Below are 144,179 nucleotides of genomic sequence, written 5' to 3'. Positions count from 1 at the left end.
TTCATCTGCTCTTGATGGTCCATCAAACCTCTGGAGTAGATTTCAAAGACTGGAAAATACCACTCTATTAATGTAAATGCTACTGCATTAGTTTAGTGTAAGAGGTGAAGAAGATTCTTGGATGAGAAGCGAAACGTGTTCAAGGAAAAACAAAAGTCTAGTTGCCTTTTGAAAAAGCCCTTTTGGGACAGCTATGACTTAGATGACTGAGAATCCCCATAGAAATTAGTATAACTTCTTGAAGAAATCTAAGAATTTATAATTGGGTGAAGGAACAGAGGATTTTTAATATGTAGAGAACTTTAGGTACAGAACTTTTGAAATACTAACATTCTTTAGTCTTTGTAATAAAGCCACAACAGGTTGATATTAGTACTGTATGGTAGAAGTCTGATCACTCCTTTTTAGGCTAATAAATTTTAGTGTCTTCAGATACAACTGTCAAATATGATGAAATAAGCTGCAGGTCATGAAAGCAGATGTCTTTTAATTAAATTTATTGGTCTGAAAAGGTGTCATCAGATTCCAATTTTTTGGATACTGTAGAGTAACATTTTTTTCTTACAGTGTTTAATATTAAATATTTAGCTATAATATAACAGCCACTTGTTGCAACTAATTATTCTCACTTTGGTCAGATACAGTGGAAAACCACTGCTGCTCACGTCTATATAAAATCCATAGATTCGTGTCTAGTTTTCTCTTACCCACATACCAAACTTGAAGTTTCTTTATAAATGGCAGTCCACTCATGTTACTTTGAATTTTTTTTCTTAATGTCCCTTCTCTTCTTTCCTAGCACAAGTAATAGATTCAGCTTAAAATTACAAAACATGATTATAATGCTGATTGTATTAGGTGTATGCTTAGGTCTAAAACATAGCAAAAGAAAAATAACACAATTAGACAATATGTGCATACACACACACACACAAATAGTATTCTGAATTACATAAAGGTTTTCTGATTTTTTTCATTATTTCTGCTTTCAAGACATAAAATTCAGCACCATAGCCTTCCGTTCTGTTATAATAAATGTATTATGGTATTTTGCAAGACAGAACTGATTTTTTTAGTAAGAAAATGGCTGTATGAAAGAGTGTATAGCTGTATGACAAAGCTGTATGACAGAATTGAAACAGGAAAATATATGTGTTCTAATATAAGGAAACTTGTTAAGCAAGTTAAAACTATTTACAAATAACTTAAAAATGCTTTAGGCTGTTATCACAAACCTGGAAATGCTTTTATGCTGAACTGGAATAGTCTTAAAAGTTTCTTTTTATTACCAATAATGTTGTGTAAGTTAAAATAACATTTATAATACAAATACAATAGCAGAGTTGGAAGGGACCTTGGAGGTCTTCTAGTCCCACCCCCTGCCTAGGCAGGAAACCCTATACAATTCCAGACAAATGGCTATCCAACATCTTCTTAAAGACTTGCAGTGTTGGGGCATTCACAACTTCTGGAGGCAAGCTGTTCCACTGATTAATTTTTCTAACTGTCAGGAAATTTCTCCTCAGTTCTAAGTTGCTTCTCTCCTTGATTAGTTTCCACCCATTGCTTCTTGTTTTACCATCAGGTGCCCTGGAGAACAGTTTGACTCCCTCTTCTTTGTGGCAACCCCTGAGATATTGGAACACGGCTATCATGTCTCCCCTAGTCCTTTTTTTCATTAAACTAGACATACCCAGTTCCTGCAACCGTTCTTCATATGTTTTAGTCTCTAGTACCCTAATCATCTTTGTTGCTCTTCTCTGCACTCTTTCTAGAGTCTCCACATCTTTTCTACATTGTGGCGACAAAAACTGAATGGAGTATTCCAAGTGGGGCCATACCAAGGCATTATAAAGTGGTATTTATATCCAACACTCTAGGTTTTATAGTTTAATGCAAAAATAACCATGTTTTTTTCTAATGCTGTCAATTATTTTAAAGTAATCTGCTGATTCAGTCTGACTCAGTCAGTTGTAAAAAAAACTAGAAAAGCAAAATATAGTGCTTCATTAAAAGAAATAAGTGTAGGAAGAAAGAAAACGTAATGTGTACATTGAGAACTTCCAGATTTGGAAAACATAAGTATGTTATTCAGTCCTGAAAAATTTATATTCTTGAACCAAGAGCAACAGTATGGACCCTGACAAATATAATCAGTTAATTTAATATTGTATTGTGTTCTAAGCAGTTTTGTAAATTTTGAATTATATGATGTGCATTTTTCAACAGTCTGACTTGAATAGGTACAATAATAACCCAAGATACATAAAGCTACTGTGATTTTATATAGTTGCTTTAGGGTTGACACCTGGTTGTTGTCCTGTTAGCTATGAGACCCACCATTTCTTAATTCCAACAGTAACTGGCAATGTTTTTAGAGTCATCTTAGAATTTGATTGGGATATTCATTGTGGATTGTACAGTTCCTTTTATAAACCATTTATCCAGACAGAGCCAACTGTATTTCAAAATCATTTTTCCATGTAGATTGGATGGAGATAAACAGGGAGACAGATAACTTCAACTGAATAGTTCTGGAAGGTTTATTTATTTATTTATTTTCACAATGAAGAGTTAGTTACCTAAACGTTTGTAGTATAGTTTTGATATGTTATAGTACATTAGGGAAAAGCAAATCACTATGTTTTGTTTTTTTAACATACAAATTTTAAAAAATTAAAGAAAATGCGACTGCTGATTTATGATGGTTGCTATTTTGGATTGTTTTTGTACTGTATGATACCTGGTTTTGACTAATTTTCTGTTTAATGGTGAAGGATTATAAGATTCTCTCCCCCCCCCCTTATCTAGAATCTTCTACTTAAAAGTATAACCTCCTAATAACAGATACTTCCTCTGTTATTTTTGCATGTGTAAAATAAGTGCCTTAAAACTAAAGTTCTGTAAATGCAGGTAAGAAATATGCAGCAATTCATGTTGTTTTGTAGTAACTGAACCCCTGAACGAGAAAACACTAAGGGAGAGAGAGCTGAGGAATACAGAAAAATTGCTAGAGTTTATCAGCAAGTTTCTTTATTTTTTTGTATGCCATAATTTTGTGAAAGGAAGATTGTATTGCTTGGTAATCAGTAATGCTCAGCTGTTCAACTACATAATAGACTGACAATTTAGAAAAAGAATAGCTATTATTTCGGGATTTTTTTCCATCATTAGTTAGCTAATAACAAGCACAAAAGTGGAATGTATGCTCATTTGGCCAATTGGTTGACTAGCAAAATGCAAGAATATGTTACATTTGTTAAAATATTGTACAAAATATTTTTTATAATACATGCTGCTTTTAAGTACAGTACTATTTTACATGTTTCATTGTTAAGGATTTTGCTCTCTCTGTGATGCCTATGAAAATGGTTTCTTATTTGTTTCTTTAAGATTTTAGCAAAGCGATGTCTCAGGCTGGTACTTCCCCATTCCAGGAAGCTATTAGGCAAGAACTGGAATATTCTATGAAAATGGAATTGGATAAAATACTTGGAACTGCACCACAGAATGAAGTACAGGTTAGGACTAAAACAAAATTATCGTATGTTCTTGAGTAGATCCTGTTTTTGTAATGTTCAGAATTTTGGGATATATATATGTGGCAGCTGTAAAAGAGCTTTGTTGTTCTTAAACATAATGTCCCCTTTAGGACTACATGTAATAATATTAAACAATGTAAGTTAGAAGTTTTCTATGCATTCTTTCCATTTTGGGATAGATTAACTGATTCATAATAAAATACAATTTTTATATCCTTTTTGTGTTTATCTGTTTTGCCTTCTGTACCTTTGTTATCTTTTGTTGACACTTCTTGTTACACAGTGATAGCAGTTGGCAAGCATGACAACTCTAACAATAGGGAAGAGGGGCAAGAATTAATAGATACATAAAAACTTTTTATAAATAAAGGTATACCAAGTGAATTTTAAGGAGTGTGTATGTGTATACGTGCATATCATAAGCGTTTAGCATGTGTATGTGAAATGCTAAAAAATTATGATGGTTAGTGCAATAACTCTTGGTAAGAAAATTCTTGTGCATTCGCTTTGTCTTTCATAGCAATGGGAGGGAGAAATAGAAAAAAGAGGAAACAATGCTTTTCTTTTTTTTAAATGGTATACAAATTGTTTAGGTATGCAAGTAATTGTTACATATTTGAAAATATTCATATCTAACCCAGAAATAAACTAGCATAAGAAAGGATAGTTTTCCTCATTACAGTGATATCTTCAGTTTCCAACAATACTTGCAAATGATGAAAACAAAGACATAGAAATAGAAACTGCTGATGATATTGTATTCCAGTTCAGAAAAATAAGCTGATTACATATATGCAGGCATACATATGGAAAAGTATATTTTGAGACTTGGATGCCTTCCTTTTTTTAGCTTTTTTAAAATTACTGCCTTCTACATTGTTGCAATGAAGCATAGAATCTAATACATTGATTTCTTTGCATTAATATATCTTTGATAATTCCTTTTCTGTGTTTTGTTTGCTTGCTTCTTCTAAGCATATAAAAAGATGGCTACATTTTTAATAATCTAGTAACATATAGCCTTTCTCCATTTGAAATAAAAAAATTAAAAATACTTTAAAATAATTCTATAACTACAGGTAGTCCTTGTTTAGAGGCCATTTGCAGTTAGTAACCTTATGAGTGCATTTTACAACTTTCACAGATTTGTAAAGCAAAACTAGAGTAAGATAACTAGAGTCATCGTTTCACTAAGTGATTGGTTCGCTTAATGATCAAGTTGACAGATCCACTTGTGGTTGCTAAACAAGAAATTTATAATTATTGCCTAAATGAACAATATTTTTCAGCTTTATTCACACTAGATAGTGAGATAGGCAGCATATAAATTTAATAAGCAAAAAATATATTTCCCTGACCAAATCAAGTGAGCTATGGTATATATTACACTGTTTAACATATACAACAGTATGCTAAAATAAGTATTGATTTATTTTAATTTTATACAACATTTCCAATTTTTCTTCTCAAAAATGAAAGAGAAATGGCTCTATTTCCTCACATTTTACAATAATTTTATATCTCTGTTTTGCATACGGTTTAGCAGAAGTTAAAACCTGCTTCAATTGCCTTTTTCAGCACACTAAGAAAGACCTGGAAGGATTTCAAAAGCTCTTTCACAGATTCTTACAAGAAAAAGGACCATCAGTAGACTGGGAAAAGATTCAAAGACCTCCAGAAGATTCTGTAAGTTGCAGCATGATGTGAATTACCAATTTCTTGTGGAGCTCATTGTTTTTAAGTATCATATTCTGACTTATCCAGGGATTTTGAAGAAGTTCACCCCAAGCAATACAAAGGAACTGGGTTTTGATTTGAAGGAATAAAAGCCAACAAGGATATCAGTTTGCCTAAAGATGAATATCACTATCATCGACAATGTCTCACTTATCTTTGAGTCATTAAAGGGGGCTTCTAAAAAAATCAGTCCAGGAATTAGAGTAAGGTTCCTAAAACATCAATGTATGTTTGTATGTTCAATGTACTGGCATTCAGTGTATGTTTGTAATAAGATTTATTGAATCAGTTTTGGCTACCAAGTTTTACTTCTGCAGCCACTCAGTACTTAATCTAAAAACTTGCTTGCAAATGGGGAGAGAGTATTTCAAGATTCCAAACACAGTGGTTGGGAAGAACAGCAATCAGTCTTTGTATTGCTTTCACCAATATAGACAATTCTGCAATGCTGCCTGGATGAAAATTTTGTCTTGTGTAGCCAAAACCAAAATGTAAACTTTTACTGCATGTTTTATTTTGCAATTCTACTTTAAAATAAAATACTGTAAACTGTATAGAGTTATTCTAACATGCTTATCATGTTTCTTTCCTTTCAGATACAGCCATATGAGAAGATAAAAGCAAGAGGAATACCTGATAGCATTGCTTCAGCTTTGAACAAGTTAGTTGTGGTGAAACTTAATGGTGGCTTGGGCACCAGTATGGGATGTAAAGGCCCCAAAAGTCTCATTGGTGTTCGGAATGAAAATACATTCCTGGATTTAACAGTTCAACAGATTGAGGTGGGTAGCATATCTGTGGGTTCTCCTTGTTAAACAATTGTCATAAAATCTGTGGTTATCATTCACAGAGAGCCCATGCGAAACACTAAAACTTCAGTGGGAAAGGTGATTTGCATTATGCTGAAATCTATTTTTTTTGTCTATTTCAAGAATCTTACAATCACTCCAGCTATCTCATATAGATGCATCATTACTTTTTAGCATATAATTACTTGTAAAAGAGCACCTGTGAGCAAATTGGAATAAAACATTAAGAGTATTGAAAATGTTTCTTTTCTGCCACTACCATTTCAAAAGCTATGTGAACATAACATAAGCATAAGTGTTCTGCTGAATTGGATCCCTGATCCAATTGGCTCATCTGATGCAGCAGTGTGTTCTTACAATGGCCAACCAACTGCACAAGAAAGCCCACTAATCTCCCAGCAGATGGCTTTCAGAGGCAGTCACTCGGCTATCAATGCCAATAGCCCTTGATCCCCACATGTCGCCATGAAACATTAATTGATGTTAGAGGCAAGTAGTAATGTTTTCCACTAGGGCTTATTAACCCATTTAGTCATTAAAGCAGCAATACCATAAGCTTCCTTCAAGAAATTTATGGTAGACACTAGATGACTTTTCATGCCATAATGAACTTGAGGTGATATTGCTTATGTTAAGGATAGCATTGGTCCAAGAAGTTTTTGGAAAAGATTTACTGTATTTTTCGGAGTTTAAGACACACTCCCCTCCCCCTAAGAGAGGGTGAAAATTTGGGTGTGTTTTATATACCGAATGTAGCCCCACCCATCCACCGACCCTCACCCTTTGCCTCTGCCTCCCAGCAATTTGCCTCCTTACAGCAAACAGCCTGGTTCAGGTTCAGCACAGCCTGATTAGCACAAGCAGCTGATTGTCGGTTGGATCGGCTTCTCGATGATCAGCTGTTTCAGGCTGCAGGAATTGCCTATTGTCACCCAGCCTGGAACGGGCGGAAAATGGGGTGCGCGGAGGCCAAAAACGGGGCATGCGGAAACTGAAAACGGGATGCAGATGCCAAAAACGTGGCATAGAGGTGGCAATAAGCTATGGCAATCCCTGAAACCTGAAACAGCTGATAGTCGGGAGGCCAAGGGACAATGATCTGCTTTTGCTAATCAGGCTGTGCTGAAACTGAAACTGTCTGTTTGCTGCAAGGAGGCAAATTGCTGGGAGGCAGAGGCAGATTTTTTTTCTTCTGCTAATCAAGCTGAGCTAAAACTGAAACTATCTGTTTGCTGCAAGGAGGCTAATTGCTTGGAGGCAGAAGCAAAGGCAGATTTTTTTCTTGTTTTCCTCCCAAAAGCTAGGTGCGTCTTATACTTCAGAGTGTATTATACTCTGAAAAATACAGCATGTTTTGGCTGCTGTGTCTCAGATTGTGTAAAAATTTTTTAGAAATTGAAAATATTGTTGATCCTACATTCCATGCTGTGTCCAATTTGATTGTATGAAATTTTCTGTTTTGTTGCCTACAATCAGCAATTGGAATTTGACAGATTGGATCTTCAAAGCACAAACAAACTTGCAGAACCACATTCCAATGATTGCATTTTAAAGTGGATTTTGTGGTGATTCGAGTACTCTGTGTAGACAAGGACCAATGAGAAGTTTGAAAATGGAATAGATTGACGGTAGATTGTATTTGTGGGTATTCTTTCACTCAAACAGAGTGGTCACATTGAGCAAATAGCTTTGAGGATTACCTGTCTGAACTCCATTCATTGTATGGAGTTGGGTGGAGCAAGGAGGGGGAAGTATCAGTGAAAGACTTTGCAGTCACATGGAGCACGCCCTTTTTTTTAGGAACATGTAAAACGTGCTGGGGTTCAATTCATATATTAGTTTCACTTGTTCCAATTGTAATTATTATTTGAAAGGCAGTGATTGCTGACTGCATTGTTTCAAATACAGTGTAAGCTTTTCAAGAATGTAGTGTTCCAAATGGCAGGAAAAAAAAAGAGAAAAAAAGAGTGGCTTATGAGGAAAGTATGCTGTCCAGGCTTGATTGTTACGAGGCTGCGATAATAAAGCTGAATTAGTTCAAAGAACCAAAGCATGACAGTTACTGGCACCAATACTAGTAGGTGAGCCATCTTGTTAGTTTTCAATTAACTTCAATGTGTTGACCTAAAAAGATCTTGTTTGTGATGGGGAGGGGTAAATGATGATTTGCACTTTTGCAGCACAATGTACCTCTTTCGTATATACATCATAACATTGCATACATATTAGAAAGTGGTGCTGCTTGCATTGTGACAGCATCTGACAGCATCTTTGGCATTTTTATGAAAGCTTTCAATCCTCCTGGCCCCTTTAGAATTGGTAAATACAGTTTTTTGAAAAAATATATTAAAAAGCCCTCCCTTTGAAGTAAGGTTGATGGCAAAGTCTTAGTAAAGGCTTCAATCGCTGTTTATTTTCCATTTCCTATGCTTGCTTGGTATCTTTTTTGATAGTTTTTAAATGCCAAGTAAATTGAACTTGCTGTTTAAACCTTTCATGCATAAATGTTGCTTTTGCATATAGTGCCTTCGTGTCAGTCTCTGCTGTTTTCTTGGCAAGTTTCAGAAGTGGCTGGCCCTTGCCTTCTTCCTTGGCTGAGTCAGAGTGACTGCCCAAGGTCATCCGATTGCCTTCATATCTAATGTTGGACTAAAACTCACAGTCTTTCTATTTCTAGCCTTAACCACCACATCAAACTGCACTTATGTCCTGCCCTCTGTACTGAAGAATATTTGAGCCAGCTTACAAATTAATAGAGGAATAGACAACAACTATGTTGCTGCAACTATGTTGAAAAACATTTGTAGGTTGGAGATATTTCAGTTTTCATACAGATAAAAGTATTTTCAAAACAGGAAACATAACTTTAGATAATGTACATATATTGTTGTATGCATCAAGTTAGGAAAGACATTCTTTACAAGGAAGAAAGGAACTTCCTCTTCAGATACAGTAGTTGCTCTCTGCAGTTTCCATAAACACTTGGCCTATATTTGCCATTCTTCCTAATTAGGAATAGCTATTTATGCATTGAAAGGTTCTACTCAGTAAACAATTCTAATTTTATAATTAAGAACGTGAACTTGATTTTTCATTCTACTACTCCCCATCCCCAGTTCCTTTGGTTTTTTTTTTTACATTATTATTAGTTTAAAAATAATTTATAAGCTGTGGGTTGAAGAGTGGGGTGAAATACTTCTGGTATGTGTTCCTCTATTTTCTGAGGGAAAGTGTCTTGAGCGGAAACACAAGAAGTAATAGGAGATGGTGCTTATAAGTGGTAGATGATTGAGAACATTTCTGAATCAGAAAGCTACCATAGAAAAAGCCATATCTCCCAGCCTGATAGATATATTCTGGACCAATTAATTTTTGTATGTTTAATAGCAGGTCCCGATGAATACATTTTTGCGGTACTGTAGTGGAATTTGGATATGACTAAAATATGAATGAAACCAGGCAGTTTAACGTTTATTATGAACATTGAAGACAGAATTGGTAAAGATAAATTGGTGAAGACAAACTTGGTAAAAGGCTATTCTAGACAATGCCACTAATTAACTGTCTAGGAGAAAGTAGATCTAATGAACAGCAGGGTTTTATTCTCTCGGTTGACAAATATAGATGAGGCGGTATTATAGATATACAACTTATTAATTTTTATTTGTTAAATTTATATGCCGCCCATCTCACAATTGAGCGACTCTTAGCAGTTTTGTTGTACAACATGTTCTTCCTTTCCATTTTCAAAACTATATTCCAATACTACCAGCTTGTACCACCTCACTAGGAGAACTGTTCCCCATATGGTATTCTAATATTATATCTTTGCATGACCAAACCCAACAATTATTGGCAGCTGATGAAAATGATGGAGTACATCACTTTCCTTGTAAACAGCTAATGCTAATTAAGCAGCATTTATTTATTTATTTATTTATTTATTTATTTATTTATTTATTTATTTATTTAACAAATTTACATAGCCACCTGATTGATATATAGTGACTTTGGGTGGCTTACAAAATTTTAAAATTCCATTATAAATAAAAAAAACCACTTCAACCCCCCCTCCCTCCCCAAGATAACAACAGTACAATTAAATCAGCCACTTGATCCATTTGTGGTTACCATGCCCATTGATCAGGCCCATGAAAAGCAAGTATGTGTGTGGGGGTCAACCATGCCTCAGTGGGAAAGAAGTTCTGTAAAGAAGGGGCCATCACCAAGGCCCTTTTTTGTGGTCCCACCAGATGAGAATCTAATCAATGGAATCTGTATACATACCCTGTCTTCTCTTCCTAGTGGGCCAGATAAATGTAATATTTTCCATCATTACTACCTGATGCAGTCTTTAGAAACGAGTAATGCTCTCCACACCAATCAATTCCAGTTAAACCGGTGTGTGTGCATATATGTCTGTGAATATGAATCTGTAGCTAATCATCCATCTTCCCATATCACAAATATGTTTAAATGGTTGCAGATCTTCAAAAGAAAAATTGCTATTGAATAAAGACTTCTAGCTTGTTTACTACATAACAATCGAACTGCATCACAAAATAACGCCATCTCTGATTTATGTGGTGATGAAGTTGTATATTCCGTATTGGTAATGTGAAAAGCACTTAGCATATAAAAATGGTAACACACGAAGTGTTAATTTAAGTCATTTGTCTTTTGGAAGATCTTCATTTTCATTTTCATGAGACAGATTTTTCAAAGAATCTTGCAGTTAGTATATTTAGTAAGAAATATATTTAATGATGATTCAAATTGAATTTTTGGCATAAGGGATTCATTTATTTTTACAGGGTTAAGCATCACCATTAGTATTCAAAGCCCTTGATTGATTGAATTAGATGATTAAATTTTGTGACTATTTTAACTGTATCTAATTGCTTTGTTGGAATATGGGAGTTATATAGGAATTGTTTTAGCATCTTAGCTGTTATTTAAATTAGAAGCCTGTGTTTGTTTTTCCAGTTGATTAACAGTTGTCTTGAAAATACGCATGTTTAATAGTTCTTGAACATTAGATATCTTTCATGTTAGCGAACTGTTTAAAATAATATTTTCTTTTTGTAGCATCTAAATAAGACTTACAATACAGATGTTCCTCTAGTTCTGATGAATTCATTCAACACTGATGAAGATACAAAAAAAATCTTGCAGAAATACAGCCACAGTGGTGTGAAAATCCACACTTTTAATCAAAGCAGGTATTTATAGTTCAATTTTAATAATAGCAATAGCCTTTAGACTTGTATAACACTTCACAGTGCTTTATAGCCCTCTCTTAAGTTGTTTACAGAATCAGCATATTGCCCCCAAACATCCAGATCCTCATTTTACCCACCTCAGAAGGGTGGAAGGCTGAGTCAACCTTGAGCCTGTTGAGATTCAAACTGCTAAATTGCAGGCAGTCAGCAGAAATAGCCTGCAGTACTGCATTCTAACTACTGACCATGGCAGCTCTTGCAATAAAAGTTATGTAGTTGTAGAAGAAACAGCATTTAAGGAGCCAATTGTTATGTAAATAGTAGCAATAAAAATCTTCAATCTGTTACATAGGCTTTAAGCATTAATTTTTAAATTACAAAGAAGACTGTTACATAACTACAATGAATAGAATTGTAAATAATATGTAGGTGAGAGAATGAGTGTTTTGAGACAATTCTTCTCTTTATGTTTATGGATTCCGTTTTCTAATACACTGTCCCCTCATGTGAAAAGCTGCATTTGGTCAGAGAAGAATAATGCTGTGTATTCATTATATTTTGCTGTTACAGTTTTCTGGTTTCAGCTAAAGTGAATAGCTGAAATCCTTTTTTTCTCACATATTTTCCCTTAGCTTTCTGTGATATTTGAAGAGCTTGGTTCTCCCATGGAAAACCAGCTTTTCCCAGATACTTTTTTTTGGTAACTAGAGCTGTATGTATTTTATCTTTTTTTAATTACAGTTTTCAATTATAAGCTACATAAGAGCTGTTGGTTTCATAAATATGCTATAATAAGTAATTAATGATTGATGTTCCCTCCAGACATTGAATTGATTTAGCAGTGCCTCTCCTAATGTTTCAGCTGCTACCCTGAGGGCTTAATTTTTTCCCCCCAGGTATCCTCGAATTAATAAGGAGTCTTTACTTCCAGTAGCAAAAGATGTATCTTACTCAGGAGAGAACACAGAGGCTTGGTATCCCCCTGGCCATGGAGACATCTATGCAAGTTTCTATAATTCTGGATTGCTAGATATTTTTATTGAAGATGGGAAGGAATATATTTTTGTGTCCAACATAGATAATCTTGGGGCTACTGTTGATCTCTATATTCTAAATCATCTCATGAATTCGCCAAATGGAAAAAGATGTGAATTTGTTATGGAGGTCACCAATAAGACAAGGGCAGATGTGAAGGTAAAAATATTTAATTCAGTTGATTTCATTGTACATAAAATCTGTATACCTCAGTTTAATGACATTGCTAAATCTATTATATTCTCCATTTGCAACACATTGGTCCTCTACAAACGTATTTCTCCCACCCCATTCTTGGTCTGTGAACCAGATCTGCAGACCACATCCTATGGCAGGAAGCAAGACACGTCCTTATTGACAGAGATTCATTAGTTACACATTCCCACTCTGGAAATGCTAATTCCTTTTCTACCTTCCTCCACTGCTGACAGTGTTTCTGTACATTATGCATTTAGAGTTTTATATTGCATGTTCCATAGCTATGAAATTGATTATTTTTGCCTATTTATTTTGCACTCCATTGAGGTTCTCCTAAGTATTTATCACAAAAGACATAATTTGAGAGGATGCTAACTGTGAAGATACCTAATAAAAAAGTTTATTTTTTATCGTTTTTCAGACCACTTCCAAAATAAATATGGTTTTTAAAAAGTGTTATTTTTAAAAAACAAAAGTATGTATGCACACAGTTAGATTGCCTCTTAAGATGTTGTATCCTGCATAATACAGTGCATAAAGGAAAACAGTGTGGGAAATGAATCCCATTGGACTTAATATAGTTCCAAAAAGATATATAAAAAATTACATTACATTGCTGCGTGAAAAATAAAATAAAAACAACGTTTAGTCCAGTATTAAATCTATTACAACAGTGGACTAAATTATGCCATGGCAAAATATATGTGGGTTTCTAAAGCTAAAGTAATTGCAACTAGATCTCACTGAAACCAGTGGTACCAAATAATTGTTGTGACCAAAGCCATACATTTCTCTAGACATTTGTTTAGGCACTGTGATAGATTTCTATTTAATAAAGGCCGCCTTTACTTTTGCAGGGTGGTACGCTTACACAGTATGAAAACAAACTGAGGCTAGTTGAAATAGCTCAGGTGCCAAAAGCACATGTTGATGAATTCAAGTCTGTTTCAAAATTCAAAATATTCAACACAAACAACCTGTGGATTTCACTATCTGCAATTAAAAGGCTGCAGGAACAAAATGCTATTGATATGGAAATTATTGTAAATCCAAAGGTAAGCCTGTAAATAATTGAAGTCTGGAATTGCATTGGTGAGAATAACATTATGAATCCTCTTGAACTGATCAACTAGAGAGGTATTTCAAATTCTGTTTACATGTATGGATCTCCTGTCTTCAAAATAGTATTTGTAGGAATTTATAAGTATATCAGATCAATCTGGAAAAGTATTTCAAGAGCATATTAATAATGTTTAATGTTTCTGTAATTTTAGTCTATATTATTCTTGGAGGAATTCTTATTATCTTTTATTTAAAATTCACCTTTAACATTTTTCAGATAAACCTAGCTTTAAAATATACCATTTTCATTTTATAGATCACAAAATGATTCTTAGAGAGGGAATATTTTCATCTCTTAAGGATAACATAGTGGGAAATTATGCTCATTTTCATGTTCTTGTCAACACTTATTCATGAAACAATAACGTCTAATGTACGTTTCTTGCTTGTTTGGAGAAGTGTGGCAGGCAGGGAGATGTAAGATAAAACTTGGCTTCCTGTTTCCCAAATACATGGTGGCTGAAGAAAATTCCTTGTATATGCACTGATTAAATCCTCAGTGACTAGAATGTTTTTTGGGAGACATTTTGCTTTCAGGCAGCAATCTAAAGTTTCTAAGCTCACTTGAATTGAATTGAATCTGTAAAACTCAGCTAGCTATCATATCCCATGATCTTGAACACTTTCTCTTCCAGACTTTAGATGGTGGTCTAAATGTTATTCAACTGGAGACTGCGGTTGGTGCTGCTATTAAAAGTTTTGAGAACTCTTTGGGAATAAATGTTCCCCGTAGCCGTTTCTTGCCGGTCAAGACCACGTCTGATCTTCTACTTGTGATGTCTAACCTATACAGCCTTAACGCTGGGTCTCTAACAATGAGTGAGAAACGGGAATTTCCTTCTGTGCCACTGGTCAAGCTGGGGAGCTCGTTCACCAAGGTACACATAATTACTGAATTAAAAAAGATTATGTGTGGGAACAGACATTCAATCTATGAGCTAATAAAAACAGCTCTTGCTAATCACTCTTAAGAGAGTAGGAGTAAGACTGATCGTATCCTAAAATGTTCCCTACATGTGATCATCCAGCAGTTGCTACCTATTTTTATCAAGTCATTCTGGTTCTAGCAGTACAAAACTAGTGTTCGAGGTCAGTTACTGAAGCATCATATAAGTTATTGCATGTAAGGTGTTTAATTCTTGATTTAGATATATCCTGAGACTTGAGTGGCTAATTGAGTAGATTAAAATACAATAGTAAGATTAAAGATTGTGATTAATCTGATTGGAAAAGTTTTGTGGCAATGTAATTCTCATAAAGAACTAATTCTGCAATCTACAGATATTAATTAGTGCAATAGGCCAGTTTGCATCTATATAATGTAATACATTACTGTTCATAACAATTTTGTTGCTGCTTTGTTGTTTTTATGTGTGAATTGTTATTTAATTGGTTAATTTCTAGACTACTCAGATGACTCTGGTGGCTTCACAAAATTTAGTTAACCTAGACCTGGGCATTTTACAGCCTTCGGGCCACATCTGGCCTTTTGATTGTCTCTGTCTGGCCTTTGGTAACAGTGGGGAGGCGACAGCAACGGCCTTCTCCAACTGTCTGAGTTTCTCATGGTATGAAAATGATTTGCCTACATATGAGTTAACTGTTAACTGTTCTGTGACCAGTATATTGCAGTCAATTTTATAGACCAATTTTAAGTACTTTAAGCACAAGTAAGCCACTTTAAAAATTGATGGGCAACACATGCCCATCCCCAGTAACCCCAGAATATATTAGATTTGGGCCTGATTTAGAAAATATTAAGAATGTAGTAGCTGTTTCCTCTCAGAAGCTTCTGCTTCCCATGCCACTTCATTGTTTCTCCCCCAAAACCAAAACAAGCATCCCTGGTCCTTCTACTGAGTAGCATCTTGCAAGCTTCCAGGAGATTGTAAGGCCAAGTTGAGGCCACTGATCTTCCACAGTTATCCTAGCATTCTAAAGCTTTTAAAAGTTTGCTTTTAGGGGCTGACGTGTAACATTTGTGCCTTCCCACACTCATTCTAATAGGTTTTTTTTTCTGAAGTTTTAGTAGGATTATCATTCTACTAAATTCTTAAAGATTATAAAGATAGTATTCCCTTCCCTCTTTACCTGTTCATTATAGTTTTGCCTTCCTTAAATCAGTCAACTTTCTTATTCAGACAAAAGCCAATTTGGTCTAGTGATTAAGGCACCAGACTTCCAACTAGGAGACGTGAGTTCCAGTCCTGCTATAGCCATGAAAACCAGGTGGATGACTTTGGGCCAATCTCTCTCAGCCCAAGCCACATCAGCTAAGGTGAATAAAATATAACCATTATATAATCAGATGTAGATCAGAACAAGGACAATTAAAGAGAGCTATATGAAATACTAAAAAATTAACTCAAAGGTATAGTAGTGGACACTATATGGCCTTCAATGAACTGCAGATCAAGCTGTGTTCCAGATTCAAAAGTTATGACACCTCCTTAGGGCTTGTGTTTTCCAAATTAAGAATTAGCAGTACAATTCTTTGACTACATTTTGTGAGTTTCATAAAAATTGAACCCGAGGAATTGCATTCTCTTTTTTTTTAAGGTTCAAGATTATCTGACGAGATTTGAAAGTATCCCAGATATGCTCGAACTTGATCATCTAACTGTTTCAGGCGATGTCACTTTTGGGAAACATGTTGCATTAAAGGTTGGTCAATATGATTAAGTTTAGAACAATTCCAAACATTTATATACTTGAAATACTACATTCTCAAGCAACACTATTTGACAAAATCTGCCAATAACTTTAGAAGTCATCAATGCATTCTTGCAATATCCATTTGATATTGGGGATCTGGTAGATTACTTAAAATTAGTTAATCGTATATTTTCAATGACTTAAATAGAGTTGCACAAAACAGTCAGAAACACTCTTGTGTAGAATGGCAAGTGCAGATGAAGCACCTCACTTTAAGTTGTTAGTCACATGTTTTGCGAGTTTGCACAGCTGGTTCAAAAGCTTGTTTTGTGCTGTATCTGCATATGTATCCGAGCAAAGAAAGAGTTTCATTTATGAGCTGGATGAAATAAGATTTAAGTAGGTTTTCCATTTCTAGATCTCATCATATTACCTCTGAAATTTTAAGCTGTTTTATTTCTGCTTGTTCCCATTTAGCATCCAATTTGTTTAGGTGCCAGAAGACTTCTAAACTCAGTTGCAGATGGCTTACTTAATTTCTTTATCCTGATTATCTACTTGGGCTGTTAAGTTATTGTATCTGCCATTAATGTCAGACTTGACAGAATAAACTTGTTTCCAAATCTTATTGAATTAATTTAAAAACAATTATCTTCCATTGTATGCAGCAGAGGAATGAGGCTGGGCTTCTCCCAGTTTGGATTGTTCTCTATTATTATGTTCTGAAAAATGTAAAATATCTTATGCTAGAATTTTTCTTCATTAAAATCAATAAGTGCTAATTAAAACATTAAAAATAATAAAAAAGAAAATTCAATATACTTAACTGATATATAAACAGATAACATAGTATGAAGGAAATGAACATAAACAAAGCTTTTAAACATACCAAACTATACAGATACTAAACGGTAGATTCACAAATTAAGAACTGAATTTCATTCATTACGTTCATACCATTTCAACTAAACATTTCCTTAAACATTCCTTATTCTTGTAGTTAAAAGAAAAAATGTAAAGGAGTTGAAGAATGTAAAAATGGAATCAGATCAAATTAGTTCCGTCAAGTTGAGTAGCATGTATCTGGTTGAAGCAAACAAAATAATAATCTGAAAACAGGTATCTCCAAATTAATAACATAATTAACTCTATAATTGCACAAGAATAGTTTTAAAACTTTCTTGTAAATTTTATTATGGGTCAGACGTGATTAAAAAATACAACATATAATACAAATTACAGAGTTGCTCATACATTATATTGCCAAAAGTATTCGCTCACCCATCCAAATAATCAGAATCAGGTGTTCCAATCACTTCCATGGCCACAGGTGTAGAAAATCAAGTACCTAGGCATGCAGACTGTTTTTACAAACATTTGTGAAAGAATGGGTTGCTCTCAGGAGCTCAGTGAATTCCAGTGTGGAACTCTGATGTGCAACAAATCCAGTCGTGAAATTTCCTCGCTCCTAAATATTCCACAGTCAACTGTCAGCTGTATTATAAGAATGTGGAAGTGTTTGGGAACGACAGCAACTCAGCCACTAGTTGGTAGGCCACGTAAACTCGTCCAACATTGTGTGACCTCACAAATGCGCTTCTGGAAGAATGGTCAAAAATTCCCATAAACGCACTCCTAAACCTTGTGGACAGCCTTCCCAGAAGAGTTGAAGCTGTTATAGCTGCAAAGGGTAGATCAACGTCATAATGAACCCTATGGATTAAGAATGGGATGTCACAGTAAGTTCATATGCGAGTAAAGGTAGGTGAGCGAATACTTTTGGCAATATTAGTGTATGCTAAAATGGCTTGTAGCCTTCTGTACCTTGCTGTCAACAATGCAGATTCTACAGGCTAAATAAAACTCTTCCAACAGCAAACGGCCAAAAGAAGCTGCACATAGAATTCTTCTGTATGAAATGGACTAAGAAGGGGTGTTAATAACTTATTGTGTGCATCTAGGTAACAATGGCAACATAGCAGCTTATGATCCTGTGATTCAGTGTTCCCATCTTTTCGGGGACAGAGCTTCTCCACATAGGGAATTTTGGAATTCTTACCCTCCATTATTGCTGATGGTAAGACCTTAAATGAAATAGTGTATAGGGCTTCCAAAGATTTATCATTTGTAAATAGGGCCAAGTACAATGGTGACTTAAAATAGCATTAGCTCTTCCCCAATTTAGCTCTAAAGACATCTTGGTATAATCCTTTTTAAAATTCTATAGTATGAACTGTGTATCGGCATCTCATTCGATTGAGTGGGATTTATGTAATATTCCAAGAATAATAATTATGTGATTGGATATTTATTGGGGGTCTAAATGCAAGCTTTTAGCCACAATTTGAGAGCACACAGCTAAATCTCTATTTTCATTTTTGTAAATTCTGCATCTAAAGAGAGCAGCATTAGGAACATATTTTGGTACCTGAAGTAGCTTTCTTAGGAAGCTAGTTTCTACTCTCTCCTGTTGCTTGTAATTGGCACCTACAGTAGTTTTAACTGTTTCATAGAGGAATTGCGCTGTGTCTTGGCTTCAGAAAGTTTCGAAGTAACTGGTACATACTGGTTCCCTCTAGAGAAAAGGAGAGGCTTGTTTATTTATTCAATTTATATAGCAGCTCCCTTCATGTAGGTGAGTCTGGGCAGCTCACATACTTAAAAACAGAAAACAAAGAAAAAGTTAAAACTTAATTTGTGGGACAGTGCAATCCTTACAATGATTAACAATACAATTGGATCTCCAATTATCTGATACCAATACTGGATCCCCAGGCACGATGACAAAGCCATATCTTGACAGCCTCCTGAAAGGCCAGCAACGTCAGGACCATTCTAACCCCAGATGACATTCCTTTGTAAATGGATTCATAACATGCCTCTCCTGCCAGTTGTGATAGGACAAGTAGATATAGCTGGGGAGAGGGGCTGTCTCGAATAATGTGGGCCCATGCCATGTAGAACTTGTTGCTGAACTCTTCTGAGCATTCAGAACAGCCTGAGAAATAGGAGCATGTCGCCTCCTTGAATAACGTAGCATAACATCCCAAGTACTTTTCAAGTATGTGCTTTTTAGGGTTCAATGGAACTTTTTACATGGAATGGGACAACTTGCCACAGCCAATGCGCTGCGGCCAACTCACTACAGGACAATTCACCACAATCAACTGGCTGTGGGACAATTTGCTGCAGGAAAATTTAACAATTCTATTTAATTATTTAAAATAATTTTTATTTTTTGCAATTCACATTTCATTCTAAGCCTCCCTTTCCATGCTTTTTAAAATGATTGTATTTGACTATTTCTTTCATATTAGTTTAAATTGTGTCCTGCAAGCAAGTTGTCCTGCAGCAAGTTGGCTGTGGAAAATTGTTGTAGACCTTTTTATAGCCTGTTACAAAACATATGACCTTTGTTTCTTAGTTAAAAGGTAATGCAGCAGTGTTAAGACTTGCCAGTGTCTGTGATGGTATAATGGCATTGTTTATAGTTTTAAATTAAAGCAGTTGTTCTCTTTGCCTTTTGAAGAAAAGATAAAAAAGGCACTTTTTGTATGGAATGTCCTTTTTCAAATTAGCCGTTATAAATACATTTTGCAGTTTCGAATTTTTGAATTTTTCTGGAACAAAAAGTAAAACATTGAGCAATTAAGAGAGGAACACAAAAAGCAGTGTACAGAAGTAATTAATTATGTAAACAGTCTTAGTTGTAGACAAAAGTAATAAATCCCGGTCAGAGATATTTCAGTGGGGGTTCAGAAACAGTTCAGAAATTCAGAAAATGTGAGGAAGATGTAATAAAAAAACCTGTAAGTTCTGCATTGGTGGTTCTCATCAGATATGCCTGCTGTAAGTTGCTTCAGAGCAGGCGGTTGAAAACTTGAAGATGTATAAATCCATCCCTCAGGAACAGAGCCCCAAGGGAAAACTGGCTGGCAATTAACAGCCAAGAATATTTCCTTGTGCGGTTTGGTTGGAGGACATAAAATCTTTCCTGCTATAATAATGATTGTCTCTTTAGTGAATCTCAATCTTGGATTCAGATATATGCGTTCAAAGCTATTCTGATCTAATTCTGCTAATTTTAGAAAACATCTTGTGACTGCAATTAAATATACATTTCTCAAATATAACTGACAGTTCTGTGAAAGAGGACATTAATGCATATGGTTGGAATTTCTGTAATGAAACAGCATATGTTTTTGTTAGATGTTATAGGATAAATGTAAGGAGTTCAATATCAGTATTTTATGAAATGTGATCCCTTCAGAATTAATGAAATGTAAACTTAAATTTAGAATTTTATCTTTAGGAAGCTCACTGGAACTTTATTTTTTATTTCCATAGGGAACTGTCATAATTATTGCAAACCATGGTGACAGGATTGACATCCCCCCTGGAGCGGTTCTGGAGAACAAAATAGTCTCGGGCAATCTTCGTATCCTAGACCACTGAGCTGCTATGAACATCATATAATATAGTTTCACAAGTGGAAGAATATATAGGCATTAAGATTTGTATACAATCACTCTTCTGTTCTTACAGTATTATTTCTGTAATCCCTTTTAATTGAGAAAACTAAGAAAGACAAATATTTAAATAACATAGTAATTCAATTAATATAACCTAAAGTGCAATATTGCTGATACTCAATGACTTTTGAACTGCTTGTAACAGAAAAAGCTGCGAAACAATATGCTATTAACTATCAAATACACCTACATTATGAAGTACTTTTTGCTACTATATAGCAGGTATGTCTAGAATATTATTTGCCTTTCTGTAATTCAAACTGCTATTCACAGCAACCTCACCCCCTTCACAGGATGGTTCAGTACCTCACTTGGACTGTTTTATCCTGTTTACCCAAAGAAAAGGTACCTGAAACATTTGAATAATCGTTTCTCATCCCTCATCTGTACTGTTACTACTTAAAAACATTAGTTTACTTTTAAGTATAGAACAGATTACCTTCTTCATTATACTCATATTAATCGAATAAAATGTGTTGAGACAAAAGAGGAAATGAATTCTACATCTGTACAGGTACTGAAATAAAGAATATCAAGTCCTTGGTCTGAATATTGGTTTTTGTTGGTAATAATATTAGGAAATAAGTTAAATAATTCATTTTAACAGTTTTATTTCGATTGACAGTGATTTCTGCTAATGTTAACAGATAGGCATGCCTGTTTGAAAAAAGCCATAGACACACAAAACATGGTAGACTATTGTTGTACATAATCATCACAAGAGTAGGCACTCACTGGATTTAGATAAAAATGCTGTGAGGTGAAATACACAGGCACTTTATTACTTTATAACAGGCAGGTACCAGCCTGAAAGCATTAAAAATGTTATAAATTAATACCCCTTATACCGTTGTTTATAGGTATATTTATTTCTATGCACCCTTGAAATATTTTAATTGGAGTGTGGGTGGGAGAGACTTGGAGGTAAGTGTTACATGGAAACTGACCAATTTACACTCTTGTAATCACCCTCCTTAAATAAACAACAAATATGCTTGAACTGCCTTTTCCGTTTGCCCATATAAGAACTGGGCAAGCTTTACAACTTCATTTTAAGATACAGGAAATATTTCAAATATTGTTTCCTGATGAGAGTACATCTTCAATTGAAAAAAAAAATACTTTGGAACATGACTGCACCTTAACAAATCCAAAGTTATGTAAGTAATCAAGAATTTATAGAAACATCTGTAAAAAAATAATTTTAACAGTATACTTTTATAGTGAAAACATTTTCAAGATTTCAACAGCAAGAATTTTCAAACTGTACCATCATTAAATAAGGTGAGACACCACATGAATTTCATTGCACTAGAGGAAATGCAAAGCATCTTTTTAATATAAAGACTTACAAAGCACTCTCTAGACACCAGCTGTGTTACAGCTATGAATTCTTTTGGATTTGGTCCAAAGAAACCTGAGTCTGGTTCCAGATAGAATGAAGAAACTGCACAAAGAACTGCTGTTGCTTTTGTTGCAAAAAGAGTTCTCCCCAAATCATTCCTACAGCTACGTTCTAACACATTTCGAGAGTTTCTTCTTCAGTTTGCAATAATCCATCTTCTGCAAAGAAGAAATCATTCCAATGTGGAGTGGCAAGTTGTTAGTCACCTCTTCTGTTCCCAGATTTCAGCCATGTTTAAATCTAGAATCTGAAGCCCTTTCAGTGATTGGAGGTTTCCAGTGTAAAAAGCTACATCAGCTGTAACCAATCTATGCAGAACAGAAATAAACATTCAGGAAATACATTTTCAAACCATGTAGACACTGATGCCATTTAAAATATATGTTGAGACCTAAACCATTTGTTCTAATATCTTTATGTTTTATGCTGGTAACAGAATATAAAGCACTTAGTAAACAGATAGTATCACCTTCTGTTGGACATGTTCTTACCAGAAAGTTTTTAAGGAAAATAGTTGTGAGTTCATACTATTACTTGGCTAATTTTTCTACCCAAATCCAGTTTTTATCAACTGCAAAATGATCCCAACCTCAGCTTATTCATGTGGTTTCAAGATGGGGGAACGCTCCAGAAAAAACAACAGAATAATGAGTTTTAGCATTTTTTGAAAGTATACATTTGTGCATTTAAATGTATAATTTGTTTGAAAATATTTAACTACAAAATTATAACACTATGGAAATGAGGAAATCTCCCTAAACCCATGTTTTATTAATTGCAACTATGGAAGAAATAATATCAGTAAAATATAAATAGCAATATATAATCAATGTTGAAAATGAACATAGATGTGAGACCTGTTACTTAATTTTTTTTTTATCTTGGAATCCTTAAGAAGCAAATCTCTATTGATAGAAAATTAGGTTTGTATGAGTGAACTCCCAACCACACCAGTCTCACAAAACCCCATCAAGCAGAGCATAAAACGCCCGCTGTAGATGATGGATGTTTCCAATCTCCAGCATCTTCAGACTGCATAACAGAATATGGGAGATATAGCTGAAAGTATCAGTAAGGCCCCAAATTCTAGTCCAAAGAATACAGACTTTTATTTACTACAAAGAATAGATAGATTACTCCAGACAACATAGCTTAAAACTCTGGCAGGTTGCAATAGACTGAGAAATGGCACATAGACTTACACCATCAGCAGAGCTGATGACAGCTGAGCTGATGACCTACTTTGATTTCTCCCTCTCCCTATACTGTATTCCAATTAATAAAGAATTTTATTTGTAATTTTAAGAAGTGATATCCAAATTTATTTTCAGCTTCCTTCCCGTCACTAGGGAGGGGAGAAGGGAGAGAGCAATAAAATCAGGGTTGTAATTCAATCAGTGGTGCAATCCTAAATTTATTAGTTCTCACATAGACTAATACAGATTACGCATTGCAACCCAACAACATAGGAGCTCTGTTTTTGTACCGACATGATATGAATGGTAGCAAGGGAAAGTGAGGCATTTGCCTCTTTTACCAGAGCGCTTGGAAATATTTGTTTCATGGCATGTGAGGGAGAAGAGCCACTTTAATGTGGGAGCAAATATTTGAGTGTATCTCAGTCCGTCCTCCCTCTTTATTCCCTTAAAATGAAGTGTTGGTGAAATCCTTTTGCATAACGGACGTAGTCCTTTGTAGATAATTTTTTTCCCTTTACTCCTGGAGAAAGCATTCAGATCCTCCCAGAACTCTGCACATATGCACATCCTCTTAAAAGGTCTTACACTTGGAGATGGACAGTCATGGGTTGAAGATCTCTAGCAAGGGATAATTCACTAGATCATGTGGCAACTTATTCTCTGGCTGACAATCAGGAAGTTCCTCCTGATTCAATAACCTCCTTAAAGTTTAACCACAGGTTGACAATGGAGAATAAGTCTACCTGCTCTTGTGCGACAACATTTTAGCTATTTCAAGGTTGACATAATATATTTTCTTTAAGATTAAAACATAGCTAGATGCTTTAACCTTTCCTCATAGGTGTTTAGTTCATTGTCTCAGCAACTCTGAACTTGCTCCCATTTGTCACTGTTCTTCTTGAACTATGAACTTCTTGAACACTGAATTTCTTGAACTATTGAACCTGGGAAGATGGGTCTGTGGTTAAGTAAATTAAATCTAGTGCAAAAATTGAAGGGGGGAGAAATACAATTAAGATACTAACTTTTTATGCTGTAACAAAATACCTACCCCCAAACTAAGAAATAATTTTATTGTAACATACCCATTTTGAGGTCCTCCATCATTGACTACATTTAAGTGGGCCAACTGTCTCTTTAAGTGAAATTTGTAACTTGCATTAATTCTTAAAAATAACATCTAAAAGATAATACAAAAGTTAAGAGTAAGAAATTATTCTTCTGAAGAATCCATAACTAGCACAAAAACTAAGTCACTATATCAATTTGTAGTTTCAGCAGCAAACATTCTTGTTTCTAGAGAAAAGTCTACTGCAATGGAAACTGAGAAAGATGATGATTCATGTTCTTAGGAAAGGGAAAGGAAATAATTAGGAAATCACAGAGCAATAATCAGTTGTGCAAATAGCCTGACACTGAACAAGTGATTAAAACATGTAATTTGATAAAAATCTGTTTTGGGTTTATATTATTTGTATTTAATAGAGAAAAAATGTGAACCTTTTACCGAATTTCAGCTTGCCTGTCAGGGTTACTTTTGAGGTGAAATAATGTTCTCAGGAGGTAAGTTTTTGTGGTTACTATCTAAATACATCCATCTCTTATCTCTACAGTAATTTTATAATTCTGACTTTCTGCTCACCGGCTTTTTCTCCCTTTTCCCCCCTTTTTCTTGTTCTCTCAACAATTGTGTATCTTCACTGTTCCTCACTCAACCTAAGACCAGACACACCTGATGAAGTGAACAGTGATCCAGAAAGGTTTAAAATTAATAGTAGCACAAGATGCTTATTTTTTGTTCTTACAAAGAGATTAATGGAACTGCATTATAATTGTGCAGTGTATCTGCAGTCTATGAATCTAGGAATGTGATTGCTTTAAAGAACTGCAGTCCTATATTCATGTTTCTGCTTGCTCAAATCTGATCTTTTTGGAATCAAATCTGAAACATTGCATCTACTCAATTTCTAGTAATCTACTCTTTCTATTTAGACAAACAAGTTTGCCAAAGATCAGATATAGCAGCATGAGAATAGGTTTAAATACTTTATGTGCTACCAGAAGAAATGTTTTGTCACTATTCACACACACACATGAGCTATAGCAATAGCACTAGCACTTAGACTTATATACTGCTTCACAGTGCTTTACAGCCCTCTCTAAACGGTTTACAGAGTCAGCATGTTGTCCCCAACAATCTGTGTCCTCATTTTACTGACTTTGGATGGATGCAAGGCTAAGTCAACCTCAAGCCTGATGAGATTCAAACTGCCAAATTGTAGGCAGGAGGCGGTCAGCAGAAGTAGCCTTCAGTACTGCATTCTAACCACTGCGCCACACAGCTATAATATATCAACTTAATTAAAATTAATAATTAATTTACTTCTTTCATGGTATGAATGAATCATCTACCAGCATGCAGAGAGTAATAAAATAGATGTTTTAAAGTAAGATATTAAGCTTAGATAAGGGAACCCCAAAAGACTATATTTGGAAAAAGCAGAAAAAAAAGATCAACCCCTTTTTTCTTCCCATCATATAGTTTCATAACTGAAGGTTTTCTTGGTTTGTTCAGATTAGACAAAGCACTTCCCATTTTGATTTCCTCTTTTACTGTTACATGAATTATGTATCATCCAACAGTCAAATACAGTATTTAAAATGTCATTAATATTGTGTACTATGACCCTATTTTACATCTCTTAAACATTTGGGAGAACATTTATGACAGTTCCTCAGCAGCAAAGGGCTCACCTGTGTTTGCTCCTCAGGAAGCAGGTCATATATTGCTTCATGCATCTTTGCCATCTGCTTACAAATATTCCTGAAGCACATAGAAGGTACCGGAGCTTTCACTTCATACTGAAAATACAAACGGGGGGGGGGGGGGAGGTGTGTGTGTGTCAGTCACTGAACTTCTCTTCTGGATTTTGACTAGCAACTTATTTGTGAGAGGAAAAGATTGGAATAGAATCATTATAGTAATTTCTCCATTCACCTCACTCTGTGAATCTGTTTTCCTTTGTGCAGGCTCCTATGCAAAAACAGTGCTACATTGCTGAGGTTTGGGCCACTTGAACTCTTACTATGAGTTAGAGTTGCTGTGCCATTACTCTATGAGGGATAAAAGCAGAGATTATAATTCTAAGGGATGGCATCAGTGCACTACATCCTACACATGTCTTTTACATGAGAACAGTGTAATCAGAATAGCCTGTAAATTGTAGGCATGAGTGATGCTCCAAGGAAGCTGGTATTGTGGCTGCCATTATTCCACAAATATTGAAAGAACTGGTTTATCTTTTCTGTTTTAGGTGGGAAATATATAGGTTATGTCTATCATAGAATAACTATCTTATTGGCATGAAGTAATATTACAAGGATAATTAATTTTTAATATAGTATTAAAATAATTTTTAAAATAGTATCTCCTGGCACATGTCATTGAGAATGCCAAAAGAAAAGAGAAGGAAAAATACAACTCAAGTATCAGTTTAAGTTCTAAGCAAAATGAGAAACTTAATACAAATTAAGCAATATCATCCCACCCTCAGATTATTTACCTTGGAAAGCAATTTGTCAAACAAGGTATCCATTATGGCTACAAGTTTAGTGGAAATTTCTGCTATGTGGTCATGGTAATCCTGGAATAAAAACATGATCATTATTCATATTATCTAAGACTTTGTCCTTGTGATAAATATCTATAAAACACAAAATAAAACTAAAGATGATTTCTTTGTGCCCCCACTGGTTTTTTATTCACTTTAACTGCAGTTTGGAAAAAGCAAAAAACAATTCTTAAGCTATTATAGAAGGTATATGAAACTGCCTTTTCCTCAAATGCTTAGCTGTTTTTTTTCACATTTTAAACAAATGAGATAAATGATTGCTCATCCAAGCACTCTACTTTTGATGGAGGATTGTTAACATCTGGGAATCTTTTCTCACGTCCAACAAATCTGGATGAAAGTGAACAAGCCTGTTTCTTATTAAATCCTTGAATGGCTATAGAAGTCCATCCAAGGAGAACAACATATTGTCTCATTTGCAACAGGGTATAATGACCTGTAAGATTTGGGTGTTCAAAAGAACAACTCTGACCTGGAAAAATTGACATTGCTGTCTACTTTTTTAGGAAGCACATAACATACTTTGAGGAGCCAAATGCTCCTTTTTTGGTTTGTATTTAGAACATTTAAGTCAGAAAGTAATTAGAAAAATACCTTGGTAATATGGTCAAAATGCCTAAGCATGCTGAACTGTTTGGGCTGCAGGCGAGCTTCAAAGTGAGCCCTGATAACAGGAATGTAGTATACTATAAGTTGTAGGCAGCGTGATGAAAGAGCTAAAAATTGAAGAAACAAAAGGAAAATCACAAGAGAAGAATTTCATTTTATACTTATGGATGTTTTTCAATGCCAGCTGTACCAGTAGTCTTGGTTAACAAACACTCATTCAGCAACTGTTCAAACTTAACCAGTGCTGAACAAGTAGTACTTCAATCTGTCCTTCAGGTTCTGGCCCTCATGGCACCCCTGTGGTCACATGATCATAATCCAAGCATTCAGCAGCTGACCTGGGTTTTCAACCATCAAAGTATCTCGCAGTCATGGGATCGTGATTTGCAACCTTCCCCGCTAGCTTCCAACAAGCCAAGTCAATGGGGAAGTAGGAAATCATGGTCATGTGACATCCTGACTCAACATCCCTGGTGACATTAACCAGGGACTGCCAGAATTGCTGTCACTAAGCAGCATGGTCACATCATGTGTCATGTCTTATGATCACTTACTCTCTTACCCCCAAAATAAGACCTCCTTGGATAATAAGCCCAAAATAATAAGGCTTTTGAATGCATGCACCTCCCCTGAAAATAAGCCCTCTCTGAAAATATTGCAACACAGCAGCAGTCATGAGGTAACCACGCTTGCTGCATCCTACACCTCAAAAATAATAAGACCTCCCCAAAAATAAGGCCAAGTGATTATTTTGGAAGTCAAAAGAAAATAAGACCCTGTCTTATTTTGGGGGAAACACGGTAGTGCTAGAAATTCTGGTCTCAATTATCATAGCTAAGTAAGGACTACCTGTAGGACTTGTTCATTGTCTGCATTAAAGAATATCATTTTAATTAGAGAACAGCATTGAAGGAAAAGATTTAGACAGAAGGAACCATATTTTACAGACTGAATCTTATAATTACTTTTCTAAGGCCAAATTATAATATTCAAACACAAATTCATAAGAAAACATTAGATTAAGTCAAAATTTAAACTATGGCTCTTTTTCTTGAAACAAACAAACCTAAGGAGAATTCACAGAACCACAGAATGTTTTAAAGCCACAGCCATACCTAAATTCTTGGTAGTTATTGTTTTCAAGCCAACTACTTGTAAAGCACCTGCTCCAAGTACTAACTGACAACTTCTTGAGTTGAAATACTGTATGAGAAAGATAGAGGAATAAACAATTATTTAAAAAGTACATGCAATGTACTTAAAATTCAGTAATCCGATAGCACTTCTATGGTATGCTAGTGCATATGTTATTAAAAGGCATACACTTTCATGAACTGCAATTCACCTCATCAGATGCCTGGTAGCACTTTTTTAAATTAAAAAGTATAAGCTTATTACGAAATACTGATGAAATACTGTTTCTTCCAGTGTTTTTAATCTTACCATTTAGATTCATTAAACAACTGTATGAAAGCAATGTTAAAAAAACCCTGCAAGTACAGTCCATGTATTGAAAAAAGACTGGAAGCAGTTGTACCTTCAGTAAATCAGACAAGCGAGTGAGCATATCAGTCACTATGGAGGGAATATTATCCACACACTGGCAGTATTCAAGGATGATTCTAATTAATAGCAACACTGTCCTGTAAGGTAAAGAATTGAAGATGCCATTACAAATCATAGTACATACTGGAATCATATGAAAATTAACAACTTTGTCAGTGAAACAGTTAGTCAACAAAAATGGCACTTTGCAAAGAGTGTTAGCAGACAACATACTGAAAGAATTAAAGCAACTGCACCCTTTGAAAGACCTACACAACTGCTTCGAAGACAGACTTGGCTTTAATGCAGCTGCTTTAATGCTACGAGAAGGAATGTTTTGCCAGTTTCAAATTTACTTTTCCATTATAGAGGATCCTTAATGGATTTCACATCACTACCAATTAATGTCATGTGGATACTTTTTCTGCTAATAACCTGTTTCTTCTCTTTTTTGTCATATTTATTTTATTTTAATCCTCGTTATATATGTAGGGCCTTTTTAAAACTGTATAGTCACTAATTATCCTCCCTCCCAATGGTATTGCAATTTTTAAATATTCAATATTTGGAAAAAATGAAAAGGGTGTAGATTTGTTTTTAATAAACATAGATTGACTGAGTAAACAAATTTTACTTGCCACTTTCAAATTTGAAATGTCATTGGAAGCAATTCATTCATCACTGATGGAGAAGTATATTCAGTGATCATTGAAAATTATTTATTTTAATAACAGAAAATTGTGATTTTCTGCTTCAGAAGAGCCAAATACATATTTACAGAGGAAAGCAGATTCAATAAACCATACTGTTATAATCACTAAAGTACATGTGGCATCACATTATGAAGCTTATGTGTATCAATTAGCAAATATGTTAAAAAGAGTCTAGTAAAAGCATAACATTGCTCATTCATTTTAATACTCACAGGTATTAAGAAATTATTTACTTAAAGATTTACCTCCTCTCATATTTATGTAACAGAAAGAGGGCATTTACTTCAAAAGCCATTTTAAATATGCCCTGTCAAAATAAGTAAAGTAGATGCTATGAGAGAAAAGGCTTTTCAATCAATGGTGCCTCAATTGTGTAATAATTCCGTTCTATAGAAATTGTTAACACTAGTAAGAAATTATTTATTTTCCAAAATGATAAAAACAGTTTTAAGTTTTGTTTAAGATCTTTCATGTTTTAGCTTTGTTATTTTAAGTTTCCATTTTTGCTGTTTTTAAAAATTTGCATGATAAATCTTTGCAAAGTTCATATCTGTTTGATATTAGTGTTTGAGTGTTTATAATTTGTTAATTATCCAAAAAGAACATTAATTGGCCTTATTTGAATTATCTTAATACATACTTATATACATTTTCAGTTTATTCAATTCCTTTTTTTTGTGTTGTAATAAATCTTGATACATTATGCTATTTCAATACAATGATATTTATATAATATACTTACACATTCTTGACACTGTATCATTTAGATAACTTAGAATATTGGAAATAAACAAAAGAAGTAAATATTCTACCAGTATTAGCTACAGAAATGTGTTCAGTTTATTAATTAACAAATTCATATTAGAGGACCATTCATTTATGGTGCTAAATGCCATAATAACCCCTTATATTAATTTATAAGATATATTATAAATATCTTATACATATTTCTTAATAAAATGTCATCCCATTGTTGCATATTGGATATACTATGCTATTGCTATATAATCAGGTGAAATAAGATTCATCACTGTGAAATCAAGAAACAACCTGCAGCTTCATATAGGTGTTAAAAAGGAGGGAAAAGGATCAATCCCTGCAGCACTCTCTATGTTAGAAGTCTCTAGGTCAAGTTCTCTTCCCCACTAAGACATGCTGGAACCATCTACTGAGGAAGGACTGGAACCACACAGAACACTTCCCATCTCAACCTCCTGATGCAGACCAATAACATGGTACTATTCTACTTATTAGAGGCTTAATAAGACTGATAGGTGGGTGGGTGGGAAAGACACTTCACCCATCCAGTTCATGACAAAGATTGTCCAAGTGAGCAATGCTGTTTCTATCCCTGACTGAAAATGATCCAGATAATCCATTTCTTCTGCTGCAGAGTTTATCCACTACCATCTCTACAATTTTCCTCAAAAAGTGGAGACTGGAGTCCAGGCATTTATATTTCCCCGCACTTCTGGATTCAGAGATGGTATTTCCTGAACTGAATGCACCACTGCCTCTTTCAAGGCTGATAGAGACTTCCCCTCTGGGAATGAGGAATTGACAATTTGCTGGATAAAAGTCGTCACACATATACCACTTTCTATACAAGCCAGACGATATAAATTTCCAACCAGAACAGAGATAGTGACATAATTGTTACTGAAGATAATGAGAATAGACATCAAAATAAGTCCCATGTACCAGTTACTACCAAAGACTCTGTGCAATAGCAACCAAGACTATAGCAAACACAAGCAACTTTATCGGCAGAATGCTGCATAAACCAGTGACAGTGGCCCAGAAGAAGATCACAAAAAAATGCCTCTTGCACAGAATGCAATTCATCATCCTGTACAAGGCCACTGGATGACAGCCATCCAAGCAGTAAAATAGAGGAGAATGCAGTGTAGGCCTGATCATGGTACCTATCTATCCTTCCACATTTTTCTCCACCAATATCTAGGCATTGTTGTAGTACATCTCCAAAGGGGTCTCCGTAAACAAATATGCCACAAAGGATCAAAGAGACTACTCAAAGCGAATAACACCCAGGGCTCGTTAGTAGATGTTCACCAGCCACTAAACAGAATAACCCATCAGAGAACCATGAAATTTTCAAACACCTTTTGGAATTCAACTTCACTGATTAGGTGCCTAGAGCAGACTATATGAATCAGTGCTATACCTATTAAATATTTTAATATTTTAATATTACTTTATATTAAAAATAGATCATATCAGGATATTTTGAATCAGAATTATTCAAAATAAGTTATGAAGGAAAGGGAAAGTTTATCTTACCCAACTACAGCATATTTTTGTCCATCAACAATAAGAAAATCAGTTGGCTTTCTTTCTTCAGGTGCTATAAACAAAAAGAAAAAAAACCAATGGCAAAATGTGGAATGCTCTAAATGTTAAATCAATCTCATTAAACTACAGTCTTCAACCTATGACTATAAGTGAGCCTGGGATTTTGGTCATGAGTCATCACAGTTGTTAAGTGATATACCCATGTGACTACTTCTCTCAACGACCACACTGCCGGTTCTCCCTATTGCTGGCTTCTTGGGAGGCCAGGAGGGTAGGAAGAGGCCAAGAGGGGAGGAAGAGGGCCTATGGGGTGGTGGTCCTAGCTGGCTGAGGCGTTCTAGCCTACAATGGAAGGAAGTGGAGTTTCTACAGCAGTCCTACAGTTTTAAGAGTGGGAGCGCTGCCAAGCACCAAAATTTTGATCATGTGATCAGTAGGGCACCCCAGTAATCAGAACTTCAGGCAGGGTCATGTCCCTTCATTCAGCACCAGTGGTGGGTTGCCAATTTTTCTATTACAGGTTTGGGTACGTGTGATGCTTCTGCGCATGCGGGTGGAGCCTCCTGCAACTGCTAATTTTGGTTTGCCTGATCCATGCTGAACCGGGAGCAACCCACCTCTGTTCAGCACCATTTAATTTCAGACAGTCACTGTACACTTGTAATTCGAGGGCTACCTATAATAGATTCTCATCTATTTAAGCACTAGCCCAGTAGGTCTCTAACTCCATAGGCACAGCTACTTTTCTTTATCCATGCAATAAGAGAAACAAAGCAAGCTGCTGCATTATAGTGTTTACAGCATCTTGAAGCAGCAAATCTTAGGTTTCACTTTCCTCTTATTATGAAAAGGATATGTTTAGTGAATAAGGCAAGTGGAAACAAGGCACTCCCTATTTCCTGAAAAAACCTCAGAAGCCACATCCAAGGAGTACAGCTTGCAGGTTACATGAAGACATTTCAGATTTACTTTTAATTTCATTTCTCAGTAAGTGCATGCTGCTTTAGATTCAGTTCAGAAGACGCATTTCGGAACCAGTGGATATGCAAATTTAACCCCTATCTGTGACTCATTAAAACAGCTATGTTTACTACTAAGCTTTAATGAGTGCCAGAGGTAAGCGTTATCCTTATCAAATTGGTCTTTCTCTTCGGGAACTGAAGAACTTGGTTATAATGATTTTGCCTGTCAAAGATTTGCCAAAGTACATTCACATGCAACAGTAAAATAATCTAGAGCAACGATGGCGAACCTTTTTTGGCTTGCGTGCCGTAAGTGGGGGAAGCACAGGGGGCGTCGTGTGTGGGCGTGCCACACCCATAATGCAATGCAAGACCCCCCCAGTGCACATGCACACACTACACCCATTTTTTGCATGCTTTTTTTGCCATCCCCAGGTTCCAGAGGCTTTATAGAAGCCTGGGGAGGGCGAAAAGAGGCTCCTCCGCACCCCAGAAGCCCTCCGGAGGCTTCATGGACCTTCAGGAGGCTTCCCTTCAGGGAAGCCTCCAGAGCAGTCAAAACGACCCTCTGAGCAAAGCGGAAGTCATTTCCAGTTTGTTTGGAGGGTCGTTTTGAGCGCTCCGGAGGCTTCAGGGACCTTCAGGAGGCTTCTCTGAAGCCTTCGGAGCAGTCAAAACAATCCTCCGACCAAACCAGAGCTACGTTCCCGAACTTCCAGTTTGCCCATAGGGCCGTTTTTTTGAGCTCCAGAGGCTTCAGGGAAGCTCATGAAGCCTGCAGAGGGCTTCCATGAGGGCGGGGGAGGCTCTTTTCGCCCGCCCCAGGCTACTATAAAGCCTCTGGAGCCTGGGGAGGGCAAAAAAAGGCTTTAAAAAAGGGTGAACTCAGCTGGCCAGTGCACGCATGTGCGCTTGCCAGCTGATAGGACAGCGCCTCCCGTGCCCTGACAAATGGCTCCGCATGCCACCTGTAGCACGCGTGCCATAGGTTTGCCATGACTGATCTAGAGTCTACTGAGAGAAAACTCACCTCCTGCTTTTTTCTCTGGTAAAGCAATTTTGCCATCTGATATAGAATCAACAAGATCCTGAAACTCTGCAGGAACATCAGCTTGCTTCCAGCGTTCATTATCAAGCAGAAGACTATTTACATATAAAAAGAAAATGGGGTTTAAAGGGGAAAAAACTTGTCTCTTGCATCCATGTTCATTTGAAATGCAACATTAGGAATGTTCTAACTAAGGAGCAAGATGCAGCATAAATTTATGTAGATTTTTATCTTAATTTTTTATTTTAAAAAATCCTTTTGGTGTTTATAATATTAAGTATTATTTCTTACCCCATGTGTAAAAAATGAATATACTATTTTGAAAATGAGTTTACTGTTTTTAAGTTTTTCTTTTGCTTTATTGCTCCTCTATTAACTTTGAAACCAAAGTTTGGATAAACACTCATGAAAACCTCATATGAAACAGTGACCCAGAGTTGAATTGCTGGGGAATGGAAGCCATCTATTCCTTTGTTAGCTCAAGTCAAGCCTTTTCTACCACTGCAGTTCAGCCACTGCAGGCTTGATTTTCCCACTTATCAGTTTTTTCATGGCATCTGATGCTAAGATGTTGACTTATCTCAAAATCTCGAGATGTACACTGATAACCTGGAATATTTTTTCCACTTTCTTTACAAGTCTTTGGCCATGAGAAGTATGTGTCAGAAAAATGGAGGGAGATGATTAAGGAGGCTAAGGTAGAAGGATAATATAGGCAAAAAGCTTAGAGTGAAACTAAGGTAGAGTGTACATAGCTATAAGGATCGATAATTAAAAGGGACCATGTTGGAGACTGAGTTGATCTTTGAATGGCATTTATTTCTCCAATCCCAAGAGAACCTGGAAAATCAGTGTATGCAAGAGAATTAGAAGGGAAGGAATAATGAATTGTGAAGATGTGGAAGGGAGAAAAGTATTTTTGACAATTTTTGATCTACCATATCCTTTCTGAAATCCACAGCGGTGCTCTACTTACAGAAACCTAAAAACTGACTTAAAATTAGCTATCATTTTATTGATTTAATATGGATTCAATATGCTTCTTAGGCTCAGAGGTAAGTAATTCAGGTGGAATGCAGTGAATTTCAACTCCATTTTTTACTGTTCAGAGTGCAATAAGGGCTATGTAACAAACATACAAATACCTCAGTTTAGTCTTTCTTTCCTCATGGAATCTATTTACAAATCTATTAGCTTGGCTTTGAAGTGCGCCCCGCAATGACATACTCTTTCTACCACATATCTGTTCTGTATCCAAGATGAATGTTTCCATTAATCGTGAAAGAGCAACAAATTCTGTAGAATTCAGTTTCTCCAGGAATCCATCCTAAAGGGAGAAGAAAAGCTGATGCAATAGCACTCTACTTATTTTCATTTTTCCAACCCTATACAGGTAGTCCTCGACTTATAACTGTTCATTTAATGACTGTTCAAAGTTATAATGATGCTGAAAAAAATTACTTATAAACCATTTTTCACACCCTATGACCATTGCAGCATCACCATGGTCATGTGTCAGAAGGTCTCAAAGGACGATCACATGATCTTGGGACACAGCAATGGTCGTAAGTTTGAACCAGTTGCCAAACATCTGGATTTTGATCACATGATCGTGGGGATGCCTCAAAGGTCATGAGTGTGAAAAATGGTCATAAATCACTTTTTTCAGTGCCATTGTAACTTTGAAAGGTCACTTTTTTCAGGGCTGTTGTAATTTTGAACGGTCACTAAATGAACTGTTGTAAGTTGAGGATTGCTTGTACTTCTATTGCGGAATTATCCCAAAGTGATCTGGTTAAAACTGCAAGAAGGAAAAAAAAACTATTTGAAAATTTCTTCCTGGTTACATATAGGTTACCTGCACCAAACTTACTTTTGCTCTAGCCATAAGAAACTTGACAGAGCGATCATGGCAAATATCAGAGGCACTATAAAGTAGCTCCCGGATGTTATTTGCTAATCTGCCCAGTTCCAGTTCTGATAATTTTATATCTTCACCAATCCTGAAAGTAATAAGAAGAAGTTGTTTACAAAAATATGTGATATAATCCAGTGGCTACTATTTTGTTTAGAAAAGAAAATGGAACCACCTACTGCTGCATATATGCTGATTACACTGTGTTTTGAGATCAAGATCTTTGAACTAGAGAGAAATTTAATGATACCTTTCTACTCACTGAAATGTTTAATTTGGATTTGCATTTATTTTACTATAACCAGAACTAAGAACTTGTTATAGTAGAGAAAAACAGTATAATAGAAGTAGTATTATCTCTAGAAGTGTTTACCACATCAGTTCTCCAAAAGCAACAAAAATAATTCAGTGCAACAATTTATTACATAACATGACAGGGATAATCAGTTTTAGAGTAAATGCTTATACTATAGTTATTCTCAAGCAAAGATCATTTCATTAGCATATTACAGGCACCAATGAAGATGGAATAGAAAGGGATCATCTAGAAATCTCATAGAAAGACTGGAGAATGGGCATGGAATAAATATATCAGAACAAAGCTTCTCAACAGGTCAAAACACATAAACAGATAAAAAATATCAGTAAGACTCTTCCATTGCAATTAAAACATGTGGAAGCAATATTTGTTCTTCTTTCATCCACAGACAACAAACCAACAGAAGCATAGCTGGAAGCAAAAGTCACACAGAATTCTAAGTTTTTCATGCACCAACAGGATGGGCAAGCTGTTCGTTTTAGACAATTCTACACCACATTTGGAAATAATACTGGAAAATGTGACAATTTGCTATTATTTTATGCAGAGTTACCAAGTTAAACACTTAAAATTTTCTGAAACAATTGGTGTTAAAAACCAGGGCTACGAATTCTAGTTTCTTTCTTCAGAGAATGCTTAAAATAGAGTCAAATCTCATATCTGAGTTTTGGAAATTATGTTTGCTAAGTTCAATTTTTTAGAACTTTTATGAATGTTCACATTTGTATAGCTGGAACTAATCATGCCTGCCATTTGGATCAGATTCTAAGTTAAAGATTTTTGCTACATACATGATCTCAATTCCACCTAGTGTTACACTGGACGAAGTCTGCTCCTTGCTAGATGAGGAATCAGTGGTACATTCAGCTTCAGACACAGAATCGCTACTGCTGGGCTGACTGTCTGGGTAAAGGTTTCTCTGGGAGACAGAATCAGCTACTGTGGATGGAAGGTCTCCTTCACTGAAGGCATCACTTATGAACATGCCTTCATGAGTCAGATAGGCCACTTCTGTGTCTATGGAACTCTTCTTTGCAGAATTGGTCTGCACAGAAATATCACCCACTTCCTTGCTCCTTTGGTTCTTGTCAAGAACCATGAGAACCATGCTTCTGATGACGTTTAGTGTTCCCTAAAGAAAATATAGTATCCGTTAAAATGCTGTATTCCTTGAAAAATACATCCTTTAGCAAAATATGCCAGCTTGATAACACATTAAATTCTTCTCAAACAATAAAATCATTAAAAGTATTCAAAATTCACAATTATCTAACATATATTCTGTCTGAAAAGTTACTTAATGCAACATTTGTGGTTTTATAAATATGAACTGCACTAAAAAAAAACAAGTGTCAGCATTTTGGCAAATAACAATAGTTTCTTACCCCACCCCCAATGGTCTTAAAAATTTCAACTGGACTCCAGTGTCTTAAATCTTTTAAATCTGAATGAGAGATCAAGGAAGATTTTCTGTTTGTGTAAATCTGAGCAAAAAGAGAAATGCCTCCTCATAACTCCAATTACACAAATATTTCTTCTCATGCTCCTGTTTATACACTTTTATACTCAACATCGGATAAAATGTTGGTGTAAGTGCTGGAACGTATGTCTATCTTTTCTTTTCTAACCATGTTTCTATGTCATAAAAATAGTTTTCCTCTGCCAGTTGTATCGGACTCTAGAGGGTGATGCTCATCTCCTATTTACAGCTGAAGAACCAGCATTGTCCAAAGACACTTCTGTGATCATGTGGCCAGCATGCCTATATGCCTATATATCTATTTATCCCCCCTTCCCTTGTCTATTGTAAGCCGCCCGGAGTCCTTCGGGAGTGGGGGGCATACAAGACAAATAAACTAAACTAAACTAAACTGAAGATGCATGAAATGCCTTCTCATCAAAGTGGTACCTATTTATCTACTTGCATTTATGTGCTTTCAGACTGATAGGTTGGCAGAAGCTGGGGCAAGTAACGGAAGCTCACTTTGTCATGCAGTATTTAGATCTCAAACTACCAACCTTCTGGTCAACAAGTCCAGTGTTTTAATTGCTTGGCCACTGAGCCCCTTAGGTGGAGGTAAATTGGGAATGTTATCATTAAGAATGGTAAATGTATTTTTTTACTAAACTCCCCAAGTGAGAGAATAAATAATAATAATTCCCAACGATATTTAATCTAAGAAATCAGATTCCTAGCAAAACAGGATTATTTTTTCTGGTGCTTGTTCTTAGGACTGGATATTAACAACATTTATCTTTTTCTTATCATTTCATTTCATCTATTTTATGTGAAATGGGCAAATTAGTTTTACTTTAAAACGTGAGCTTGTTAATTGATATTAAAGGAAGGCTTTCTTAATTTAGACAGGATGGAAAATGCTGATTCATACAAACGAGAAACAAAGTACCAAATAGGAAGTGATTAGGAATAACATTCAACCCTCATGCTCATTCCATTCATAAAACCTGGAATTTTCTTGCAAAAAGATCATGTTAATCATAAAGACAAATACTGCCTGTAGATATTTAATTCCAGGGATGTTCTAATTTGCAGGTTAAATTAAGCTCTATGGTTAAACTTGTCAGTTTTTTACATACCAAAATCTTAGACATGTTTTGTTTCTCCTCTAATTGTGGATTAAAATGTATGCTTCAACCTGAGCAAATAGTATTTAACCATTGTTTCTTGAAATAAATTAATTTCATTTCAGTTTTAAAGTTGACTTGTTATTATAGGCCAAATTAAACCAAAAATACAGTTTCTAATTTCTAGGTAAGTCATTGAAGGAAAGGAGAGTAAAATTCAGGCTCTCTTAGACTTGCTATAGACCAGAGTCATAATTAACTATTAAACAGCAAAAATATGGGGAGAACTAAATGTAAAAATCCCAGATTACTATATAGAAGTGGCCCATGTTATCTGCAGTTCTAATATCAATTGTTTTATGGATCTATGCTTAGTAAATTAGACCATATTTTGTGATCCGTAGGAAAGGGTTTCTTGCATTTGTGGGTTTTGGTAAATGATTCTTTTTGAAAGAGGACATTTGCAGCATATTGTGTGTATTTTAATCATGCACAAAATAGGTGGGTTTTATGTATGTGTAAAATATATATTTTCAAAGTATCAAGTCTGGAATGGCATCCCTCCAAATAACCATAGGCACCTATATTTGAACTTTCACCCCCCCCCCCCCATGTACTTAGAATTTTATTATCTTAAAGAAGTATTGCTGACAACCAATTTCCCAATACTTCCTTAATTTGCAACTGTACAACCTTGTTTGATCAATGATAGCAGACAAAATTCCAGTATTCTATTATAAACTACATTATATTATAGAACTAGAAATGTTTTATGCAAGATAAATTGTATTATGTATTATGCAAGATAAATTGTAAAATATTTATTGAAAATACAGTACCTTACCTTAATTCTCTTGAGAAAGACAATGAAATTAGAAAAAATACTTTTCAGAAGCTCAAACCACTGCGGAAAATTTAACATTCTCATTTGATCTGCAAGTCTATAAACAATAACAAAATACTATTATTTAAACTTTAATTTAGCTCTCCAGTTTACAATGGAAACAATAAGGTCATTACAATGTTGTTTTGATGATGAATAAAACTGCATCTTCTTCTTCGTTCACACAATAGTTGACTAATCTAACTGGAGTTAAAGCACATTTGACAACATATCCGTCTAAAGCAGTGGTAGCCAACCTTTACAGTTTGGCAGTCCAGAATGGCACTAGGGAAGGTGCCAGTGGCAAGTGCACACATGTGCATACAGCTCCATTTGTGTGAGCAGCAGGCGTGCATGCCCTCCACTCGCACAAATGGAGCTTCGCGCATGAGCAAAGACTTGTGCTCTCCTGCGAGGCTCCACTCGCCTGAGCAGCTGGCACTTGCACTTATGTGAAATTCCACTTGCACATGCACAAGGCACTTGTGCTGGTGCATGAAGCTCCACTCGCTCAAGCAGAGAATGCTCACGCTCATGTGCAAAGCTTTGTTCATGCAAATGGAGCTTCATGCACAAACAGGGTTCTTGCGCTCCACTCTTGAGAGCGGCAGGTGGACGGGTGGTAGGCACTTGTGCTCACGTGTGAAGCTCCACTTGCACAAGTGCAGAGCATTTGTGCTCATGCACAAAGTTCCACTCATGCAATTGGAAGGTGCTTGGGCTCATATGCAAAGCTCTATTTATGCAAATGGAGCTTCATGAATGAACTAAGCGTATTTATGCTCACGTGCAAAGCTCACTTGTGCAATTGGAGGACGCTCATGAAAAAGCTTCATTCGTGCAAATGGAGCTTTGCACATGAGTGCAAGTACCCTTGGATCGTGTGCTTGCCCATCTCTTCCACAGCCTGGTTTCAAATCGTGGCCCGACAAAACCGCGCTCGTCAAAATAGCGGCGAGCAAACCACATCGCTAAAGCCGCGACATAATCACTGCGACGTCATCACCGCGGCGACAACAGCGCAGCGACAGAAGGGTGCTTTAAAACAGCGCGGCGGCAGAAAGCCGATTTAAATTAAGGTAAGGGTTAGGATTAGGTTTAGGGGTTTGGTTTAGGGGTTTGGTTTAGGATTAGTTTAGGGTTAGGTTTAGGGTTAGGGTGCTGAGTGCTTCGGAAGACGCGGATTTGCCCTTCGAGGTTATGTCGTCGCTCTAGGGTCGCCTTTTTCCTTAGCACTTCGGACGGCGCGGATTCGCCCTCCGCACTTATGTCGGCGCGGATAAGGGCTTCGTGGTTTTGTCGGTGAACCGTTTCAAATAGACTGCAACACAATAGTGGCCTGTGGCCTAGAGGTTGGGGACCCAGACTTAAAGCATCATGTAGCACTTATGTACTTTCTAAGCTCAAACCCTATTTTTCCTAGAATTGAGAAGTTAAAAAATCTCCTTAAGGAGATGTTAACAGTTCTGTCACATATATTCATACACTTAAATGTCTCTTTCTAGTTTATGAACTGAAGCACAGCACTTTCCTATAATCAATATTTTTGCTGATAAAACCCAAGCCTACTTTGCTTGTGATTTGTGCCAGATATTCTAAAACTCAGAATGCCCATTTTTCTTTGTTGATTAGTTTATTATTCTGCATGAAAATGGCCAGTTGCTCCTTTTATTATTCTAATCTATAGTTTAATATTATTTCTGAACAAAGTATATAATTCACTTGACAGAATGATGCAAAACCACACTATATATGTATGTATGTATGTGTGTGTGTGTATGTATGTATGTGTATGTGTGTGTATATATATATATACACACACATATATGTTGTATTTGTGCTGATAAATAAATAAAGGGAGACTAGTAGAGATCTATTTCAAGCTATTTAGCTCTCATCACCTAGCCATACCCTTACTAGGATTTGAACCTGTGCTGTATTACATATTAAGCAGTTGTGTTAACCACTAAGCCACAAGGTTCTCCTCCTTTATCAGCTATATATATGCATAAAAGTATAAATTATTCACAGATATAAAAAATATTTTAAAGCAATTTAATTTTATACTTACTTTACAACAATGTCTGTGTCAATTTCTTCTGTTTGCGATACTACGTTAACAATACACTGCATAATACAAAACAAAAGTCTTAGCTTTCCCCACAGATATAATGCTTTCCAACCTTAACCAATTAGAAATATTTATTTGCCTAATGCTAGGCTCAGATAAAATCAAACACAGAAAAAAAGGATTCTGCTTTAATTGTACAAATAAGTAAGATTTACTTATTTAGTATTATTTTCCTCCTTCTAATTATTGTGAGGTTGAAGGCACAAATCTAGGTTCCTGACAATGTTAACTCAGTCCTGCTTCTGGTTTCTCAATGCATGTTGTGGTAGTGGTAGCACATCTTAATTGCAAAGGCACCACACAAATCCCAGTCCTCATATGTAAAAATTATGTTGTATTTATTTTTTAAAAAATTAATAGATAAATTTAAATTAATTAAGTTTAAATTAAGCCCAGTTTATGGGTAGGACTGAATGCAAATATTTAAGTAGGGCCAGACTTGATTGGCCCTAGGATGGGATATAATCAGTGAATTCTGGGGCTGATAGACTGGGAAGCCAGAAGAAATCCCAAGAGAAGCCAGTGGCAAACCATTTCAACATTATTGCAAAGGAAGCTACATGGATTAAAGTCACCAGGAGCTTGAATGCAGCTTTATAAGCCTAAATATACAAGAAAGAAAGTTTGTTTTATCAAGCCCTACCATATGAAAAAGTAACTGGATGCTCTCACTATCGCACAAGCTACCCACACAAGGGTAAGTCACCACATCATCTCCCCTCAAAATATATTGCACCACTTTGTAATAAAGGCTGGCAAAATATAGAACATGATCATAGTCTTTTACAGCAGGAGCTGAGTGATACTTCGAAACTCGTAATTTTAAAAAGTTGCAATTCCCTACCCTTTCTCTAAACTCTAGCTGCTGCTAAATGCTATTATCAGATATCACTTGTGAGAACCAAGATATACTTTTAAATAAACCTAAAGCAATAGATTATGAAACAGTGTTCCTTGTTTTCTACAACATTTAGTGAGGAATTATAAATCTTCCCAACAGCCCATATTTTAAAATATAATTAGTTTACTTCTCCAAATAGAAATGTGTAGTCTATTCAAAGCAGTGTGACAAATCAACAATACATGGGTTTTTGTAACTCAATTATTAGAAAAGAGAAAGCTATTAAGTTACTTTGAAATATAAAATCGCCTGCAGAATACGTAATTTCAATATATAAGGTAGGTAAAAATATTTTAAACATATCACCTGCTTTATTATATTCTTTGCTGTGATAATAATTTCATCTCCATATATTTCAAAAAAATTCAGCTTTCTTTGCTTTAGAAGACCAAATACTAATGATGTAAGTCTTTCCTAGGTAAAAGGAAAAAAAAAACAAGACACTATAAAAATTAAATCTTACTATGCTAAAACACCAAATAGTAAATTCAATGGAAACAACCCTGTAATATGGATTTAGGATTTAGGTGCAGAAGTTACAAGATCCTGATGTGAATTTATACAGTGCATAAAATATTCAGACCCCCTTCACTTTTGTCTAATTTGTTATGCTCCAGTTCCTTTGACCTTGTGGCTTTTGGTCTGCTACATTATGTATTGTCAGCTGTGAGGCCTTCTATAGAAAAGTATGTGCCTTTTGAAATCTTGTCCAATCAATTTAATTTACCACAGGTCGACTCCAATCAAGGTGTAGAAACATGTCAGCAACAATCAAGAGAAATGAGAGGCACCTGAGCTAAATTTAATCATTGTTGCAAAGGGTTTGAATACTTATGCCAATGTGCTATTTCAGGTTTTTTCTTTTTAATAAATGTACAAATTCTAAAATTCTGTGTTCGGTTTGTCACTATGGGGTACTGAGTGTAGATTAATGAGGGAAAAAAAGAATGTCAACAACTGCAGAATCAGGCTACAGCATAACAAAATTGACAAAAATGAAGGGGTTTGAATACTTTCTGAATGCACTGTAATTGTGTATATACTGGAGAAAGTTAAAACACAGTTACCATGACTGTGAACCCAAGCCGAAGAAAGGACAAACATATATTTTGATGTAACGAAGAAAATATATTTGGAGATTATAAAAGTTTTTCATTTCTAGATTAAGGTACTACTACCCAATATATCTAATTAGCAGAAAATGAATTATTCTATTATAACAGCAATCCACATATGAAATAAATAAATGAAAAGCTTCTTCTTGATTCTATCTTTGTCTTAATATTTATACAAATTATATTATCTATCTATATCTATTTCTATCTCTCTATAAATAAAATGTTAGATTTATAAGTTATATCATAGTAAAACTTCCTCACTGGAGAATATCAGTAAGTGCAGAGCAGGACAGAATATGGAATTCATGCATCTTTCATACAATGCTTTTTCTGATGTAGCCCAGAAGAGCATTAGCTCCAACAGCAGGCTCATGTTCAACTTGACCATGCTCATGTCCTTCCCAAATGTAATACAGAAAAGATGTACAAATGCAAATTGGGATCAGAATTACTGGATATAATTCAAGTTATACTGTGTGGATTACTTTAATGAAAGGAAAAAATAAATAGCATTTCTGACTATGGATTTCAGATTGTGTCCTGAAGGTAATTGTAAATTTATTCAATATTAAACATTGTACCTCTTCTAGAATTTGACATTCTTCCTCCAAAGTTCGACTTAAATCATTGTGACAATAAGAAGAGAACTCTGCAATCATCATTTTATCTATCAGTTTTTCTAATTCACAAAGCTGTGATCCAAGATGCCTGTTTAGGATTTTTTTAAAAATCAAGAAAAATGCTTTAGGAGAAATAAAGTTAATATTGAGAAACATGGGGGTATATTACTATTATATTAATAATTTCTGTTCAGAGTATATTACAGTTCTACTTAAGCAAAGACATTATACTTTGACATTAACTGAAAAAAAAATTCAAAGTGAGAACAAACTGATAAGAAATGGATTGCTTCCATTGTCTTGTTTACAAGTTCCTGAAAGTATCTGAATAACTACTGTTCTAATCATGAAGGCAGTCTGTTCTATCAATATTCTTTTATTTTATGAAACATTCACTTTTTATTTTATTTATTTATTTGGTAAATTTATATAGCTGCTCATCTCATATGTGTGACTCTGAGCAGCATATAAAGTTAAAAACACAAAACAATACAACAAAATAACCGAAAACATAGTAACAAAATAATTTAAAAGCATTAAAACCAAAGAACCCTTAAAACTCATTTAAAACTCATCTTTTAAAAATATTTCTTATGAATCCACCCACCCACCCTTTTTGGCTTCTGCAGCATTGAAAAGTGTAAGCCATTGCTCTGCATGTGGCACATTCACAACTGAATGTTAAATAAGTTTTATCTGATTGTCATATGCTGCCCAGAGTCACTGCCCAAGTGAGATGGGTGGCTATATAAATTTGATAAATAAATTTACCTCTACCTTCAAAAACAGTTAAATGATAAAGAATAAAAATGACATAGCTATCTACATACAAAATAAGTTATATGATTATGCATATCTAATGAAATCTCAAACATTACCTACCGGAAACTGTGTATCCCCTGAAGTTCCTGTTGTAGCACTTCCTGTGTCGTTGCAATTAAGTCTAATGCTCCAACAAATTCAGAAGTGGACAACAATAACTGCACTGTAGGTTGCGTTTGGTGTACAGTTGCCATCAACTTCAGCTTATTATAAGCTTTTATACAGTTATTTCTACTCAATGATAAACTTAATACTTTAAGAGATCCTTCACACATGACTTTGTCTATTTGGCCTATCTTATCTCGAAGCATTTTTACAGCCTGGGAAGTTTTCTTGAGGTAGTCTTGCAGTTCATGCTGAGAGGCCATTGCATGAAAAAAAGCTTCTGATCGGAGAGAGATCTGATGAGCAATATTTACTTCCACAATATCCAGATAGTGACTAAGCTTAAGAAATAAAAAGAAATCAGGTTGGATTTGATCTATCTACAAAAGTCATTATTAAAATGCCAGCAAATTCATACAGTGTGCTTCATTCATGAAATTGCATTCTAAAATACTCCATACAAGTATTTTTCTTTTTTTAAAAAAATTATGACCTATTAAACAGACCCCTTATTTAGTATTAAAGTTTAGCAAAAACAAGTATATGGCCAAAACCAAAAAGTTTCCAGTATAAAACTGAGAAAAGTTCAGTTATTCTGAATTTATGCCATTCTTCAGAGAAAATTTTTATTCTTCCCTTTTTGGAAGTCTCTGTGATTTAGTTGAAGTTACTCTGTGAATGTCCCAGAGAGATGCATTTTCCCCAAATTTTCTGACCCACAAATCTTGTGTCCCTCTAATCTAATTTAAAGGCTGGAAAAATGCTAGAACAATGTAGAAACTGGCAGAGTGTTAGTTAATTGCAAGCACTCAAACCTGTCTATTTCTGACTGACCTCTTCCAAAACATATTTAGAATTTGTATAGGAAGTTTTTCTTGAGGCCTGCTATTAGAATGAAGGCTATCTGGAAAATGAGATGGCCAAACATGGTATCTATATCTTACTCTTCATTTGTTTTTAAAGAAAATAAAACATGGCATTTCAAGAAAATACTTCAATTATTTTTAATCACTGTAGTGAAAAATATGCATATTGTTTACCTTTTCTTGCAGTAGCTTGGAGGAAGCTGCATCACGGTTTCCTTTCCCAGAAGCAGTATTAAAATGAGACCAAGGTAATACTGCATTAAATGTTAAGGGATCATCCAAGGCAAAATCTGGTTTCATAAAAATCTGGGGAGAAAACCTACATCTCACATAAATATAATTGATGAGATTCCCTGCATACTATAATTTGAACGTTATATTTATATTATTTACTTATCAGTTTTCTTCAGGAGTATCACAGTTCATGCTGGGCATAAAATATTTAGACTTTAGAGTTCCGGTTTTGACGTCGCCACGAGACAGATACAGAGAAAGGTCTCTTTGACCCCTGCACTGACTTCTCTTGTTTGTGGGCTCTAAGAGGTGACTAAGCCGCTTTGTAGGAGCGGTGAAGCAAAGAGGGACACTCAGAGAGGTCAAGGAGAGTCGCAGCTCTCCTGTCAGACGCGGGGTTTACTTTTCCTCTCAGCCACTGTAGGGATGAAGAGGCAGCTTAAAGATGGCCACCACAAAGTGGGGACAGCCAATGACTAAGACTGGTGCTCCAGAAAAGAAGGTGAATAGTGAGTGGAACTGGAGGAGAGGATTTTTTTTTACCTTAAATTTAACCTCAAGGAGCAATTTAGAATTATCTGCTCAGAATCAGCTGCTAAAGCGGCAGCTAGGCACTTGGAGAAACCACCAGACTACCAGATCCGAAATTAAGGGTGCCGGAGTGGAAATAATAAACTCTGAAACTTTGAAATATACAGAAAATTGAACCCTTAAGCTGGGAAGTTGTGGTACTGGGAAGTCATTTTAAATGCTGGAATTATTTCTTTGGAAAACTTATGTTTTTTATAATTCTGTTATAATTAAACTGGTTATATTGAAATCTAAGTTGAGAGTGCCACCCACTGATGAAAGAGAAAACTACAAGTCAGAAAAGTCCATATTACAAGTCTGGGAATATCTAAATGAAGTTGTGTGAAAATCTTTATTTAAAACTCTTTGAAAACTTTAAAAACTCTTTTTACTTGTCTTTCCATTGATGTTTTTCTTTTTCCTTCCTTCTGCTGGTGGGCACAGGATACTTCTTTTCATTTTGCTCTTTGTGATTTACAATATTTAATGTCTGAGTATTTTGCCACCAGATATAACTTTGACAGCTGTCCTTTTAAAGCAGTTTTTAAAAACATGCATATTTTGCATATCTACCAAATTGCAAATATGATTCAAAAATGAATTAGCATATTATAAACTATTGTTGCAAATTCCTTATCAGAAAATCAGGATAGTCGAGGGGAAATGAAACCCTGTTATCGAGCAAAGCAGTGCATTTACCAATGCTAACTTGCTGCACATAAGTAATTAACATTAATATTTCTTCTTTGAGAAAAATGCATGTAGCTTATAGAGCAAGCAGTATAACTTTTGTAGCTGATCACTACCTGCTTTCCTCTTTTCAAATATAAAGATGACAAATAGGGTAAGTCTTAACTATTCTACAGGTAGTCCTTGACTTAGAACCATTTGTTTAGTGAATGGTTGAAGTTACGACACTAAAAAAAGGTGATTTATGACCATTTTTCATACTTACGACAGTTGTGGCAGCTCTATAGTCATGTGATTAAAATTCAGATACTTAGCAACTGGTTTATATTTATGATGGGTGCAATGTCCTGGAGTTATGTGATCACCTTTTGCAACCTTCTGACAAGCAAAGTTAGTGGATAACCCAGATTCACTTAACAACCAGGTTACTACTGCAGTTAACACTGCAGGTTAACAATTGCAGTGATTCACTTAACAATGGTGACAAGAAAAGTCATTAACATGGGGCAAAACTCACTTAATAACTGTCTCACTTAGCAACAGAAATTTGGGGCTCAATTATGGTTGTAAATTGAAGACTATCTATACTAAACTTGGGAGTCCATAATCAAAATATCTTATGCATGATGTAACAAATACAGCTGTACTTGTAATTGCAAATATGGCTGCATGGACCAAAGATTTATATATAACTTTCCAATACTGACAATTTTATTTCCAATGCATTTCCTAAAAATCACTGTGTTATTTTTCATAGACACCACACACAAGAGTTACATTCTCTGCTGGTGGGTGAGCAACCAGCAGAGATGGCCCTTTAAAATAGAGAGGGGTGAAATACTCAACTACAAGCTCAGTGAACTTGATAAAGGTGAGAAAGAAAAGAAGATGACCAGCAGTGAGGCAGATAGACTCATTTACGGGGTGATGGGTGCACTGTTGAGAGACTTGAAATAACAGGTCAGGATAGATGGTCATGGAGAAAATTTATCTTTGTGATCACTAATCAAAAACCACTTGACAGCACATCATCCTTATCTTGTTACCCTTAATATTTGTATTAATCTTATCCTATAAATAATATTTCTTTTCAATGCACGTATAGACACCAAATAATATCCTCAGTCAGCAACTCAGGGTGGCCCACAAAATTACATTACATTTACCTGGAAAAAAGGGTAAAATATTACCTAAATAGGGAAATAAACATACATCATGAACTAATCCACGTAGTTCATTACAGGTGGACATCCGTGGACATCCTATCTAGAAAATGGATATGATGACAGGAATCAGAATACAAAATGGCATTGCTTGAGATATGGGTCATGATGCAAAAAAAGGTTGAATTCAGATTCATACCCAGTTATCTCAATCCAACTCCAAAATCGTATCTACTACATTTTTCTAAGCATGTCACGCCAATTGTTCTAAGTTTGCTCTTATTGTTTTGCACATTTTTAAAATAAACATTTTCTTGAAATTTGCAATAAATAAAGGTTAAAATACACAATATTGTTAAAATTTTGATGTAAATTTGTTGTAAACTCAATCAGGAAAATTTTTACATTTTAACGCCACAGCTTATGACCAAACAATGAAAGAAGGGAAAAGAAGACAAGTCTGGAATTTCTTTTGCCATATTCTAAATGTTAGTCCAACACAGGTAAATAAACTAAAATCTTATAAAAAAAGAAAAACATGGAGACAGCAGAGAACTGTGCTAAGCTTTCTAAACTGCATACTTCTTTGTATAAAAGTGTATGCCTATTTGTCTTCAGGACAAGACTGCCTGGACAAGTTCCAACGTTTTCTGAAATGATTTGCCCTATGAAGACCTAGGGCTGATTGGCCCACATAACTCTTCATGTCTAAGGCAAGACTAGACATTATCATCTTCCAATTTCTAGCCTAGTGCCTTAACTATTACATCCCCCCCGCAAAAAACCCCCGAATTATTAAAGAATGTATTACCATACACGCACGGTAAATTATTAGGTCAAATATTGGAATAATGCACTTTTTCTTACTACAGGTAATTTATGACCACAATTGAGCCCAAAATTTCTGTTACTAAGTGAGAAATTTGTTAAGTGAGTTTTGCCCCATTTTACGACTTTTCTTGCCCAATTTGTTAAGTGAAGCCCTGCAGTTGTAAAATTAGTTCCATGGTTGTTAAGTGAATCTGGCTTTCCCATTGACTTTGCTTGTCAGAAGGTTGCAAAAGGAGACCACGTGACTCCAGAACACTGCACCTGGCATAAATGTGATCAGTTTTCAAACATCTGAATGTAAATCATGTGACTGTGGAGATGCTGCAATGGCCGTTAATGTGAAAAATGGTCATAAGTCAGTTTTATCACTGCCATTGTAACTCAAACAGTCATTAAGCAAGCTGTTGTAAGTCAAGGACTACCTGTATTGCCTATGAAATATTTTAATCATACCTTAGGTACTTGTTCCAGATCTGTCCTGGATTTATCTAGGAATAAAATAAAATAAAAATTAATAAATATATTTGAATTATAGGAATCAGGAAATTCTGTTCATTCACTGATTTTGTTACAAAATAATAACAGACAATAATAACAGGATTTATTAATTTTTAGAATGTATTAATTTTTGAAATTTGAAATTTTTAAAATATTATTCTAAGTAAACCCGACATGACAGATATCAATTAAAAACTAGAAGAAAAAATAAAAACAGAACCCTACCATGAGTATGTAACAATGTCCTGCCAAAAGTATCTTTAGGATGACAAATACTCTTACATTTCTCATGAATCTTCTCTTTCTGTAAAAGAAATCAGATAAAGAAAATGTTTGGTTTGAAAAAAGTTGATGAAGAACATTTTTCTAATATGTTAATTTCCTTACCCAAGGAGAAACCTTTGTCAAAAGCTCACTGGCAAAATGGAGCGTAAGTGACATAATAGTATGGTATCTACAGTATAATTAAGAATATTGTATTAATTACAATAAAACAATTTTAAAATTCTCTAGATACTACTCATTCTAATTTTATCATTTACAAAGCTGTAGAGCCAATTCATTCAATGAATTATGTGCAATTCAATCTGGCTTGGTTATCTGGGAGAAATTTGATTCTGTTGGTCCTAAGGTACGTGGCAGGGTGCTTGTGATTGTTAGGTTTGCCATCACTGTTTTAGATACATGTCCCTCTAGTTAGCTAAGGCCTACCTAAAGGCAATGTGTTTGGCACTGGAAAATTCCTCTTTGAGAAAAGGGGTGGTTCTACTGGTTCCTAAGGAAGCAATGGTCACTTCTTCCTCAAGTGGTCATTGCTTGACCCAACTATTTTGAACAATTTCTTCCAGTATCTAACCTTCTCATTTTGGAGAAGATTGTAGAGGTGGTAGAACAGCAACTCCAGTGAACTTTGGAATATTATCCGGATCCCTTTCAATCAGGATTCAGACTTGGGAATGGGACTAAGATCACACTTCTAGATAATCTCTGGTGGGAGTAGGATGGAGTTAATGTGTGCATCATTGCTCTTTTTGACCTTTCAGCAGCTTTCAACAGTATTGATCATGGTAATTTTTTTTAAATGCTTGAAAAGTTGGGGTGGGTGACACTGTATCCTGTCCTGTCTTCTGGAGCTGGTTCTGATCAGTGCTGATACAGTGGGAGAGGTCCAGCTTCAATTTAATTCTAGCCAGATTAAGTGGCTCTGGCTTTTAAGATCCTGTGGTTTGGGGGAAGTCCCATCTCCTGCTCTGGATGGGGCTGCACTATCCTAGATGTTGCACAGCTACAACGTGTGCCAGTTGCACCCATTTCTAGAGTGTGCCGCAGCTATTGATACTTTTGGTATCTATGTATTATATTATAAATTTATTATAATTAGAAGAATTCATCTTTGCAAGTTGGTTCCTTCACAGTTCTACATTATTTGGACTAAATAATTTAAAAATACAAGGAAGACCATTTGAAGTTTAGTAATAATTAAATTTAAATAGCAAATATAGATGAGTTTAGCATACATACATGCAATTTATTTTTACCTGAACAACTTCTTGTTGGTATGTTACAAAATGTTCCTTGTTGATTTGTGGGAGGTAGAGTGAAGGCACGATTTCAATGTCCACAAAATCCTGTCCCCATGTTTTTGTAAAGAAATCAGATTCCCTTTTTGTTAATCGAGGATCATTTAGTGCTGCTGGGAGATTTACTTTGGAATGATAAATAGTCCATCGATGTTGATCAACAACTAATGATGGGCTGTCACATAAGCTACTAGGATTACCTGCAAGACAAAAATATATATCTAATCATGGAATACGATCTAGAAAAACAATATTCTGCATATGTTTATAATTAATCTGAAGGCTGATTGCATAGTTAAATCATACAAACCAGTATTTAAAGAATTATTGTAGAGCAAGATAATGTATTAACTGGATTTATAGGTATCTGAATTTAGTTCACTACATTCTGGAAACAAGAAGAGTAAGCAGATTCTTCTTGGTTTTATGAATGCTATTAGTATTCATAGAAGAATAGAAATCGTGAACACTTCAATACTCTCCATGATGCAGCAAATAAGTTTGTATCCAGAAGGTAACCTGAGAGATCATTAAAAATATACTTTGAGAATCCTAAGAATAGAAAACTGCACCTATTAAACAGCAAAGTCATTATAGTTTGTTGATTTCCCATACCAAATGGTAGTCGAGTTCATTGGCAGAGAAGAAGGAAATACTTGTGTCCCATCCATTATGCAGATAGCACAGAATTGAGTTGAACCTATTCCTGCAAAAACCTTGTTTAAATAATAGCACAAAAACATTATGTTCATTAATTTCTAAGTCCTGATTTACTGGCTCAATTGCAAGTTGTATTTCTGCCAATACTTTGGAAACTTGTTTTTCTAATAATATTAATGTTTTTAAGAATTTGGGACTAGAGCCAAAAAGTAAGGAATAAAAAAGTAAGATTTAGAAAGGTCAGGTTTTTATTAATTTACTCTTTCAAATATTCTTTATTAAGTTACTCATGAAATAACAAAGTATTTTGGAAATGGCCTATATTTTGTCATATATATTTGAAAACTGCCCCCATTTTATTTCAATAGTTAAGGATTAGCAAATGATTGTTTCTTCTACTGGTAAAAACTGCTGTTGTTAATTACCACCTCAACCAGGCCAAATTATATGTAGATAGGACAGCGATTTGTCTACTCTCTATTTCTTGCCAATAAAAATGACTGGTAGGATTGTACACATTCTCAGATTGTTTAATTCATATTTAAACTACTTGTGACCTACTTGTCTTTCAATTTTCATTCTTTTCAAACTGGCTGAACCTAGAATATTCTTAGTATTATATACAAGTGATATACCATTATGTCAATAAAGCAGTTATATTTACATATTGAGTAAATTATTGTGAAATACTAAGCAAGCCATACACTTTCAATATTTCACTATTATTTGCATTATTCCAGTTCTTGAGTAAGTTGGAAACTTCTGTCATTTAATCTATATCAAGTAGGTATAATTTATTTTATAAAAAGAAGAAAAAATATTCTCATCACTCACCAGATATTGAATACAATACACTGACTTGTCCAATCTGGATTTGAATTTTAACCTTCGAGTTAGTGTATTCTGTACTTTAGTAATTTCTCTTGCTATGCCAGATATCCTATCTCAGCTTCTAAAAAAGAATCCATTTCGGCTGAATGCAGAACTTGGTACCAAGCATTCAATTTGGAGTATTATGTATTCTAATATTTCTTTTCAGGTTATTTGTAAATTCTCCAAAAGAATTGACATTTATTATCAAAAGCCTTTGATAATGAATAACTTGTATTAAGTCTCTCTGTAAACTCCATTCCACTCAGAGCTGTCAGGCAAAATCTATTCTTGAATGTTAATTTACATTTTAGTAGCATTGCTCTGAAAACTTACTTTTCAACTCCTCTTTCTCTGATTTTTAATTTTATCACTGATCATTAACTGACTGTTCTCTAATATCCATTATTAAGAATATATTTTGATCTATCTATCTATCTATCTATCTATCTATCTATCTATCTATCTATCTATCATCTATCTATCTATCTATCATCTATCTATCTATCTATCTATCTATCTATCTATCTATCTATCTATCTATCTATCTATATCTATCTATCATCCATCTATCTATCTATCTATCTATCTATCTATCTATCTATCTATCTATCTATCTATCTATCTATCTATCATCTCTCTATCATCTCTCTCTCTCTCTCCCTATCTATCTATCTATCTATCTATCTATCTATCTATCTATCTATCTATCTATCTATCTATCTATCTCTAATATGCTAATCCTTAAGATACTACCACTCGATTTGATACATGAAAAAGTAATCCAACTATCCCTTTGAAAGACAAACAAAGGAACTAACAAACAAAACATATCTTTCTACCTGTGGGTTCCTTGGGGCATACATCTGGTAATGTGCGTACTGGTTGAAAACACTTGGAAGAATCCATTTCCTTTTTAAAGAAAGCATCGTTGTTCTTTGACTGAGGCACTGGTGAAGACCGGTGGCTTGAGGCCATTGCATAAAATCACTACTGGATAAATACTGGATTAAAATATATGTATATTTATTTAGACATGTCCAAACATCATAGGAGAATAATGAAATATATAGCTGTTGTAAGTGGAAAACATTTACAGCAAGAGTAACTAAAAATAATTCTGTTACCAATGACTACATGAAATGTTACATTATTTTATCAATACCTCACACAAAATTAAACTAAATATTAAATAATAAATTATTACTTCAACCAAAGTGCTAAAGGATATATACAGGTAGTCCTTGACTTACATCCATTTATTTAGATACTGAAAAAAGCGACATTACCATTTTTCACACTTATGACCATCGCAATAACCCCATCGTCATGTGATCAAAATATGGACATTTGACAACTGGCATGAAATTATGACAATTGCAGTTTCCTGAGGTCATGTGATCCCCGTTTGCAATTTGCAAGTCAATAGGAAAGCCAGGTTCACTTAACTTACTAATTGAACGATGATTCACTTAACACCCGTGGCAAGAAAGGTCATAAAATGGGGCAAAACTCACTTAACAAATATCTCACTTAACAACATAAATTTTGGGCTCAATTGTGGTCGTAAATCTAGGACTACCTGTACACTGCAGTGCTTTATAAGTGGCTGTAGGACACGGAGAAAAGGAATGACAAAATAGTTTGGATGGATTCATCTTATAGTGTGTGGTAATACACATTTCCTAATTCCCAATAATATCTTTTTCTCCAAGTTACTTGAAAGTTATCTTCAAACTCTAGCCTCAGTCCTATTTTTTTTAAATGAACTTTGTCTCCTGTATCTTTTTGTTTTGCTAATGTAATTTGATCCATCATTTCATACCCTTCCTTATATTATAAGTTATATTACCTTCTCTTGCATTTTAGATACCTTTCTTTCCCTTCAGTTTGAGGCAGAACAGATCTGAAGGGAAGAGCTCCCACTTGTAACTATTCCTCTTTAGGAAATGTGGAACTTCTCTGAGAAGCTCCTTTAAGAAATCTGAAGATGACCATAAGGCTCACAATCAAAGCGTGGCCCGTCAAAAGCGCGTTCCACAAAAGCGCGGTCGACGAAATCGCGTATGTGACGTCATCACAACGCGACGAAAAAGATCGAAAAATTGAAATACAAATTAAATTACAGCAAGCCGATTCACATAAAGGTAAGGGTTAGGTTAAGGGTTAGGTTAAGGGTTAGGGTTAGGGTTAGAGAGTTAGCGTTACGTTTAGCGTTAGGTTAAGGGTTAGCGTTAGGTTTTTCGTTACGTTAAGGGTTAGGTTTAGGGTTAGGTTTAGGGTTAGGTTTGGGGGGGGTTAGGGGAAGGTTTTAGCTTTATTTTTACATTTTTCGATATTTTTCGTCGCGCTGTGATGACGTCACATACACACTTTCGTCGACCGCGATTTTGTCGTCCGCGGTTTTGTGGTAGAACCCAATCAAAGTGCAGGCTGAATCAACCATTAGCAGCAAAAGTAGTAGAATAAAGAATCAAAGGTTTCCTCACACGTAATATTTTATTCATGACTAATATCTTTCTCCTAAATAGGAATATTTGCAAAATAGGAGTTTTGAAAGAGCTTCTCTCTAATTACCTGAACCTGACCTTGGGTAATTGCTGATTGTGGCCAGACTAATCTCAAAACTGTACTGTCTGTCACATAGTATACATGCTCTGAACTGTGGACTTTCTTTGGACATTGCCCTTGAACAGGTCCTCTGATGAACACTGCCTTTAGTCAGCCTCTAGTTCTGGCCAGCCAACCAATAATGCAAGCAGATGTGGCTCCGTTTGATGCAAATAGAGCCGAGGTGGTGCAGTGGTTAGGGTGCAGTACTGCAGGCCACTTCAGCTGACTGTTATCTGTAGTTCAGCGGTTCTAATCTCACCGGCTCAAGGTAGAATCAGCCTTCCATCCTTCCAAGGTGGGTGAAATGAGGACCCAGACTGTGGGGGCGATATGCTGACTCTGTAAACCGCTTAGAGAGGGCTGAAAGCCCTATGAAGCGATATATAAGTCTAACTGCTATTGCTATTGCTAAATCAAAATACAGGGGGGGGAACAGGTAGAATACAGTCTCAAGAAGGAATACTTGTAAAATAAAATACTTTAACTGCAACTTTTTCATTCTCTTTCTTCATTTTTTTTTCTTACCAAAGGTCCAACAATAAGGGAGATACAAAATGGAAGAATAAATATAAATCTTTGGACATCATCTTACTGCCTTCAAGAGAAAAGATCCTCTGAAATGAACTGCAAAATGAAGCTACACTAAATTATTTATTGCTAACAGCTATTTGTGTGCAGCCATAATTTAGAATCTTATGGACAATTAACTTCAATAAGCCACTGCATCTGTCAAGATAATGGCTGGTTCACATATTAGAAAAACAAACATCCCTTCACCCCAAAAAAAGAAAGCAAAAATTGATTATGCATAAAAGTATCAGTTATTTAGGAAGTATGTAACAGTATAATATCAATGTATGTTATGTTTCTCAGATGTCATTAAGTAGTGAGAACCATCATGATATATCATGCCCTCTGTTACTTATACAATCTAATCATTCGCAATATCTTAGGTCTTTAGACCACAATATTATTTCTGGACAGATATTAAATGTCAAAAAAATAAAATCTATCCCGCTATTCTTTCAAAAGCACCCATTAAAAAAAATAAAATTACTTCAAGCGATGCAATATCCACATTTTCTAAAAACGAGGCCTGAAAGCCAGAAAAACGCCAAATCTGTCATGCCAAAAAGGGAAAAAACCTTTGCATGGGTAGTCCTTGATTTATGACCACAACTGAGTGCAACATTTCCGTTGCTAAGCAATACAATTGTTGAAGTGAGTTTTGCCCATTTTACAACATTTCTTGCCACAGTTTTAAGCAAGTCTCTAAGACGTTAAGTTAGTAGCATGTTTTACCAATAAGGGAAAATATTTGTAGCTGAGTTGAAATGAGGGATCCTTGGTGCTCTCCAACATGTTTTTTTTCCTTGTAGACATTTCATTACCCTAAGTAGGTAATATCATCAGTGCTTGTAAGGTGTGCTGTTTGCTGTCACTTTATATTCTGGTGATTTGCTTATCTGTGTGGGTGGGGGTGGTCTTAAGAGATTCTTTGATTGGGCTGTTTACTGATGATTCTTTCCCCCCATTACCTATGAGATGCACCTCCCAACCTAGTATGTAAAAGACAATGGCAACTAATCCTTTCTTTCTTGATACAAACCTCTTTTTCATTTTGGAAAGATCTAATGTTTTTGCTGCAGTGCATTTTTAATGTTCTTCTGATCTTGCAAAAAGTATAATGCACAATGAAAAATGCTGACAGTGTATATTTGTTTAATTATTTCTAAAGAGTTTTACTTGATCATTTCCCAGATGTATTGCAATTTTGACTGTTGGATAGCCGGCCAGATGCTAATAAATCTGTATCTTTCATTCCTGTCTTTCTTTATCTATATATTCTTGACTACTAATTCCCTGAAGATGTCCACTGCATGTATGCCTCTTTTACAAATGAATATAGGACAACATTAAATTTGCTATATATAGTGTTTCTGCACTTTCTTCTAGTAGTCTAAACCTAAGTCTGTTGAATAAAGACTTGCCATTTCTGCAACTTTATTAATTAATTAACATTAATTGCTGGACCCAACAGTTTTTTTTGTGCAAGTTGAGCTGTATGAGCATGTGTGCCAGCCCACCGCTTGTATGAGTGAAGCTGCGTGCGCATATGTGTGCCAGCCCATTGCTCACGCTACCTGGTTGCAAATAGGTGACAGCCCGGTAATGGGCGATGGCCCAGAGTTTGGGAACCAGTTTTAGATTATATCTACATATTTGTCATTATGTAATTTGCAAAGCTTAAATTTAAATTAATTTTAAATGGTCGGTACTTGCCCTATGGTTCTATGTGATAAAGAAACAATATGACTATTTTCATTTTCAGTTAATCAACCCCTAGGACTGATTTTAAGATATGATTGCATTCTTTTTTTAAAAAAATCAATAAGTTTAATTCATTTTAACTATATATTGATTAGGTTCTGAATTTATTTTGTAAAACAAAACGGTTTCTGGGAGTTTAACATAACAATTAAGCTTATGTCACAGTTTTTCTCATGTACGTATATTCTACTTTACTAAAAATGTTACTAAAAAAAGGTAAACTCTAAAAATTTATATCTAACTGTATGCAATACTTTGAAATTTGTAACATTTATGGCTGTTTACTTCCAGAGATGCTCATTTATGATGATAGAGGAAATTACCCTCCAAGCCAAAAGTAAAGATTATGTCAGGAAGTTATTTATACTTGTGTTTGTACATTTTGTTTTAAATATACACACTTTTAGCATCAGCGTGTTATTAATAACTACTGGCTGTGAGAAAATACTGACCACAATCTGCAAGTACTTGACAAATGAAAAAGTATAATAACCACTTAATTTGCATACCTTAACAACAGTATTCCAAGAAGATTCCAGTAAGGCAGACCTCATATCTCTTCCAGTTTCATTTGTTAAAAAATCATGAGACTATAACATTCATGATCATTTTTCAAGTTCTAAACAAAAGAAGCATAGATAGAAAAAAGTATCAAATTATTAATTCAAAATTTAACATTAATTTAAAAAGCAAAAGTATGTTAAAGACTGCATATAATATAGTTTCTTGTAACTTGCTAAACTAACTTCTCCCTTTTGATAAGGCAGGATGGTTACTTCAAGGTCTGTGTAATGTATGCAGCTCCATTGTACCTATAGGTATCTCACTGCTTCCAAAAATATAATTGTTTATGGATGCAAGCATTTAATATTTTTTAAAGAATCAAAAGTAATAAGTTTGATACTGCAATTGAAAAGACAGCATTTTACCAAAAACTAGCAGGAACAAATAATATATTTACCATATACAAAAAGTAAAACAGAAAGCAAAGGAGCAAAATAAATCGTAAGTTGAAAACCTGTCTTAAATATTTCCCTTGCAATATTTGACTATTTTTCAAATAAAGAACCCAAAGTATCTAATAATGAAAAATCCTGAAAGTAAATCATTTTAATTTAAATGATTTCTCCATGGCAGTTTTTATAGTACTTCTCATAAGAGGGATGAAACATGGGCACCTGTCACATAACTTGCATTTAAAGCATAATGCAGGAACATACTATATGTTTAAAGTAAAGGGGAAGGTTCCCCTCACACATATGTGCTAGTTATTCTCAACTCTAGGGGGCAGTACTCATCTCCGTTTCAAAGCTAAAGAGCCGCGCTGTCTGAAGACATCTCTGTGGTCATGTGGCTGGCATGACTAAATGCCGAAGGCGCACAGAACACTGTTACCTTCCCACTAAAGGTGGACCCGACCCTATTTTTCTACTTGCATTTTTTACATGCTTTCAAACTGCTAGATTGGCAGAAGCTGGGACAAGTAACAGGAGCTCACTCCCATTATGCAGCAATAGGGATTGTAACCGCCGAACTGCTGACCTTTCTGATCGACAAACTCAGCGTCTTAGCCACTGAGCCACCAAGTCCAACTGCATGTTTACATCTAGGATATTACTAAAGGATGCCGGTTTCCTTTTCAAGACAATCTACATATATTACCGTTCCAATCCCCATGACTTTGACATATATTAGAAAATAAGTCCATTATAAAAGACCTGTGATGCTATTTGACAACTAAGAAAATTTTTGCATGTAATGTCACTCAGTATGGCTTAATTTTGCCACTGATTCAGAAGCAACACTAAAGGTTTATTAAAAAATTAATAAAATTTATGAAAGTCAATGTATCTATCAGCATTTTTAATGAATTAGTTGTGTATGTAATATAGCTAATTGATTCCCACCTATTTAAGACAATATAATTATCGGTCTTTCTCTTTCGCATTTCTTTTTCTTCCAACCACACTCCGTACAGTAAAGGACACCCTTTACATTCATACCAATGTAGAATAGCAATCCATACATCCAACTAAGTGGACTATAGGTAAGGTAAATGCTTACGCCCTAAATTGTATTAATTAATTTTGTGAACATACATCTCCTTTAAATATACTGCCAGATTTACACACCAAAGGAAAACATTTTAGAACAAGAAGATTAAGTAATCCTGAGATAAGTATCTTGAATTAAACGGGGAGTCTGAATAGGTAGCCCTAGGTGGCTAAGGGGGTAATGTGAAGTGGAGCCATTTTTACAAGTGTGTTCCCTAGGGAAATTTGTTATATTCTAAAAAGAAACCATTCTCTACAATACTCAAGTGAAAATGCATTACTTTTCCTTTTTGAAAAAATTTAACTGGGCAAAGGGGTCCTCTGATGGGACAAAGAGGATACAGCACAGACTTGACTTTCCCTAGTGTGAAAGTAACTTCTATCTTTTTAGACAGAAGACCCTTATGTGGGATTATCAATTGTTTCCTCGAGATTAAGAAAAAGAACAAAACAAAATTCCTTTTGCTCCAGTAAAACCATTTACCTGAAATTGGCAGGGCATAGACTTCAATTGAGAGAGTAGGGGAGATAAACGGGGGCAGGTGGGGCTCCTAACCTTCGTGGGATTTAGAAATGGAGACGGATAATGCTTCCCCCCCACCAACCCATCACCGTTGGGACTTGAAAAGATACTTAATTGAAAAAACTCAAGGAGAGGTGAGAGAGGGCTATTAAATCTGTTTCTTCAAATGACTGGAGAGCTCCGGTAGACTCAACCTGATACCTGGGAAGGAAAGCCGCCTTCTCCTCTGCAAACCGCACCAAGGAAATGCGGGAAAAGCGGGGAGGGGGGGAGGCCTGCAATTTACCACCCTCTGCCTGTAAAGGGGGCGTCCGAACCCGGCCTACCTTAGCGAGGTTTTAGCGGCGGCGGCGGAGGGGGGGGATCAGCACTGAGAAGTGGCAGCCGCCGGCGCTTTTCGCCCTTCTCGGCCTGGAATTCCCCGGGGGACCGGCGGGGTTTCCGCCCCGCAGCAGCGCAGGGGGGTTGCAGTTGTCGCGGTCGGAGCGGCGAAAAAGGCCGAGGCGGCTACGCGGCCTAGCGCATTCCCGGCGCCTCCAAAGCGACACGTCGCGACCATGGGCGACTCTGGGCCGAGCCACTCGGCCGGCGGCAGCGCAGCGACTTCACCGGCCGCGGGCAAGCGCCGCCTCTCGTCGCAGCCGTGACTGGGAGAAGGAGGAGGAGCCGTGCAGCTCTCCCGTGCCTCCGCCGAGCTCTGGCTGCGGCTCCGCGCCCCTTTCCTTTCTCTCTTTCCCCCCTCTTCAGTGGAAGTTCCGCCGTAGCCTCGGAGGAGGCGAAGGTGGCGGTCAGAGATGGGAAGCTCTTCAAGACCCCAACCGCGCTGCCTTCCCTGGCTCATCCAAGGCTCCCTGAGCTAGGAATGAGCCCGCCACGGTGTAGCCTAATTTTGTTTGAATTCGCTTGGCAGCTACTTCGAGATTTGGCCTGAGGAAATGATGTCCCTCCCTAACCCCCTTAAGTAGAAGAGCCCTGTTGTCTCTCTAGAGAAAGGCTGGCGTCACACACCCTCTTGGAGCTGCCTTAATCTACTTCAGTTTGCCAGGGGAAGTCTTTCTATCCAAATCGCAAGATTTTTCTAACCTTCTAGTCTCCCTCTCTGAATTGGGCCTAAAACATATTGGTTTCTATTGGCAATATAATAGCTCAGCAGTTAAAGGAACATGCTTCCTGTGCCCAGCTGTAATGTAACCAGGGGCTGCCCTAACTATCAAAGGCAACAGTACAGGTAATCCTCTACTTACAACTATTTGTTTAGTGATCATTTGAAGCACTGAAAGAAGTGACTTATGACCGTTTTTCACACTTATGACCATCCCCATGGTCATGTCATCAAACTTTGAACACTTAAGATATTTACAGTGCATTCAGAAACGTTCAGACCTCCCTTCAGTTTTGTCAATTTTGTTCTGCTGCAACCTGATTCTACAGTTGTTGAAATTCATTTTTTTCTTATTAATTTAACCCTGCTAACTCTGGGTTATTTAAAAGAAAATTCCATATTCGTATGTCCAAACAAATGCACTATGTTATAGCCTGGTTTACACAACAACATGATGACAAAACAGAATTTTAGAAATGTCTGTGAATTCTTTAAAGAGAAAAAACTGAAAGATCACATTGGCATCAGTATTCAGAGTCCTTTCTCAGTATTTTGCTGAAGTATCTTTGACAGCAATTACAGGCTGTCTTTTTGGGTATGACACAAGCTTTGCACACCTGGATGGGGGGGATTTGCTGCCATTCTTCCTTGCAAGTCCTCTCAAGGTCAGTCTGGTTGGATGGTGACCTTCAGTGGACAGCCATTTTCAGAGATGTTCAATAGGGTTCAAGTCAAGGCTCCGGTTGGGCTACTTTAGGACATTCACAGAGTTGTCTCTAAGCCGGTGTTGTCTTAGTTGTGTGCTTAGGATTGTTGTCATGTTGGAAAGTGAACTTTCAGCCCAGTCTGAGGTCATGAGCAATATCCCTGTGCTTTGCTCCATTCAGCTGTCCCTCAACCCTGACCAGTCTCTACTGCTGAAAAACACCACCACATCATGCTTCACTGTTGGGATGATATTGGGCTGGTGATGAGTGGTATTTGGTTTCCTCCAGATATAATGTTTAGAATTGAGGCCAAATAGTTCAATCTTGGTTTCATCAGACCAGAGTAGGTTGTTCCTCACAGTCTTTGAGTGCTTTATTGCAAACTCAAAGTGGGCTGTCATGTGTTTTGCAATGAGGTGAGGCTCTCATCAAGCATCCATAAAGCCCAGATCAGTGGAGGGCTGCAGTGACTGGAGCTCAGTCAGCGGGACCATCAGGTTCTTGCTCACTTCTGTTACTAAGGTTCTTCTCCCCCGATTGCTCAGTTTGACCAGGCAACCAGCTCTTGGAAGAGTACTGATTATGTCAAAGTTCTTCCATTGTGCTCTTACCGGTAGGAACCTTCAGTGGAGCAGAAATTTTATTGTAGCCTTCCCCAGATCTGTGCCTTGCAATAATTCTGTCTCTGAGATCTGCAGGCAATTCCTTTGACTTAATGGCTTTTGTTCTGGTATAAAATATTAGCTGTGAGGCCTTCTATAGAGAGGTATGTGCCTTTCCAAATCACGTCCAATCAATTTAATTTACCACAGATCAACTCTAATTAAGGTGTAGAAACATGTCAGCAACAAGAAATGGGAGGCACCTGAGCTAAATTCCAAGTGGTGTTGCAAAGGGTCTGAATACTTAGGCCAATGTGATATTTCAGGTTTTTTTTCCAATCAATTTACAGACAGTTCCACAATTCTGTTTTCACTTTGTCATTATGAGGTATTGAGTGTAGATTAATGAGAAAAAATGAATTTCAGCAACTGTAGAATCAGGCTGCAGCATAACAAAAGTGAATTGGGGGTGATGGTGGTGGTTCTGAATACTTTCTGAATGCACTGTATGACAGTTGCAGTGTCCCAGAGTCCTGTGATCACCTTTTGTGACCTGACAAGCAAGAATTCTATTCAAACCAGTAGGTTGGGTAGTTTATTTCTACTCCCCACTCTGCTTCCTCCTTGTAATTCACCCTTCCTCCTTTATCAGTTCCACAGAATCACTCTCAAAATAGAGTTACACTCCATTTCTGCTTGGGCATAATTTCAAATAGTTTCAAATGAATTAAAATACTTTAAAATGAAAACATAATAAGTAGCTACTATTTATATAGCACAGAAATTGCTAATGTATTTGAAAAACATTTATATTTATTAAATATACAATAAATATAAAATTGTGGTTCTGCATTGTATCTATGTGTATCTGTATAAAATAGTAATAAAATAAAGCACTTAAGATTCCAGAAACAACAGTACAGACGTAATACTAAAATTAGTGTTGCCACCTTTCAATTCTTTTCAGACACAAAACTGAGGAGGTCAAAAAGTCTGTTTACCACCAAGCAGTGATTTCATCATGCCATCTTCTGCAATTAACAAAAATACTTGGGCTGTGTTTTAGAACAGTGTTCTCCCCCCCCCCACCCTTTATTACTCCAAGCTACATACCAGAAAGTCCTTTTTACTCCAAAGGGTAAAATACTTTTAAGTCAATTTAAATGTCCTTGTGATTGGGTAATGGGTTTGTATGTTATTACCCAAAGAAAATCACTTTTATTCATTTTTTGAGTAATTTAGCCAGGTTTGGAAAGCAAGGTTTTAGAAGATAAACAAGCAATATCAAATTGTTTTAAGGTTGCTTGAATTAAAATTCTGAAATGATAACTCACAAATATTACATGTGGCCAAAGAATAAACTGCAGTAAAATATATAAATTCATACTTTCCTAACAAAGTAAGTACCAAGTCTTTTCACATGCTTAGTCTTGCAAGCTTGGCTCCATCCTCCATTGATTATGAAATATTGGTTAATGTTGTGAATTGTTACTGAATGTGCTTAGATTGACTACATTGGTTATGTTCTCACCATCTGGCATGCTGCAAACAAATTCTTTGATTAACCAGATAGCAACAAAAACACATCAAGACCTAATCAGCAAGGAACTCATTTGAGTACTGTGGAGTAGAAATCAGAATATTGGCTTGCAAAAATGGATAGTTGGCTTCTCATATTTCCCTGGTTGAACTTTAAATCAGTTGTCAAATAGCATCACAGGTCTTTTCTAATGGACTTATTTTCTGATATATGTCAAAGTCATGGGGATTGGAATATATGTAGATTGTCCTTTAGTAATATCCTAGATGTAAACATGCAGTAGGACTTGGTGGCTCAATGGCTAAGATGCTGAGCTTGTCGATCAGAAAGGTTGGAAGTTTGGCGATTCAAATCCCTAGTGCCGGAATGAGTTCCCATTATTTGTCCCAGCTTCTGCCAACCTAGCAGTTTGAAAGCATGTTAAAAATGCAAGTAGAAAAATAGGAACCACCTTTGGTGGGAAGGTAACAGCCTTCCGTGCACCTTCGATGTTTAGTCATGCCAGCCACATGACCACAGAGAAGTCTTTGCACAGTGCTGGCTTTGAAATGGAGATGAGCACTGCCTCCTAGAGTTGGGAACAACTAGCACATATGTGCAAGGAGAACCTTTATCTTTACATTAACCCCCAAGGCATGTCACAACTTTTGAGCACCCCTAATGCTTAGAAATTGAAAGTTGAAAAATTTGACATGCCCTAAATAGTAACCCATAACCAGAAGAAAAAAAATGATTCTTGCCATAGCATACATCAATTGCAGATGGGAGTTACTACAATAAAATGTAGCACTAAAGGCAAAGATAAGAGCACCACTTTAGCAATCACAAATCAGGAAACATTGCTTTTGACACATAGCAGAAAAAGGTCTAGAGATGAGTAGAGGATGATGCTGTATCTTTGAGAAATGATTAATTGATTGTACCATTATGTACACTCATGGATATGATGGAGGCACAAGGGCAAGCTTGGGCTTCCATCAGGTCCATGTGTGTTCATTTCCTTTGTTCTTAACACAACTTCTTTTCTCTTTTTCAGGATATCATCAATTCCAACCATGACTTACTTTCTCTTCCCCTCAACCCATCCATCTCTCGTTATATTCTCAAGCCACCTCACCTTTCCTACTGGTCATTCACTTTTGTATTCAGTTCATGTTATTCAGCACACCTACATTTTAACCGTATATTTTCTCATTTCACATCCACAATTCTTAAGCAACCCATTCCTGTAGCATTCAACTTAGGTTTAAGTTTCTCTAATGTACCTTATGTATTACTTACATAAAACAAGGTGAGCAGAAGCATGTTTTTATACACATCTATTTTTGCTTTTTTTTAAAAAATAAAAATTCTTCCTTGCAAGATACTTCATACCACCATTATTTGCATATCTTAAAATTTTAATTCCCCAGAAAGAACATTCTGCTAGGTACACACATCAATTTACATTCTCTCTTTTTTAACTGTCTGCTTTGTAATTATTCATTCAATTTTCCCTGTTTAATATAGCTATCTTGATATTCAATACATTCATCTTATAGTCTTTCAAATGTTCCCTGCAAATTATTTGGGTTCTTAGCCAACAGCATGGCATCATCTGCATACAAAAGTAGACATTCATTCATGCCTCCAAGCAATCAGAAATGTTCTCTCCATAAATATCTTATGCCACCAAGAGGACATCATACATTTTAATTTTTACTTCTGCCTCATTGTTAAACCATTTGCTAAGTATTCCATTTATTCTCATGCATGCTTTAGTTTAATCATATACTACTCTTACCAGATTTAGCAATCAAATTTCAACTCTATATTTGTGTAAAACATTTCATAATTCAAGCCTGTTCACTTGCTCATGTGCGTCTTCTGAATCAATAAATGTAAAAGAAACATTTTTTCCTTCAAAATTTTCTGAATGAAAAGTAATAGCGCAAAATCTAATCTACATGCTGCATTTCACAAATATTGTTCATGTGTCATATCTTCTTATATCTCTTTGGTCATATTTCTGTCAATTATCTACACAATAATTCTATAGCTTTTGTATTTAGACTTGTTTTCTTTTGTATAAGGGAACAATAACAGTATTCTCCAATCAGTACACATATAAATGTTAAATATCACAGAGTCACTCTAAAAGAACTACATTATTTTAGTATTTATCCAATTATAATATTTATATTTTTCTTAATATTTTAAAAAATCATACTTCCTTTGTCATCCATTTTTTCTTTAACATTGAATTTCTAATGTTAATTTCAATTCCTTTATTCAATCCTTTCTTCGGCATCTTATTATTATTACATAAATATCATTGAAAAGGATGTCATCACTTGTTTTTAATTCCATTCAGTCTGCAGGAGGCTCATTTATCTTTCTATTCTGACTTTCAAAACAATCCTTTATTTCCATCAAAATCACTGTGTATTTTCTTTGTCTTAATAACTCCTTATTCTTCTTGATCATATTGTATGCAATAATCTTTTTCTCTTCATACATTTTGCACAAATTACTTTATTTGATTATCATTGTGATAGCATTCTGCAACATGCTTTTTCTCCCTATCCACATTTTATTTCACTTCATCATTCCACTAAGCACCTTTTATCCTATATCCCATTTAGTATAACTCTCCTTGCTTCATACTAACCTATGAGATATTCTGGTCAAGAAACAGACTCCATAAATCTGACTGGAATCGCACTTTGTTGATATAAACCAGTGATAGCGAACCTTTTAGGCATCAAGTGCCCAAACTGCATGTGTGTGCATGTGCGCATGCCCAAACCGAAAGGTGCCTGGCCGTGCACGCATGGACATGTGCAAACATGCACATGCACAGACATGCGTGCATGCGCAGCAGAGACCCGAAGACCAGCTGGCTGGTGGGAGGCGAGGCATCACAACATCAGCAGCACAGCAAGAGGTAAGAGCTTTTTCTTTTGTGAGCTTCTGTTTCGTCATTTGCAGGGAAACAAAAGCTCATGAAACGAATGCCATGGAGATCTGACCTGAGGCAACAGCACACGTGGCACCAGAGAGGGCTCTGTGTGCCACCTCTGGCACATGTGCAATAGGTTCGCCATCACAGAAAGCCTGACTGAATTGTCCTCTCCCTTCACCTTATACTATAGTGAATTAGGGAGGAGTCTGTCTAAGCTTCTTTCTTACTCTTTCAATATTGCCAGTCTTAAAGTATGCTTTTGTTTATGTCACCATTGCTCCCTATACCTAGTTTTCAAAGATCACTTAGAGCTCTACATCAACAGTCATCATTCTCTTAATTTTGGGGTCTCATAAATGCCTAATTACATTTACTACATTGCCTCACCTTGTTCCTACCTTTCCATTCATTTGTGTCATCTACTAATATAACATTTTTTCCTCTGGATTGCATTCATTTGGAATGTTTAATCATCATTTTCCTCAGAAGTCATCACTGGTTCTTCCAGTCTTACCATTTGCTAGAGCACAACCTGCAACTATCACCAGCTTAAGGATTTTATACTTTCAGTCACACCCGTAATAACCTAGATGACATCATGTCAAACTTTTTAACATGTAGGTAGGTTATTTCATTCGTAATAAATCAATGAAACATTTTCACTCTAGTTTGTTTCCTGTGCCAAAATTATGTGAAATTACACCATTTGATTTCAACAGCAGAAATTATATAGAACTCTCAAGGGTTACCAAATCAAAACCAAAACTGGTTCATAATGTGTGTCAACCTCTTGCACATATCATTTTTATATTCTAATAAAGGATATCTATGTCAAATCTTGGTATTTTATTTAAAGCATACTACTTGTTTGAAAGACAAAATATATGGTCTTTAGCAACCTTCATATAAGTCAGCAGATGGCAGTCCAATACTGTATTTAAAACACATGGAACTTCTTTCCCTTAATTATCAGTTATAAGAAGGGAATACATTCTACATACAATAAATATTTGGCTGGTTTGTTTTGCAGTCAAGACTAGAAATGCTCAGGGGTAAGTACCAAGTCAACATCAAAATAATAAATAATAAAACTCTTAGGTAGTTTAAAACCAGAATTCATACTATTTTTGCTGTTGTTGAACACAGCAATTTCACATAAATGTTAAGGATTTTTTGGTAGATATTATTCAAGCCAAGTAGATGATGATGATGATGATGATTTTATCCCAAAGACTTAGAACAGAGAGGTACAATTTTCAATAGTGTGGGGCCACATTTTAATTTTTTTCTACCCTGGACAAAGTCACCAATAAGCAGAGCCTTGATATTAAATAGGAAGAGTATGGAGAAAAAAATCCAAATAATTAAGGGCAACTGGAAGAAAAATAGTTTTAAACAGAACATTTTCTTCTTTAAAGTACTCAGAAAAATTCAGCACGGAAATAGTAGTTTATAAACATTACAGTGATTTCTATTGGAAAACCACACTGCTAAATTTTGGTAGTGCAATCAGATGGGACTCCAGAAACTGCAAAACAGTAGTTGGGAACCTTCATTCTTTAGATGTTTTTTCCTGAAATTCAATACAAGCAAAAGTATTTTGTCTTGTCCTGTGGTTTCTTCGCTGAAGACCACACACAGAGACAAAATTGTACTGTTCTGCAGTATCCTTTCCTTACATGTGTTGTCATGATAGTCAAGATACCCTTAATAAGTTCGCTACTTTTGTTGTATTTTTTTTTAATGGTTTAAATTATTTGAATGAAGTACAAAAAAGAAATATATATATTGATTGCAGGTTTGGCCTCCTTCTTGTCCTGATTTGGGCCAACTTTTCATATTCTTATGCTCTTTATTGCATTCTTATTGCTTCCTATGCTTTCCTTGACTTCCTTGTTAAACATGTTCATCATATAGGATATATATGTAATACCGGGGATTTTCAATAATCTCCAGGATGTCAGCAATGACATTGCCCTTTTTACTTTTTCCAATGTTGGGATGGTGGTAGAAGAGAATTTTTCCTTTCTAGTAAATTTATTCACATAAGTGTGCAATATGTTGAGATTCTGCCCCTTATTTGCAGTACATTTTTAATATGGCCGATCATTTACAGGGGAAAGAAAAATCTCCAGAAATATTCATCTTGATTTCCATTGATTACTCAGTACTTTTGGCCAGAAGCTTCAAGTTTTATTTTTGGAAAATGGTCTCCATTTTTTCTTTTCTTACAGTGTTAAAGTTACGAGAAAAACAATTCAATACCTAAATTGTCTGGTGTGTCCTTTGTGAGGAGCTCTTATTTCTAATTCTTATCAGTAGCCATGTCAAAACTAGACAAATTCTGAAGACAACTAAGGGGTTCACATTTTAAGGAAAACAGTCTTCAAAATTCTGATTGAACAACTAGAATGGAAATACAAAAATAAAATGCAACTGTACCTACATAGCTATGATTTTATGTGTCCTGTATGCTTTCATATGTAATGCCCTGATGAAACATGAAATATTCACTTAAAAATAAACATATGCTAAAATAACTGAACTTTTGAACTATATTCTGAAGTGTTCTTATGAAAAACTATTTTAAGTACCACATAATTTTTTTTCCTAAACGCAGGCGGTTTTTTGCTAATCTGCTTGCAAATCTGCTTGACAAGTTTCTAACCACACCTTAAATGCTAGTCATGCATTATGACAAACCCTTGCTTTTTCAAAATTATTATTAGGACTGAAACAAAAAGCTTGTGCTAGAAGCTAGAATGTGGGCTGTTGAAAAGAAATAATTTGACTGGTTTTGATTGCATAGGCAGAATTGTTCAAAGAAAACTAAAGATCAGTTCAAGAGTACAAAGCTACCAGTATTACTACGTTTGAATGAGGGTTAAAAGACAGTAGTTAAGGTGTAAAACTCAAGAACAGAAACTAAGAAGCCTCATGCCTCACATGGGATATTTTTCATTATGTTCTGTTATGTTCAGCTTTGTATTTAACTTTATTATAGGGTTTGGAATTCAGGTACAAAAATGATTTTGCTTCCTTTTATAGAAGCAATTCAGCAGGCATATCCATGCCCCTCAAAGTATTCCATAATTTTAGTGTTAATATTGCTTTCCAATTATTTAAATAGGACAGACATTAAGCAAATAAGCTTATAATTTTTATTCTGCTGGCATCATAGCCAGTCTTGTGAAAATAAAAATTCAAGAAACCTCATATACGTGTTTATCCGAACCTTATTTATCTGTGTCCCCTCTCCGAGCCTTCCCTATTTACAGGAATTCACCTAGCATCTGCCTTATAGAGCTGCTATTGTTCTAGCCTTCCCCAACTTAGATACTTCCAGATATATGAACTTGTCCACAAGCATGGCAGTAACCACATAGTTGGCTACCATAGTTAGGGAATGCCGTTTTATTTGATTTGCCATTGTTGCCTGCTCTTATGTTTGTAGGCTGCAATCTTAGAATTAATGAATAATAGAATGAAAAATAATAAAATATTCTGATAGGGTTTCACTGCTATCAGTCATTTGTGTAGAACATTAATGGCGTACGTTTCTTTAATTATGTGAATATTGGGATTATTCAACAAAGGGACAGCAAAAAAGTGATGGGTTTTATCAGCTCCTGGTACCTTACTAGTGCTGCATTGGCTTACAATTTTACTGTTCAAATCAGAAGAAAATGAAGGCTGTTATCATCCCAGTGTTTATTTTTCTGTTCTATGAATAATGCTAGAAAAGTCTTTCAGGGCTGCCAATATATATAAAAACATAAAATTCAATAATGTTTGCAATGAAAATATCTATTTTTTGTCTGGTAAATCTACCCTAATCTGCAGTTAACCCTTTATATCAATTTATATTTATCATTCTAATCCCAAGACTTTAGGAAGTGTAATATCATCAAAACATATTACATTGGTCAGCTACTTATACAGTATAATGTACAGAAGCTGACTACATATATCCCTTTTCCTAATATTGAAGAAAAAAAACCAACCTCAGATGCCTTGGTTATTTTTTTATTATTTAAATAAACATAAACCCTTCTGAGTTGAAAAAAGGCAAAACAAAAACTAAGAGCAAAACAAACACAGAATATTTAACACAGAGGAAGAAAATAACTTCACTGAGGGTAAATTGCATATTCCAAGTATCAGGTAAATGTTATGTGACCAGGTGTTACATTTCCATCAGACATAGAAAAAGAAACACCAAAGTGTTTATCTGTATTATCTGATGTATAATTAAGGATTTTTAAAAAGCATATAAAAGCAATATGCTTTGATTGGGTTCTATAACTTCTTGCTTAACCATCAACTCAATAGTGTTCTAGACGTTTACAAAATAAAGCTCCTTTACCATTTCCCCTTCTAACTTTTCTCATCAAGAACTAATCTACACATCCCATCAATGGATGTAACAACACTACCCTGCTACTCTATCCAAATCATCTAGGATAATTACTCATAGTAAAGATAAATAGAAAAAGGAGTTAATATACAGATTGCTCTATTTTACATGTTTGCATCCAAGCTGTAAACATATGTCCTTCTGATCTGATCACTTTTACCCTCAGATATGTACTTACAAAAAAAGAGATATCTTTTAGATATTAAAGGCATGTTATTCAAAACATTACAATGAAGGCAAAATTGTTTATCAATTCCATCTCAAAAAAAAAAAAAAGATGAGCCTGGAACTACCTTCCATCTATCCTACTTACCCATCACCAGTCTTTTCTACATAGCAACTTCTTTCATTATCTACAGAGGAACGTAACCACTGAAATAATGATAATAATATTAATGAAAGTATTCTTCATCTCAAAGTAAACTGTCAAAGCCCAGAGAAGAAATATAGTTGATTTTAAGACAACAGTTCCTTTGAAATCAGAATTCCTTAGCTTATGTATTTAGATGCAGTCCTTGAATAACACGTGTACATTAATCAAGGGGTCCTTGGAAAATAAGTCTTATGTAGCCTTGTTCACCAGAAAGCTGATGTGCACAGAATGGACATGCTGCATGAAAAGTGTGGGTACCATGAGGAAGAGGGATTTGAGACCAGTAGGCTGTTGTCTTTTCTGAGCACACGTGTCCACATGGGCTGAATGCATGAGTTGGAGGCCCTGCATCCACATAAAATCCAGCTTCACATCCAAGCCACAGAGGCACATATGGACCAACAGACCGGCACATTGGACATTCCCGATCCTTGCCATCTCTCTCTTCTTTATTCCCCCAGTTATGGTATCCATGCACATGGCCACAGTTCAGATAAACCCAGGGTTGTTTTTCATCGACAACATCTTTCCTCTTCATGCTGGGAAAGGCTAATGTGTTAAAGCCCACAGGGCACTGAGGCCGGGCTGCATTGATTTCCTGCCTGAGAGCTTCCAGGTGCTTCACTGTTGGAGTACGTGAAAGTCCTTCTGCTGTACGCCACAAAAGTGTGGCTCCACAAAGATCAATCAGTGACCCATCCTGGAGTTGATTGGTTTCATTTTCAACCTGGAAAATTAATATACAATTGATGAAATATATAGAGTTGTAAATCAAATTAATCTTATTTCAAAAACTCAGTTATTTTGTTGTCATATGCCTTTTACTTAAGAAATGAATAGTGGCTGTCTAACTATCATGTCTAATAGTGGAGAATCCAGGTAATGGCACTGAAAGCAGTGAAATAGCTAGAAACGTCCCTGTAGAGATCTATACTTAAGAGAGTAAGGGAAGAATTGCAGGGATGTCCCTCCAGGAATGAAATTAATAAGCTTTATTTTATAGTAGTGAATTCTCCTGCTATCAGTTTAGTTCTCAATGGGTTCCTTATCCCATTCCTTATTTCTCAGAATTCTACAGTAGCAGATGACTACAGCAGCATATAACATTGATATTGTTCCTCCTTAGGCATGAAAAGTAAAGCCTTGTAATTGCTGGCTTGAACACACAAAATGGGACATCTGTCAGCAATCCAGATTTTCATATTCAAGCCATCATTCTCCCAGGGCTCCACATCACTGTTAAAATGAGACCACATGGCCTTTCAAGGCAGAATAGTGCCAATTAATACAAGGCTCTGGTTCAATGCATGAAAAGCCAGTCTGCCATAGGGAGCATCACAAGGGGGAGTAGAAACTCCCATGACCAATAATCTAGTTTGGGAAGATGGCACTACTTAAAACTTGAGGTTGGGGTAAAACAAAAGCATGCTAAAAGATGGAATAAAATTCTAAATGATGCTTCTTGATTCAGGAAGCCTTCCAGTGCACAAAGAAGAAATGAGAAGAGGAAGAGAAGCCATAAAGAGCCAAAGGTGCAATTCTCATCCCCCAATGCATTTCTTACCAACCCCCACCATTACCCAAACTTTGCCTGGGATCCTGACATTCCATGCAAGACAGCAACACCCTTCCTTTAACTCTCTTGCTCCTGGGATCCTGGAAGGTTGAAAAAGCCCCTCCTGCTTCACAGATTTCCTCATAATCTCCCAGGGAGTCACCAAAGCCTTCTTGAGAACCTCTGTCCTCCTCACACTTACCATTTTGCCCCTCTGCTGAGCAGATCTTGTTTCACGAAGACTGAACACATTCCCACATACAGATATCTCTTTCCACACCCCTGGCTTTGAGTCTTCAGTGAACCCATTCCGTGGATGCATAACAAGGACTCCATTTGTGGTTAATCCATCCATTTGCCCATCAGGTGTTTTCCACTTGGCAGCTTTTTCCTACAGGGAGATAACAAATGACTAAAAAACTGTTTTGTAGTTATTAATATTTGAAGTTTGGAAAGCAAACTGAAATGTTACATTTGCCTTGAGCAGTAGAGGGAGACAAGCTCCTTACCCCTAAGAAGATATTTTTGGAGGAGTCAAAGCCGGCAGCATATATTCTTGCGGTGAAAGGTGGATTTCGTTCACATATTATCCTGCAGGCAAACCTTGAGATGGTGCTTTGGACAGACTGAGTCTCTGAATTGCTCTGGCTTCCAGGAACAGTATCTGTCACTACAAAATCTATAGGACTTTCTGTTGATCTCCCAATCTAGCAAAAATAAAATGAATTTAGATTTGGTTATTAAAATAATTATAAAATATTTGTAAATTTAATCTTTCATTTATACACATATATTGCAAACATCTAATGTTATGAAAATTATCAATCTGTTATTTCAGCATTACGAGCCGGTTAAAAGAATGCACAAATTTATTTTTTCATCCAGTATTCATTAGAGCATTCTTGTCTGCCTCTGAGTAAAAAAGTAAAGTTGATAGGACTTTTCTTTTGTAGCAAGACTGGGTGAGGCGATTGTGTTCATAAAATATCTCATCATTTTTGCATTTGTTTATAGATTTTATATACATCTCTATTCCTAAAAGGCCTCTAGATAGAATTTATAGAGTCGTTTGCTCTGTTTGGCTGAAAACTTTAAGCATTGTGTTACTTTTTAAAATACGTTAATGTGATCCAAGACTAAGCCACAACATTTAATTTTAGTTGCAAACCTCAATTTTCAATATATGATGGATAAAATAAATGAAAATGGTGCCCTCCAGATGTGTTGAACTACAATTTCCAACCCGTGGGGCATATATCATCATGGGTGATGATTGTGTGGATTGTACTTTAATACAATGGCATCAAGCTCTAGTATAAATAGGGCCCATTAAATCCCATTACATAAGGATCCCTGCAGACCATATGCTGACTTAGAAAATATATCTCTACACACACACACACACACACACACACACACACACAGAGAGTTAAATATGTAAAAAGGAAACAATACAAGTTTGTCTGTTTTTTAATGTGTGTGTATCTCCACCAACCAACTCTGAGCTTCCTCAATGCTTCCTATTGCCAAACTATAAGAAAAACCATTTCCACACCTTCTACTTATCCCTTGAATTTCTGATATGCTGTGCATGGAAAATAATGCTTTTTTTTGCAACTTTTTCTCAAACCAAGTACAAATTTGTGCACCATAATATGATGTTATTAATTCATTAGATATATAATTAAGCAAATACATGCAAAAGTTACGTATTAAGATATTTATTTATTTCTTAAAGTATAGAAACTAGAAGTAGCTTGTCACATAGACACTTGGAAGGTGTGTATTCAAGTAATTTTGGACTCCTGGCAACTGTTCTCTCCACTTTTCTTGGCAGCACTTTTCAGAAATGACTTGACAGGTTTTTCCCCACTCTATTGGTAAGAGAATTGATTGCCCCAAGGTCACCCAGCTGGCTTTGTGCCCAAGGCTGGACTAAATTCACCATCTTTTGGTTTCTAGTTTGACACCTTAGCCACTACACTACACATACATCTTTAAAGATTATACTATAAATTCACTAGTCCCTGATAGCGGCAATCAATATTTTGTAAACATTTAAATTTCTTTCTTTCCTTGAATGTGATATCATAAGACAAGAAAAAAATAGAAAAAAAGAAAGCATAAAAAGCATTTAGATCACCCCCTCTCTTTCATTTCCCTCATTCTTCTTTGCATGTATTCTGAAATTATATAAACTTTAATTATTATTCTTTTTATATAATGGATAATAATTGTGATCATACATAGCCTGAAGCTCACTGGATATTAATTAGGCCTTTATTGGAAGCTGGAGAAAAATAAAATTCAATCTGTTTTGGAAGCAGTAGAGAAAAATCTTATTTTTGGGGGGGACGGGGACGGACAGAGAAGGGAAATGAATTCAACCGAGTTTATTATTTATTTGTTTTCCATAGATGCCTATCTTACAGAAGTGATTTGGGAAGTTTGCAATCAGGTAGATAAAAGACAATAACAGACATAAAACAAAAATAAAAACATAGTAGCCAAGCTTTATAAACAACCACCAGCAAGTCTAACAAGCTGTTTTTAGGGCCTTATGAAAGGACAGGAGGGTCAGGGCTAACCTAATCTCAGGTGGAATGATGATCCTATAGGGCTGATGTCAAGGCAGGGTCAGCTGACACTGGGCCATGTCAGCTGACACTCTTGCCCCTCTTGCTAGACCAGTGGGATGGGTAGAAACAACCTGAGAGAGATTGTCCAGCAAGTAACCAGATCCCAAGCCATAACGGTAACTACCAGCACCTTGAATTGCACTCAGAAGCACACTTCTGAGTTTTTGGTGGTTGGTGACTAGATTTATTATTATTTAATTTTAAAATGTAATATTAACTCTGCTTTATTTTTATTTTTTGGAAAGTAGAAGGGAAATGTTTGTTAAATATTGCCCGAATGCCCTTTAATCTGGTTTAGGCCCTACTCAGAAGAGTTGTGAACTACATGTGGTCTTTGGATCTGCGTTTGACACTTTTGGCCTAAGACACCACCTACAGATAGTTAAATTCAATATATTTGGTATTTAAAATTAAAATTACCTAGTTGCACCACTATTCTTTGGATAGTATATAGCAGTGATGGCAAATCTTTTTTCCCTTGGGTGCCAAAAGCGTGTGCATGCGCGATAGCATGTGCGTGCATGCCGACACCCATAATCCAATGCCCCCCTCTGCATGTGCGCACTGTGCACATCTCACTCACCTCACCCACCCTGGGCATGTACATGCGGCCCCTGTTTTGATGCTAGCAGGTCTCTGTGAAGCCTCCTGGCACCAAAAAAGGGATGGCTTTGGCTCTCTTCTAACGGGAGACGATCCAACCTTGACTTGAACTGAGGAGCTGCTCTGGATCTTCATTCCACAAACGAGTTTGCCACACTCAAAGGGGTGGGGGGAGGCCAAAAAGAGAGCACCAAAGCTATCCCCAATCTATTACGCTGAAATATTCAAAGTGATAGGAATCACACGCTCCCTTCGGCTACTTGGGAAAGAGATTGGGAGTTCTCCCTCCTATTCCATTGCAAGAGAGGTGGCCAGACTGGTGGGCTCTCTCAGCTGCTGCCGGGTGAGGATAACTTCCTAAACAGTCCTCCTGCTTCTTCTTCCCACCCTCGAGTGCGAATCACTGAGAAAGGGGCCAGAAAGGTGGCAGCACTTGGCTGTGGCGCATTTGCAAGCTGCGTGAAGTTGAGTCAGCTGTCTGGCAATGCAGGTCCAGGGAAGAGCAAGAAGGAGGGGGGAGCTGTTTTCCAGAAAGTTGTGCATCCTGTGCGCTATTACTGCCGAGCTGAAATAACTGCATTCATACATGAGCCCATACACACGTACACATCCACATCATTCTTTAAGGCAGAGGAAACGGGCGAGAAAAGCTGATCGTCGCCCATCTTAATGGCCCAAAGCACTTGAAAGCAGCCGGTAGAGCACAATGTTAATTAACAGGAGGCGGGGTTTTGGGAGGCTAAAAATGTTGTATTCAGTGTATAAGATGCACCCAGATTTTCACCCTCTTTTTTTTGGGGAAAAGGTGCGTCTTATACTCCGAAAAATATGTTAATATGCATATGAAGTACCGTATTTTCACGACTATAAGCCGCACTGAAAATCCTAAAATTTGATCCAAAACCGGCAGTGCGGCTTATAACCCGGTGCGCTTTATATGTGGAAAAAGATCTCCCAGCTGCTTTCGCGGTTTCCTGGAGCGCCAAGAACATTCGCGCTCTTCTCCGCTCCTCGCGAGTGCAATAGATGTCCAGAAGCGGCTTTTGGGGCTAATGGGGATTGGATTTCCAGCTCGATAGCCCCTGCCGCTTCTGGACGTCTATTGCAGTTATGAGGAGCCGAGGAGAGTGCGGAGAAGAGCGCGGAGGTTCTTGGCGCTCCAGGAAGCCGCGAAAGCAGTTGGGAGAGGCGCACGGCTTGGTTTCTCCTCCCTGGACGTCGCAGCAGCAGCCCCAAACTCACCGATCTCAGTGTTTTTCGCATCGGGGTGTGCTGCAAGAGCATGCCCTGGTGCGAAAAACACAGAGTTCGGTGAGTTTGGGGCTGCTGCTGCGACATCCAGGGAGGAGAAACCAAGCCGTGCGCCTCTCCCAACTGCTTTCCCGGCTTCCTGGAGCGCCAAGAACCTCCGCGCTCTTCTCCGCTCCTCCTCGCGACTGCAACAGATGTCCAGAAGCGTCGGGAAATGTGTGGCTTATAACCCGGTGCGCTTTATATGTGGAAAAAGTTTGAAAAATTAACGTTAATTGATACTGCGGCTTATAATCCGGTGCGGCTTTTGGTCGTGAAAATACGGTATATTATGTGAATATATTATGTGAAAAATATTAATATTTTTGAACAAATATGTTTTATCCAACTAGAACAACTAGAACAAAATTGGAGTCTATCATTTAAAATGTAGTAATTTTTTAAAAATAGATAACCTATATATATATATATATATATATATATATATATATATATATATATATATATATATATATATATATATATATATATATATATATATATATACTTAAAGTCACAACCCCTGGTATGCCCAAGAATGGGAGGAAGGTCACACTTCCACTCTCTGTCATTAGGCTCGTCACAAGAGTCCATCCAGACAGAAACCCAATATTTTTTACTGTTGCCTTTTGTGTTACATTTGTTATATTTATGCTGATAAATAAATAAAGGGAGACTAGTATAGATCTATTTCAAGCTATTTAGCTCTCATCAGCTAGCCATACCCGAACCTGTGCTCTATTGCCTCCCAGGCAGGGAGTTAACCATTTGAGCTACAGAGAACGACTCCTTTATCAGCCAGCCAGGGTGGGAGGTATATACTTAAAGTCACAACCCCTGGTATGCCCAAGTATGGGAGGAAGGTCACACTTCCACTCTCTGTCATTAGGCTCGTCACAAGAGTCCATCCAGACAGAAACCCAATATTTTTTACTGTTGCCTTTTGTGTTACATTTGTTATATTTATGCTGATAAATAAATAAAGGGAGACTAGTATAGATCTATTTCAAGCTATTTAGCTCTCATCAGCTAGCCATACCCGAACCTGTGCTCTATTGCCTCCCAGGCAGGGAGTTAACCATTTGAGCTACAGAGAACGACTCCTTTATCAGCCAGCCAGGGTGGGAGGTATATACTTAAAGTCACAACCCCTGGTATGCCCAAGTATGGGAGGAAGGTCACACTTCCACTCTCTGTCATTAGGCTCGTCACAAGAGTCCATCCAGACAGAAACCCAATATTTTTTACTGTTGCCTTTTGTGTTACATTTGTTATATTTATGCTGATAAATAAATAAAGGGAGACTAGTATAGATCTATTTCAAGCTATTTAGCTCTCATCAGCTAGCCATACCCGAACCTGTGCTCTATTGCCTCCCAGGCAGGGAGTTAACCATTTGAGCTACAGAGAACGACTCCTTTATCAGCCAGCCAGGGTGGGAGGTATATACTTAAAGTCACAACCCCTGGTATGCCCAAGTATGGGAGGAAGGTCACACTTCCACTCTCTGTCATTAGGCTCGTCACAAGAGTCCATCCAGACAGAAACCCAATATTTTTTACTGTTGCCTTTTGTGTTACATTTGTTATATTTATGCTGATAAATAAATAAAGGGAGACTAGTATAGATCTATTTCAAGCTATTTAGCTCTCATCAGCTAGCCATACCCGAACCTGTGCTCTATTGCCTCCCAGGCAGGGAGTTAACCATTTGAGCTACAGAGAACGACTCCTTTATCAGCCAGCCAGGGTGGGAGGTATATACTTAAAGTCACAACCCCTGGTATGCCCAAGTATGGGAGGAAGGTCACACTTCCACTCTCTGTCATTAGGCTCGTCACAAGAGTCCATCCAGACAGAAACCCAATATTTTTTACTGTTGCCTTTTGTGTTACATTTGTTATATTTATGCTGATAAATAAATAAAGGGAGACTAGTATAGATCTATTTCAAGCTATTTAGCTCTCATCAGCTAGCCATACCCGAACCTGTGCTCTATTGCCTCCCAGGCAGGGAGTTAACCATTTGAGCTACAGAGAACGACTCCTTTATCAGCCAGCCAGGGTGGGAGGTATATACTTAAAGTCACAACCCCTGGTATGCCCAAGTATGGGAGGAAGGTCACACTTCCACTCTCTGTCATTAGGCTCGTCACAAGAGTCCATCCAGACAGAAACCCAATATTTTTTACTGTTGCCTTTTGTGTTACATTTGTTATATTTATGCTGATAAATAAATAAAGGGAGACTAGTATAGATCTATTTCAAGCTATTTAGCTCTCATCAGCTAGCCATACCCGAACCTGTGCTCTATTGCCTCCCAGGCAGGGAGTTAACCATTTGAGCTACAGAGAACGACTCCTTTATCAGCCAGCCAGGGTGGGAGGTATATACTTAAAGTCACAACCCCTGGTATGCCCAAGTATGGGAGGAAGGTCACACTTCCACTCTCTGTCATTAGGCTCGTCACAAGAGTCCATCCAGACAGAAACCCAATATTTTTTACTGTTGCCTTTTTTGTTACATTTGTTATATTTATGCTGATAAATAAATAAAGGGAGACTAGTATAGATCTATTTCAAGCTATTTAGCTCTCATCAGCTAGCCATACCCGAACCTGTGCTCTATTGCCTCCCAGGCAGGGAGTTAACCATTTGAGCTACAACAGTAAAAAATATTGGGTTTCTGTCTGGATGGACTCTTGTGACGAGCCTAATGACAGAGAGTGGAAGTGTGACCTTCCTCCCATACTTGGGCATACCAGGGGTTGTGACTTTAAGTATATACCTCCCACCCTGGCTGGCTGATAAAGGAGTCGTTCTCTGTAGCTCAAATGGTTAACTCCCTGCCTGGGAGGCAATAGAGCACAGGTTCGGGTATGGCTAGCTGATGAGAGCTAAATAGCTTGAAATAGATCTATACTAGTCTCCCTTTATTTATTTATCAGCATAAATATAACAAATGTAACACAAAAGGCAACAGTAAAAAATATTGGGTTTCTGTCTGGATGGACTCTTGTGACGAGCCTAATGACAGAGAGTGGAAGTGTGACCTTCCTCCCATACTTGGGCATACCAGGGGTTGTGACTTTAAGTATATACCTCCCACCCTGGCTGGCTGATAAAGGAGTCGTTCTCTGTAGCTCAAATGGTTAACTCCCTGCCTGGGAGGCAATAGAGCACAGGTTCGGGTATGGCTAGCTGATGAGAGCTAAATAGCTTGAAATAGATCTATACTAGTCTCCCTTTATTTATTTATCAGCATAAATATAACAAATGTAACACAAAAGGCAACAGTAAAAAATATTGGGTTTCTGTCTGGATGGACTCTTGTGACGAGCCTAATGACAGAGAGTGGAAGTGTGACCTTCCTCCCATACTTGGGCATACCAGGGGTTGTGACTTTAAGTATATACCTCCCACCCTGGCTGGCTGATATAGGAGTCGTTCTCTGTAGCTCAAATGGTTAACTCCCTGCCTGGGAGGCAATAGAGCACAGGTTCGGGTATGGCTAGCTGATGAGAGCTAAATAGCTTGAAATAGATCTATACTAGTCTCCCTTTATTTATTTATCAGCATAAATATAACAAATGTAACACAAAAGGCAACAGTAAAAAATATTGGGTTTCTGTCTGGATGGACTCTTGTGACGAGCCTAATGACAGAGAGTGGAAGTGTGACCTTCCTCACATACTTGGGCATACCAGGGGTTGTGACTTTAAGTATATACCTCCCACCCTGGCTGGCTGATAAAGGAGTCGTTCTCTGTAGCTCAAATGGTTAACTCCCTGCCTGGGAGGCAATAGAGCACAGGTTCGGGTATGGCTAGCTGATGAGAGCTAAATAGCTTGAAATAGATCTATACTAGTCTCCCTTTATTTATTTATCAGCATAAATATAACAAATGTAACACAAAAGGCAACAGTAAAAAATATTGGGTTTCTGTCTGGATGGACTCTTGTGACGAGCCTAATGACAGAGAGTGGAAGTGTGACCTTCCTCCCATACTTGGGCATACCAGGGGTTGTGACTTTAAGTATATACCTCCCACCCTGGCTGGCTGATAAAGGAGTCGTTCTCTGTAGCTCAAATGGTTAACTCCCTGCCTGGGAGGCAATAGAGCACAGGTTCGGGTATGGCTAGCTGATGAGAGCTAAATAGCTTGAAATAGATCTATACTAGTCTCCCTTTATTTATTTATCAGCATAAATATAACATATATATATATATATATATATATATATATATATATATATATATATATATATATATATATATATATATATATATATATATTTAGGCAGCAAGTTGCTACTTGTTGCAGTGCTAAAGTTTATTGTGAATTGAGTATCTTAACAGCAGTCATTAACTGTCTGTAGACAAACAAGATCAAAACAGGGTGCTCAGAAAATATTTACTAGATGGATGTTTGTAATAAAAATGAACAGGAAGCCCTTCCTTCCTGTTTCTATTAGTCACCCCTAACTTTAAATTCCCAGATCTTTTTATTCTAGTTCAGGGAATAGAGTTGTGGAAGTTTCACCTGTGTACAGTGTTGGTGGCCTGAACAATGAAGCAAAACTCTTTACTTTCTACCGTGTTTCCCCTGAAAATATGACCTACCCCGAAAGTAAGTTCTAGCTTGACTTTTGCACATGCACCCAATATAAGCCCCCCAAAATAAGCCCTAGTTAAGACCCCAACCATTTTGGAGCGAGGTGCACAGATAAAAATTAAGCTAGGGTGGGGATGGTGAAGCTGCCCTATTTACCAGGCCTCACCCATACCAACACCTGTCTCACCTTTCAGGGCTACTTCTTCTGCAGCCGCTTGCTGCTGCCGCTCACGTGCATCAATCTCGGCCTCTGTTTTGCCATCATAGGTCTTTCAGAAAGGCCTCTGCAGCCGACAAAAGAGTTCTGGATCTATCCAGAGCTGTTATTGACTGCAGCGGGCTTCCCGGAAGATCTCTGACAGCAAAATAGAAGCCGGAAGGGGAGGGGCACGTATGTCAATTCGGAGCCCGCTTCTCAGCTGCAGAGGCCTTTCGAGAAGGCCTCTGATGGCGAAACAAAGGCTGGGGATGACATGCACAAGCAGCCGCAGAAGTGGGCAGGCAGAGAGTTCCTGCTGGATGGGGCTGTTGGTGACATCGCGAGGTGAGTCAGCAATTAGACATCTGCTGAAAGTAAGATCTGGTGTCTTGTTTGGTGGCAAAAAAATATATGAGTGGGTCTTATTTTTGGGAAAATACGGGTATTAGTACAACCACAATATTAAGTTTCTAATAGACATTTATACAATTTTTATCCATATTATTCATCATTAATTCATGCAATTCCCAACACATGAATACTTTACATATAATACCTGAAACATATCAGTGTTGCTGTCATGGGTATACTCAACCACCACTGTTTGCACTCGAGACAAGGTATAAGAAATACTGTGCTGGTCCTTGTTGCTTATTGCCTAGTAAAAAGGGAAAATAGGAGAAATTTCAGCAATATAAAACCATAAAATATATTGATTAGTAAAACATTACACTAGAGTACAATCCTACTAGGTGAAATAATTCATGATTCAACAAGGAAAATTTAGTCCCATCTGATCTACTTTTCCTAGTTAAGTAAGAACAACATGTTATTTTAGTCAATAAAATAAAATACTATAATTACTATAAAAATCCTATGATATATATCTCCTATATCTCAAGTGTGATATTTAAGAACATGGACAATCAGGGAGTTGTGGCAGTTTCTTGGAAGAAAACTTTTAAAGAGCATCTTCAAAGCTAACCCTCAGCTTTTTGTGGCTGTTCCTTTGTAATGGAACAAAATCAGTAATTCTTTGCATGACTCTCTCCCCCACTTTTCCATCATAAAGGCAGCTGTTCTTCTGAGCAATTCTGCTAACTAAGCATGTTATGGTTGTTACTAATGCCATCTAGCCTAAATATGTTGGTCCCTCTCCATTCTCATACTGTGAACCAGTCACTCATAAACTGATGCCCTGCAATATGACTAACATCACTCTCACTCCCGCCACGTGGCCACTAGCTGTGACATTATTCATTACAAAGGAGACTTGAATAATATATTTTACCTACACATTTTCCCCCTTACTTTATTCCTTGTGCCTTTGTGAAATTGAAATTTTAGAAGATATCTTTCTGAGTTGTAGATTTTACAAGAAATTCCAGCCCTTAATAAAAAGACCCCTGGCTCTTCAAAGCCATGGTATTTACAATTTTTCCTAAATGATAAGTGTCCTGAAACAATGCAATAGCTACATTTTTCACTGTGTTCAGACCCAACAATTGAAGTAAGTAACTGACTTAATGTTATTTTGTTGTATTCTCAGATTACATGGTTCTTTGACATTATATTTTCTGGTCTTGGACTGTAAATTCACTCATTTATTCCTTACTGTGCATATTGTATTGCTTGTTGAATCGGTGTATCTAGGTAACCTGTTTTTATGATAAGTAGGAACACTACACCTATTTCAGGCCAAAAACATAGATAAGGCTCAAATGCCTTATGTGTTACAGAAATCAGCTGAAGTTTTCATATTTGCATTTATTAACAGGGAATTTAATGCATGATTATATTGATATGATACCATTTTATTAGATATGTTCTATTTGTAACTATGTATGAGAAGGAAGCAACATACAAATGGCAAAGGCTCATACAATAGCTAGGAAGGTCATAGCCCTTTACTTTAGGCTGCTTGCATGCAGCCTAAAGTAATGACTGTCATGCTGGAGGATTTCAAATAAACAGGTTTGTTATCTATCCAAATTACTACTAGTTTTTCATTTCCATCCACTTCTGACAAGTCAAGCACATATTGGTTATTTTGAAGTTGATAGTATTGACAGCCCAAAATACACTGAGTTCAGATTTCTGCACTATAAGTCTTCATTTTGCTGATTTTGAATCACTATGGTCTTCTGAGAAGCCCATCCTAATCATATATCACACCAAACGTGTTTTAAACTTAGCATAATATGCACACCATCTAAGGTGTGCATATTCTCATGTACCAAATTCCTTATACAGCTCAAACAATGTATGTATACTGTACTAGTTTATGTCAATAGCTGGAAGGCACCAAATTGAAGAAAACCAATGAAGGGTATCAGGATTCAGACTACAAGTAAAACAGTCCTTTTAGTAAAATAAATTGAAATAAATTACAATGAGCCTATTTATTCAACAATAGAGGAAATGCTATGGCCATACCACCTCCAAATACAACTCTGTGACATAAACAAAGGTGGGGGGAGGAGGGGGGAGAATCACAAACATGTTGCATGCAATGTACATGTACTCTAGTGCTTTGAGTCCCAGCTCTTTCAGAGGCTGCTATAAAGACCCTTTATTATTTCCCAGTCTAGAGCCATATGCAAAGCTTACATTTGAAATTAGTGTTACTGGCCTTCTGTTGAGCTTACTGAAACTCTGAACACACTGATGCTAATTATGTGCAGGTGTGTCACTTCAAAACAATGAACTATAGAGAAACTTTTTAAAATGCATGACTGATGTATTCAAGAAAACAGTCCCAACTGGTCCCATTTAATCTTTCACAACAGAACATATGTTGCTATGAGATAACCCTATTAGTCATGGCTACTGTTAGCCATATGTTAGCCTAGACATAATGAATGATTAAGATCCTCAGGGAGATCAAATGTCACAAAAATGAGGCACAAAAAGATGAGGCCCTGAACATGATGGCTGAACATTGCCTCTATCCCATCCCCTCAGCATACTGGGGTAAAGAAAAGGTTTTAAAGTTAAACAGTTTTTTTAAAATGTGATGATCAATAGACGATCAATTAGACAAAACAGATGCTATTATGAAAGAATGGAAATCCCTCAAAGCTGGGAAAGAGCTATTATAGCAGAGTTAGCTATCTGACAGCTTAAAGCTGTACGACTTGGTCTGTGAGAGATATCGTGATTCATCTATAGCTGGCCAGATGCCACTATAGATTCATCTATAGCTGGTCACTGCCACTATAAGCTCAAGTTTATAGTCTGAAAGATGCAGTAAGAAGATAGGGTCTTTTGCCAGTAAAGGCTTCCCCTTTAGCAAATGGCACTGAGCTTTTCTTTGAAGAGTTGCCCCATTCAGAATGTCTTCTCCTCTTACCACTAATACTGTACTCATATTGTTTGAGCTCTTTTATGATTATAGGATTGCATAAACACTTGGGATAAATAAATAAGGAAATAAATAAATAAGGTCCTCATTTTACCCAACTCAGAAGGATGGAAGACTGAGACTGGTGAGATTTGAACTGCCAAATTGCAGGCAGCCGGCAGCCAGCAGTCAGCAGAAGTAGCCTGTAGTATTGCCCAGAGGTGGAATTCGGACCGGTTCAGGAAAACCGGTTGTTAAATTTTTGCGCAGTTAGGAGAACTGGCAAATTGCACCACTGGCTGGCCCCATCCCTCCCAATCACTCCTTATCGAGCCTAGTCCAGCTTGGGCGATGCCTAGAGTCACGGATGGGGGCCTGAGGAGGAAGCTGTTTCCCCCCTGACAACCGGACAAACCTAGGCAAAAAGCCAGCCCTCACCGGTGCCCAGCTTCACCGACAGCAGGCTTGCAAAGGGCAATGTGGCTTTGCCTGCATCAAGCTAGACTGGAGAGAGAGCACAAGCGAGTTGAGGAGACCATGGGAGGAGGGAAGCCAGGCAAAGGAGCGAGTGAGGGGTCATCCGCAGCATGTCATAGCACACACACTTTCCCTCAGCCCCCTTCTTTCAGAAGGTTCCGATTGGCTCCCCTCCGGCTTCTCCGCCTCGCCTCTCACCCCATTAGCCAGCCTGCCAGCAGGAGGTGAGTCAGTGGGCTTTATTGCATTCCAGGCATTTCCCACCCAAATGGCACACCGTGTTTGCAATGGAGGGAGGTGTTTGGAGAAGACAGTGGGGGAATGGGAGTTGACAGAGGAGTTGCTTTCAAGCCATTGGTTTTTGTGGGGTGGAGAGTCTCCCCCTAGTTATGCAGGCAGAGGCGCGCTTCCCATTTTGGTGCCCCCCACTCTAGGGAAAATAATTTTTTTAAACCCTGTGGCTCAGGCTGAGCTAGTGGCAGAACTTCAGCACCCATGCCACCCACATCTCTCATTAGTGCCAGAGAGGCTGAGAAGGAGAGGGACTGCTAAAAAGCCTTTCTATCAGCCTCACCTGTAGCAGAGATGAGAATATCAACTTTCTCTAGTCCCTAATTCTCTTTAAGCATTGCCAAATAAGAAACAGCACAGGCAGACTTTCTAAGCTTAAATCAGGGTGGGATATGTGGCTTCTTGGGGGTGCATTTTGGAGAAGTGCTAGCAAAAGAAATGCTAGAAGGGCAGTCATTTTGGGATTAAATTACAAATGAAATTGGGTCTTCAGGGTAAGGAGACATGAAGAACTTTCAACTGCAGGTTTCTAAAAATCTTATTAAAATGAATGTCTAAAGGCAGATCTTTAACTCATTAGTCCAGAGGGAACAAAATAGATAGGGTCCCAATGAGGGTCTTAGCTATTTAATTCAGGCATTATAGAACAGAGTTGAAAGGGACTTTGGAGGTCTTCCAGTCCAACCCCCCTGCTCAGGCTGAGGATGCCAAAATCTGAGTGGAGGGTCTGGGAAAGGTGTCAGGATAACACTTAGAAGGGACCTTGGGGTAGGGGGGGATCTTATACCATTTCAGAAAAATGGTAGTCCAGTCTTTTCTTAAAAACCTCCAGTGATCAAGTACCCAGAACTTCTGAAGACAAGCAGTTCCACTGGTTAATTGTTCTCACTGTCAGGAAGTTTCTTCTTAGTTATAGGTTGCTTCTCTCTTTGTTCAGTTTCAATACATTGCTTCTTGTTCTCTGCTGATTTGGAAAATACATTGCTCCCCCCCCACTTCTTTGTGGCAGCCCCTTAAAAGCCTGTTTTGTGACCTACCTATTACATTCTTGGATAGAGCATGTGAGCTATTTTCTCCTTTCAGAGGTACGTGAAAGTACATCTATAGTATGCAGATGCAGATAATAAAGTAAAAAAAAAGGTGAACAGCATTCTTACAGAATTATAGATACGTTGAGGCTGGTTGAGGCCAGGTGTGACAAGGAGGGGCTGCGAGTGGAGGGGCTGGGCAAGGTGCCCTTGATGTGAGTGACAGTGAGTTGGCCATGCCCACCCAGTCACATGATTACCCAGCCTCGCCCACCCACCGTCATTAGGGCATAGAACCGGTTATTAAATTATTTGAATTCCACCACTGATACTGCACTCTAACCACTGTACCACCATGGCTCATTAAAATATGCTTTATTACAAGAAGCTATCTTAATAAACCATGGCTTGACTATGGCTTAAACTGTTTAATCACTGCTTTTGAGGTTGAACAGTGTGATAAACCACACTCAACAAAAGTTAAATTTCTCTTCATGAAGAAAAGGAAGCAAAGAGAATTAGGCATAATTTAATCACAATAAACAGAAAGGTAAAGTGAAATTAAATGAAATTATGTACTTGGTCAACAGTTAAAATTGACTTATTTGCTATCAGCATTCCAGAAGTTCACGGTCTGCCTATCAACCCAAGCATCAGAAAGGACTGAGACAACTGTTTAAGACAGTGTTTCTTAACCTTAGCAACTTTAAGATGTGTGGATTTCTGGGAGACATCTTAAAGTTGCTAAGGTAGAGAAACACTGGGTTAAGATGACTGTGAGGCACTAGATGACCTGGTTCTGGTCTTTATTTTCAAAAGAGTAATCTTTTCCTGACAATAAACTCTGCCTGTCTTATAATAAGCAATTAAACATGAATTTCTATTAACTCACTGCACTTACCAATTATATATCATCATCTGACCAAACAACCATCTACTATCAGCTTCAACATAATGCCTGCCTGAGGCATTATGAAATAAGAGAATTGTGGATACTGACAACAAATTGAGTGTGGTTGGAAATGGCAAGAGCGGAATATGGAAAGGGGAGATAGATGGACTGGAACTCTACCCCAGATTTTAAATCATAGAATAAGAAGAGAGAGAAAAATTGAGAGAGGTAATGAGAGAAATCTTGACAGAAGCTCCAGTGATAACCAAAGACAAGCTGATAGAAGGAGCAGATGGAGGGTTTCGAGTTTTCATGAGATACGAAATGAACAACTTGCAAAGAGAAGTCCATACAAGACTTACTAAAAAAGTAATCAGAATACTAAAGCTACAAATGGCAAAAGACATAAGACTGCACTATTACTGAAAAGACACAGGTTGATGTAATGAAAGTGTATAATAAAAATTGTTAAATTTAGAGTATTATATATAAAATGAAGTGATAATAGTTATAGTCAAATAAATGATTAATAATGATAATAATGCATATATATATATATATATATATATATATATATATATATATATATATATATAAATTAGTTTGACAATATGAAATTTTATATAAATTACAAATGGAGACTATGAGAGGAGATTTAAAAGCTTTGTTATTAAATATAATTAATTTTTATTTAGAACATGTTATAAAGATGTAATGTTTTTGGATGTTTTTAGGAAGATCTAATGGAATGCCATTATATAATTTTACTTTAGATTTAAAATATTTCATATAAAAGGATGTAAAAGCAACTATAGCCAAATGAAGGTGGAGGTTTGTCTCTGTGTGTGTGTGTGTGTGTGTGTGTGTGTATGTGTGTGTGTAACTGCTTCCATTATCTGTCAATCGGCTCGTCACAAGAGTCCATCAGGACAGAAACCCAATATTTTTACTGTTGCCTTTGTTATATTTGTGTTATATTTGTGCTGATAAATAAATAAAGGGAGACTAGTATAGATCTATTTCAAGCTATTTAGCTCTCATCAGCTAGCCATACCCTTACTGGGATCAGCCCAGGTTCGAATCCCAATAAGGGTATGGCTAGCTGATGAGAGCTAAATAGCTTGAAATAGATCTATACTAGTCTCCCTTTATTTATTTATCAGCACAAACACACACACACACACACACACACACTTATATATATATATATATATATATATATATATATATATATATATATATATATATATATATATATGATATGATATGATATGTATTGCAAGTAATGACTATGGAAGGGATGCACAGTAATTTTGTAACCAACTGACACACTTTCTATAATTTGTAATGGAAGATGCTTTTATGTTTTTTGTTCTGTTTATGTTTGTTCAAAAAATAAAAAAATGTTTTTTAAAAAAACATAATGCCTGCCTGATGCCATCTTAAAAAAACACATATAATTTCACACACATACAATGTCATTGATAGAAAATTTACAGTGGTAGATCAAGAAATAATGCTACCTCATTAATCAAGCTTACCTTGGCTGCCTGAGGTGTACAGGCAATATGCACTGTACTAGGTTTCACCCCATTTGCTTTAGGTCTTTTAAATAAAGCAAACCTGCTTTTTCTTCTTCCTCTATCTCCATTTGGCAGGGAGCCATTATATCTGTGGAAAACAATGCAGGAAGAATTGAAGAGATTGGAGGATTATTAGGTGATAAAGGCTCTGAATTAATTTGCACAATTCCATAACGTTGCAGAACTAAATATTTCAGAAATAACTTTCTAAATATTTAATATATTATCACAATACATGATACTTTTAAGGCTTATAAAAGAAAACAAAGATTGTAAGAATACATACCTCTAAAGAAAAAAGCAGGCAAACAACAAGCTAGAGGTCAGAGGTTACTTCAGATACGTTTAACAGCCAAATAGGAAAATGATGAAGCACTTTATATTGCAGAATTGCAACTATATATTTTCCTATTTAGAACCAAATTATAAAATATTTGTTAAAAGCTTTGTCAGAAATAGATTGTTTTGGTGGTTCACATCCAGTGATGTTACTATGAAAAACCTTGGACCAATCAAAACTTTATACTTTACTTGAGGATTTTGTTCAATATACTAAATATGAAATTTTATGCATTCCTAAGACTCATCACAAACAGGTTCAGGTATATGAATGCAGAAATCGGATATTTGCCTAATGTAAAAGGAATGCCATACCATTTTCAATTAGTTTTCATTCATTATATATCCTGTATAATTTGTAACATGGGAAAAATTGAGCCACTGTTTTATTTTACCTTTATTTTAAGAATAAAACATCTCCTGTGCCGACAAGTAGTTTAGCCACAATCTATTGTAATACTAATATGCAAATGCCATTGGCCATTCTAAAGTTAAGCCTTAATGATTTCATGAGGGGAAAAACCTGCACTCAAATTTCTTTTAGTGAAATTTGATGAAGCTTGGAAATGTTTGGCTGCATCACATCCAACTCATAAGACTATGTGGGATGATGTAACCTTGATGCCTCTGATGCTAATGTTGGAACATTTCAGACTGATGCTAATGTCAATCTGAAATCAGGATACTAAAACAAGCTGCACTACAAGGAATTGCCATGTTTCAGAGACAGAAACAGGATTAACTAAAACTGCTCTTTTAGAAGTTCTGATGTCAGTGCCAGATACTTACCCCAACACAATCAGTTCACCATACTTCACTGGTGCTTTTGATGGATGATTTTCTTGATCAGGCGAAAACATGAGCCTAGTTAGGTCCTTTTTCTCAAATTCCACTTCTCTAATCAAGAATCTTGGCACGCTTTTGTCATTTCCTAAACAAAAAGAAAGAAGTATGATGGAGACTGCCACATCTTAGAATCTAGTATTATGTGAATAAAACCCACAAGCTAATATGACCTATACAAAGTTCAGCAGAGATTCCTAAAGTATTTTGTTATCACTTGCTAGAGATCGCACTATATAGCTATATAAAGCTGAAATGACAATCGTTCCTAATTTGCTTCAAGTGGCAGGGGATGGGTTGACTTAGTATAGCGAGTCCATTCATTCAGCAACTGTTCAAAGTTATGATGGTGCTGAGTGAAAGGACGTACAAACTGGCAGCGCCCTTGTGGTCCTATGTCAGAATTTGGGCATTTGGTAGCCAACCTATACTTATGACCACAAGGGTGTTTCAGCTCCCTTTACCTGCTTATGCTATTGCTGCCCTTTTTGATGTCCTGCACAGAGGCATTCCTCACCAGCGCTGAGGCTGAATTATAGGCCCGGGGCCTTCAGCAGTCTCAGCCAGCTTCCACAGCTCCCAGGCCTCTACTTCAGTCCCAGTCCCAGGCTCAAGCTATGCACCATAGTCAGCCAGTCCAGTGCCATAGTGCAAAGCCCCACTGCCACAGGCTCCACAGACTCTGCTGCATCCAGCTGACCTTCACTGTGTTCCCTCCTCCTCTCCTTCCCCCCTCACGCTTTTCAATGGCTGGCCGTGCCATTTCCATAACGCAACTGTTCTGCTTCCACCTCAGGCACCTCTTGTTCATTCGTTCTTTTGCCTCATGGTCTCCATAGCCAACAATTAGCATTACTGCCCAGTAGCGCAGTGAAAATAAGAGTGTCAGTCGATGGGAAAGACAGAAAGTGGTTACGCCCAATTGGAAACAGCTGCGGGTTGGCTCAGGGAGCCACATGGAAGAGAAGTTGAGCCAATCCTGGCGCTTTCCCATTGGGTGAAACCACTTCCTGTATTGCCTCTTTGCAAAGAGGTCTTGAACTAGGCTGGCAGACCTTGTGGTGCAAAAAAAGAAAAAGAGGGGTGGAAGCCTGCTTTTGGTTCCCACCCCCCATTTTCTCAACATAAAATCAGCCCCATATGGCCTAGGAATGTAGTGCAAAGAGGCACTTTGGCACACTCCAGCCTCTTTAAGATGCTTCCCTCCCTCCTCCTTTTTTTTTGCCTTGAAAAGCCAGTTGCATATAGTCCAGCAGTCAGGCTGAGCATGCCTTGCCAGGAAGGGAGTAAGAAAATGGAAGTGAAGGTTAGCTGGAGCAGCTGGGAGCAGGATGACAGGGCCCAAAAAGGCAGAGGGGGGAAAGGGTTAGGTAGGCGTCAAACTGTTGGGGCTGTGAGGGACCAAATCTGGAATGGCTTGGATTTGGATGGCTATTTGGCTAATGACTGATAAAATTTGCTCTGGGAATTGCAGGGATTGTAGTCACAAAGTGATATGATCACACAATGCTTTGCTTTGTGATTGCTTAGCCACCAAATTTCTGATCTCAACTGTGGCTGTAAATTGAGAACAGCCTGTATTTCAATGTTAAGAAAAACCCAGAAAATATCCAATTTAAAAGCAAAAACAGTTTTTACTTCTTCTCAAATACTACAACAGTTTTTCTTTCATATTTACTGTCTACCTGCATTAACTTGACTGGGCAGGATAGAACATATAATAAACAAGCATTAATTCAGTATGCATTTTTCTGCTCTCATGTATTTAGAAATAGTTCTTTAAATCACAACACTAAGTTTGAACAAGCATTTTTACTTTGCTCTGAAACTAAAATCTGTGCACAATGAAAGCCTGGCAAGGGGAAGGCAGTCTTTTGACATAAATGCATACCATCTGATTCACATGTGTGGTCACATATTTAAACCCCACTTTTCCTCCAAATGTTTCATAACTTAAATCAGTCCAAGCTTGAATTGTTACAATCTGTTTTACTGGTGGCTCAAAGAGGAACAAACATTTCAGTCACCTGTAAATTGTATTGCATATGTCCATGAACAATCAGAAAACCACCCACCCCCTATGTTTTAAAATAAGATCTTAACCACTTAACCATTAGAACAGTGGCTTAAAGGCAGCGTTTTACAGTATTATTGCTACATAACCTCAAAGTGGTAACGTCAACAATTTAGGATTGAGAGAATGACCGCTGTTGCAAAAGCAAGCTAAGACAAAATTGTTACAAAAGTGCCACTCAATTTCACAGTGGAATGGGGAAGTCAACTCACATTAATAACATACCAAGAAAAATGTCTGTAGAAATCTTGCTTAGATGTGCATGTACCAAATTAAAATCTTTGTTATAATATCTGCATTTGAATATTTAATATTATTTATTACTATAGATCTATGCCTTAAAGATTCTGTTAACTAAGACTATACTGAACCAGAATAGAGAAATGATGAAATTTCTTCTTAGAGAAATGATGAAAGACTGCTAAAAAGATGTTCTAAAACTTAATAAAACTAGTCTTTGACTTACAACCGATAACTGGGATCGGAATTTGTGTTGCTAATCAATGCAGTTGTAGAGCCTAACATTAAGTGACTGCATCTCAGTTGTCATCATAACTCCAGATACATGGTTCATTAAGTGGAAAGTGAAGCAAGTCCCAGAATAAAGAGCATGGAGATGCCATGGGGGAGGTCCTGAGAGGCCTGGTGCAGCTGGGGAAGGGGGGTTGTTGCAGTGCAGCACAAGTTCAGGGAGACCAGGGAAAGGGGGTGGGATGTGTGCATGCATGTGAGTGCAAGGAACTGGGGGGAAAATAAGCTGCTGCTTAGGGGCTTCTTGGTGCACTGTGGTTCTGGGGCTACAAAAAGTACAAGCCATAGCACAACAGAGCATGAAGCCCAGCCCACCTGCACAGCACAAAATGAATTTTTGCCATCCCAGGAGCTGTAACAGGCCAACAACTACTTTTACACTGTGCTGCTGGGCCAGGCTGGGTTTTGAGTGCAAAGGAATTTGCACTGTGTTGCTGTGTGAAGCTTAGCCTCCGTCCAGCAACATGGATCACCTGGGAATCCCAGCTCAGTCCCTGCCACATTCACCCTCGACATTCTGCACTCTGGGCCCCCTGTGACCCTGCACACTGCTGCCCCAGCTGATATTTGCTTTCTTCTTGCTCCAGCTGATAAGGCATGCACAACCTGGCCCTTCACAACCAGTTGTCTCAAATGGTCGATGGACAAATCAGTCCAAAATAAGTCAAGGGCTACCTGTAGAGTAAAAAAATTAGGATGATGAAAGATCAGTTCAAGTTTTTTCTTGAGGCTACAAGGGAAATACCACTCAACAGACAATGTATTAATCTCTCTGGAAGCATGTTTTCAATTATTATTTGAAATTTAGATAAATTTAGTTTCTAAATTGATCCAAACATTTTAATAATTTGTTGCATGCTACTGAAATTTTAAGGACTGGCTGGTTCCCCCCCAAAAAATAGTTTGCTGATAGTATTGCAATTAAGGCTTTGAGAGTCCAAAAGTTAGGTATGCAAATGTGTAAAAAATGTCCCATGGCTTATTTTGCTGACTAACTATATGCAAAGATGCTGAACATTACATAGCTTTGAAAAAAGATAGTACTCATTAAAATCAAGCAGGGACAAAGAACTTGGTTTCTGAATTCAGCAGACTTCAGGCAACACGAATGAGAGGCTGGGAAGGAATCTATTATACATTTCCCCAATGTAGGGTTGTCTAGGTATGCTGAGTTTCAAATCCCATCATTTTCAATCAGTGTGGTCTCAGCATTCTTAAGAGTGTCAGCCACCTCTGCAAAAACAGAACTACCAAGAACACAAATAGTATACAATACACTCAGATTATACAGCAAGCAGCATTTCATTTGTCATTTATGCAAATTCCCTTGTTAAAAAGTTTGCCTGGGTTTCAGACATCTTTTTTCTGATATAATGGCTCTAGCTGTACATAAACTACTCTGATCTATTCCTTATGGCCAATAGTGTGTAAGCAATAGAACCTCATTTCCATAAGTTATATCTTGCTATTTTAAAGTAATCAGTATAAGAGCCTTATGCTAGGTAGGGCAAAAGTTCTGGGAGATTACAACCATATTTGGTTTATAATATAACTAAATATTAAAATTGGCCTTAACTTCAGGAAAATAGGCAAGTGACTAGGACAAAAACTGTTTTAAGAAAAGCCACAGAACACTTTCCAGTTATGAAAGAGCAACAGCTGATCCTCTTCTGAGGAAACCACAGACCATCATATATATGTGATGTTCTCAACTTCCCACAGACAGATTTTCAGAATTACACATATTTTTTGCACAGAAAGGCTATTTTAAATTTGTTAGCGTGATATCATCATCTACCAGTAAAATTTATTTTTGTGTCAGAATAGTATGGCTACGTACTATGCTTCAATTCCACCCTAGACCCCATCCCCAGATTAACAATATCTTTGAACAGTCATATATATATTCAAGCCATTTCAGAGCTTTAACAAATAACAATTATTACCAAATGAGAGCAAATTGTATAAGGCTGTTCGTACAGTTCTCTCAAAGAAATGTAAAAGTTCTTTTGGTTCCTGAGTCCATTATTGATTCTTGAAAGAAGGCACCTTTCCTTTATTATATTTCCCCACTATGTGAGCATGTGACAATAATAAGTCTAATCCTTTGACCAGCTGAGTCATTAAAGCTGCATGTTGCATCTTGATATTATCCTTCAACTTATTTTCTTGAATAAATGTGAGTTCTTTATAACTCTACAGAATAGTCCTCTTTTTCAAAATATATAAATAATTGGAACCTCCATCAGTAAGTGATGCTTAGTTAAACGAGTTGTGCTTGATTTTATGGCCTTTTTGCCATAATCAGGAAGCAAATCACTTGGTTGTTAAGCAACTCCAGCTTCCCCCACTGATTTGTCAGAAACCCTCCAGGAAGGTCGTAAATAATGTTCATGTGACTCTGTGATGCTGCAACTATCATAAATGCATATTGATTGCAAAGTATCCAAATTCTGATTGCATTACTGTGAAGACGCTGCAATGGTGATGTGTTCGTAAGTCACTTTTTTCAGCACTGCCATAGCTCTGAACAGTTGTTAAATGAATGGTCATACGTCTAGAACTATCTGTATCATGTGAATGACATCCACATTGATTGATTTATGAGGTTACCATTCAAAAAGTACCACTCTTTCCCTGATGTGCTATCAAACGTGTACTTGATCCTACACATCACTCAATTTAGTCACATGCTTTCTATTTGGGAATCAATTTTAAAACAAGGGTTTTAACTTGCCCCTTGAAAATGATGGTTCAAATTTGAAATAATTTATTGGAAATAATTCTTTCAACTTTCCGAACAATCTCCTTCAAAATATAATTATATCATACATCAACAACATGATAGAAAGAGTAGGCACAAATATACTTTTCTATTATTTTCCATTGTTTTTCTAGGCCTTGGTTAAAGATAGGAAACAAACCCCTTTGGTATCCTTTTGGTCTTTTTGATTATAGAGTTGGTCTTCTTGCCAGCTGTATTCCCTTTTCTTTCATATATATATGATGTAGAGTGAGCCGAAAGACAGAAAAGGGAAGCAGTATGCTCCCTCCCATATTTGGGCATACAAGGGGTTGTGACACAATACATACCTATTTCCTTGGCTTAGCTGATAAAAGACGAGAGCCTGTGGCTTAGTGGCTAATACAACTGCCGAATATGTAATACAGCCCAGGTTCAATTCCCAGTAAGGGTATGGCTAGTTGATGAGAGCTAAATAGCTTGAAATAGATCTATACTAGTCTCCCTTTATTTATTTATCAGCACAAATGCAACACACACACACACACACACACACACACATGCAGGTCTTGGTGTATTTGGGTCTTTTCCTGTGTAAGGTTGAGAGTATCTTGCTGACGTTTCGGCAAGGTCTCACTCGCCATCTTCAGGCTGGTGTTTTCGGCTTAAAGTGTAGTCAGAGCTGCCATCTTTCTATAAATCTTGGTGGGGGTATGTGGAGTGCTGGCTTTGTTTCAGTAAGTGGATTGATTAGCTATGTGGTTGTATCTTGATTGGTAGATTGGTGCTGATTGGTGCTGGCTGTGTGTCCGTTGTTGTTTTGTGTTGTAACGGCCTGGGTGGTGGGTGGGGCTCATTTGTTGACTAGGGCTGGTTTCCAGAAGTCTGGTAGATGGGCGGTATCATCATGTTTATTCATGTTGTGGGGGGTGTTTCTCTATTTCGATAGCTTTCATAATTATTCTCTTGTTGAAGTGTTCAGTTTTGGAGATCAATTTGGTTCCTTCAAAATTAATTTCATGTCCTGTAGCTTTAAGGTGCTGGAAAAGGGAGGAAGTTTTTTCTTTTTTTCTTACTGCATTCTTGTGGTCTGCGATGCGTGCATTTATTCTCCTGTTCATTTGTCCTATGTATGTTGCAGAGCAGATTTTGCATGGTATTTCGTAGACTCCTTGGTGTTCTAGCTGGATTTTGTCTTTGGGCTTTCTTAAGATGTTGGCTGTTTTTTAGTCAGTGTTGAAGGCTGTCTTGATATTGTGTTTGTGGAGAATTTTGCTGATTTTATCTGCGCGCGAAATCATACATATCAATATTTCTCCAACTTCCTTCCCCCGGTAACCCCCATCCAATTGTCCAATCTGCAAATCCCTCAGCTGTCATGTGGGTTTCATCTCCAAGAAGCATCATCAGGTTGGTATGCAGGATGGTTGGCCTTGACCAACTCTAAACACCAGCCTTCAGCATGCGCAGTAGATGGTGAGAATAAAACTCCCTCTTAACAATCTCTCCTGTACCAAATCTTCCCCTCCCAAATACCACCCCCTCCCCGTTTCAATGGCAGCTGAAAACGAATAGCGAAACAGAGGCTGACATCCAGCCTTCCTTCAGGAAGAGAAGTCATCCCTGCAAGAAAACAAAACAATAGAAAAGACAACATAAAATATGTACACTTCAAATAATATCAAGGCTTATCAGGGTACTTGGCGTAGAACTTTTGTAAAAGTCTAGGAGCCCTAATGTGAGATTTATCAACCCATTCAACCTGGGAGGGGGAAAAATGTTTCCAGGACACTAGATACTGAATTCGATTCCTAGGTTTCCTGGAGTCCAAGATTTTTTTAACTTCAAAATGCTGCTCTCCCTCAAAAAGAAGAGGGGCAGGGGGTGCAGGTTGAGGCGCACGAAAGGAAGAAGTGTCCACTGGTTTCAACAGGTTCACATGAAACACAGGATAAATCCACTTAAGATGCTTTGGCAACTCCAATCACACAGAAACAGGATTAATGATTTTCACAATAGGGAATGGACTGACATACTTTGGTCCCAATTTTTTTTTATTTTTGGGTGGTTTGCAGAAACTTGGTGGACAAAAACACGTGATCCCCCACTTTGTACTCTTTCAGCTTCACCCTCTTTTTATCAGCCTGTTTCTTGTGCGCCTGGTGAGCAGCCTCCAACGCCATGCGGGTCATGGGCCAAAATTGGCGAAGTTGATCACTCCACTCGGAGAGGGACAAAATTTGTGGTTTCTCTGGAGGTAACCCAGGAATCAGTACAAAGTCCTGCCCAAACACAACTCTAAAAGGGGTCAAGCCGGTATTGCAGCGCACAGAGTTGTTGTAAGCCACCTCAGCATGTGGTAATAGTTCAGCCCAATTATCTTGCTGATAATTGATGAAACACCAGATGTACTGTTCCAAAGCAGAATTCGTCTGTTCACAAGCCCCATTAGTCTGAGGATGGTGGGTGGAGCTTAGCCCTTGGGCGAAGCCAATTAACTTCAGAAACTCCCTCCAAAAGAGGGAGGTGAATTGGACCTCCCTATCCAAAGTTATGCATTCAGGCACCCCATGTAGCCGGTACACATGTGAAATAAATAACTTAGCTAACGACTTAGCTGATGGGATTTTGGAACAGGGTACAAAATGAACTTATTTGGAAAACAGGTCGGTGATTACCCAAATCACGGTATTTCCTAGACTCTCTGGGAATTCAACAATGAAGTCCATCGATATCTCCTTCCATGGGGCCTCAGGGCGGGCCACACTTTGGAGAAGGCTCTGGGGTTTCCCCGGTGGTCGTTTTGCGGCTGCACAAACGGGACAACTGGCTATGTAGGACTCGATGTCTTTTTTCAATGAAGGCCACCAAAATTGCCTCTTAATCAGATGTAAAGTCTTTACAAATCCAAAATGGCCTGTCATTCTTGAATCGTGGGCCCGTTGAAAAACAATAGGTTTCATGTTAGCAGGAACATACAATTTAGCTCCTACCCAAGCCAGTCCATCTTTCATGGTACATTCGTTTCAATGTTCCTTGAACCAGTCATCAGACTCCTTGAGTTTGTACATTAGGTCCATAGTGACCTCTAAATTCGCTGTGCCTTGGCTTCTAGTAACCACCGGAGCAGCCAGACTTTTTGTTGGAATGACTGGGTGAACCATGCTCAGCTTAGAGCTGTTGTACTGGGGAAGCCTAGACAAGGCATAGGCCATGAAGTTCTTTCCCCCTGGAATGTACTTGAGGGTAAAGTTGAAACAGTTGAAGTGTTGTGCCCAATGCATTTGTTTAGGAGATAGCTTACGTGGGTTCTTTAATGCTTCCAATTTTTTATGATCAGTCCATACTTCAAAAGGGTGTTTAGCCCCTTCTAGGAAATGTTGCCAGGTCATCAAAGCCCATCTGACCGCAAAAGCTTTCTTTTCCCATATAGCCCATCGTCTCTTCGTCTCTGTCAGTTTGCGAGAGGTGTAAGTGCATGGCTGCAATTTTCCATCAGCGTTCGTTTGAAGTAATACTGCCCCCACCGCCACATCACTGGCATCAGCTTGAATGATAAATGGTGCCTCCATATCCGGGTGTTTCAAAACAGGGTCAGCTGCAAAGAGTTGCTTTAATTTTTTGAAAGCGGCTTGACACTCCATAGTCCAATTCAAAGGCTTAGCCGGTCTGGGCTTGGCCTCCCCTTTAGACTTTAGGAGATTTGTAATGGGCAGAGCAATGCTGGCGAATGAGGGAATAAATTGATGATAAAAATTTGCAAATCCCAAAAAACTTTGTAATTGTTTGCAGGTGCGAGGAGGTACCCACTCAGTTACAGCCTGGACTTTCACCGGGTCCATCTCGATGCCATTGTGGGAGATGCGGTAGCCAAGATAATTGACCTTCTCTTGATGAAATTCACATTTAGACAATTTGGCATAAAGTTCGGCGGCCTGGAGTTTCTTGAGTACTGATCGCACTAAAGACACATGTTCACGTTTTTCCGTGTAGATAAGGATGTCGTCAAGGTAGACCATCACACCTTTGTACAGGTGTTCATGTAAAACTTCATTTATTAATTGCATGAAAACTGCTGGCGCCCCCTGTAGACCAAAAGGGAGTACCCTGAATTGAAAACATCCCAAGTTGAAAGCAGGTTTCCATTCATGTCCCTCTTTGATTCTGACTCTGTAGTAGGCCTCTCTTAGGTCCAATTTCGTGAAGATCTTCCCTTTACCCAATTGGTACAATGTATCCTTCATCAGCAGGAGGGGGTATACATTTTCTACGCAAACATTATTGAGGTTTTTGTAGTTAACACATAGACAAAAAGATCCATCTTTCTTTTATCTAAACCAGTGGTTCTCAACCTGTGGGTTGGGACCCCTTTGAGGGTCGAACGACCCTTTCACAGGGGTCACCTAAGACCATCGGAAAACACATATTTTTTTATGGTTGGGGGTCACCACAACATGAGGAACTGTATTAAAAGGTCACGGCATTAGAAAGGTTGAGACCCACTGCAGCCACCCGTGGCCTAGCAGGTTCTATCAACCCTCTCTCCTAATTTTTGTCAATAAACTTCCGTAATTCCTCCATTTCGCGTGGGGTCATCGAGTAAATCTGGGGTTTGGGGAGTTTTACTCCTGGGAGGATCTCAATGCTGCAATCCGTTGCACGGTGGGGGGGTAATTTATCAGAAGATTTTTCACTGAAAACGTCCTTTAGGTCCCAATATTCTTTTGGGATTTTCTTCTCCCTCAATTTTTTCCTGCACCGCAGTTGCTAGATTAGGTTCAGCATTGGCTATGTTGGAAACCCTCCCCTCTCCCTCTGAGGGTTTAGTGGATTGGATGCGCAACCATGCTTTCCTCCAGTTGATGTGTGGGTTCCATTTCCGTAACCAGGGTAAGCCCAGTATGAGGGGCCAATCCATCCCAGGTGCAACGATGAAACTTAAAGTTTCTTGGTGATTCCCCCATCCACATATCTATTGGTTCAGTCACAAAATGAGCAGGAACCCCCCCCCAGCTACAGACCCATGCAGCTGGCAAAAAGCAATGGGGACTTTCAAAGTTCTCAGTTTTAAGCCCATTTTTTCCACCACTTCCAGGCTAATAATGCAATGTGTGCATCACAAGAATAAAATAAAATGTTTGCTTGGATGCAAGTAGAGGACACTTTAAGTTCTACTGGGATAGTCATGGAGCCCGATCAGGAACTTACCAGATGGTTGTCATCAGAATGGAGAGGAGGGTTTTTCTCCCCTCAGGATGGGAGGGAATTGTGCAACTGGTTCCACTCCTTTCATGTCAGTGTCCTTCCGTTTCCCAGGTTGTTTGTCTGGCTTCCTCTCCCCCACGGCGGGGGGTTTTGGGCCAATCTTAGAGTGGCAATCTTAGAGCGGAAATTTGCTACCTGGTGCCCCTCCTTTCCACATCGGAAGCAAATGGTAGACCGGGGCTTGCTTGTAGACCTTTCTCCTCCTTTCAGAGTTCCTTGGGGGGGGGGGACGGGAGGGGATTTTTCTTTTTCTCAATGTCTTCGCGGTACTCATCCCTGGCTAGATCGATCTCCACATCTGCTGCCAATTTGTACCAGCATTGCAGGTTACCTGCATATCTATATCTATATGTATATGTATGTGTGTGTGTGTATGTATGTATGCATGTGTATGTATGTATATATGTATATGTGTGTGTGTATATATATATATATATATATATATACACACACACACACACACACACACACACATATATACATACATACACATACACACACACACACATATATATATGTTATATTTGTGCTGATAAATAAATAAAGGGAGACTTGTATAGATCTATTTCAAGCTATTTAGCTCTCATCAGCTAGCCATACCCTTACTGGGAATCGAACCTGTGCTGTATTGCATCTTAGGCAGATGTGTTAACCACTGAGCCACAGAGCTCGACTCCTTATCAGCCAAGCCAGGGTGAAAGGTATCTATTTAGATTTACAACCCCCGGTATGCCCAAATGTGGGAGGAAGGTCACTACTTCCATTCTCTGTCCTTCGGCTCGTCACAAGAGACCATCCAGAGAGAAACCCAATATTTTTACTGTTGCCTTTTTGTTACATTTGTTGTATTTGTGCTGATAAATAAATAAAGGAAGACTAGTATAGATCTATTTCAAGCTATTTAGCTCTCATCAGCTAGCCATACCCTTACTGGGAATCGAACCTGTGCTGTATTGCATCTTAGGCAGATGTGTTAACCACTGAGCCACAGAGCTCGACTCCTTATCAGCCAAGCCAGGGTGAAAGGTATCTATAGGTATCCAATCTGGGGTGTATTACATATTAGGCAGATGTGTTAACCACTAAGCCAGTAAGGGTATGGCTAGCTGATGAGAGCAGCTAGCCATAGCTGCAGAAAGGTAAAGCTGTGGCAGAAAGGTAACTGAAGAACTGAATATATTCCATTCTCCGTAGTAAGGGAGGAGGAGTATTCAGAATGGGCTGACCTTGTCCTCTTATGATTGGATGAGTCAGATAAGCTCTTTGGGCAACGCCCCCTGGCCACCAGGTATTCCCCAGTTATTGACTCATCGAACTCACTGGAAAGGTGCACCATTCTTGATCTCCAGTAATTTACAAGGGATTAAGGAAAATAAGCTTGGACCTGGCAAATCTTGCCTCCCTACATCGCGCACAGCCTCCTCCTGCAAGGACTGGACTGCCACAAGCCCCCTGGGGCGGCACGCTGCTCTGGCCACTGAGTGAGACCAGAGTCACTCAAGTGAGGACCTTTGCCGGGCAAGCAGGAGGAGAGGGCACAATCCTCCTGGAGGCAAGTCCTTGCCGCAGAGGTTCACAGGCACAGGAGCGCTGCCCCTGTCCCCTCAGGGGTTGAGCCATGAACCACGGCTTGTTAAAATGCACTGGAGGACCTGCGCTGGCAGCGATCACCAGAGAACAAGGTGAGAGCCGGAGAGGCTCAGAAAGAGCTGCGGGAGGTGGGGGGCAAGAGAGCCCCCAGTGGCAACCGCATGGCAGCCTGCAAAGGCACAAGCCATTTCCATGTGCTCCAGCAAAGAGGTCCAAGATGACAGCCCCCAGCAGCTCAGAGGAGGCCGGCAGGAGCTGAGCTCTCAGCCCTGCAGCAACATCGGAGGCTCTGAGGAGCCCTTAAAAAGGTTAGAGACCATCGCAGAGGCATTAGCCAAGGGCAGGGGAGGCAGGCAAAGGCCAAAAGGAGGCATATCTCCATCAAGGGGGGTTAAAGAGGCAGGCTGTGGATCAATTCCCCTCCCCCCAAGCCTACATCCAAGTAGGAAAGGCAGAGGCAGCTGCCACAAGGCCGGCAGCAGGAAGAACCACACACACACACCCGCCCCGGCAACTGAGGAGTTTCTCTTCAGGCAGCAAGGTCCCCTCCCTCCAGGGGAGGATTCCCTTCGGCTTTGTCATCTGGTGTTCCAGCAATCTTGCTATCACGATTTATGCAAGCCCTATTCTGTCCCTTTCTGATTGCCTAAGTAGCAATCTCCTTTAAGAACACTTCTCCTTTAAGTAAGAGAAAGAGGGAGGGGGCGAGAAGGCTCTCAGCTATCGGCAGTTAACAGCAGGAGGCCACAGTTAACAGCAGGAGGTGGCAGCTCTTAGTAGCACAAGCTGTTTTTTGTTTCTTTTTTGCTAAGTCCTGAGGGTGGGGCTATGGTATTTGCCCCGCAGAGCCATTTGGGAAGAAGGGGGAGGAGAGGCCCCACGTGGCCCAAGATGGCAACACCCTGCAGCTAGGAGGACACAAGCAGGAATCAAGACCTCGCTGCTAAGGCCTGCAGCTCCACTGGAGGGACAGAAGAGCCTCCAATCAGGTTAGAAATTACCCCTGAAGGTCCATCCAAAAGGGGGGGGGTGACTAGGCAAAGAGCAAAATACAATGCAATACAATAGCAGACTTGGAAGGGACCTTGGAGGTCTTCTAGCGCAACCCCCTGCGTAGACAGGAAATCCTATACCATTTCAGACAAATGGCTATCCAACATCTTGAAGACTCCCAGTGTTGGGGCATTCACCACTTCTGGAGACAAGTTGTTCCACTGATTAATTGTTCTAACTGTCAGGAAAATTCTCCTCAGTTCTAAGTTGCTTCTCTCCTTGATTAGTTTCCATCCATCGCTTCTTGTTCTGCACTCAGGTGCCTTGGAGAATAGTTGGACTGTCTCTTCTTTGTGGCAACCCCTGAGATATTGGAACATTGCTATCACATCTCCCCTAGTCCTTCCTTTCATTAAACTAGACATATCCAGTTCCTGCAACCGTTCTTCATAGGCTTTAGACTCCAGTCCCCTAATCCCCTTTGTTGCTCTTCTCTGCACTCTTCCTAGTGTCTCCACATCCTTTCTACATCATGGTGACCAAAACTGAATGCAGAATTCCAAGTGTGGCCTTACCAAGGACTTACAAAGTGGTATTAACACTTCACGTGATCTTGATTCTATTCTTCTCTTTATGCAGCCTAAAACTGTGTTGGTCTTTTTGGCAGCTGCTGCACACTGCTGGCTCATATTAAAAGGTTGTCCACTAGGTCTCCAAGATCCCTTTCACAGTTACTACTGTGGAGCAAGGTATACTGTACCTATGCATTTCGTTTTGTTGCCTAAATGTAGAACCTTACTTCATTGAATTTCATTTTATTAGATAGTGCCCAATGTTCAAGTGTATCAAGATCCTTCGGTATCTTTAGCCTGTATTCTGGAGTGTTGGCTATTCCCGCCAGCTTGGGGTGATCTGCAAATTTGATGAGTCCCCCCACCGATCAGCATTTAACAAATAGAGAGCTAACAGTCATTCTGGCTCCTTCTTATGGCCGCTTGAGGTAACAGCATCCAACCACATTTGCAGCAATACTTAAAGAAACAGTACTACTATCATGGCATATATATTGCTAATCCAACTGTTAGCTTACATACCTAACACCCTTATCCAAATCACTGATGAAGATGTTGAAGAGTACTGGGCCCAACACAGAGCCTTGTGGTACTCCACTGCATACTTCCCTCCATGAAAAGGCAGTTCCATTGAGGACTACATGTTGAGTGCGGTTGGTCAACCAGTTACAAAGCCATCTGGTGTGACGCTGTCTAACCCACATTCTTCTACTTTATCTAGTAGTAGGTTATGGTCTACCTTGTCAAATGCCTTACTGAAGTCCAAGTAAACTATATCGACGGCATTCCTCTGGTCCACTAGTTTTGTCACTTTATCTAAGAATGCAATAACGTTAGTCTGGCATGATCTGTTTTTGACAAACCCATGTTGGCTTTGGCTTTTGATCTGTTTTCTCCCTTTTCTGAAGATGGGAACCACATCAGCAATCCTATGGTAGTTCCCCGGTACTCCGGGATCTCTGAAAGATATAGTTCAGTTGTTTGGAGATCTCGTCTGCCAGTTCCTTCAGATCCCTGGGGTGTAATCCATCCGGTCCTGGGAACTGGATCTTGTCTAGGGTAGACAGGTGCTTATTTACCATTTTCTTCCCTATCTCAACTTGGATTCCTAATCTGATTTTTGTGGTGCTGTTTTTGACAGGTTGAATTGTTTTATCCCTTTGTGTAAAGACAGATGCCAAACATGAGTTAAATAGTTCTGCTTTACCCCTGCTGCTTGTCACCTTCTGGCCACTTTCTCCCAGCAATGGACCAATTGTTTCCTTAATCCTTTCTTGTTTTTAGCATGTTGGAAGATGCCCCTTTTTGTATTTTTTTCCCTTTACCTTTGTAGCAGGCCTTTCTTTATTGTGAGCCTTAGCTTCCCTCACTTCATTTTTACACGCACTCTAGTGGCTGACCATTGAACTCCGTCTATGTTTGCATTCAGAATATTTCTGAGCTAATCCTAGTCATAGAATCATAGCACCCTTATAGCCAAGGAAAAAGGGCCGGTCCCCATGCCAGAACCCACCACAAACTCAGAATGGGATGTCTGACTATGAGAAATCGCAGAAGCACCTCAGATAGCCTATGATCTTAGACAGTACTCGCTGAGGGCAAAACATATAGCAGGGGTGGAGAACATCAGAGCTGACTGGCTCAGCCGGACCGAGGTGCACAATTTGGAGCGGAAACTGCAACCAGCAATCTTCGAGGAGCTGGTGGAGTGCTTCGGATGCCCTTATTCGCCAGATCCCTCAATGCTCAGCTCCCAAGATTCTTCTTCAGGTACCAGACACGGGGGGCAGAAGGGGTGGACGCTCTGCGAAGCCCCTGGCCCAGAGGTCTTCTATATGTCTTTCCGCCCTTACCCCTGATCCCCAGGATCATACGTAAAATCCTTCGGGAGAGGGCAGAAGCGGTTCTGTCGGCCCCTCACTGGCCCCAGAGGCTGTGGTTTGCAGATCTCCAGTCGCCTTCAGTGGAGAGGCCCTGGAGAATCCCCCAGGAGAGGATATCCCTCAACCAGGGGTCGCTGGAGCACCCAGACCCTCAATGGCTCCAACTGACCGCTTGGCAATTGAGCGGAGCATCATGGGGAAAGAGCTCTTCTCCCCCAGGGTGATACAGACTATCCAGACTGCCCACACACCCTCCACGGAGCAGATCTATGGCTCCATGTGGTGGGCCTTTGCCTCATGGTGTAACTCCCTGGGGTACAATCCTATCCAGGCCGCGGTGCCACATGTTCTGGGCTTCCTCCAGGCAGGCCTGGACAGAGGGTTAGCTCCTAACATGATTAGGAGACAGGTTTCAGCCATCTTGCCAGTTCTCCTGTGTGCCAGGAACCAGAGTTTGACTCACCATCCTATGGTCAGGCAATTCTTCAAGGGGGCTTCCAATCCCAAACCGCCCATGGTACTCAGGTACCCTTCCTGGGACTTACACAGGGTAGGGGACGCTCCAACAGCCACTCTGTTTGAGCCTTTACGAACATTTTCCCTTAAGTTGGCTTTCCTGGTGGCCATCACCTCCGCCAAGCGGATATCCGAGCTGCAAGCTCTGTCCACCAGGGAGGATCTCTGCGTCTTCCACCAAGTCAGGGTGGGGTTACGACTGGATCCGTCCTTCACCCCCAAGGTGTGCCGCTGCTTCCATTGAGCCCAGGAACTGATTTGCCCAACTTCTGTCCAGACCCTTCTCACCCATTGGAGAAGAAGTGGCATGCTCTGGACGTAAGGAGGACTCTGAGGATTTACCTCAGGAGAACCAGGCCAAACAGGAAATCCAAAGATCTGTTTGTCTCCTTCCAACCAGTGTCCCTGGGTAACAAGGTAACTTCCACCACAATAGGCAGGTGGTTGCGAACCTGCATTGCCACTGCATACCAATCGCAGGGCTTACAGACACCAATCATATCACAGCTCATTCCACGCGGAGCACAGCCACATCCACGGCCTGGGCCACGCAGGCATCCCTGGTTGAAATCTGCAGGGCAGCCACGTGGGCTTCCCCCTCTCTCTTTGTTAGGAACTATAAACTGGACTCTTTTGCCTTGGCAGAAGCCTCATTTGGCTGCAGGGTGTTGCAGGCAGTTCATAGGGCGGGGCCCAGCCTCAACTGGCATGAGTTGGGGGCATGTGGCATCAGGGGTCTTCCTCCCTAGGGATGTGTAGGCTTTGGTACGTCCCATTCTGGATACTCGTCCTCCCTCACTATGGAGAAAGGGCGTTGGTATTTACCTGATACGCCTCTTTTCATAGTGGGGGGGAGGAGTATGCAGCCCCTCCCTGACTATGTTTGTATGACTAAGTGTTTGATTTTTTTTATTTGATTTTATTAGTTTGTATGCCGCCCTATTCCCGAGAGACTCAGGGCGGCATACAAACCTAATAAAATGTTATGTTCATTGTTTATGAAGTTATATAAATATTGAAGTTGGAAACATTAAAAGCTAAGAACTGAATTAAGAGTCTGGAGTGAATGGTGCAATGAGTCAGATAGAGTTCTTCGCTAATAACTGGGGAATACTTGGTGGCCAGGGGGCGTTGCCCAAAGACCTTATCTGATTCATTCAATCATGAGAGGACAAGGTCAACCCATTCTGGATACTTCTCCCCCCACTATGAGAAGAGGCGTATCAAGTAAGTACCAACGCCCTTTTTAGAAATAATGTTAAGACATTTTACAACAATTCTAAAGCCAAAGAATTAAAACAGAAAACAGCAGTAATTAAAACTGCTGGTACAAAAAATTTCCTCTGCCTTTTTGTAAGAAAACATTTTATATAGAAACATTGTCCATTGACTAATTTATTTTTGTCATTCCCCACTAAAATCCATGCAAATTTGCAAATTAAACAATTTCAAAAGATTGAGTCATGTTCTTTTGGAAGTATGAGGTCCTCCTATTGCAGGTTTTTTAAAAAATCATTTCCAATGTTCTTGAACATTACAAAAGTTGATCTTGTGACACGGAATGTCTTATGAACATAGAAAATGTTTCAGAGGAGCAGAATAGGCTAATTTCATGAAGGTCAATACTATTGCCCTATATGCTCCAAAGGCACTACTTAAACCTACAGGAAGTTTTTACATGCCATCATCACACTATTATGTTCACATAGCAACTGAATGGCACGCTGTTCAGCTGTCATCAGAAGCAAGAATTAGTGAAGTTTTCCAAACAGACAAATCTGTGATCCCACTGCCAGAAAACGTGCCTCATTTTTAACATGCAGTAAAGTAAAACTTAAATGACTAGTTTTATTGATAGAACCTAAGGTATGAATTTATCAGGAGACTATAAATGAGCCACTGCTCATTAACTTACTTTTGGAATATTTTGTAATGTTTGCAGGACTGCAAAGACTGTAGAACATTGGAAATGATTTAAGTGAATAATCTCTGAGGGGTGGCATATTTGGGGGGACAGATCTCCCAAAATGGAAGAGACTTCGGAAAAATGCACATAAAAAAGTGAAAAGCAATCACAGCATACTCTGTAAGCTAATGCACCCGCTCTAAAGTTAAATACAATTTTCGGAATTGTTGCCATATGACAAAATGGATGCTGAGGTAATTAAAATTAATTACTGTGAAAATAGGGTAAAATGTGCAAGGAAAGAAAGAAAATGTATGGGATAAAAATAGTAAGTGTAAAGCTTACTATTCAAAACTCAAAAGAAAAAAGAAGCAAAGGGGGCACATTTTTAAAATTCTAGCAACACAGGATGATGAATCAAATCAGGGAGGTGGGGATGGGGGAGAGGATATGTGCCAGAATATGACTTTACCTAAGCACTGATATGTCTAGTGCCAGCTTTGAATATATGCAGATAAATTATAAATGAGATAAACTGTGAACACCCACAGCAAGTGGACTAACTATTAGTAGTGATATCATCATAGAGTTAGTATGACTGATTCTTTGACACTTAGAAGCAAAATCAAAAGGGTGAAATCAAAGCTACTCTGATTTTCCTTTCAAGTTTTAATTTCTCCAGTCTCCCCCTCCCCAATATTGTTTTCTATAATGAAAGGAGAAGTCTTCCAAATTGTTCTGAAGTCTCCCCAAACTCCATAGAGAACTTACTGGCCATCTTCCAGTTCTTTTTGCTTTGAATTCTCTGCATGTACTTACTAGCTATCGCCATTTTATGTGCTGTACAATTATGAAATCAGATATCTAGGAGCATTCACTTTCTTGTTAGAGCAGCTTGAAAACTTCTTCAGGCTAGAGTCATTATGGTTTACTATATCGCAAAAATAGGTTTGGGTTAATTTCCATTAGTGCCTTCAGTTCCAATAGACTTTGTAGTTAATGACCCACCACTAAACTAGCTTAACCAGCATTTCAAGAAAACTAACTTACATCATTTGCAGATACATATCAAGTACCAGTCTGACATGTTTTCCATTTCAACATTAGTCAATAAATGTACCATTATATGAGCGATACGAAGTTCCAGTGCAAATGCTGTGGCTTTAGGGCAGTGAAAAACAAAGGTTCAAATCAAATGATTGTGAACCTCATCAGGGAGCCCCAAGCAAGCCAATCTGTTTTATGCAGCACCCTTTTTAAAAACAGACACGGCTGTTTTCATAGTACTAAACTTTAGTGCCTCCCTCTCTACATGCCCTACTATAAAGCAAATTCCATTGTATTAACATAGCACTTGGAACACACAAGATACTTATGAATAACAGCACAACATAGCTTATCCTTTGTCATAAAAGCCCCTATAATGCCAGTTGGCTGGCTCCCTTTTGCTCCCTAGTGTATGTCTCCAACAGTGGAATTAAGGCTTATTGTCATTCAAACTAGATCTCAGTATGCTGAGTTTACATTGCCCAGGATAAGAGATTCCATTCAAAATGAATTGGATGATACATGACAGTTTTGTGTATCTTAAAAATTCTACATTCTTTTTACCTCAACATTAGCCTTCCCTACTCCCCAAGATCATTTAATCATTAGAATATCAATTAGAACATCCAGTATTTAAGTAAACACTAAGAAATTTTAGGATTCAAAATTACTTTTGCCTTCTTCATTCAAAAAGACAGGCACATAACCTTCTCATTCTTATCATCTTCATGGCAATATCCTTCTTTAAACTATATGGAAAATGAGAATAATCAAATTCAATTGAAGTGAGGTAAAAGAAAAAAGGAGGCATATCTTATTGCAAGTAAATAACTCTGCAAGCTTCCTTATTACCTGATACTTAATGCCTAAAATAATGTCTGCTATTCAGAACAAATGCCAAACTTGCTCTCAAGGATATATTCCTAGTCAAGGAATATATAAATAACTACCCCAAACTTTGTGTACTTAATTTAGATAACTTATGTAGCTACTCATCTTTCATACATAAGCTGTAATAAAACTTTTAATCACAAAGTGCAGAAAAAGTAACTGTAGCACAATAATCAGTACTATCCACTGTAACAAATTTACAAGGGAAGCATACCTCAGACATTCTGGACTAAACTAGGAGAAAAGGCAGTTCTTTATGGCCTTCTAGAAAGCCATGAGGGTCAACAGTTACCCTAAACCAGTGTTTCTCAACCTTGGCAACTTGAAGATGTCCGGACTTCAACTCCCAGAATTCCCCAGCCAGCATTCGCTGGCTGGGGAATTCTGGGAGTTGAAGTCCTGACATCTTCAAGTTACCAAGGTTGAGAAACACTGCCTAAACAATGAAAATTAAATCTGAAGCTGAAATGAATCTGAGTATCAATTTAAGATATTTCAGCACAGATATGCTTACACAACATTCTTTCAAGTCAACCTTTTCCCTATTCAATCTTAATAATCTGTGGGCGATATACAGCCAGAAATAAACTCTTTTCAATCCCCTTTTCCCCAGGTGCAAACTTAGAATTAAAAACAAAAGGTAACAGCCCTACCTGTAGGAAAATCCATTGGTATCTGGCTTGCGTCCTTAACATATCCCGCTCTATGCATTCAGCCTTATGAGAAATCCAAACAATTCACAAGACCAAAAGAGCACAAATGATCCCTAATTGTGCACTGCATAGGTTAATCATTCCCCACAATTCTATTTCCACCAGCTCTCCCCACCCACTTCTTCAGTATCTCAACAGAAAAGTTCCCCAGCAACTGCACAGAAGGAAAGGCCTACACACCACCTGCTTCAAGACTGTTCATCAGTATGAACTCCCACTCGTTCCTGAAGCCTGGAGGTTTGTGTCTCTGGTTCCTTTTGCTATTAGCTAGCAAAGCATCCTTTGGAGCAAGATGAAGAAAGGTAGCACAGCTTTTAACATGAAGACAAAATTCTGGTGTCAATGTGTAATGGTATCCCAAATCAATAGACAGCTTCCATGGTTAATGTTTTATAAATGTTTTATATATATATGTAAAATTCAATGTGTATATGTGTACACACACACACACACACACTGAATTCCCAAAGTCTGTTGAAAAAGGCTTCCTCACCACAGGTATAAAAGCAAAAATGAAGATAGCACATGACTGTATTGTACACATATAACTTTAGTAGGATCTACCAGCATAGCAGATTCCTTCTCTCTCTCCATAGTTTCTTTCCAGAGTCCTTAGTCTCTTTTTGGAATTGCAGGAACCTCCACAACAGATTTTGTAGACATGTAAGTCAGAGCAAGGAAAAGACAGGAAAAGCTCATTACAGAACAAGAGCCAAAGTCCACATGTGCATTGTTGGATGTAACCGCTGGTTTCAAACTGTTTGAAAGGAATGTAGCTTAAGATTTGGCAAAGGGCATTAGGAGCAATTTTATTTATTTCTACACTCCAGTGATGGTAAGAGACCTCACAAAATTCCAGCTTCTAAACAAAGAACATGTTCAGTCCAAACCATCCCTGTTTAGGCTTTGATATATTGTAAAGAACTGCTGTAGTGCAATTTGAAAATGTTTCTTGTAGCTTTAATTTTCTGTAAAAGATAAAGACTACTAGAAAGAAGATAAAAGACTCAATAGTTGGGTTCATACATTGCAGGAAGCCATGATTTATCTAACTATGGTTCATTGAATAAATGAAAATTGACCAGATTTAGACAATGAGCTAAATAAGAACCAAATATTATGGCTTTACCCAATCTTCATAACAGATCAATGGCTCTATTCAAACATAAAGCAAAAATGATTTTGACTATGTAAATGAAGCTGGGCAAGATTTTGTCTGCAGTACTCTTCTTTTCAACAAGAGAATCAGAAGCTTGCACTTATATTTTGACAAATTATAGTTTTAGTGTTATATCCAATCCTAGAAAACCAGCGAATTAAAAATTTATGATTTTTAATTCTCTGGTTTTTTTCGTTAATTAATAACTCAATACATAGGTTCATGGGGCCATTGGTTAGTTTGTTTTGATAAATTATTTATCACAATTTACAAACACTTTGCTATGCTGCTTATTATGTACCTACCAGAGAGAAAAACAAATGCTTTCTACATTCCAATGAATATGTTACATTGACATCGTATTATTGCAAACCAAATTATAAAGTGAAGAAAATGCACACACCAGAAACTTCTCAAGTAACACTACTATGTATTACCAAATGCTTGTATTACTGCCTTCATCTAGATAATACTATGAGCATGAAATAAAATTTGAAATTCATTCTTACACTATGGGTAGTATACAGAATGAATAGAAATATTTCTTCAACATAAAAAACCCCCACCATACCATAATACATTTATAATAGTTCTAAATGTTAACATGTTCAATGAGAAATGTGTTTTAAAAAAGGTGGTTTCTGAAGATATCAGGTCCACAAGCAATAAAAGGACTTTTTAGGTCTAAATCAAAAATTCAGAGCCAGAGCAGTATCACTGCACTGATGATGATGTGTGATTTTGGCAGCTCTTGTCCACCCAGAGATAAGAATGCTGCATTCTGAGCCAACTTGAAAATAAGCTGTGTGTTTAATGTAGTATGCATTGCATTATAGCAGAAGTCCATACAGTCTTGGCTAACAAGTGACAGAATCTCCAACTTCAGGCAAGGCATACTAGCTAAAACTGAACAAAAGCCCAACTAACCACTTGCTTGTCCAGCAACCATGAATCAATGAGGGTAGACCTCCTCCTCCAGGGAGGGTATCAAAAATATGGTTTATTGTGTCTCTACTTTGAGGGATTCAACTACAGCTTGTAACTTCCTACAACCTCCTTCACTGGCATTACCTAGTGTTGAGAGGTATATTTAAGTATTACCTATATTTTGATAATACCCCAATTTATAATTTATAACCTCACTTGACAATCACTGAACTGAGTTGTGACCGGGGCTGGGGGCGTAAGTAACACAGGCGATGTGTAGGCTTATCCGCCTTCATTGAACCAACAGTCCCCACAGTTCACTTTCAGCCCACAGTTCACTTTCAGTCCAGTCCAGTCCAGGCAAGGCAAGGCAGCAAATCGTCGGTAACAGGAAGGCTTCTTGAAGCGTGGCAAGTGTTGCTGGCAAGTACAAGACTTGTTCCCAACAAAAGCCCCTCCCCACAGTGTCTCCCTAAATCTTGTCTCCAGGTGAGCCTTGTGAAGGTGTCATCCTGCGCTGACTCCGCCTCTTCATTCTCCACACTAGTGGATTGCGCAGGGGAGGCAGCTGCTTGTCTCCAGAGCTCTGATGCTCCTCTCACCTCACTCGGTCATCTTGCACCCTCTCTTCCTCTCTGAAGACTCTTTCAAGGCTCAAGGGACCCAGATCTGCCTTGTCCTATTCCTCCACAGTTACTCCTCCTGGGTCAGAGAGGCTGCGCCCCCTCCTCCTTGGAACTGGACTCTGACAGCGCCATGACATCTCTTAACTATAAACAAATCCTTAAAACACCATTTCAGTCCTGATCAGCAATAGTTCTTTAAGGGTTACTAGAGAAAATATACATATTTAACCTTGATCAAATAAATCAACTTTCTATTCCTTCCGTTTTCTTTGAATAATCTGGATCTTTAGTTCTTTCAAATAATGTCCTAGAATTTTATTTCTTTTAATTCTTTTCTTTGTCCCTTCGTACAAGAGTCTTCAAAGTTTCAACAAGGGTCTTTGTAAATAGAATATAGGAAAGTTATGTGGGTCTTTTGGTTGGTTATTTGCATATCCCTTTTGATTACCTAGCTTCTTTTGTATGTTGAGTGTAACATCTTTTTCCATATCGTTCTTGTAGCCTGCCATTTTAAAATCCACTGTCAGATCAGTCTCAGTCTTATTCAGTAAAATGTGTTCCCCTTTCATAACATCTTTTTGCAATATTACAAGGCAGTTACTATTGCTTTGATCTCCCCTTCCCACAATTAAAACTGCTCCCTCAAAGAAAAGCAGAAGCATTGTAATGCCTCTGCTGTGTGTGCAATTTGTTTGCTAGAGAGATTCAGATATTCAGTCCACATTCTCTCAATTGCGAGTTGGCTCTTAATCATATACCAAATCAAATTACCTCATCCCCTCCTTCTGCTGAATATAGAAAAAAGTTTTTTTTTAAAAAATCAGAAGCAAAGCTGTGAGCTGAAGCTGGAAATGAGTAAAGTTTACCATCTCAAAGCAGCTTCCAATTAAAGTTTGGGATTTCCCAGAGTTTGGAAATCCAGGAAAACTGAAGCAGAGGAACTGATGCTATAGTATAGGTACTCTTATTTCAGAAGAAATAGGTAAGTCTAGACAGGAACTCACATTAGGGTCTTAATTTATTCTGTGCTGTGTTGGTTTAATATTTTTATTCCTCTGAACAAATTATGAAATTAAGTATGTTACCTCAGCCTTTTTTTCCATTTGTCAGATTGTATATGGAGACAATTTTTCTCTGAACTTTACTGTTTGCTAACATTAATTTGAAACTTCTATCCATCATCATTTTATGAAATGTTGAGGCAGGTAGTTAATAATTTGTAGGAAACTAGTCTAATCTTGTGTTCTGCCTGGAGCATTGCATTTTCTTTTCTATGTTTCTTTTAACCAACTCTTTTACTGGAATGGGAACAGCTCTGGAACTTGTTCTCTTTCCCTTTGAATGTTTGAATTTTCATACTCTGTTAATAAGGGTTTTATGTATAATGTTTTCTTCTGTTTAATAAGATTTGATCTGTTGATCTCTGGTGATATTGCTCTATAGCCCAAGGAAGCAAGGAAGGGTTGAATCATTTAGTCACATACAACTATGCTACACAGCTGAGGGCTTACACTATAGAAATAATGTTGTTTTTTTGCAAGTTTACTTTGAATCAACAGAAATGCAGCAGAGATTATAAGACTTCTATTGTCAAGATATTGATAGCTCATTACTGTATGTATACCTCAAAAAATAAAGTTCTCATAGAGGCTTCTTTATTCAGACTTACTGAAAGGAGAAAAGGATTAAGGTGACAAAAAACTCAGCAACTGAAACATTTCAGAAGCCATTTTATTTTCCAATATGCTAAGGTTGGAAGTTCTCAACCCTTTAACCATGGCCTCTATGTGAATTGGAGAAGGGGGCCATCCTTTTAGCGAGATAAGAGATAAGTGCCCAAAATGGGAATATTTCTCAAGCTCAGAACCTACTGTTATGCCTAGATTATGGGATGGAGGCCATGTAAAATGTCCCTTGGAAGATAGAATGGTGACAGTGGGAACTACCAAGCCACTATTCTCAAAGCAGGAGGAATGGTGAGGATGTGAAGATCCATAAAGGTTAGGGTTCAACCAATCCACTATAGTCTCTGTTCCCAACCTTTGCATCATTTATTGCTCTGGTTGATGACAGAGTCTGTTTAGAAGGACCAAGAGGGATGCAATCTCTCAGCCAAGTTCCTAGAAAGATCATCAGCCAGAGGAATTAATGGTATTTCCAACCTATGATCAGAATTGAACATTTACTGCTGAAAGGAGTCAAGATAATCTACCTCACCTAGGCTATTCTGTAGTTGCAGTGAAAACCCATTCCATTGGACTCTGCTCAGCACAATGGAGAAAAAGTTTTTTTTTAGGAGGGGTACATCACCACCTCTATTTTGATTATAGCAGAAGAAATGTTTTGGACAAGAAAAGAGACCTCTTACTTCTGTCTTAGATGATATTTGCTAGCACATCTTCAAACAATCATCAGGAATCAATTTTACAAAAAAAAATTTGTGTGTGAGTGTGTTTAAACATATTTCACAATACCATGGTAAGAAAGGTAAATATAGAAAGCCAAACACTTATAATACTAGGATTTTCTATGGAAAGTCCCATTTAACACAAAGAAACGTAAGCCTACAGCAATAAATAATGAAATACATAAAACATACTCTCAAATAAAAAGCTTGGAAAGTAATTAGAGATTTGATCCCAATGGAGTTCACACAGCAAATTTAATTATTGCCTCTAATCCTTTTAATACGGATTCATGTCTTCTCTGCTACACTCTGGGTGTAGTGCACACCCGAAGGGGAGGTATCAGCAATCAAAGTAAACACAAATATCAGAATCCATAAAAAACACAGGCAGTCAATGACTTAAGACCATTTGTTTAATGACCAAAGTTACAATGCTGCTGGGAAAAGTAACTTATGACTGGTTTTCGTCCTTATGACTATCGCACTGTTCCCTCAGTCATGTGACAAAAATCTATGCGCTTGGCAACTGGCATGTATTTACAACAGCCGATTTACCTCTCTCCGACCAATTAGATCGCACAGGTTAGGCCTCCTCCGGATTCCATCTGCCAGCCAATGTCGGCTGGCCACTCCTCGGGGAAGAGCCTTCTCTGTTGCAGTTCCGGCCCTCTGGAACGAGCTCCCTGTCAAGATCCGGACCCTTACTACCCTCCCGGCCTTCCGCAAGGCCACCAAGTCCTGGCTGTTCCAGCAGGCCGGGGGGTCTGAGAAACATCTACCTCCACGGAAATTGTGAATGTTGACTTTGTTTTTAATATGTTGTCTTTGTCTCGTTTCCCCCTTTCCCTTGTCTTTTGTGAGCCGCCTGGAGTCCTCCGGGAGTGGGCGGCATACATGACAAATAAATAAATAAATAAATAAATAAATAAATAAATAAATAAATAAATAAATAATAGCTGCAGCAATCTGGGGTCACATGATCACCATTTATGAACTTTCTAGGGAGCTTCCAACCAACAAAATCAATAGGAAAAGAAGGATGCACTTAACCTCATGATTTACCTAACAACTACTGTAACTAACTTAACAACCAGGGCAAAACCAGTAGTAAAATATGCCTGTCTTACTTAACAACTGCCTTGCTCGGCAATGAAAGTTCTGGTCCCAACTGTGGTCATAAATCGAGGATTACCAGTACCCTTGGAAAACACTGAAGACAAACCTTGCCCCTCAGGGGGAAAAAAACCCCAACTTTCCCATATTTATCCAATGGCAAGGAATAGAGAGTAAAAAGGGTGTGAATGGGGTTTTTTTTGGGTGTGTGTGTGGAATTAAGCAATAAGATTGGTTTGGCATTTTTAAGCACTGCAGGAGAAGAATTTGCTTTAGACAGGATTTTTAGATGATGCTCTTAACAAAAACAGATGTATAAAGGATAGTACTTACTATCTTACTACAACGGAAGGCAATGGGGAAGGCAAAAGAAAAAAGAAACCTGTTCTTCCAGCCAAAAACCAGAAAATCAGAATCCCTTAGCTTCAATCAAATCTCCAAGCATATCACTATTCAAGGAGGAAAGTTTATTCTATTGCAGTGTGTCCTTCGAAAAGCAATCTGAGGTGAAATCCCACCTTCACGTGACATTTTGGGTATGGAAAACTTGAGATATTTATTTCTGGAATGAGTTTGTGAAATATGTGTATGTACGTCTATGTCAGTGGTTCCCAAACTTGGCAACTTTAAGACTTGTGGACTTCAACTCACAGAATTCTCCAGCCAGCAGAGTTGAAGTCCACAAGTCTTAAAGTTGCCAAGTTTGGGAACCACTGGTCTATGTGACTGAGAAAATCTATGTTCCCTCCTTCCTCACAGTTGTACGTATGCACTTCCCTCATGAATTTTATAAGCTCCTTGCTGGTAAAGCATGATGTCTGATCTGTACTTAAATTGTAGCACATGGACAAAGTTGCCCATCCAAATAGTGCAGTATTCTTGCCATATGAATGACTATGTAAAGAGTAGCTGGACTTCTGTGATGAGTCATTAGAAGATGGAATCAATATGAAATTCCATCTCCTCAAGCTAAAAGGCAGAAACTTAACTGTCCTATGAAGGAAACCTCTATGTTCAGTATACTGAGTTCCTGGAAAGCTGGACTGGAACCAATAAACAAGAACACTGTAATCCAGAACTTTTGATAAGAAGTGTCATTGTAGAAAATGGCCAAGAAGGCATTACAACAGAATTGCAATAGCTGCTATATTTCAAACAAAAATATTATCTATAGGGAAATCAATATTCACATTTTTGCTCATCCTTCTCCACCCCAAGCTATGCAACGACATTTTATTTACAGGAGGCCTAATTTCCATCTATCTCTTGTTTTGGTATCAAATAGATCTGGTACCAGATAAAGCGATTGCCCTGGAGGCAAACCTGGCTGTGGTCAAGGTGGCGTCCGATGAAAATTGGATGGCTGCCACCAGTTTGTTGATGTCTTGGTGTGCTCTGACATCGGTGATGGGGATTCGTTGCTGCAGCTCCTGTAGCCAGAGTAAGGAAGACCGATTGAAGAAGGAGGTGGTGGTGGCTGCCTTCACCGCCCGGGCGGCTGCTTGATGACCCCTTTGGAGGGTGAGGTCCGCCTTCCTGTCCTCCAACTTCAGAGCCTCCTCTGGTTCCCCTGGCAGATTGGTAGGAGTATGCAGTGCCATGACCAGTGCATCAATGGGCCGTGTCCTGATCCACGTTGAAGAAGGCCTTGTCTGTGGATGTGGGCGTGGGTCCCGCTGTGGGAGATGCCCATTGGCGCTTGACCAAGTCAAGAAAGGCCCTGGGGGTTGGCACCATGTCGGTCTCAATGGCCTGCTCATCAAAGATGGTTTCTGCTGAGAAGCCCTGGTGCTGAGGCGGTGCTTCTGTTGCTCTGTTACCGAGCTTGGCAGCTGCCCTGGCTTTGAAGAGGAGTGACTTGTACAATGAGGGCTGGAATAACCCGGAGAAGACTGGCTTAGGAGAGGGCATGCCTTCGCCTTCGGATAGTTTATCCTGTCTAATCTTCCTCTCCTCGCATTCCAGGCCACTGTCCTCTTGTGATGAGGCTGGGGAGCTAGGAGTGTCCTCCCCATGGGTTTCCAGGCTCTCTGGTATCCTAGGAGGGGATGTCACCTGAGGCAGCATCTGTGGCTGCTGAAATGCCGCTGCCATGCACTGCTGGAAAGCCCGCATCATCAGGTCTTGAAAGTTGGGAACCCCTGTGGGGGGTTGCTGGCTGGTGCCCATGCCGACCTCTGCAGGGGGGAATCCTAGAGGTGGTAGCCCCATGGGCAGGGCTGAGCCCAGCGAAGCAGTGTGGGGGGTGATTGCCACCCCTGAACAGAACCCCAAAGACCTGTTGTATCAATAGGGATCCTTGCTTGCAATGCAGGGTCCTCCCCTGTCGCCCCGCCTGTTGGAGGGATTCCAGGGGCCTTCCCCTTTTTTCCCGGGCCTGGGATGGACTTATGGCTGCTTGCTTTCTTGCAGATCTGCTCCAGTTTCTGGAGCCTTCATTTTTTGTACTTAGAGGGAGGTTTGGAAGGCTTGCCTCTAGATCTGCCCTGGGGGAAAGGTGCCTCTTCTTGGCTCTAGCCTTTGCTCCCCCCCCCTTTCTGGGCAGTCTCTGGGGTGGCCACTAACCTGGATGGGTGATCCTCTGCCCCTCTGGTGGGGCTGCTGGCTATAGCTGCAGCTGGCCTCCTAGGTGCTGCTGGGCACCGCCAGCCTCCTGGCTTCAAAATGGCACCGCGTGCCAGGAAACAAAGGGCGCTGCTTTTAAAAGTCCTTCCAAGTGGCTTGGCGCCGCGTGCCAGGAAACAAAGGGCGCTGCTTTTAAAAGTCCTTCCAAGTGGCTTGTACTCCAAGGAGCTGCCGTACCCCCTTGCCGCCGGTTTTTCTGCTTCCTGCCTCCTTCCAGCACCGCTGTAGACTTGGCTCTGCTGGTGGCCCCCTCCGACGAGTCGGGCCACGTCGAAGCGGTGCGGGTGCTCCATGGTGCTTGAAATAGCCGCGGCTCACCGCTCGACCCTTGTGGGGAGTGGCGGAGCGCTTCGGCACCGCCGGAGTCTCCGCGGCAGGGCTTGCCTTTCTAAGGCTTGTGCCCTTTGTCTCCGGCTTGCCTGGCAGGGTTCCTCACTGAGTGATGCCTTGTCTCACTTAGAGGCCTGGGCAACGTGCTGCCCCTGAGGGCTTACGGCAGTCCTTTCGCAGGTCAGGGAGCTGTCCAGCTCGCATGCGGCTGCTGCGGTAAGGAGACAACTCCTCTTGCTGATTTTTTGCCTTTTTTAATATATTTTTCCTCCAAATTTAACGGAGATCCAGAATGGCAAACTGTCCAATTGAGGGACTGAGTCGATAACTGGGCGGTACCTGGTGGACCAGGGGCTTGTCCCAAAACCTATCTGACTCGGTCCAATCAACAAGAGGATAAGGTCAACCAATCCTGGATACTCCTCCCCTTACTATGGAGAAAGGTGCGTCTTATATCTGAAAAATACGGTAGTTTTGAAGTGTGGAAGTCACTGAGGCTCTGACATCATGGTAAGTCCCATATGAAGTAACAGTGAATCACTGGAGATGGGAAGAGCACACCCTTAACGAAATGCTGCATGTGAAAATACTGCCCTTTGCCCCTCAAGGAGCACAGAGTCGAAACTGACTGCCTGTCCATGCAGCAGGTATGCCTCTTCAGACTGTCAGCCCTTTGAGATAAGGCAATCACAAAACAGACAACACAATGATTATTAGAACTCTATTTGATAGTTATAGAGAATAACAAGCATTTTGGAAGCGTTATGGAATATTCCTCTACTCCCTCTCACACCAAACAGTATGAAGGCAGAGTTATCTTTTCCCCCCCCTCATATTTTTTCTTTTCTCGAGGCTGAGACAATCTCCTCAACATTTTTTGCATTCTTTCCTTGAGGTTTTCTCTATATTCCTTTATACAGCTCTACCTTTCTTTTTGTACCACTGTTCAAAAATGCATGTAGTTAACTGATAGAAGTAGTTCCTTGGAATTAAGACTATATTACAAACTTGGAAGATCTGTGTTCAGGAATTGCTCAATTCAATTTTCAGACATATAATTGTAGCTATTTGAATCTGGATGCATTGTTGCACCCTGGGTTAGGATGTTTTGTCATTTCAGGAAGGGGCATGGGTGTTCCTCCCTCATGTCCATTAGAGTGATGAATCAAGCCCTCCAGGGCCAGAATGAATCACCTATCCACTGTGCATCTTACTTGTGTTCCACTTGAATAGCCCTGGAAAAAAACAGGAATTTACAAAGCAACACTTTTGACCATGGTGCCATTACAACATTGATCTCATTTGCTCTGTAGTCTTGGAATAAAGGGAAGAAATTCCTGTTAGTTGTCTGCTGTTCCAAACAGATCGTCTAGAGAGGCAGTCATTCACCTAATTAAGATCTTGGGAAAAAGAAGCTGCTAGGATTTGTCTCCCAGTTTAAAAGAGCACTTCAGAGATAGGAAAGCCTTATCTGTGTCAATGACGGCTTCCTGCTATAGAATCCACTTGGTTCATGCCAGGAGTGCCACTATGCTCTTGGCCAAGTTTCTGTCAGCAGTAAACTATTACTTTGGAATTGTTAACTGCTTTTCTGATAATAGGCAGCTATTCTAATAGTTCCATGCTTCCGTGGTGAAAGGATTTGCCGATGATATCACCGTTGCCTGGGGGACATCCAGTTTGGGGCTCCTTTCATGTCTCTGTGAAGTTGCCCACCAAAGTGATACCTATTTATCTACTCATGGTTACCCACTTTCAAATAGCTGGGTTGTGAGGAGTTGGAGCATGTGACAGGAGCTCACCCCACCCCGCAGCAGTAATGGATCTCAAACACGAGTCTACCAAATGTCAGTTCAGCATTCTTCCTAAGCCACCGTGCTCCTTGTAGGCAATTATGAACACTAGATAGACATATATATAGAACTCAGACACCTATATTCTTAAACAGCTCACAACAACTACCATCCTCTTGATGAATAGATTGTAATAGGACCTCTATGAACTGAAACTAATAATTCCTGGTGACCTTTGTTGGGTTATTCTGATTGGGTATTTAAGTAGGTATCTGACAAATCGCTGAAGCTACAACATTGTCTAACAGGAGTAGCATCTACCATTGACTTAGAGTGCATTCAGAAAGTATTCAGACTCCCTTCACTTTCGTCAATTTTATTATGCTGCAGCCTGATCTACAGTTGTTGACATTCATTTTTTCTCAATAATCTACACTCAATATCTCCAAAATGACAAAGTGAAAACAGAATTTTAAAAATGTCTTTGTATCCTTGCTTTGTACCAAAAGCAATCTGATTTTGTCTTTATTCCAAAGAAGAATACAAGGTTAGATTTTGATGATGGTCCACTTCCCAATTCTGAAGAATTAATCTGCCATGCCACCAGTTCCAAAGTGATAGATTTGGAAGCAAACAGAAGGAGATTCCTAGCTATATCTACCACAATTTCTGTTGTTTTGGCATGTTTCTTGATATCATCTCTTAGGAGCTAATTGTCAACCAACACTTCTGGGAGGAGATAATTTGAACGTACCAATGGGAGTTAAGGATATTTCTGGATATGTATCACCAGCTATTCCATAGTTCCATAGATAGAAGATACAATTTGCTTTCCACTAAAGATGCCACAGGCCATTTTCTACTCTCCCTTAGCTACTTAGGAAATCGAGTATGACAACTGAGCTCTGCGATACATAATAATCATAGTAAAGAAAGCTTACTTTGCCCCTTGGGATTCTGTAGACACAAAAGTTGTTGGATTGTTGGACATAATCATCTAACTCTAAGTGGAGTATTTAACTGGTTAATTAAGGATCATATAATATGATTAAAGTAGGATAATTTGAACTTGGCCATGCATCTACAGAGAATTCTGGATTGATTTGTTTCATGATCCATTTATTTGTTTTCCTGGTTTTTCATGATATTCCCAGGAATTTTCTCCAAAAACAAAATTCAAACATGCCAATACACTTCCTACTCTGCTTCAGCATATTGCAGGTTATTGATGATTCTTTCCCAATTTTAAAACCATGCTAAACTACTTCCAAGTCAGTTTCCTTTAATGTATATTCAGCATATAGGGTGAATAAACAAGGGAAGATATTGCAGCCTGGTTTCTCTAACTAGAAAAGATGGAGACTCTTCATGTCACTTTGATCTCCCATGATCAAGAAATAAACTTGCTACATCCAAATTTATTATACATGGCATTTAAGTGTACACGTTTTAGTGAAAAAATGATCAGTCACTGAATATGGGTATCAACAAAAGTTATAATTGAAAGCCTTTTTTCCTTGAAAACAGATAGCTAAAATTATATAACTATTCCCACCCCACAACTATTACCATATCATTTACCATCTTAAAGGCTGATTCATATACCAAGAGAATATAATTGAAAAGGTTCCTAATCAGTTATATAAAAAATCTATTATGGGAATATTTTGAAAAGTACTTCAAATACTTCTAAAGTCAACATTTTCATAATTGTAGCCTAAGCGGTATGAGAATAAGCTCTAGAACTTTCAAGGTGAGTTACATGCACACTGGTAGGTAAAGTGTCCCTTGAGTCTAGCTCATCTCCTGATGACTACATGGGCATGTCTATGTTGTTTTCTTGGCAACAAGAAGGAAGAAAGTTGTCATTGTTTATTCCCAATAATTTCCAGTTTTCCAGTATAGTTTAAAGTATTGAATGTTCTGGTGGTTTCCCATCCAAATATTAATTAGCTAGAACCTAGCCATTCCAATTAATGTACAAATAAATGAGATATAAACATTAACAACAAAGAGATAAACATATCTCATCCAGCTTTATAAATGCATTCCTTTGGCATTTGCCTCTCCAAAAAGAAATGTCAAACTAAAAAAATATTTCTGAAGTTTACAAAGTTTCATCTTCAATAAATTTCTGCAATAGATAGTATTGTCTGTTAAATGTTGACATATTGCTCTGATTCAAGGTAATTATTTTGCCATTGAAAATTAGAAATAAAACAAAAGAACACTCATTTTCAGCCAATTATCTTGAGATGGCACTGACACAGCAGAGTTTTGAACTCTTATCTATTAATGGAATAATAATTGTCCCTACACAGAAAATCTGGAAAAAACATGGGACAACAGTTCATTATATTTACAAATATCTTAGTTTTGAACGTCTACCAAAAGCTGAATATCTTTCCACAATATTTAGACTTGGCCCAATCAGTTCACTCAGATTTCATTAACTTCCTCTGCAAGGTTGTTCTATTTCAAATCAAGACACCTAAAACATTGCTAATTATAAATATGAACAATTAGTAAATTAAGGCTGGTGTTTAAAAAGTGATCAAATATCAAGCCACTGTACCTAGAGTTTTATTGTCAAAGTTACTAAAATGGTTTGCCATTGCCTTCTTCTGAATTTTTTAAAAAACACTATAGCAATATTAAGGAACGTGGTGGCTCAGTGGCTAAGATGCTGAGCTTGTTGATCAGAAAGGTCGGCGGTTCAAATCCCTAGTGAGCTCCCGTTACTTGTCTCAGCTTCTGCCAACCTAACAATTCGAAAGCACATAAAAAATGCAAGCAGAAAAATAGGAACCACCTTTGATGGGAAGGTAACAGTGTTCCATGCGCCTTCGGTGTTTAGTCATGCCGGTCACATGACCATGGAGATGTCTTTGGACAGTGCTGACTCTTCAGCTTGGAAACAGAAATGAGCACCACCCCCTAGAGTTGGGAACAACTAGCACATTGATGCAAGGGGAACCTTTACTTTATAGCCACATCACTAAGTTCCCAAACAGTTTCCCAATCAAAGTACTAACCCAGCTGACTCCTCTTAGCTTCCAGGACCAGTGAAGGTTAGCTATATGCTACCACTTGCTAAATTACAGTACTGCAGTAATCACAGACAAGATTTTCACAGGAGCTTTGAATGGAAAGAGGTACACTGAGCTTCCTCCATTTCCCACAGAGTATTCCTGGTTTTCTGCATCAGGAAAACAGTCACTTACAAGCACTGCTGCTCAAAAAAACCCTAGACTCTTTATTTACAATAACCTTGCTTAAACAAGGTAGTTGACTGTAGGTGGTTAGTGATTGGATAGGGAGATATTTTTTGCTACCACAATCAGCAATGAGTTTTTTAAAAAGTCCAATCCTGGTCATCCCTACAGAACCTTTCTCCTCTCAGAGATCCTGCTTTCAATGGTAGGAGAGAATGAGAAGGAATAAAATGGCTGGACACCATCAAAACCCGACACCAGACAGAACTTTAAAAAAAAACCTCAAAAAAGTACAGGTAGCCTTTGACTTTCAAAGTTACAACGGTACTGAAAAAAGTGACTTACGACCATTTTTCACACTTAAAACTTTGCAGTATCCCCACAGTCACTTGATCAAAATTCAGACGCTTGGCAAGTGACTCTTATTTATGACGGTTGTAGTATGCTGGGTTATGTGATCCTCTATTGAGACCTTCTGACAAGCAAAGTCAATGGGGAAGCCAGATTCACTTAACAACTGTGGCAAGAAAGGTCATAAATGGGCCAAAACTCACTTAACAAACATCTGCCTTAGCAATAAAAAATTGTGGGCTCAATAGTAGTTAAGTCAAGGACCAGGGGTGGGCTGCTATGGGTTCGGGCAATCCTCTGGCTAAGGATCTGCCCAGTTCAGCGAACCCACAAATCCCACCCCTGGCTGGCCCTGGCCACCCCTCCCATCCCAGGAGTATCCACGCAGCCCATTCCTCATGCCCGGTAGGTACAGGCAGAGGCTCAGGGAGGCCTCCCAGAAGTTCAGAAACAGGCTTGTTCTGGCCTCTGGAGCCCAGGGGAGGCCGTTTCCGCCCTCCAGAGCCTGGGGAGAGTGAAAAACAGACCTCCTAGAAGTTCCGGAAGTCCAGAAACTGGCCTGTTCTGGCCTAGGCTATGCCCACCATTGCCACACCCACCCAGCAACCGGACAGAAAACCCTTTGCTAAAATGTTTGAAGCCCACATCTGTCGAGGACTACTTGTAGTGCAAACCGGAAGAGGTAGAGAGATCTGCCCATTGAATTGCCAAGAGTCGGACACAACTGAATGGATACAATCATCATCATCATCATCATCATCATCATCATCATCATCCCAATAGGCAATGAGGAAGCCACAAGGTCTCTTTCTTCCACCCTGTGATTTCCAGTGGAGCAGAGGGACTTCACCCCATTTATCTCAGCAATTCTGAATGGAAGGAGAGTAAAAAGGTAGAAGGCAGTTTGCATGTACACAGCACACCTACTAGCCACTGACATAGAACATAGGTACCTCTGAAGGCTAGAAAGGTCAACATATATAGTCTTTTCTTGATCTGTTCCTGATTGTTTTGGATCTAGCTATTTGGATATGGTTTCTGTAATTTGGATATGGTTTCTTCTTTGATTAGCAGGTTCCCATTAACTGCACACAGGGTGTAAAAAAAATTCTTTGCGACTTGCTTAGGTAGGTGAAAAGTGGAGGTGCAAGAAAACAAAATTCAAAGTGAAACTGGAATACATCTAGGCTGAAATTCACCAATACAGAACTAATTTATAGTCTTGCTTTCAATTATCTCCCCTACCCCCATTCTCTTAGATAAGCAGCTGTCTTGCTTGTTCAATAAGCTTCCTTATTCTGATATACTTAGATGATCATACATTTGGTGTTTTAGATTCAGCAATTCTGTCTTCAATTTCTTTATACAAATCCCCTTATAATTAACATTATTTCTCCAGAATAAAACTCTTTATATCTTCAATTCAGATTTTTATAGCCGCATCAAGAGTCTTCTGAATTAATACCAGTTAGAAAAAGGTCCATATATTTTTAATTATGGTTCATTTAAATTACTATATATACATATCTTTACTCACCATATTTTAGATATAAAAACATTTAAAAGGAAGTTTTGAAATATTGATCTGGAACACAGCTTCTAAATAATACATTGTGGTGTTTTGAACAACTTTCAACTTAACATCCATTTTGACCGTAGTGGCATTTTCCAATAATTTCCCAGCAAAAATATCTTGTCGCTATTAAAACTAAACAAATAATTTTCCTTTAGTTTGTCCAAAGGCAAAATCAATATTTATAAATTGTTTATTTTTCATGGTATCAGTTTATATACATTGAGCATATACACTGTGACATTTCTCTGCCATATTATTGACTATTCATTTTTGTATGCACTGCAGAGAGTTCTGGAAATAAATTATACATTTCTTGTTCTGGAGTTTGACTACATTTCACATTATTGCCTTCCAAACATTATCCTACTTCAAGAAGTCAAGAACATTTTTTTTCTCTTTTTGGTGGTGGGGTGGGAGAGTAGAGTGACTAGTTTGATAGACAAAAGGATTAATATAGATGCAATTTTTCTTGATCTCATTAAAGTGATAAGATTTTTCGTGATAACAAGTTAGACAACATAGTATTGTAACGTCATTCATAAACGGTTTAGCCATTTATGGAGGTTTGGAGGACAGTACTGTAATACATGAGGTCCCCCAAGGATCCATGCTCATCTCAGTGCTATTTAACATCTTTATAAATGACCTAGAGAATGGAATAGAAGGTAAGGTCATCAGACTTACATATAATAATATTTTAAGGAATAAAAGCATAACTTAAAATGATCTTGACAAGGTTGCTCATTGGATAAAATGCAATACTGTAGAGTGCTCAACTGTAACAAATAAATGCTCCTGTATCTGAATAGAAAAAAACCCTAAAACCACAGATTGACTGACTTGATAAGCAGTAAATGTGAGAAGGATTTAGGGACTCTAGCATATCACCACCATGAACACACAGTATGATGCAGCAACAACAACAAAAAACTAATACAGTTGTGGCCTTTGTTAACAAAACTATTGGGTTCAGAACACCGGAGCAATAAATCCATTGCACTTCATTATTATGCCCAATTTTAGACACCACACTTGATGTATGATGATTGTTAAAATAATGAAAAAAAACCCTGCCTAAATCAGGGGTGGACTCCCTCTCATTGGAAGTTTTCCAGTAAGTACAGGACACCTCAAGGTTGGTTTAGTGGATTCCTGCCTTAATTGGTGATTGAACTAGATGTTTTCAAGAGCCATCTACCTATATAGTCTACCATTCTAAAGGAGACTTTTAATCCTTAGAACAGAGCCTTTAAATCCAAGAATAGCATAATTTACATGGTCTGAGATAGGTTCTTCTCCCCGTTTTCTATACCGTTAAGGTTGTTTTACATTTTGTCTAAGAGGTAGGCTTAGGACAAGAGGAACCCAGAACCCCACCGTAGAAATGTAGGCCATTCAATAACACTAAAAGCAGAATGTAAAACTGAACAAGTTGTGATTTGGATGTTTTCAGTATGTATAAATCAAATCTGGCAACATCACTACTGAGTACAAAATGCTTGCAGATACTGTCTACCAAGAACCAATAATATACCAACTATGATTTGAAGAAAAAGCAGGCCTATTTATTGTTTTCATATGAAGTATTTTTCTAAAAAATATCACAATTATAAGATATTCTCCAAATGCATTACAACATTGGAGCTATCTGGCAAGCTTTATGAAATGCTGTACATAAACTGCTAACAGGTCTCATAAATGAGATTCTGGATAGTCACAGAAGTTACAAAAAGCTATTAAAACTTACAAATTCACTGTTATCCTAAATAACATAAACAATTTCTAACATCACCATACCCTCTCTTGTCCATGTGACACTATAGTAAATTTCTGTAGCCTAATGTCATTGAGATGCACAGCATTAGATTGTCCATTACCCTTAAGTCAGAATATAGGCCAACTGATGGATTTTAAGAAGTACAATATATTTAACAGGAAGCAGTTCTTCTAAACCAGGGGTCAGCAACTCGTGGCTCTTTCATCCCTCTGCTGTGGCTGCCTCTTGACAGTTGGTGCCACAATTTTGAGAGAAGCTTCCAGTTGGAAGGGGGAAAAGCACAGCACGCCAGGAGGAAACTATGGCCGTGATGGTGAATCTATGGCACGCGTGCCACAGGTGGCACATGAAGCCATTTGTTAGGGCAAATGAGGCATTGCCCTGTCAGCTCCAGCGTGCATGTGCACGCTGGCCAGCTGACTTCGGGCTTCATTTTCAGCCATTTTTCACCCATTCCTGAAGTTCCGGGTTGCCTATAGGTCTGTTTTTTGCCTTCTGGAGACTTCAGGGAATTCTCTGGAGGCCCTCCAGGGGGGCGGGGGAGGCTGTTTTCACCCTCCCCAGGCTCCTAGAAAGCCTCTGGAGCCTGGGGTGAGCAAAAATCTGGACCATCACTTGTCAAAAGCAGGGGGCGCACGCATGCGCAGGGTTGCCCACACATGTGTGGGGGGGGATGGGCATGCACACACCCTACGCTCCCCCTGCTTTTGGCACACGATGGGGAAAAGGTTAGCCATTATTGCTCTATGGAAAGGGGGCGGGTTTTCCAGTCAGCTCCACAATTGATACGGCTTTAAGTTAGGACAGGTGGAGGAAAAAGGACGCCGTGCTAGGAGGAAATTCTATGATGGGGGAACCTGACTTCTGGTTGGCTCCAGAATTGAACGGGGGGCTTCCGGTTAGGACCTTTGTGGCTCTTTGAATGTTTAAGGTTGCCATCTCCTGTTTTAAACTGATTTACCAAACTGAGTCTTACACTGAACCACTACTTGTGTTTTTCATGCAGTTCATTTGCTTATAAATATCAGTTTGTAAGCATTCAAATGCACATAAGTAACATGGCTGAGTGGTACCATAAACTTTCTTTCTCGAAGTGGTTATCCTCATTTCTGATATAGACTTATCAAAATCAATCTCTTTGGTTTTCATATGACCAGATTTGTCCATTTGGACTAAAGGGATGACACTTTGTTGAAAGAGTTCTCAAATTTAACACAATAGGAAAATAAAATGCCACAATTTGGGATTGCAGAGCAAAGTGCATTTGAAAGCCAAGGACAGTTCACATTTAATACCTACTAGTATATATATTTCTGGGGTTTACTAGGCAAGGTTTAACAACATTTACTTTGAGCCATAAAATACAACAGAACTCTGAAGCAGGCACTTTAATTACTAACATTTCATCCTACATTCCAACATCTGTTAGAGGAAACACACATTTTCACATATCAGTTTAAAAGCAGGGAGGAACCGATATTATAGCACATGATGGGAAATCAAAGATGCATTTTTAGAATTAACAACATGCTCCAAGTGATACAGTACTGAAGTACAAAAGCTATGGCTTGTTTTGAAAGGAAATTGATTCTTTTTTTAGTAAGCCCACATATGGGAAGCTTTTTTAATTACATGCCAAATATTTAGTACAGCTATATGTTATTTCAACATACTTTCCCCTATGACTGAACACATTTGAATACTCATATTTCAAGTTATATTGATAAGTTTTAAATAATTGCAACTTTTCAATCCAAGCTCATTTCATTAGTTTAACAATTGAAGATTTAAGTCAGCTGTACTGTAAATATACTGCATTCATGACAATAGTTGATAATTTGAAACTGTTATACCTGGTGTTGGACCAATAATGGCTCATTCACACATGTGAATACTGTATTTTTTGCAGTATAAGACACACCGGAGTATAAGACGCACCAAGCTTTTGAAGAGGCAAATTTAAAAAAAAACTTTTTACACTCTGCAAACCTCCCAAAAATGGCTTTTTTTTTTCTTCCAAAAAAAGGGCACGAATAGCCCTTAGGAGGCTTGTAGAGTGTTCCGGGGGGGGGGATGGGGAACGAGCAAAAAATGGCCTGTTTTTCATCAAAAAAAGGGCATTAGGAAGCTTATAGAGTGTTCCTGGAGGCGGGGGAGGAGTGAGCAAAAAACGGCCCTTTTTTGCTCATTTCTGCCCTCCCCAGCCCCCAGGAACACTCTACAAGCCTCCTACAAGCTATGCACAGCCATTTTGGTGAAGGGGGCAGGGTTTCAGGAGGCAAGAAAATGCTGTATTCGGTGTATAAGATGTACCCAGATTTTCAGCCACTTTTTGAGGGAAAAAGATGTGTCTTATACTCCAGAAAATACAATAATTTCTCAATACTGCAGATCAAACAAGAAATAGTGGAATCACTTTGGAGTATTTGCATAATCTCAACTAAGCAATCAGATTTTAATTCTGTCTGAATGTGGGAGGTGTAGAAGGCAGATTCTCCAGCTTGGTAGCCTGCTTCACCTGTCAGCAGTAAAGAAAAACTTCAAAGAGGAAGGAGATGTATACCGACTTATGCAAATCAACTGAATATTTGTATCTTATCATGCAATCAAAACTCACCGATTGGATAAATTAACTGAGATGCCTCATGCATCTCTTAGACTGTATAGAAGTTGCATATTTTCCATCTCTTCAATTCCAAAAATATTTCATGAATGTTTTCCAAACAGAAAAAAATGATAGAAAACATAGAAAATTATGATCATTTAAGTTGTAAGGATGCTAATTTCATTTTAAAGATTCACCTGTTCAAAAATATATTTGTGTAGGACTAAGGTTCTTGGTCGGAATACATTTTATATTGATGTTTATATCGTAATCCTAAAAACCATAGTTTGTAAAATCAACATTAAGAATATTCACAAAATGAGCAGTATATGCATAAAAACAGGAAGGTCTTTTTTATATATAAATTACCATTATAAGTTCCTTATCCTTATAAATATTTAAGCTACTGAATTATATCTTTAGGTCCACATGTTAATCACTGAGATCTAACCCATCACTCCGAACTGTGCTTGAGTATTAATGTATGCATTTATTAAAAATAGTAGCAAATTTTTCATTTCCCTATTTAGAAAAACAGCACACAACTTTACAATTTTCTTAACACTTTCATTTAGTATTCTTTTTGGGTCCCACTCTCCAAAAGCAAGAAGAAAATTCATAGAAGTGATCAAACAATAGTATTACTTTAAAATGCTTGGATTATCTGACCCTGTCTAATGCAGTCTTCCCAATATGTTTCTCCCCCTATGTCTTGAAATTTTGATTTCCAGGGTTCCATCATCCTGGCCAGGAAAGGTATAGAAGGCAACAGAATACGGAAAGTCTTAGTTTGCATCTATCAAGCTTTCAGAAAAGATAGGTGAAGTTTATTCTATAAGTAACTCACAAATTCAGTGCATCAGTTCAGAATATATATTGTGACATGGGTATTGAGACTGAATGTAGAAGGCACCTTATCTAATTAAATATAAGACAATGGATCAAAAGAAAGTGTGTGAGCTTTCTTCCCTTATAGATATTACTTGTCAGGATTTAATGTTACTTGACACATCAATACTTTGTTAGCATTTCTGGTTTGTAAGGTATCTGTGCATTTAGAAACTGTAGAATAGGCATGTTAGAAACCAACAGGGTGAATTCCTAATGTTCCTCAAAACAGATTAATTACTATGCTGGTCATTGACCAAAATAAAGGAATGTATGTAAACATTATGGCTTCAAGTACCAGGCACATGTGCTATTTTTAGTGTTGAGAAACACAAATGATGTAGTGTGGGAATATATGCATTTCCAGGATAAAATGATTGGTTTTTATTTTTCATCACACAGTAGTGAAATATAAGGGGCAGAAATCAGAGAATTCAAGGGCAACAATATAGACAGTATTCATTAGCTAGACAAGCTAAATATTGTACACTAAAGACTACCAATTAAACATAACAGGAGTCTAGATATTGCTGGTGAGACATAAGCTGATGTTATATAGTGAGCCTATAAGACTGATGAAAGAAAATTGAAAATTCTCTCCAGTCAAGATGAACAATGTGTAGGTTTCATAGCAAAAATAAGGAATGGCTTGCACATATCTTTTTCTGGGTATGTTTTCAACTTTACCATTCTAGTCCAAAGCCTTTGAAATTTCTGGTGATCTCCCACTCAACCCTATCCAGGCCTGATCTTGTTTAACTCTTGATTTTAAACCAGGCCAGGTACTACTGTCTGACTGGGACATCACTGATTGTATAATATAATTCACCTTTTAACTCCTCAAGCAATATGAATAACTATGATAGTTTATCAAAGAACAAAACACATTTTAAATAAAGTAATGGTAAATTTGCCAAATTTTACCAAAACCTCTGAATGTTACTCCTTTCTTTTTCTTTTCCTTATTTTGATATTGAATGAATCACCCAAAAGCTGCTTTAAAAAATATCAATATTGAAGGCCATTTAGACTTCGTTACACCATTTTTGTGGGTCTTGTAATGCATTAAATGGACAATTTATGAAGTCAAACTGACTTCACTGAAATTTTACCATCTTAAGTGGATACAGGGCTATAGACTTAATCTTTAATAAAATTTAACTATTAAAGAGGAGCCATAGTGGTTAGAATGCAGTACTGCAAGCTAAGTATGCCCACTGCCGGGAGTTCAGTTCTGATGGGGCTCAAGTTTGACTCCGCCTTCCATCCTTCCGAGGTCGGTAAAATGAGGACCCAGATTGTTGGGGACAATATGCTGACTCTCTAAACTGCTTACAGAGGCCTGGAAAGCACAGTGAAGCGGTATGTAAGACTAAGTGCTATTGCTATTATACAGTAGAATTTTTAAGTAGTGAACTAAAAACATATGATCATCATAAGCAGATGTTAGTAGTTAACATAGGGCTGTATTTATTTGCATTATAATATTATGATAAATATGCATACTTTTGTTTAGGAAACATCTTTAGACAAAGCTGATCTATATTTTTGACAAGATAGTCCACAAACCATATACAAGAGTCCTTTTGCAGATTTACTGCAATAGTTTTATATGCATTACAAAGCTACAACAGAATCAGTATTATAATTCTTGCACACTTTGCTTTATATGTAGATTGGGGGAAAACAACAGGAAGTGATATTTGTTTTAGCACAGCAACTTGAATAACATTAATATCTTCTTATGCATATTGTTAATCTAGTGTGTGGAATCTTTTGCAAGGTTTGGCATACAATCAAGAAGTCCTATGTTTACACAATACTTTAAAACTTGGTGGTCAATTTTATCAACTGTTTTGATGACATTTATTTATACAATTTATATGGCTGCCTCACAGTCATGAAATGTAACTCAGTACAGCTAACACAGGAGTCAAAACAAAACTAATGCTCATTTTTATTTTTGCCAAAGTAAAGATTTATGTTGCTGAAATAAATTCCTGGAAATATAATCCCTATGTTATGCCCAGCTTTGATCAATCAAATGGAACACATTTCCTTATTTATATAAATAGCATCCAGTACATGGATTACAAGAGAATCTTGTATCATATGATCTATACTCTCTTAAACAACGTGCCAATATTGCAACCAGTTTCAACCTCACTGAGCTTAAAATGCTAGTGTTTCACAACAAATGCTCTAATTCAAACATGGCTCCCTGTGCGGGTTCCAGTCATATTTCTAGTTACTTAGGACCAATGAACACAATCTGAACTCTTCTAAACTTGAGCCAAAATATGAAAGGGAAAAGATGTAGAATTATGTTATCCATGCTAGGCTTCCAGTGATAAGGTGTATTATAAGAAATTCTTATAAGAAAAGGGTAGGTCCTGCTGCTAAGCAGAATCAGTGTATTTTCTATCCTTGCCTTTAACAAAAACTGTGTAAATACTATGACTAAAGATATACCGGTATTCCTTTTTCAGTCTCAATTGAAAAGCATGGCACAGTAATAGCGAAAAACACAGAGAAATTTCTAACTTGTTTAAATACATTTTCTGATGGTCTTCACTTCAGTATTCAGAAACCTTGAAATGCCAAATTAATTGTAGAATCAAATTTACTGATTTCAGAAGTTGCTAATTTAACACCCCAAAGAAAACATGCAAGTTACTTCTATGAAATAACAGGCAAAGTTATTGCCAAAATAACTGAAGTAACAAGCAGCCTTAAAATGTCAATATTTTCTTCATATTCCTTAATTTAAAACATTAGGAGCTGCTTAAAAGCCAGGCTCCATTGCTTTAACCACTACTTTTAAAATAAAACAAATTTTAGGGAAATGTTTTTAGCATTAGCTTTCAAGTGAGCAGAGAAATATTAATATGAAATGAGATTATGACATCTCAAGTATCCATAAATTACAACAAGATCTTTGGAGAGAGCATGTCAGCCCAAATGTAACATATACCAGGTACAAAGCAAGACTTAAAGCAGCAGCACAGAATACATTGTTTATGTTTATGAGATGCAAACTAAAGTCAGAGAAACAGATTTCTTGCTCCTTCTTCCTTCCTGTAGAAATTCAACATAAATATTAAGATAAACATGTTACTGCATAACTCAGAAAATTGTTGGTAGGATACCGAGAAAATTACTACAGTGTGTCACAAAGATTGCAAAAAGTAACCAGCTAACCAGCAGCCAAGACAAAACAGGCTGTCTGTAAACAATACACTTCATTGGAAAGTACATGATTATATGCATCTACTCGTGGAAATACTCTATGCTTTACAATGAACTGCAGATTTTAAAAAACCCAAACAATATAAAATTTAGACACAATTTAGCAGCTATCATCCTCAGAGGTATTCTTTCTTAAGGAAAAGTGTGGTCTCTTTGGAGGCTGAAATAATTTAATACTGAAAGTAAAAAAAAAAGACCCTCAACCTCATCTTTCATGAACAAAGCCAGAAAAAACTAATAATTACTAATATTCCCTGCAGTAATTTAGCCATTTGAAGCCAAACGCTTCTGAGAAAACCAGTTAAATTAGGAAAATAGAGATTTCTTACCAACGCATCGGATTAGGAATATTCTACAGAATATAAAGGGCAGTGAAAATAGAAACAAAGAACAAAGATCACGTTATCTGAAAAATGTATTACTTCGAATGGTTAAAAAAAAGGAGGGTGGAAAAGATAACCGGAATACCGAAAAAATCAAGCTGTTGTTACACATCAGCACAAAGGAGTCGGATTCCTTTGTTTTACCCCTTTTAGCATCAGTTAACGTTTCGGCCTGCTCGCTTACCTCGGGCAAATTAGGAAACGTATTCAGAGTTTCAAAGAAGCACGTATCTTTCATGACCCTTCACACGCTGCTAAGGCACACAGACACACACACACAAAGACAGATTTCCCAGCCGAAAAGCTCCCTGACAAAGCCTTCCCAGATCACATACACACCAGGTTTTTTGTTTGTTTATTTTTTGGCTAAAGGAAGATGAAGACAGGATGTGGAAATATTCATCTCAAGACGCCTGAGCAATTTCCTTTCTTGAGAAAGAGGACAAAGAACATGCAAACGCAAAGCCTACAACAGAAACACAACAGGAGGCTAAAAACAAACGTGTCTCTGTGTGTATGTGTGTTGGTGTTGGTGGTGGGGTTGGACAAGGAAGGAGAAAAAGGCGGCGGGAGGGGGAGGCAATTCTTCCTGCTCTAAAATTTCCTCTCTCCCCACCCTCCCTCTCTCACCCCCCCGGGCTATTCCCCCCCCACCCCAGTCAAACCGATACATTCTTACCTTGTACGGACTGAGAGCCGGGAAAGTGACCCGGTATGAACTGGTGGCGTTCCTCTGTACCGAGCTCTCCTCTTCCTCCTCTGTTAACACCAGGTAGACCAGACCCCGCCGCTGCTCCTCGCAGAACGGCAGGGGGAGGAAAAAATGCTGTAATAAATCAATCACCTCCAGGAAAAACAACCCTCACCCAAATGCCAGCCAGCCAGCCAGCCAGGCAGGGCGGGAGAGCAATTCTGCAGCGGAGCTTTTCAAGTAATCCTGCCAGCGGCTCGCGCCAAAGCGGCCGCCGCGCGCCTGCAAACCTGGAAAGGGGATGGTGGGGAGGGGGGGGGCAGGGGAACAAAGTAGCTCGCCTCCTTTGTGGCTGGGAACGAGGCGGAAGGAGGACAATTCCCCGACCAACCAACCTCGAGTCTAGAACTAGCCCTCTGGGTCAGCGGTAGCTCCGCCACACATATACATAAAAGGGGGCGGGGGTATGGTGAGCTCATAAAAACGCACCGCCCTCTGGAGGAGTCTGGGAAATGTAGTTCTTCAGGCTGGATAGAGGCGCCAAGCGTGAACAGTTCTAACGCCGCCGTGGCGGGTGCCTTTAAACGGGAATGTAACGATTATATTAAACGAGCTGGCTTGGCTCAGTTGCTATAAACTAAAGCAAGAAAGCGAGTGAAAATTTTGCTTCACAAGGCGGTTCAACTGCAAAATACTAATTATAGGGGCTCACAAAACCTTGATGTATGAAGCTTTCCCCCATGACTTAACTTTTTTTGGGGTAGGGATGCTGATTAAAAGAGAGCTTGGGGTATAGGTAGTCCTCGATTTATAACAGTTCATTTGGTGACCCTTCAAAGTTACAGCAGCACTGAAAAAAGTGACTTACAACCAGTGGTAGGATTCAAAATTTTTTACTACCAGTTCTTTGGGCGTGGCTTGGTGGATGTTGTGGAAAGGGAAAGATACTGCAAAATCCCCATTTCCTCCATCAGCTGGGACCTGGAAGGCAAAGAATAGATAGCAGTTAGACTTATATACCGCTTCATAGGGCTTTCAGCCCTCTCTAAGCGGTTTACAGAGTCAGCATATCGCCCCCACAGTCTGGGTCCTCATTTTACCCACCTCGGAAGGATGGAAGGCTGAGTCAACCTTGAGCCGGTGAGATTTGAACCGCCGAACTGCAGCTTAGCAGTCAGCTGAAGTGGCTGCAGTACTGCACTCTAACCACTGCGCCACCTTGGCTCTATTACAACCCTTTATTACACTTATGACCTTGCAGCATCCCCATGGTCATGTGATTTATATTCATATGCTTGACATGGGGGTAGGGCCAGTCAGAGGAGGTATTTACCGGTTTGAACTAGCAATAGTAATAGCACTTAGACTTATATACTGCTTCATAGTGCTTTTACAGCCCTCTCTAAGTGATTTACAGAGTCGGCATATTGCCCCCAACAATTTGGGTCCTCATTTTACCCACCTTGGAAGGATGGAAGGCTGAGTCAACCTTGAGCCGGTGAGATTTGAACCGCTGAACTGCATCCACCTGGTGATCAGCAGAAGTAGCCTGCAGTACTGCACTCTAACCACTGTGCCACCGCGGCTCAGTTAAGTAGCACCACTACTCAAAATTTCCACTACTGGTTCTCCAGAACTGGTCAGAACCTGCTGAATTACAACCCTCTGCTTACAACCCTTTATTGCACTTATGACCTTGCAGCATCCCCATGGTCATGTGATTTATATTCATATGCTTGACAACCAACTCACATTTATGACTGTTGCAGCATCCTGGAGTCATGTGATCCCCATTTGTGACCTTCTGACAAGCAAAGTCAATGGGGAAACCAGAATCATTTAACAACCGTGTTCCTAATTTAACAACTGCAGTGATTCAGTTAACAAAATATGGCAAGAAAAGTCTTAAAATGGGGCAAAATTCACTTAACAAATTTCTCACTTAGCAACATAAATTTTGGGTTCCATTGTGGTCAAAGGTAAGGACTACCTGCATTTTGTATAACAATGTTGTAAAAGGGATACTGAGGTATGGAAAGTATCCATTTTTGAGAATATATTATCAAGCAACACAGTTAAGGCATATGATTCATTTATTATGGAAGAACCTTCCAAACAATGGATGCAAGTTGAAACTATTTATTTATTGCATTTTTTGTCCTGTCTTTATTATTTTATACTAAGCCTAGGTAGAAACGTATCTTTCTTTTACTTCCCCTACAACAAGAACTGAGGTGGGTTGGGCTGAGAGACAGTGATCACCCAGCTGACTTTCATGTCTAAGGTACGACTAGAATTCACAGTCTCTTGGTTTCTCAGCCACTACACCACTACATCAAATTAATGATCTATATGAGAAATTACATATACTATATAGTTTATATAGAACTATATAGAAACTATATTAGAACCAAAGAATTGCTTGAATCCGTGGTATTTCACCTCTAACATAATGCTACAAGAAATAAGACTGAAAAAGTTTCACTAAAGTGATGTTTCAAATTTGGAAACGTAAATACGTAGCTCTGATAAAGGATACTTCTTTAACTCCTTAAATAACAGAGATAGGGAAGGTGGGGCTGACATCGCAATGGTATGATGTGAGATCTTGAAGCTTCAAGATCGCTGTCGATATCTCTGTTGCTGGAGGTCTTTTTGGACCTAAACCGTCCCGTAGAGACGGTGATAGAGAAGGGCACATCCTGCTGATCCCAGGGACATCGCAAAGTCCCTGGTAGATCCAGGAGAAGCCCTTTTTTCCGGCAACAGAGAAGCAGCCATTAAAGTTACTGAAAGTTGGGACAGCTCCAGAAACAGAAGGCAAGCTGGAGAGAAAGTGTGTCGAATTGGTGAGATAATTTTTATTATTAGATGAGAGAACACCCCAAAAGATTAAAAGTAAAGTTAAAATTGAAGACAAGAGGTCAAGCGGCGAAATTAAGCCTGAGTCAAACTTAGTGTGCTATTTTTCTTTAATCCTTTTATTGCTGGAATTTCTACAAACGCTTCTTATTTTTTAAACTGGACTGATTTTATTTTTCTTTTTTTAAGACTTTCTTTCTTTTTCTTTTTTTAATGCCCTATAGTATTTTCTTTTTAAAACAAAATGTTTTTCTTTCCTGGAATATAAAGAGGGAAGTGAAAGTAGATGAAAAGAAGTAACACTGCCACTTAGAGGCTTGGAGGCTTGGAAATATTGTTTTTCTTTTCTTTGTTTGAGCATTTGATAACATTTCAAGTACTCTGAGCTTGTTTATTGAAAATGATAGTGGGATGAGCATGGATTGTTTATACAGGTGCTCCTCTGGGTACTATCAGTAGTTGGACTGGAGTGAAAAGGTTGGAGTTGAAAGAAAGAAGATTGCAATGAGCTTGGAAAAAGAACTGTTAACTCTGTTTGGAAAAGAGAGTGTTTACTATCTGAAGGAAAAGATCAATACACATGATGTTGCAATGGGAAAAAGAAAAGGAAGTGACATTGCAGATGATTATGCAAGAAATTCAGAAAATACAAATAAGAACAGAGGACATTGAAAAGAGAACAGAGAATATTGAACAAAGAACAGGAAAAAACAAATGAAAAAATTAAGAATATCCACCAAAGGATGATGAAATATGAAGACAGATTTCAAAAAATTGAAGAAAAAGATGAACAAAGAGATAAGAAAATTGGAGATATTGGCAGCAGATTGAGCATGATTGAAAAATACAAGACTGGAATATTGGAATGGAAGATGGACAGACTAGAATTTTACCTCAGATTCCAGAATATAGAAGAAGAAAAAGGAGAAAATTTGGCAGAAGTAATGATAGAAATTCTGGCAGAAGCATTGGTGATAACCAAAGGGAAGATGATGGAGGGGTTTCGAGCCTTTACAAGATATGCAGTGAAATACAAGTTGCCAAGAGATATCCATATAAGATTTACTAAAAAAGCAATTAGAATACAAATACCACAAATGGCAAGAGATAAAAGATTGTACTACTTTGGATGGATACAGGATGATGTAATGAAATGCTATAATAAAAATTAATTTGAAATTATTTAAATTTAGAATATTTTGCATAAAATGAAGTAATAATAGTTATAGTCAAATAAATGATTAACAATGTATGTATAATGTATACATATATACTAGATTGATAATATGAGATTTTATATAATTTGTAAGTGAGGACTATGGAGAGGATGCACAAAAGTTTTGTAACCAAAGATAAACAATTTTATAAAACATGGGACTCATCAATTGTTAGACAAAAAAATATGGAAGGGTAAATATGCTAGAAAATTTTATAAAGATGTATTACTACTGGATGGATTTAAGATGATGTAATGAAATGCCATAATATAAATTTATTCAAAATTTAGAATATCTCACATAAAATGAAGTTATAGTTGTAGTCAAATAAATGTTTAACAATGATGATAATTGTATACATATATATCAGATTGATAACATGAGATTCTATATAAATTGTAAGTGAAGACTCTGGTGAGGATGCACAAAAGTTTTTGTAACCAATCGACACACTGTACGAAACTGGAAGATGGTTTTATGTTTTATGTTTGTCTATGCTTGTTTGTTTAAAAATAAAAATATATATTAAAAAAATAACACAGAGGTAGTCCTTGACTTCACAACAGTTCATTTAGTGATCGTTCAAAGTTATAACAGCACTGAAAAAAGTTACTTATGACTATTTTTCACATTTATGATCATTGCAGCATCCCCATGGCTGCATGATTTACATTCGGATGCTTGATAACTAATTCACATTTTTGAAGGTTGCAGTGTCCTGGAATCATGTGATCCCCTTTTGCAAAGTCAGTGGAGAAACCAGATTCACTTAACAACCATGTTACTAATTTAAGAACTGCAGTATTCACTTAACAAATGTGGCGAGAGAAGTCATAAAATGGGGCAAAACTCACTTAACCAATTTCTCACTTAGCAACATAAATTTTGGACTCAATTGTGGTCTTAAGTTGAAGACTACCTGTATAGTTCAGGGCAATCACTGTGCTCTAGTTAAAATGAAACTTTTGTTATAGACTAAAATATTTTAATAGCAATAAGAACTTATCAATAAAGGACAGAAAGAGCAACAAGTAGATGATAAGTTATGATGGTGATTAGTTGGTTCTTCTGCTAACAACTCAAAACTCTTTGAGGCAATATGAATATTAGAGCTTCAGCAA

The 144,179-nt window shown here is 38.0% G+C and overlaps 3 protein-coding genes across 4 annotated transcripts in view; 1 reads left to right on the top strand and 2 right to left on the bottom strand.

Moving 5' to 3' along the window:
- UGP2 (UDP-glucose pyrophosphorylase 2) overlaps positions 1 to 21,391 on the top strand; it is a 27,557-nt gene extending 6,166 nt beyond the window's left edge. For both annotated transcript variants that reach the window (XM_032213452.1, XM_032213451.1), the window contains exons 2-10: positions 3,394 to 3,521; positions 5,121 to 5,228; positions 5,876 to 6,061; positions 11,177 to 11,310; positions 12,207 to 12,504; positions 13,401 to 13,598; positions 14,301 to 14,543; positions 16,225 to 16,329; positions 20,668 to 21,391. In XM_032213452.1, coding sequence (XP_032069343.1) covers positions 3,408 to 3,521; positions 5,121 to 5,228; positions 5,876 to 6,061; positions 11,177 to 11,310; positions 12,207 to 12,504; positions 13,401 to 13,598; positions 14,301 to 14,543; positions 16,225 to 16,329; positions 20,668 to 20,775 — 1,494 coding nt within the window. In that variant the 5' untranslated portion in view covers positions 3,394 to 3,407 and the 3' untranslated portion in view covers positions 20,776 to 21,391. The remainder of the gene's footprint in view (positions 1 to 3,393; positions 3,522 to 5,120; positions 5,229 to 5,875; positions 6,062 to 11,176; positions 11,311 to 12,206; positions 12,505 to 13,400; positions 13,599 to 14,300; positions 14,544 to 16,224; positions 16,330 to 20,667) is intronic.
- On the bottom strand, positions 21,106 to 61,783 carry VPS54 (VPS54 subunit of GARP complex). The gene is made up of 24 exons (XM_032213450.1): positions 61,488 to 61,783; positions 59,094 to 59,203; positions 54,483 to 54,644; positions 52,069 to 52,310; positions 50,756 to 50,834; positions 50,486 to 50,520; positions 46,719 to 46,850; positions 45,634 to 46,019; positions 44,713 to 44,839; positions 43,320 to 43,427; positions 42,053 to 42,108; positions 39,943 to 40,039; positions 37,304 to 37,644; positions 36,152 to 36,281; positions 35,424 to 35,605; positions 34,261 to 34,373; positions 32,257 to 32,320; positions 29,235 to 29,340; positions 28,813 to 28,900; positions 27,683 to 27,804; positions 27,020 to 27,100; positions 26,211 to 26,318; positions 24,542 to 24,636; positions 21,106 to 22,565 (listed from the first exon to the last, which is right to left on the bottom strand). Exons 3-24 carry the CDS (start codon positions 54,616 to 54,618, stop codon positions 22,460 to 22,462), a joined length of 2,934 nt encoding a protein of 977 aa, XP_032069341.1. The 5' UTR covers positions 54,619 to 54,644; positions 59,094 to 59,203; positions 61,488 to 61,783; the 3' UTR covers positions 21,106 to 22,459.
- Positions 61,784 to 72,625: 10,842 nt separating this feature from the next.
- Positions 72,626 to 139,404, bottom strand: PELI1 (pellino E3 ubiquitin protein ligase 1). The gene is made up of 7 exons (XM_032214225.1): positions 138,968 to 139,404; positions 92,487 to 92,628; positions 91,317 to 91,446; positions 84,301 to 84,402; positions 74,911 to 75,108; positions 74,604 to 74,792; positions 72,626 to 73,573 (listed from the first exon to the last, which is right to left on the bottom strand). The coding sequence occupies exons 2-7, from the start codon at positions 92,555 to 92,557 to the stop codon at positions 73,007 to 73,009; spliced, it is 1,257 nt and encodes a 418-aa protein (XP_032070116.1). The 5' UTR covers positions 92,558 to 92,628; positions 138,968 to 139,404; the 3' UTR covers positions 72,626 to 73,006.
- Positions 139,405 to 144,179: the final 4,775 nt, after the last annotated feature.

This window comes from Thamnophis elegans, chromosome 3 (genome assembly GCF_009769535.1).
Source record: "Thamnophis elegans isolate rThaEle1 chromosome 3, rThaEle1.pri, whole genome shotgun sequence".
Classification (NCBI taxonomy): Eukaryota; Metazoa; Chordata; class Lepidosauria; order Squamata; family Colubridae; genus Thamnophis; species Thamnophis elegans.
The sequence above is the reverse complement of the archived record's forward strand: the minus strand, read 5'-3'. Positions and strand labels throughout refer to the sequence as shown.

Coding starts and splice junctions, on each gene's coding strand:
- VPS54 (XM_032213450.1), bottom strand. CDS start 54,618: ATGGCCTCAAGCCACCGGTCTTCACCAGTGCCTCAGTCAAAGAACAAC. Junction 52,311..54,482: donor ATGCCCCAAGGAACCCACAG/GTAGAAAGATAT, acceptor TTTGTCTTGCAG/GTAATCCTAGTAGCTTATGT. Junction 24,637..26,210: donor TTCCTGAGGAGCAAACACAG/GTGAGCCCTTTG, acceptor ATTATCTTTTAG/ATGTTATTTTTAAGAATTAA.
- PELI1 (XM_032214225.1), bottom strand. CDS start 92,557: ATGTTTTCGCCTGATCAAGAAAATCATCCATCAAAAGCACCAGTGAAG. Junction 91,447..92,486: donor GGTGAACTGATTGTGTTGGG/GTAAGTATCTGG, acceptor TGTTTTCCACAG/ATATAATGGCTCCCTGCCAA. Junction 84,403..91,316: donor GTACACCTCAGGCAGCCAAG/GTAAGCTTGATT, acceptor CCTTTTTACTAG/GCAATAAGCAACAAGGACCA.